This window comes from Pan paniscus, chromosome 8 (genome assembly GCF_029289425.2).
Source record: "Pan paniscus chromosome 8, NHGRI_mPanPan1-v2.0_pri, whole genome shotgun sequence".
Classification (NCBI taxonomy): Eukaryota; Metazoa; Chordata; class Mammalia; order Primates; family Hominidae; genus Pan; species Pan paniscus.
The window spans coordinates 56,142,659-56,268,829 of record NC_073257.2 but is presented as its reverse complement, the minus strand read 5'-3'; the positions used below and the strand labels follow the sequence as shown (position 1 = coordinate 56,268,829).

Here is a 126,171-nt window from a genome sequence, read left to right as displayed (position 1 = left end):
ATGTCCTGCCTAGGTAATATTTTTGCAAACACCCAAGCATTGATGACTCTTTGTACTCCAAAAGCAAACCTCAGTTACTTGCAATTTTTAGAAGCTCTGTTTATGCAAATGTTTATAAAAATAAGGGACAGCAATCATTAAACTACTTCACAGATTCACCTCAACACTTAAAGAGTACTTGGCATGTAGCAAAACGTGTCCTTTGTGCTGTGGAAACTATGGTGACCACTCCTGTCTTCACAATAAAATAGAGATTGATTAAATAATGAACAATGCAACTATGGATTTTTTTTTTTTTGAGACAAGGTCTGGATCTGTCACCCAGGCTGCAGTGCAGTGGCGTGATCATAACTCACTGCAAACTGAAACTCCTAGACTCAAGTGATCCTCCTGCCTCAGCCTCCCAAAGCACTGGGATTACAGTGGCACTGCGCCTGGCCTCATCCATGGAATTATAAATGGATATAGCATCCATGAAGATCATTATGGGGCACGATGAAAGTATGTAAGATTGTAGTAAGAAGGTGGGTGGCACAAGACATTTTAGCATCTTTTGACACAGCATTTGGATACCAGAATGTTTGAAAACATTTAGAAATGTAAACACACTTATCAGAATTATACCAATACCAGTGAATTTGCTTTGAAAGAGGATTTTCTGCAGCAAAACAGTGACGCCTATTTTATTTTATTTTATTTTATTGTTTTATTTTATTCTATTTTTTGAGACAAAGTTTTGCTCTTTTGCCCAGCCTGGAGTGAAGTGGCGTGATCTCATCTCACTACAACCTCCACCTCCTGGGTTGAAGCGATTCTCCTGCCTCAGCCTCCCGAGTAGCTGGGATTACAGGCGCCTGCCTCCACGCCCAGTTTATTTTTGTATTTTTAGTAGAGACGGGGTTTCACCATGTTGGCCAGGCTGGTCTTAAACTCCTGACCTCAGACAATCCACCCACATCAGCCTCCCAAAGTTCTGGGATTACAGTGAGCCACAGTGCCCTGCTGCCTCTTTTTTTTTTTTTTTTAGTATTTATTGATCATTCTTGGGTGTTTCTCAGAGAGGGGGATGTGGCAGGGTCATAGGATAATAGTGGAGAGAAGGTCAGCAGATAAACACGTGAACAAAGGTCTCTGGTTTTCCTAGGCAGAGGACCCTGCGGCCTTCCGCAGTGTTTGTGTCCCTGGGTACTTGAGATTAGGGAGTGGTGATGACTCTTAACTAGCATGCTGCCTTCAAGCATCTGTTTAACAAAGCACATCTTGCACCACCCTTAATCCATTTAACCCTGAGTGGACACAGCACATGTTTCAGAGAGCACGGGGTTGGGGGTAAGGTAATAGATTAACAGCATCCCAAGGCAGAAGAATTTCTCTTAGTACAGAAGAAAATGGAGTCTCCTATGTCTACTTCTTTCTAGACAGACACAGTAACAATCTGATCTTTGGATCCCCACATTTCCCCCTTTTCTTTTCGACAAAACCGCCATCGTCATCATGGCCCGTTCTTGATGGTCGCTGTCTCTTTGGAGCTGTTGGGTACACCTGCAGAAAGGCTGTCACTTCACACTTGGAAGATTGCACAGCAGCCAGGCAGAGGCGCTCCTCACTCCCTAGACGGGGCAGCCGGGCAGAGGCGCTCCTCACTCCCCAGATGGGGCAGCCAGGCAGAGGTGCTCCTCACTCCCCAGACGGGGCAGCCAGGCAGAGGCGCTCCTCACCTCCCAGACTATGGGTGGCAGGGCAGAGGCGCTCCTCACTTCCCAGATGATGGGCGGGTGGGCAGAGATGCTCCTCACTTCCCAGACGGGGCGGCCGGGCAGAGGCACTCCTCACCTCCCAGACGCCTCTTTTATTCTTAAGTGAATTTTCAATTCTGCATAATTTAATCTTTTCCAATTTTTCTAATATTATCTTTGCATAAATTATTATAACCTGTATCAATTATTTTCTATATAAATTTCACATGATGTGACCTGTCAATCAGGTGTTTATTTGTATAATGCAATGAATTTATGTGTATGATGTTCTCTTCTAGCTCTAAAAAAAAAAAAAAAAAAAAGAGGCCAGGTGTGGTGGCTCACTCCTGTAATCCCAGCACTTTGGGAGGCCAAGGCGGGTGGATCACGAGATCAGGAGATCGAGACCATCCTGGCTAACACAATGAAACGCTGTCTCTACTAAAAATACAAAAAATTAGCCGGGCGTGGTGGCGGGCACCTGTAATCCCAGCTACTTGGGAGTCTGAGGCAGGAGAATGGCGTGAACCCAGGAGGCAGAGATTGCAGTGAGCCGAGATCGTGCCACTGCACTCCGGCCTGGGGGACAGAGCAAGACTCTGTCTCAAAAATAAATAAATAAATAAAAATAAAAATAAATTAGCCAAGCATAGTAGTGGGCTCCTGTAATCCCAGCTACTCTGGAGGCTGAGGCAGAGAATTGCTTGAACCTGGGAGGCGGAGGTTGCAGTGAGCCGAGATCACACCACTGCTCTCCAGCCTGGATGACATAGCGAGACTCCGTCTCAAAAAAAAAAAAAAAAAAGAGAGAGACCTAAGATGATGTTTCCTCCTCCAGAGGAATTTTTCTTGCTGCTAACAGGGGACACACTCCTTGATATCTTTAAAGTAATTTCATGTTAGGTGCAGTGCCTCATGCCTATAATCCCAACATTTTGGGAGGCCAAGGCAGGAGGATTGGTTGAGTCAAAGAGTTTGAGACCAGCCTGGGCAACTGGACAACAGACCCTATCTCTACAAAAAAAAAAAAAAATTCCTGGGCATGGTGGCACATGCCTGTAGTCCCAGCTATTTGGGAGGATCATTTGAGCCCAGGAAGTTGAGAATGCAGTGAGCCATGATCACACCACTGCACTCCAGCCTGGGCAACAGAGCAAGACCATATCTCAAAAAAAAATAAAAATAAAAGGAGATTTCAGGGCTTAAGAATGTTCTGGGCTTTCCAAACATCTTGAAGTCCACTGCAATTTGTGGGAAGGCTGGTTTTCTTTTTGTTCATGCTACCTGTACAGAATCTTCCAAGGGTCCGCTCAAGGCAGAGGTATCCTGGTCCATCTCATCCATGGGCCACAGAGGTCTCTTTCTGCCCCATCATCCCTGCAACACCCTTAAAAGCAAACCTCAGCCTATTACCTCTCTCAGGTCAGCCTGAGTCTCCAGAGCAAAGGCAGCCTCATACGTTGTGCTGACATGGAATTCCCATTCTTTTTACATCATACCCCAGTGATCACTGTCTTATTATTTATGTGCTTAGAAAGAATGTTGAAAGTATTTTTATTTTTTTCGAGACAGAGTCTCACTCTGTCACCCAGGCTGGAGTGCATTGATGCATCTTGGCCCACTGCAACATCCACCTCCTGGGTTCAAGTGATTCTCATGCCTCAGCCTCCCCAGTAGCTGGGATTACAGGCATGTGCCACAAAGCCTGGCTATTTTTTGTATTTTTGGTAGAGATGGGGTTTCACCATGTTGGCCAACCTGGTCTCAAACTCCTGACCTCATGTGATCCGCCTGCCTCGGCCTCCCAAAGTGCTGATATTACAGGCAAGAGCCACTGCACCCAGCCTAAAATATTTTTTTCAGCTTTGTCCATTTTCTTTATTACACAGGTTGATCAAAATTATCTTGTCCACTTTTAATGGAATAATCCCCTACACGAGCAAAAGCAGAAGTTGTCTAAATGTCAAAATATAGGATATGGGTAAACCCAAATGCAGTTTTGAAAAGTGGAAAAATATTTGGCCATTAAGCATATTTTCAAGATAGAATGGGGCATGGAAAGAGTTCACAGCATATCACAAAATTTTAAATGCAAGTTACACAAGAACATTGGCTGGGTACAGTGGCTCACCCCTATAATCCTAGCACTTTGGGAGGCCGAGCCGGGTGGATCACTTGAGGTCGGGAGTTTGAGACCAGCCTGGCCAACATGGTGAAACCCTGTCTCTACCAACTCTACTAAAAATACAAAAATTAGCCGGGCATGGTGGTGAGCACCTGTAATCCCAGCTACTTGGGAGGCTTAGGCAGGAGAATCGCTTGAACCCAGAGGGCAGAGGTTGCAGTGAACCGAGACCACACCACTACACTCCAGCCTGGGCACTGGGCAACAGAGCGAGACTCTGTCTCAAAAAAGAAAGAATATTTAAGACATGATCTCATTTTTTATAAGTATACATATACCCTAAAATCTAAACTGAAGTGTAAGAAACAAAGAAAAATTCAATCAATACAAAACAATGACTTGGGCCAGGCACAGTGGTTTGTGCCAGTAATCCCAGCACTTTGTGAGGCTGAAGCAGGAGGATCACTTGAGGCCAGGAGTTCAAGACCAGCCTGGCCAACATGGTGAAACCCCGTCTCTACTAAAAATACAAAAATTAGCTGGGTGTGGTGGTGCAGACCTATAATCCCAGCTACTCAAGAGGCTGAGGCATGAGAATCACTTGACTCCAGGAAGCTTATCACAGCCTTGACCTCCGCAGCTCAAGTGATCCTCCCACCTCAGCCTTCCAGTATGATTGCTTGGTGCTAGCACAGCCTTGTTAATCCTGAGCCCAGGGCCACTGTGTTAGCCCATTATCGCATTGCCATAAAGGAACACCTGAGGCTGGTAATTTATGAAAAGAGGCTTACTTGGCTCATGGTTCTGCAGGCTGTACAGGAAGCATGGTGCCAGCATCTGCTCAGCTTCTGCTGAGGGCTTCAGGAAGCTTCCAATGATGCTGGAAGGCAAAGGGTGAGCCAGCGCATCACATGGCAAGAGAGGAAGAAGAGAGACCTGAGGAAGGAGGGGCCAAACTCTTTAAAACAACCGGCACTCAGCTCTCCAGAGAACTGACCGAGAACTCACTCATCACCAAGGGGATGGTGCTAAGCCATTCATGAGGGATCCGCCCCCATGATCCAGTACCTCACTAGGCCCGACCTCTGACAGTGGAGGTCATATTTCAACATGAAATGTGGAGGGGACACACATCCTGACCATATCAGCCATGAACCCAGGAACTATCAATGCTGAGGAAGACATGAGGGCCCTAACACTCCATGGAGACTGAGTGTGGTTCCTAATCTCTCTCAATTTCCCTTTCTCTTTAACAGAATGTTACTCTGAGACCACAGAACATGATGGCACCCAGGGGCTAAGCTGTACTTGTGCAGCCTTAACATCTGAGCTCCCTCTCCTGGACCCACTGAGCACGAGGCAGGGGGCACACATTAGACAAGTAATAATGGTTTGTTCAAGGCTTAGTTCCACTCTTCCAGATATAGATAATTCTACCCATTTATAGATGAAGAGATAGAGGCTCCAATGGGAGGAGAAAAGGCTGAGTAATTGGGGCCTGAAAGGCTCATTTTAAGCATTTGTTATGGACTGAATGTTTGCGTCTCCTATGTTGAAGTCATAATCCCCAATACGGCTGTATTTGGAGATTCTGCCTCCAAATTACATCCTCAATTAAGGATGCAACTAAGGTAAAATGAGGTCATAAGGGTGGCATCCAGGTCTGATAGGATTGGTATCCTTATAGGGAGAGACATCAGGGAGCTCTCTGTCTCTCTCTCTCTGCACTGAAGCACCAAAGAAAGGCTATGTGAGACCAGGCACAGTGGCTCACACCCAAAATCCAGCACTTTGGAAGGCTGAGGCAGGTGGATGGCTTGAGGCCAGGAGTTCAAGACTAGCCTGCCCAACATGAAGAAACCCCCACTCTAATAAAAATACAAAAATTAGCTAGGTGTGGTGGCACATGCCTATAATCCCATTACTCAGGAGGTTGAGGCAAGAGAATCACTTGAACCTGGGAAGCAGAGTTGCAGTGAGTCAAGATTGTGCCACTGCACTCCAGCCTGGGTGACAGAGCAAGACTCTTTTTTTTTTTTTTTTGAGATGGAGTCTCACTCTGTCACCCATGCTGGAGTGCAGTGGCATGATCTCAGCTCACTGCAAGCTCCACCTCCCAGGTTCATGCCATTCTTCTGCCTCAGCCTCCCGAGTAGCTGGGATTACAGGCGTCCACCACCACACCTGGCTAATTTTTTTTGTATTTTTAGTAGAGATGGGATTTCACCATGTCAGCCAGGATGGTCTCAATCTCCTGACATCGTGATCCACCCACCTCAGCCTCCCAAAGTGCTGGGATTACAGGCATGAGCCACCGCACCCGGCCAAGATTCTGTCTTAAAACAAGAAAGAAAGAGAGAGAGAGAGAGAGAAAGAAGAAAGAAAGAGAGAGAAGGAAGGAAAGAAGGAAGGAAGGAAGGAAGGAAGGAAAAAAAAAAGGAAAGAAGGCAAAGAGACAAAAAGGAGGCTCATGCATGTAATCCCAGCACTTTGGGAGGCTGAGGCAGGTGGATCACCTGAAGTCAGGAGTTCCAGACCAGCCTGGCCAACACAGTGAAACCCTGTCTATATTAAAAATACAAAAATTAGTTGGGCATGGTGGCGCATGCCTGTAATCCCAGCTACTCAGAAGGCTGAGGCAGGAGAATTGCTTGAACCTGGGAGGTGGAAGTTGTGGTGAGCCAAGATGGCACCACTACACTCCAGCCTGTGAGACAGAGCAAGACTCTGAAAAAAAGAAAGAGAAGAGAAGAGAAGGAGGGGAAGGAAAGGAAGGAGAGAGAAAGAAAGAAGAAAGAGAGAGAAAAAAGAGAAAGAAAGAAAAGAAAGAAGGAAGGAAAAATATCGGGGGAAACAGCCCCCAATATTTCAATGTAGATTCTATTTTCCATAAGTGATGGCTAGCTGAGAAATAAAGGAAAGAGTACAAAGAGAGGAATTTTACAGCTGGGCCTCTGGGGGTGATATCACATATCGATAGGACTGTGATGTCCACCTGAGCCACAAAACCAGCAAGTTTTTATTAAGGATTTCAAAAGGGGAGGGGGTGTACGAATAGGGAGTAGGTCACAAAGATCACATGCTTCAAAGGACAAAAGGCAGAATAAAGATCACATGCTTTTGAGGAAACAGGACAAGGGCAAAATCAGAACTACTGATAAGGATCTATGTTCAGCTGTGCACATATTGTCTTGATAAACATCTTAAACAAAAGAAAACAGGGTTCAAGAGCAGAGAACCAGTCTGACCACAAATTTACCATGGTGGAGTTTCCCAATCCTAGTAAGCCTGAGGGTACTGCAGGAGACCAGGGCGTATTTCAGTCCTTATCTCAACTGCCTAAGACAGACACTCCAAGAGCGGCCACTTATAGTCCTCCCCCCAGGAATGCATTCCTTCCCCAGGGTATTATTTATTAATATTTCTTGCTAGGAAAATAATTTAGCGATATCTTCCCTACTTGCACATCCTTTTATAGGCTCTCTGCAAGATGAAAAATATGGCTCTATTTTGCCTGACCTCACAGGCAGTCAGACCTTATGGTTGTCTTCCCTTGTTCCCTGAAAATCACTGTTAATTCTGTTTTTTTCAAGGTGCACTGATTTCATATTGTTCAAACACACGTTTTACAATCAATTTGTACAGTTAACAAAATTATCACAATGGTCCTGAGGTGACGTATGTTCTCAGCTTACGAAGATAACAGGATTAAGAGATTAAAGACAGGCATAAGAAATTATAAAAGTATTATTGGGGAATTGATAAATGTCCATATTAAAATGAAATCTTCACAATTTATGTTCAGAGATTGAAGTAAAGACAGGTGTAAGAAATTATAAAAGTATTATTTGGGAACTGATATATGTCCATATTAAAATGAAATCTTCACAATTTATGTTCCTTTGCCACAGCTCCAGCCAGTCCCTCCGTTCAGGGTCCCTGACTTCCCACAACAAAGGAATGAAGGAAGGAAAAAGAAAAGAAGAAGAAGGAAGGAAGAAGAAGGAAGAGGAAGGAAGGAAGAAAGGAAGGAAGGAAGGCTGGCTGGCTGGCTATGTGAGGACATAGCAAGAAGGTGGCCATCTGTAAGCCAGGAACAAAGAGAGCACTCACAAGAAACTTAATCTTCCAGGAACTCAGTCTGGGACTTCTAGCCTTCAGAACTGTGAGAGAATAAGTTTCTGTTAGTTAAGCAATCTCTTCCGTAGAATTGTATTTTATTTTATTTTATTTTACAGACAGATTCTCACTCTGTCACCCAGGCTGGAGTGCAGTGGTGCTATCTTGGCTCACTACAACCTCTGTCTCCTGTGTTCAAGCGATCCTCCCACCTCAGCCTCCTGAGTAGCTGGGACTGCTGGTGCCCACCACCATGCCCAGCTAATTTTTGTATTTTTAGTAGAGACAGGGTTTTGCCATGTTGCCCAGGCTGGTCTCGAACTCCTGAGCTCGAGTGATCTGCTGGCTTTGGCCTCCCAAAGTGCTAGGATTACAGGCATGAGCCACTGCACCTGGCCCCTTCTGTAGTATCTTAAGGCAGCACAAGCATACTGATGCAGATTTTGGCACCATAAAGTGGGGTGCTGCTATAATACCTAAAAATGTGGAAGTGGCTTTGGGACTGGGTGATGGGAAGAGGCCAAAAGAGCTTTAAAGTACATGCTAGAAAAAGCCTAGATTGCCTTAAGGGACTGTTGGTGAAAATACTAAGATTAAAGGAAATTCTGGTGAGAGCTCAAAAAGAAAGTAAGAGAAACAGAGAGAGCCTCTATTGTCCCAGAATACATATGTCATCATGAACACAATGTTCATAGATATGTGGATGTTAAAGGCCATTCTGGTGAGGCCTAAACAGAAATGAGGACCGTGTTATTGGAAACTGGAGGAAAGGCAATCCTTGTTATAAGGTGGCAAAGCTGGCTGAGTTGTGTTCTAGTTTTGTGGAAAGTAGAATTTGCAAGTGATAAAACCAGATATTTAGTTGAGATTTCTAAGCAAAACAAGGAAGGTGTGGCCTGGGTCTTTCTGATTGCTTACAGTAAAATCTGAGAAGACAGAGAATTGAAGAAATGATTGGCAAAAGCGAACAAGAACTTAAAGATTTGTAAAATTCTAAGCCTATCCACACTGCAAAAGAGAAGCATGTTCTGAAGAAAACACTGAGGATGTGACTGGATTGCCGCTCAACAGAGAGATTAAGGGATTATATAAGCAGAAATACTGTCAAATTGAACTGAAGGTGATGGAAAAGGGAAGACTGCTGGGCTTCTTGGATTTTGCAGGATGGGACAACAGAGCTATTTGGTTGGGAGATGCACTATTCTTTGAAAGGGAAGAATGACCCCAAAGATCATAAAGGCTCCCTCCTTGGCTTCAAAGAATAAAGCCACCATTTCTTCAGTTTAAACAGGCCAGGCTAACCCTGCCTAGGGCCTTGTGGGCAGGTCCACCCGACAGAGTATGTGGTGGAACAACCACCTAGGGCCATGGGGGTTGAGGCCACCACCCCAGGCAGCAAGGGCATTGAGCCAAAGAGGTGTTTTGTTTTGTTTTTTCCCTTGAGACAGAGTTTTGCTATTGTTGCCCAGGCTAGAGTGCAATGGCATGATCTTGGCTCACTGCAACCTCCATCTCCCGGATTCAAGCAATTCTCCTGCCTCAGCTTCCCAAGTAGCTGGGATTACAGGCATGTGCCACCACGCCCAGCTAATTTTATAATCTTAGTAGAGAAGGGGTTTCACCATGTTTCAGGCTGGTCTTGAACTCCTGACCTCAAGTGATCCACCCGCTTTGGCCTCCCAAAGTGCTGGGATTACAAGCATGAGCCACCATGCTTGGCCAATAAAGAGGTCATTCTCAAGCCTTAGATCTAATGGAATTTGTTTTGCTGGTTTTGGACTGGCTTGGGACCGTCACTCCTTTCTTTCAGATTTCTTCCTTGTGGAACAGGAATGTCTATCCTATGCATATACAACCACTACATTTTGGAAGCCCATACCTTGTCTGGTTTCACTTGTTTCATACCTAGAAAGGAACTTTGCCTCAGAATGAATCATACCTCAATGGTCACCCTTTCATGATTTAGATAATATTTAGATGACACTTTGGACTTCAGATCTACAGAATTAATGCTGGAATGAGTAACACTTTTGGGATTGTTGGGATGGAATGCATGTATTTCAAATGCAAGGACATGAACTTTGAGGGGCTGGGAGCAGAATATAATAAATGAAATGTTTGTGTCCCCCCAAAATTCATATATTGAAGCGCTAAGCCCCAGTGTGGCTTTATTTTGAGATAGGGCCTCTTTGGCAGCAGGGAAGGTTCAATAAGGTAGTAGGAGTGGGCCCTGATCTAATAGAATATGTCTTTCAAATAAGAGATACTAGAGCACATGCTCTCTCTCCCTATCCCCCACCCTGCAAGCCATGAGGAAGTGCCATGTGAGGATATAGTGAGAAGGCAGCAATCCAGAAGCCAGGAAGCACTTACCAGAAAGAGAATTTGCCAGCACCTTGATGATGGACTTCAAGCCTACAGAATTATGCAAAAATAAATGTCTGATGTTTATGCCACCAAGTCTGTGGTATTTTGTTATGGCAGCCCAAGCAGACCAATACAGCATCTCAAACATGCCCAATCCTTGCCCACTCCCAATGTATCCATGGGATCTTCAAAAATCCATACTACTGGAGAAAGAGACTGTCATCTCAGGAACTGAAGGAGAAAGAGTCTTGGCTGGTGGGAGCTTGAATTATTCCCAACTCTGTATGAGCTCTGGGAAGTGTTTGTCTTTGAGTTCCCCAATAATTGCTCCTTTGGCAGCAGCTGTTCTTTGCCAAGCCTTAAAGAACATGACCCGTTGCATATGCAGATTGGTACTCAGATTTCTCAAATTGTCTCTGCTAGCCCCCTTTCCAGTATGCTAGTCCACATACTACAGCTGCCTTAAACTTCTTGAACTCTGAAATATTTATGCTTCATAGAATAAGAATATGTTTGGAGTTATCTCTATCTATGCCATAGTCTAGGAATTTCCTTCTGACAAGAAGCTGTGCCAATCATAAGACTGGCCATATTTGCTTCCTTTCTTTCAAGAATCATGGTTGTGCAATTCCTAATATCCAAGTCTTAAAACAGTTGTTTCATACATTTTTCCAGTTTTCTAGTTATTTCATCTATCTTGGCCAGTTTGCCAGTTGTTTAAGACCACAAATACTGGAGAATGGGTGGAAGCAAAAATTCCTTTTATAGGTGGAAGCAAAAATCCTTTAAATAATTTTGTATTTAACTGTTGCATAGTTTATTATTCCATTTGGCTGACTCTGAGTTTACAGTCACACTATGTGGATTCTTTTTTAATAATACCTTTTTAATATAGAGACAGGGTCTCATCATGTTGCCTAGGCTGGTCTCAAAATCCTGGGCTCAAGCAATCCTCCTGCCTTGGTGCCTTCGTCTCCCAAGGTGCTGGGAATACAGGCATGAGCCACCATGTCTGGCCTCTCTGGATTCCTTACCGGGTAAGTAGTTTAGTAATAATGGTGTATTAGTCCATTATCACGCTGGTATAAAGAACTATATGAGACTGGGTAATTTATAAAGAAAAGAGGTTTAATTGACACACAGTCCTGTCCCACATGGCTGAGGATGCCTAAGGAAACTTACAATCATGGCTGAAAGTGAAGGGGAAGCAAGGCACATCTTACCATGGCAGAGCAGGAGAGACAGAGAAAAGGGGTAAGTGCTACACTTTTAAACTATCAGATCTCATGAGAACTCACTATCACAAGAACGGCAAGGAGGAACTCCACCCCCATGATCTAATCACCTCCCACCCGGCCCCTCCCCTGACACATGGGGATTACAATTCAACATGAGATTTGTGTGGGCACACAGAGCCAAACCATATCAAATGCTAACACTTATTTATGTATGAGTAGAATGTAACAAGATTTCAACACATCAATTTACTCTCTACAAATATTTTATTTAAAATATACATTTTTTCTTATAGCTATAAAAAGAAAAACATTAAGTGTGGGAAATTTTAAACACATCATTAAAATTATTAAATTAAGGGCACATTTACATAAGATTATGATGAGTTCCTGTGACAAAATCAACACATATAATCTTTCTCTTATAAAGCACACTCGCAGCGGGCATTGCAAGATGGCCGAATAGGAACAGTTCTGGTCTGCAGCTCCCAGCATGATCAACGCATAAGACGGGTGATTTCTGCATTTCCAACTGAGGTACCTGGTTCATCTCATTGGGACTGGTTGGACAGTGGGTGCAGTCCACAGAGGGTGAGCTAAAGCAGGGCAGGGTGTTGCCTCACCCTGGAAGCAAAAGGGGTCAGGGGATTTCCCTTTCCTAGCCAAGGGAAGCTGTGACAGACTACCTGGAAAAATGGGGCACTCTCACCTAAATACTGCACTTTTCCCAAGGTCTTAGCAACCGGCAGACATGGTGATTGTCTCCCGTGCCTGGTTTGGCAGGTCCCACGCCCACAGAGCCTTGCTCACTGCTAAGGCAGCAATCTGAGATCGATCTGTGAGGCAGCAGCCTGGCTGGGGGAGGGGCGTCTGCCACTGCTGAGGCTTGAGTAGGTAAACAAAGTGGCCCGGAAGCTCAAACCAGGCACAGCCCACCACAGCTCAACAAGGCCTATTGCCTCTAGGCTCCATCTCTGTGTGCAAGGCGTAGCTGAACAAAAGGCAGCAGAAACTTCTGCAGACTTAAACGTCCCTGTCTGACAGCTGTGAAGAGAGCAGTGGTTCTCCCAGCACAGTGTTTGAGTTCTGAGAACGGACAGACTGCCTCCTCAAGTGGGTCCCTCATCCCCATGTAGCCTAACTGGGAGACACCTCACAGTAGGGGCCAACAGACACTTCGTATAGGTGGCTGCACCTCTGGGACAAAGCTTCCAGAGGAAGGATCAGGCAACAATATTTGCTGTTCTGCAATATTTGCTGTTCTGCAGCCTCCACTGGTGATACCTAGGCAAACAGGGTCTGGAGTGGAACTCCAGCAAACACCAACAGACCTGTAGCTGAGGGACCTGATTGTTAGAAGGAAAACTAACAAACAGAAAGGAATAGCATCAACATCAACAAAAAGGTCATCTACACCAAAACTCCATCTGTAGGTCACCATCATCAAAGATCAAAGGTAGATAAAACCACAAAGATGCAGAGAAACTAGAACAGAAAAGCTAAAAATTCTAAAAATCAGAGTGCTTCTTCTCCTCCAAAGGATTGTGGCTCCTCGCCAGCAATGGAAAAAAGCTGGATGGAGAATGACTTTGACGAGTTGACAGAAGTAGGCTTCAGAAGGTCGGTAATAACAAACATCTCGGAGCTAAAGGAGGATGTTCAAACCCATTGCAAGGAAGCTAAAAACGTTAAAAAAAAAATTAGACAAATGGCTAACTAGAATAAACAGTGTAGAGAAGACCTTAAATAACCTGATGGAGTTGAAAACCATGGCACGAGAACTTCGTGACGCATGCACAAGCTTCAATAGCCAATTCAATCAAGTGGAAGAAAGGGTATCAATGACTGAAGATCAAATTAATGAAATAAAGCAAGAAGACAAGGTTAGAGAAAAAAGACTAAAAAGAAACGAACAAAGCCTCCAAGAAATATGGGACTATGTGAAAAGACCAAATCTACATCTGATTGGTGTACATGAAAGTGACAGGGAGAATGGAACGAAGTTGGAAAACACTATTCAGGATATTATCCAGGAGAACTTCCCCAACCTAGCAAGGCAGACCAACATTCAAATTCAGGAAATAAAGAGAACACCACAAAGATACTCCACGAGAAGAGCAACCCCAAGACACATAATTGTCAGATTCACCAAGGCTGAAACAAACGAAAAGATGTTAAGGCAGCCAGAGAGAAAGGTCGAGTTACCCACAAAGGGAAGCCCATCAGAGAACAGACCTCTCGGCAGAAACCCTGCAAGCCAGAAGAGAGTGGGGGCCAATATTCAACATTCTTAAAGAAAAGAATTTTCAACCCAGAATTTCATATCCATCTAAGCTTCATAAGTGAAGGAGAAATAAAATCCTTTACAGACAAGCAAATGCTGAGAGATTTTGTCACCACCAGGCCTGCCTTACAAACGCTCCTGAAGGAAGCACTAAACATAGAAAGAAACAACCAGTACCAGCCACTGCAAAAACATGCCAAATTGTAAAGGCCATCAATGCTATGAAGAAACTACATCAATTAATGGGCAAAATAACCAGCTAACATCATAATGACAGGATCAAATTCACACATAACAATATTAACCTTAGATGTAAATGGGGTAAATGCTCCAATTAAAAGACACAGACTGGCAGATTGGATAAAGAGTCAAGACCCATCAGTGTGCTGTACTCAGGAGACCCAGCTCATGTGCAGAGACACATATAGGCTCAAAATAAAGGGATGGAGGAAGATCTACCAAGCAAATGGAAAACAAAAAAAGGCAGGGGTTACAATCCTAGTCTCTGATAAAACAGACTTTAAACCAACAAAGATCAAAAGAGACAAAGAACCCCATTACATAATGGTAAAGGGATCAATTAAACAAGAAGAGCTAACTATCCTAAATATATGTGCACCCAATACAGGAGCATCCACATTCATAAAGCAAGTCCTTAGAGACCTACAAAGAGACTTAGACTCCCACACAATAATAATGGGAGACTTTAACACCCCTCTGTCAATATTAGACAGATCAACAAGACAAAAGGTTAACAAGGATATCCAGGACCTGAACTCAGCTCTGCAACAAGCAGACCTAATAGACATCTACAGAACTCTCCAGCCCAAAGCAGCAGAATATACATTCTTCTCAGCACCACATAGCACTTATTCTAAAAGTGACCACATAATTGGAAGTACAGCACTCCTCAGCAAATGTAAAAGAAATCACAACAAACTGTGTCTCAGATCACAGTGCAATCGAATTAGAACTCAGGATTAAGAAACTCACTCAAAACCACAAAACTACATGGAAACTAAACAACTTGCCCCGGAATGACTACTGGGTAAATAATGAAATGAAGGCAGAAATAAAGATGTTCTTTCAAACCAATGAGAACAAAGACACAACATACCAGAATCTCTAGGACACATTTAAAGCAGTGTGTAGAGGGAAATTTATAGCACTAAATGCCCACAAGAGAAAGCAGGAAAGATCTAAAATCGACACCCTAACATCGCAATTAAAACAATCAGAGAAGCAAGAGCAAACAAATTCAAAAGGTAGCAGAAGGCAAGAAATAACTAAGATCAGAGCAGAACTGAAAAATATAGAGATACAAAAATACCCTTCAAAAAATCAATGAATCCAGGAGCTGGTTTTTTGAAAAGAGCAACAAAATCGATAGACCACTAGCAAGACTAATAAAGAAGAAAAGAGAAAAGAATCAAATAGACACAATAAAAAATGATAAAGGGGATATCACCACTGATCTAACAGAAATACAAACTACCACCAGAGAATACTATAAACACCTCTATGCAAATAAACTAGAAAATCTAGAAGAAATGGATAAATTCCTGGACACATACACTCTCCCAAGACTAAACCAGGAAGAAGTTGAATCTCTGAATAGACCAATAACAGGCTCTCAAATTGAGGCAATAATTAATAGCCTACCAACCAAAAAAAGTCCAGGACCAGACGGATTCACAGCTGAATTCTACCACAGCTAGAAAGACGAGCTGGCACCATTCCTTCTGAAACTATTCCAATCAATAGAAAAAGAGGGAATCCTCCCTAACTCATTTTATGAGGCCAGCATCATCCTGATACCAAAGCCTGGCAGAGACACAACAAAAAAAGAGAATTTTAGACCAATATCTCTGATGAACATCAATGCAAAAATCCTCAATAAAATACTGGCAAACTGAATCCAGTAGCACATCAAAAAGCTTATCCACCACGATCAAGTGGGCTTTATCCCTGGGATGCAAGGCTGGTTCAATATATGCAAATCAATAAACATAATCCATCACATAAACAGAACCAACAACAAAAAAACCACATGATTATCTCAATAGATGCAGAAAAGGCCTTTGACAAAATTCAACAGCCCTTCATGCTAAAAACTCTCAATAAACTAGGTGTTGATCGAACATATCTCAAAACGATAAGAGCTATTTATGACAAACCCACAGCCAATATCATACTTAATGGGCAAAAACTGGAAGCATTCCCTTTGAAAACCAGCACAAGACAGGGATGCCCTCTCTCACCACTCCTATTCAACATAGTGTTGGAAGTTCTGGCCAGGGCAATCAGGCAAGAGAAAGAAAAAAAGGGTATTCAATTAGGATAAGAGGAAATCAAATTGTCCCTGTTTGCAGATGACATGATTGTATATTTAGAAAACCCCATCATCTCAGCCCAAAATTTCCTTAAGCTGATAAGCAACTTCAGCAAAGTCTCAGGACACAAAATCAATGTGCAAAAATCACAAGCATTCCTATACACCAATAACAGACAAACAGAGAGCCAAATTATGAGTGAACTCCTATTCACAATTGCTACAAAGACAATAAAATACCTAGGAATCCAACTTACAAGGGATGTGAAGGACCCCTTCAAGGAGAACTACAAACCACTGCTCAACAAAATAAAAGAGGACACAAACAAATGGAAGAATATTCCATGCTCATGGATAGGAAGAATCAATATTGTGAAAATGGCCATAATGCCCAAAGTAATTTATAGATTCAATGCCATCCCCATCAAGCTACCAATGACTTTCTTCACAGAATTAGAAAAAACTACTTTAAAGTTCATATAGAACCAAAAAAGAGCCCGCATTGCCAAGACAATCCTAAGCAAAAAAAAACAAAGCTGGAGGCATCAAGCTACCTGACTTCAAACTATACTACAAGGCTACAGTAACCAAAACAGCATGGTACTGGTATCAAAACAGATATGTAGACCAATGGAACAGAACAGAGCCCTCAGAAATAACACCACACATCTACAACCATCTGATCGTTGACAAACCTGACAAAAACAAGAAATGGGGAAAGGATTCCCTATTTAATAAATGGTGCTGGGAAAACTGGCTAGCCATATGTAGAAAGCGGAAACTGGATCCCTTCCTTACACCTTATACAAAAATTAATTCAAGATGGATTAAAGACTTAAATGTTAGACCTAAAATCATAAAAAACCCTAGAAGAAAACCTAGGCAATACCATTCAGGACATTGGCATGGGCAAGGACTTCATGACTAAAACACCAAAAGCAATGGCAACAAAAGCCAAAATTGACAAATGGGATCTAATTAAACTAAAGAGCTTCTGCACAGCAAAAGAAACTACCATCAGAGTGAACAGGCAACCTACAGAATGGGAGAAAATTTTTGCAATCTACCCATCTGATAAAGGGCTAATATCCAGAATCTACAAAGAAGTCAAACAAATTTACAAGAAAAAAAACAAACAACCCCATCAAAAAGTGGGCAAAGGGTATGAACAGACACTTCTCAAAAGAAGACATCTGTCTGGGTGCGGTGGCTCATGGCTGTCATCCCAGCACTTTGGGAGGCCGAGGCGGGTGGATCACGAGGTCAGGAGATCGAGACCATCCTGGCTAACATGGTGAAACCCTGTCTCTACTAAAAATACAAAACAAAAAAAATTAGCTGGGCATGGTGGCAAGTGCCGGAGGCTAAGGCAGAAGAATGGCATGAACCCGGGAGGCAGAGCTTGCAGTGAGCCCAGATCACGCCACTGCACTCGAGCCTGGGCAACAGAGCAAGACTCCGTCTCAAAAAAAAAAAAAGAAGACATCTATGCAGCCAACAGACACATGAAAAAATGCTCATCACCACTGGTCATCAGAGAAATACAAATCAAAACCACAATGAGATACCATTCTTGCCAGTTAGAATGACAATCATTAAAAAGTCGGGAAACAACAGATGCTGGAGAGGATGGGGAGAAATAGGAACACTTTTACACTGTTGGTGGGAGTGTAAATTAGTTCAAACATTGTGGAAGACAGTGTGGCGATTCCTCAAGGATCTTGAACTAGAATTACCATATGACCCAGCAATCCCATTACTGGGTATATACACCCAAAGGATTATAAATCATGCTACTATAAAGACACATGCACACATATGTTTATTGTGGCACTATTCACAATAATAAAGACTTGGAACCAACCCAAATGTCCATCAATGATAGACTGGATTAAGAAAATTTGGCACATGTACACCATGGAATACTATGCAGCCATAAAAAAGGATGAGTTCATGTCCTTTGCAGGGACATGGATGAAGCTGGAAACCATCATTCTCAAAAAACTATCACAAGGACAGAAAAGCAAACACCACATGTTCTCACTCATGGGTGGGAATTGAACAATGAGATCACTTGGACACAGGAAGGGGGACATCACACACCAGGGCCTGTCAGGGGATGGGGGGCTGGGGGAGGGATAGCATTAGGAGAAATACCTAATGTAAATGATGAGTTGATGGATGCAGCAAACCAACATGGCACATGTATACCTATGCATCAAACCTGCACATTGTGCACATGTACCCTAGAACTTAAAGTATAATAAAAAAAAAGAAGAAGAAATCCACTACAGAAGGAACCAAGGAATTTAAGCATCAAAATTCCCACCTGCCCCCCACCATTTTTTTGTGAGCCCAGGATGGCTTTGCACTCCCAGGCTCGAGCAATCTTCCCCAGTCAGCCTCCAGATAATTACAGGCATGAGCTACCAAGCCTGGTTCATCTTCTCTGATTTTTCTCAATGTCACTTGAGTCTTTTGTGGCCCACACTAGTTAGGGGAATAGCCTGATCATCTGGCCAGATCTAAACTGAAATATCTGATGAGGCAGCTATATTTGGAGGGGCTGACCTGAGATATAGAAGATTAAGATCTGGTACTGAGGATTCAGGCTTGTAAGGGAAAGCTTCGAATGCAAATTATATGCACCCTAATTTTTTTTAACCGATTCTTTCTTCTGGTTATAATTTACTTTTTTTGGAGATTGCATATATTTACACTTATTTGCTAGGTGCTTGTATTTCTTTTCTGAATTGCCTTTTCATCTTGATAGTGTATTTTTTGTTCAGTCACTTAGAATAAAAATTCAAGTGTGAAGAAAGAAAAATACTTTAAGGCTTAGAAATGTAACCTTTTGCTTTATTTTAGAAATTTTTATTTATATGATTATGCATTTCCTAGATACTAGTTCTTTCTGTTCAAGGCCATTTACTCCAGCACCCAAGTGGATTTCTTGATTGCAGATTTATTACTATAGGATGTATTTGGGTAGAATTATTTCTTCCCATTATACTGGCCTTATTCACACTTCTGTGCTTTAATACAATGAAAAATTGCTTTGACATTGAAGTTCTGTATTGAGTCCCACAAGATATTATTCCCTTACAGCGCTTGTATTGTAAGTTGCAAACTGAACATTTGAAAAATCAAAATGAAAGCATGTAGCATAAAGGTCTGCCTTTTTTTTTTTTTTTTTTTTTGAGACAGAGTCTCACTCTGTCGCCCAGGCTGGAGTGCAGCAGAGCGATCTCGGCTCACTGCAAGCTCCGCCTCCCAGGTTCACGCCATTCTCCTGCCTCAGCCTCCTGAGTAGCTGGGACTACAGGGACCCGCCACCACGCCCGGCTAATTTTTTTTGTACTTTTAGTAGAGACGGGGTTTCACTGTGTTAACCAGAATGGTCTCGATATCCTGACCTCGTGATCTGCCCACCTCGGCCTTCCAAAGTGCTGGGATTACAGGCGTGAGCCACAGCGCCCGGCCAAAGGTCTGCCTTTGAAGGATAATGGCGTGCATGTAAGGTGCTGTTAAAAAGTATTGATTGCATTAGCAGCACCTTGATTTTAGCACAGAGGTCAGCAAATTAGTGGCTGTAGGCCAAGTCCAGCCCACTGCCTGTCTTTGTAAGTACTTTTTTTTTAACCTTTAAGCTCTGTTGCACTTGAGTAAGTAAAGTTTTACTGGAACACAGAAAATAAAATAAAATGAAATAAAAAATAAAAATAAAGCACACTCACATAACCTAATGACACTTTGCATTTGTATTTGGTGTATTTATGACTATTCGACCTAATTGTGCTTTTTGAAGTTAGATTCCTAGTACACAGTATGTCTGTAACTGAATATTTTCAATAAAATTTTGGTATATCAGAAACAAGAATTTTAGTATAATATTTCTAAAGGAAGTTTTTAGTCTCAATTACCAAACTGGTATATTTCCAGTGAGCTAAAATCTCTCATGTATAACCAAAAATGAATCATTTTCAAAGTTACAACTTATTCAAAATATTCATAAGATGTTTCAAATATCAAATATCTGCTGCTCACTAAGATGGCCCTTTATTTCTGGGCAAAATATTTCTCATACTTACAAAGTTTCTCCCCTTCACTGTTTTTAATGTAAACTGAGTAGGTTAAGTAAGAAAAGGTTTCTGGACTTTCAGAAGATGCTAACAGGGACTTCTCTCTGTACTTTCTCAGATTAGTGAATTCTGATAAAAGGCTCTCCACATTTGTAGATTCACAGGATTTCTGCCTTCTGTGTGTTTTCTGATGTGCTATAAGTGATGACTTCTGGTAGAAAGTCTTCTCACATTCATTACATTTGTAGGGTTTCTCTCCTGTGTGGGTTCTCTGATGTACTGTGAGGGATGACTTGTGGTAAAAAGTTTTGCTGCATTAATTATATTTATGAAGTTTCTCTCCTGAGTTCTTTGATGTTTAGTAAGTGCTGATTTCTGGTTAAATGTTTTGCTGCATTGAATACATTTATATGGCTTCTCTTTTTATGTCTTTTTTGATGTACAGTAAGGGATAACTTCTGGGAAAAACTTTTCCCACATGCATTACATTTATATGGTTTCTCCCCTGTGTGTGTTCTCTGATGTACTGTAAGAGATGACTTCTGGGAAAAGGTTTTCCCACATTCATTACATTCATAGGGTTTTTCCCCTGTGTGAGTTCTCTGATGCACAATAAGTTTTGACTTCACTGAGAAAGACTTCCCACATTCATTACATTCACAGGGCCTTTCTCCAGTATGAGTTCTCTGATGGTAAGTGAAGTCTGGCTTTTGTGAGAATGTTTTCCCACATTCGTTACATTCATAGGGTCTTACACCTATGTGTATCCTTTGATGTACTATGAGGAATGAATTGTAAACAAAGGTTTTTCCACATTCTTTACCCTCATGGGATTTCTCCCCTGTGTAAGTTCTCTGATGTACTTGGAGATATGACTTCTCACAGAATTTTTTCCCACATTCACTACACTCATTGGGTTTATCACCTGTGTGTGTTCTCTGATGTACTGATGTACTGTAAGGCCTGACTTATATCTAAAGGCTTCCCTTCACATATAAGTCACATAACCTAATGACACTTTGCATTTGTATGTATTGAATGTGCATGACACATTCAATACATTCTTAGGGTTTTTGCCCTGTGTGTATCTGCCAATGAACTGTAAGGCCTGACCTATTTGTGAAGGTTTTCTCACATTCAGTACATTCATAAGGTTTCTCCCCTGTGTATATCCTATTATGTACTATGATAGACGAACTGTGGCTGAGAGCTTTCCCACACTCATTACATTCATAGAACTTTCCTCCTACGTGTGTTTGCTGATGTTTAGGGAGAACTGACATATGCCAAAAAGAACTCCCATAATGACTATTTTGAAAGGTTTTCTTTTCTGCGTATGTATGCTGTTGAGAGAGACTTGGTTTCTTAAAGATTTCCCTACCTTCATTACATTCAAAGCTTGTTTTTCCTTTTTGAGTTCTTTCAGTGTCGATAAAGAGTGACTTTTGCCAAAATTATTCTCACACTCATAGTATTTTTTCCCCATGATTCCTCCATAGTGTTTGTTTAGAGATTTCTCACCAACAGACCTCCTCCCACAGCAATTAAACTCATAGTGATTTTCCCTTCTGTGAGTACTCTGATGAACAAGGAGGTTTGGATTGTCAGAAAAGGCTCTTAGTTGTTCATTATATTCACAAGGTTTCTCCCAGAAGCACACTCTCTTATGGGTACTGAAGGCTGCCTCCTCATGAAAAGCTTTCCCACCCTCAAGGTATTCAAAAATTTGCTTCAGAGTTTGAATATCCTGATGCTGAAATAAGTCCTCATTCTAACAGATGGCTTTCTCATTTCCGTCACACTCAAAATGTTTCTCTCTGGCATAAGGATGCTCATGTCATATGAAGGAGCAATTTCGCATGTGCACTGAGATCATCAAGCTTCCTTCCAAAGGAGTTTCTATTACTAACAATTAATTCTGAAATATAATTCACATTCATTATACATAAGTCATATTTATCAGGTATTTTTCTCATTGGAACAAGGTTTGAACTTATATTAACTGTTTCTCCTAAAACACTATTTCTGTCTTCCATCAGTATTTTGTTGTTGACAAAACCAGCTTTCCTCAAATGCTGGTCTTGGTTTTCCTGGTTCTTCTCCATCAGGTCAACTTTCCAGAATTCTAGAAATGAGAATAGTTTACCATATCTTATAAATATTAACACATTTCATGTGGAAAGGGGATGTAACATGCAAATGCTCTAGGATAGCCCAGGCATCTGGTCTGAAAGTAATCCTGAAGGCATACATCTCACTCCCTTAGGATTAGACAAAACAAACTGAATATGAAAAAAGGAGAGGAATCTGCAAATAAAAACACAGTAATCTGGCACTTTAGAAATGTGACCTTCAAAACTGGATAAAGTGGAATAAACAAATACAACAAATGGTATTTTAGGATGAATGGTAGAGGCATGAAGGGGAATCATCGAAAGCATTGAATAGTAGGTAAAATTGCCAGAAAAAAAATCAGGTGATAGTGTTTGAGGGGCGACGGCAAAGGAAAAATTAAGTTTGGAGGAGGCAAATGTAGGTTTTTATCTCCTGCTGTAAAATACTCACTAATACGTATGTTTCCAATGCATCACTAATTCTTTTCTTTGTTTTTATTTTTTTTTGTTTGTTTGTTTTTTGAGACAGAATCTAGCTCTTTGCCCAGGCTGGATTGCAATGGCACAATCTTGGCTCATTGCAACCTCCACCTCCCAGGTTCAAGTGATTCTCCTGCCTCGTCCTCTCAAGTAGCTGGGATTACAGGCACCCGCCACCGTGCCTGGCTGATTTTTGTATTTTTAGTAGAGACGGGGTTTCGCCATCTTTGCCAGGCTGGTCTCGAATTCCTGACCTCAGGTAAACCACCCACCTCAGCCTCTCAGAGTGCAGAGATTACAGGCATGAGCCACCGCACCCTAAGGTCCTAGCAGGTGTTGCTCTATCTCTGATTTCTTTTAAATTATCTGAATGAGTAGTAAATCAGTGGACACATACTAGCAAGTGGTATTTGTATTTTTAGTAGAGATGGGATTTCACCATATTGGCCAGGCTGGTCTCAAACTCCCGATTTCAAGTGATCTGCCCACTTCAGCCTTCCAAAGTGCTGGGATTACAGGCATGAGCCACTTTGCCTGGCTCTTCTTTTCTCTTCCACTCATCAACACCAAATTACAATTTCAGACAGCAATAATTTTCCATGTGCAAAAGAAAACTCCTATTGCCCAGACAGTAATTCTTACTCTAGCTGATTCACACCAAAAGCCAATGTCCAGAGAAAGCATACATGTAGGCTATGGAAACAAGATCAGGTATGTAGTTTTATTCTGCTGTTGTATCTTCATTTTCTTCTACCACAGTTGTCATTAATGAACCTGTCATAGCCATCAAATCATAAAATTTCCCTATTTATCAATTTATTTCATAAACAGTCTTGTACCTCACACAACTCTATTTTTGTATATATAAAGTCATCCTTTACTTTTCATATACATATAATATATAATATATATGTGTGTATCTATTACATATATGAATATACATATATAATTCTTTAACCATTTATTTATTTCAGCATGTCTGGTTTCTCTTTCCAGTGTGAGCTTTAAAGACCATAGTTTTCAACCTAATCTTAGAATCTTTACTGATCTTCATACAGTTAATCCTCATTATTCATGGATTTTGTGACAACAAATTCATCTACTCATTAAAACTTATTTGTAAACCCCAAATCAAGACTCTTGGTGCTTTCATTGTCAAGAACATGCACTGAGCACTTAAAAACTTCAGTCACCCAGCACACATATTCCCAGGTGAAACTGAACAAGGCCATGCTCTAGCTTCTTGTTTCAGTTCTCATACTATAAACAAGTGCCCGTCCCTGGTACTGTTAGTGCCACATTTTTCAGTTTTGTGGGTTTTGCTGGTGATTTCACTGTTTAAAATAGTCCGCTAGTGTAGGACTGAAGTACTGTCTCTCGTGTTCCTAAGTGCAAGAAGGCTGTGATGTGCCTGTGGAGAATATATGTGTGTTAAATTAGCTTTATTCATGAGATGTAATGCCATTGGCCATAAATTCAATATTAATAAATCAGCTATATATATGGGTATATTTTTAAAAATAAACCCATATTAAAAAAGATTATGTATAGATTAGCTAACAAAAATGTGGGCAGAGCCCCGTCCCGTCCCGTCCTGTCCGGCCCCGTCCCGCCGCCCGCCCGCCAGCCATGAGCTCCACGCAGTTCAACAAGGGCCCCTCGTACGGGCTGTCGGCCGAGGTCAAGAACCGGCTCCTGTCCAAATATGACCCCCAGAAGGAGGCAGAGCTCCGCACCTGGATCGAGGGACTCACCGGCCTCTCCATCGGCCCCGACTTCCAGAAGGGCCTGAAGGATGGAACTATCTTATGCACACTCATGAACAAGCTACAGCCGGGCTCCGTCCCCAAGATCAACCGCTCCATGCAGAACTGGCACCAGCTAGAAAACCTGTCCAACTTCATCAAGGCCATGGTCAGCTACGGCATGAACCCTGTGGACCTGTTCGAGGCCAACGACCTGTTTGAGAGTGGGAACATGACGCGGGTGCAGGTGTCTCTTCTCGCCCTGGCGGGGAAGGCCAAGACTAAGGGGCTGCAGAGCGGGGTGGACATTGGCGTCAAGTACTCGGAGAAGCAGGAGCGGAATTTCGACGACGCCACCATGAAGGCTGGCCAGTGCGTCATCGGGCTGCAGATGGGCACCAACAAATGCGCCAGCCAGTCGGGCATGACCACGTACGGCACGAGGAGGCATCTCTATGACCCCAAGAACCATATCCTGCCCCCCATGGACCACTCGACCATCAGCCTCCAGATGGGCACGAACAAGTGCGCCAGCCAGGTGGGCATGACGGCTCCCGGGACCCGGCGGCACATCTATGATACCAAGCTGGGAACCGACAAGTGTGACAACTCCTCCATGTCCCTGCAGATGGGCTACACGCAGGGCGCCAACCAGAGCGGCCAGGTCTTCGGCCTGGGCCGGCAGATATATGACCCCAAGTACTGCCCGCAAGGCACAGTGGCCGACGGGGCTCCCTCGGGCACCGGCGACTGCCCGGACCCGGGGGAGGTCCCTGAATATCCCCCTTACTACCAGGAGGAGGCCGGCTACTGAGGCTCCCAGCACGCTCTCTCCCCACATCGTCTCCCCATCTGGGTTTTTGGGTTTTTCTGTGTTTTCATCTTTTTTTTTTTTTTTTTCTTAACCCGTTCAGTGCTGCCAGTCAACCAAGGGTCTGTGAGTGTCAGCGTGGGATCAGGCAGCAGAGCTTTTTTCCCCTTTGCCTTGATCCTTCGCAAGACGGAGCCACTGGGCTGTGGGGGGAGGGGTCAAGGCCATATCCCAGTTCGTGTAGGGCGAGGGTCCCTGCTGGCACATTCAGGCTGTGCTGGGAAGAAGAGACCTGGGCTTGGAAGGAACCGGTCCCCGACGGTTTCTGGTTGCCTCGCCTCTTCCCCTTTTTGTCAGCTGAGCAGTTTGTGGTTTCTATGCCCGCAAGTTTCAGGAAGTATTCACAAAAGAAAAATACATTTTTTTCCCGAGGGGTGGGGCAGGGACAGTGGAGAGGGTGCTAGGAAATGAGTCCCCTGGGAAAGGGGACCGGGCCGTGATGTTAAATATCTCCGGCTCCCAAGTGACTGGATTTGCCTAGGACCTTCAGACCAACAGACTTCAGACCCTCAGACCTGCCCCGGGGCCAAGTGGGGAAAGTGAGGGCCGTACAAGGAAGTGAAATTCTGAGTTGTTGGGGCCAAGCCTGACCCCCTCTCCATGCTCCCCGCCCCAACCCTCTCTGGCCTCAGTAGATTTTTTTTTCAGTTGTGGTTGTTGCCCAGGCCGGAGTGCAGTGGCGCCATCTTGGCTCACTGCACCTCCGCCTTCCGGGCTCAAGCGATTCTCCAGCCTCAGCCTCCTGAGTAGCTAGGACTGCAGGTGCTCCACCACGCCCGGCTAATTTTTGTATTTTTAGTAGAGACGGGGTTTCCCCATGTTGGCCAGGCTGGTCTCGAACTCCTGGCCTCAGGTGTGATCCGCCCGCCTCCGCCTCCCCAAGCGCTGAGATTACAGGTGTGAGCCACCGTGCCCAGCCCCTCAGTAGGTTTTAAGGAGCCCCCAGCCCTCCTCCCTTCTGGGCCCGACCAGCTTATACTGCTCCATCTTCCCCGGCCATATGCCCCGCCAAGTACTGCACAGGGACCCCCCACCCAGGGGCCCTGCTCCGTGAGATAATGTGAAATACGACTGTGGACCAAACGCAATAAAACCTCTGTTTGTACGAAGAAAAAAAAAAATGTGGGCAGAGGCTGGCAGGAACTAACCCTGTATTTCATCTGGGAGCAGTGATTCAATATTCATTAATTCAGTGCTTGTGGTAACTTTCCAGAACATGAATACCATGAATCATGATAATCAACCATATCCTTTTATTATGAAGCTTCCTCTGACAACTATCACCCTGTTCTTACCCAGATTCAACACAATATTAACAATACTATGGTCAAAAACCTACCACATCCCTGAGCCTAGTGTCCCAAAGGACTAAGAAACAAAACAGATAAAGTCGACACTCACAGACCAGATCTGACAAATGGATTCTATTTGCTATTGGCAACTGTCACTCCTTATTACCACAGTCACCATCCTCTGCTGTCCACAATCCAAACCATCTTTCCTCCATAATTGCTCATCCCCAACCACAGACCTGAGTTATAAGCATCCACTTGGTTACTGGGCCTTTCAATGTTAGCCTACTCAGCAGCTGGATGCCTTCAAGAAATAGCTATTATCCCATAATATCCCAAAAAATCTTCATAAATCTTTACAGTTAAAAGGTGGTGATATTAACTTAATCACTTTGTATGGCACTGCTGTATAACAAATATTTCTTTCTAACTGTTTAACTTTAAAATATTTTCATGCTGGTTTTGTTCTTTTGCCACAAATGCACCCTAAGGTCCTAGCAGTGTTGCTCTATCTCTGATTTCTTTTAAATTATCTGAATGAGTAGTAAATCAGTGGACACATACTAGTAAGTTGCATGCATCACAATTTCTTGGAAAGCTATTTCAAAACACAAACCTTAAACTTCTTGCCAATTTACACCCAATAATCAAGCTGAATATTTTCACCTTAGCATATCTACTTAAAAAGAGTTCCTTGGTTTTCTGTGTGAATAAATATAAAAGAGTACTCACAACCCAGGCTATACAATCAACAAAGAAATATCTACTGCATCTTACCTAGTAAAGGAAGGAAGAGTAAAAGAGGGATCTTTCTCTCTGGGGGTAGAAAAATTTAAGTGGAAAAAAAACTAGTCAAGAACTTAATCTGGTCAGGTATCAGATAATCAGGTATTAGATAGTCCAATATTAGATTAACATACAGTCATTTTGTGTACATGAATAATGCAGCTAATGGATATTTCACACAAAAAAAATAGCAAACTTCAGCTGTAACCTAAAATGTATGTAACAAGAACAACAGCAATAAGACTTTATTATATATGCAAGGTACTGCTTTAACCACTTTTCACTTATTCATTCATTTAACTATCTGGACAGGAAAGATACACACTAGAATGAAAAGGGCAAACAAGATAAGGAGCACTACATGTTTGAAAGACATCTAGGTGACTTTACCAAATGGAGTTAGGCAGGGTTTGGAGCAACAGAGAAAAATAAATTTGGTCAGGCTAAATGTGGCCACACGTGAGGCTTGTTAAAGAACTAACATTTTAGGCCAGGCACAGTGGCTCACGCTGTAATCCCAGCACTTTGGGAGGCCAAGATAGGCGGATCACAAGGTCAGGTGTTCGAGACCAGCCTGGCCAATATGGTAAAACTCCGTTTCTACTAAAAATACAAAACTTAGCTGGGTGTGGTGGCGGGCGCCTGTAGTCCCAGCTGCTTGGGAGGCTGAGGCAGGAGAAATGCCTGAACCTGGGAGGTGGAGCTTCTAGTGAGCCAAGATCGCACCGGTGCAATCTGGCCTGGGCAACAGAGCAAGACTCCATCTCAAAAAAAAAAAAAACTTACATTTTAGGTGTTAGGTAAGAGGAGAGAAATCATAGATTTATCCTGCCAGGCTAGTAACAAGGTAAATCAGAAGTTTGAAGTTTTACATTTTAAGTCTAATTCTATCATGAATTAGATTAATCAGAGCAAGATCATAACAAATATATGGATCTGCTTGTGGGTGATGTCAGTAGAAAGTAAGAATAAGAAGGTATTTTGAAGACACTTTATAAAAGTGAAACAGGAACTGCAAAACAACAGTAAGAGTGTGATAATGTATGGTGGCTCACACCTGTAATCCCGGCCACTCAGGAGACTGAGGCAGAAGAAACATTTGAGCCCAGGAGTCCAGGACCAGCCTGGGCAGCACAGCAAGACCCCATCTCAAAAAAAAATTTTGAGAGAGCTAGAAGATTTAAAGTGGTTTCATTTTTGTCAGTTATAGTAGACCTAATGAATTAAAAATGTCAAGTGATGAATTAAAAATATGAAGTGAAAATTTTAAATTTGTGAGATATAATTTTACTTTTTAGCTTTTGCTGTATTGAGAAAGTTAGAATTAAAACCCAAGAAGAATTTAACGTAAGTAGGTAAAATACTGTAGGAGTCTAGAGCAAACGGGACAAGTGAGAGAGTGATAAAATTTGAGAATCACAAGCTTTAAGTCTTGAGAATGTATAAGAGAGTTGTGAATAATGTTTTGAGAGAATTCCTGTAAGAGAGAACAGAAGGTCCATAGGGTAGTTTTTGAAGATGCATAGAAGAGCCCTGGGAATCACCATCCATCCATCTCATAGATATGTTATTATGGGACAATTGTGTGCCAGGCTTCATTCCAGGAACAGAGTATGATGGTCTGAGCAGGGCAGACAAGAGGTGGATAAGCACTTCAAGATTGAGTGCTTATCAATCTTGATAGATAAGGGGCAATATGGCAAGATGGTCATCAAAAGGGGCATCAGAAAGGGGCAATATGGCAAGATGGTCATCAAAAACATAAACTTTAGAGGTGTCCCCCTTTATGGCCAATGAAGACAGTCTGGGAACCTGTGTGGCACTGGCATAGGAAGTGCTATACCTAGGGGACATAAATTCAGTCAATGTCTGTAGCAATAGTGATACACAGCAGGGTATCCATTTGCTCCTTTGTAACTTAAATCAGAGAACTCCCAACTAAACCAGCTGCTTGGGGCCTAGATGGGAGGTAGAACTTTCATTGAATGCCTTTTCCAAAAGCTCACCACTGTGTATTCTGCGAAGTGCCTTGGTCACTATCAGTAATGTCTGGTCAGAAAGGTGTGTTCAGGTGAGGTCCTGTATTGTGGCCTTGACACCTGTTACTTTGATTTTTATTCTGGGTATCTGTGAGGCAAGAGATTCCCAGAGATCTTTACCCCAAAGGGGGCAACTCTTAGGCAATGGCCTAAAAATGTAGTGACAGTATCATTTTTTGGCCAGGTTTAGGACATCCAGTGCTAGGACGACTGCCTGAAAGTGGCCACTGGTGCTGACCCTTGGTCAGGAGCATCCTGAATAAAGGATGGAAAGCAGCAACATTCCACCGAGCTCCAGCATGTATAGTCTAGAAACTCCTATTTCTGTTCAGCTAATCTCACAGAGATCCTCAGGTAGCCAAGGACCTCCTCCAGTACCATGGTATTTGCCAAGAAACTGAGAACAAAGAAAGCCACCCCTCCCACAGATGGAGTATGCCAGAGGGCTCGGGTGTGGCTCCATCCTACATCAAGGAGGTTTTGGTAGCTGTGCCAAACTTGCAGCGCCCTGCTTCTGTGACCCAAGGAACAATGGGCAGCTGGTATGGAGGGTCACAAGCTCAGGACCTGTAAAAGCCTCTATTTCCAAGAGACCCCAGTATGTGACCAACAGTTGCTGCTCTAATGATGTACAGTGCAATGTCAAAGAGGGCAGTTTCTTGCGTCAGGGGCTCATGGGCAATTTGTGGCCATCATGAGTTATGAGAGAAGGCTGCTAAAGCCCTTATGGTAAAGGAGTCTTTGAGGAGACTCATGGGATTCCTGTCATATTGCAATGTGGACAGATTCTAAAGCCTTTTGTTGAAGGGAATCCATCCAAGGTGGGCCAACTTGCAAGTAACAGCATCAGTGAAATTAAGTAAAACTTGTAAATGAGGAATATGTCACCTCTAGATCTCAAAGAGGACTGAAAGATATTTGTATTAACATTGTGTGTACTGAGAAAGTCAATAGCTGCTTCTTGATGGTGTCAGGGATGAAATGGCCCTCAGATTACCAAATAACTTTCAGGAATTTAACAGAGGTGGCAAGACCCCTCACACAACGTGTGGAGACCACTTTTTGTGTGCTCCTTTTTCAGTACTTGTATGTCCTGAATTAGTGTGTCAAAAGTATCTTCTCAGAAGATGTCATCAATGTAATATGATAGTTGTCCTCTTAGAGAAATTTGGACGCAGTTGAGATCTTACCTACAAAGACTATGTGATGACAAGGCTACTACGGTACCCCATGGATAACCTGGTAGAGGCATACTGTGTCCCTTTAGAGATGAAGGAAAACTACAGCCTAGAGACTGTTGAAATAGGCTCTGAACAGGGCATATTAGCCATGTGATGGTTAATATCAGGTGTCAACGATTGGATTGAAGGATACAAAGTATTGATCCTGAGTGTATCAGTGAGTGTGTTGCCAAAGGAGGCTAACATTTGAGTCAGTGGGCTGGGAAAGGCAGACACACCTTTAAGCTGGGTGGGGCACAATCTAATCAGCTGCCAGCATGACTAGAATATAAGCAGGCAGAAAAATGTGAAAAAGACTGGCCTAGCCTCGCAGCCTACATCTTTCTCCCGTGCTGGATGCTTCCTGCCCTCAAACATCAGACTCTTCAGTTTTGCAATTTGGACTGGCTCTCCTTGCCCCTCAGCATGCAGACAGCCTGTTGTGGGACCTCGTGATGATGTGAGTTAAGACTTAATAAACCCCTCTATACATATATATGTGTACACACACACAAATACACATATTCCATTAGAGTTCTGTCCCTCTAGAGAACCGTAATACAGATTTTGGTACCAGGAGTGGTTCTAGAGGAAGAGAATATTAAGTATGAAGTTCTTTCATTGGTTTTGGAGTTTCTGGAGTTAGCTGCTTGCTATGATTAGACCCAAAAATGCCAAGGACTCTACTTCTAATAGTATGAAAAACACTGATAGTCCTTGGCATGAACTGTTTAGATAGTTATGCAAAATAAACACATTTGACACTCCTGATTCATTGCTCATGACAGGCAAGGAGATTAGTAACCCTATATATAATACCTTTGACCATATGTGGAGAACCAAGGAACATAATGAAGCTGGTTGGTTGCTCCTACATTCAGTGGACAAAGTGGTGAAAGAAAATGATGAACTAGGCTGGGCACGGTGGCTTATGCCTATAATCCCAGCACTTTGAGAGGCCAAGGCGGGCGGATCACGAGGTCAGGAGATCAAGACCATCCTGGCCAACATGGTGAAATCCCATCTACTAAAATACACACACACAAAAAAAAATTAGATGGGTGTGGTGGTGCGCCCTGTAGTCCCAGCTACTCAAGAGGCTGAGGCAGGGGAATCACTTGAACCCGGGAGGCGGAGGTTGCAGTGAGCTGAGATTGCACCGCTGCACTCCAGCCTGGCGGCCGAGTGAGACTCCGTCAAAAAAAAAAAAAGAAAATGAACTCAGGGATTCTCTCTCCCAGCTTCAGAAGCAGACACTGAGACTCAAATCTGCTAAGATTGCCCTGAGTGAGTCTTATCTCCTGTAGAGAAAGAGCGAAAATTGTGGAAAAACAGACACAAGCTCTTACCAAGCGAGTGGCTGACCTGCAACAAAAGGTGAATGCACAGCCTCGCTAGGTATCTATTGCAAAAGTAAGGGCATTGATTGGAAAAGAATAGGACCTGCAACTTGGAATGGTGATGTGTGGGAGGACCCTGATGAAGCTGAGGACACTGAGTTTGTAAACTCTGATGAATCTTTTTTGCCAGAAGAAACAGCTTCCCCATCCCTGGTAGTGGCAACATCCCCTCCCTGACCCATGCTGCCATCAGCCTTTCCACCTTTGTCTGAGGAGATAAACCCTGTGCTGCCTGAGGCAATGGTGACGGTTGCCAGGCAAGATAATGTTGATTTTCCTCAGGAGCCACCCCCAACACCCGTTTGCTTCTAGACCTATAACTAAAGTCCCAACGGGCCCCTAGAGGTGAGGTTGAGAGTATGCACTACACTCAAAAGGAACTGCTTGAGTTTTCTAATTTCATATAAATAAATCTGCAGAACAGGCATGGGAATGGATATTAAGGGTGTGGGATAATGGTGGAAAGAACATAGAGTTTGATCAGGCTGAATTTATTGATTTGAGTCCACTAAGTACGGACTCTGCCTTCAATGTTGCCACTTGGGTAGTTAAAAAAGGTTCTAATAGTTTATTTGCTTGGTTAGCTAAAATACAGATAAGAAGATGATCCACTGTGAGCAAGCTGGATATGCCTCATCTCCCTTGGTTTAATGTAGAGGAAGGGATACAAAGGCTTAGGGAGATTGGGATGGTGGAGTGGATTAGTCACTTTAGACCTACTCATCCCAGCTGGGAGGGCCCAGAAGATATACCCTTGACCAGTGCCTTGTGAAACAGATTTGTGAGGGCAACACCTGCATCTTTGAAGAGCCCTCTAATTGCTCTTCTCTGTATGTCAGATCTAACAGTGGGAACTGCAGACACTCAACTACAAAATTTAAATATAATGGGAATAATTGGATCCCAAGGTGGCAGGGGCCAAGTGGCAGCACTCAACCATCAAAGGCAAGGTGGGCGTGGCTACTCTGATGGACAGCAGAGGCAAAGTGGCAATCAGAAGATCTTGACTAATGTAGAGCTCTAGCATTGGCTAATCATGGTGTTCCTACAAGTGAAAATGATAGGAAGCCTACTGCATTCCTACTTAATTTATATAAGCAGAAAATTTCTAAGTCGAAGGGACAAAAGTCTAATTTGAATTATAAAAACAGAGAATCAGCCAGCACCGTGGCTCACACTTATAATCCCAGCACTTTGGGAGGCCAAGGCAGGTGGATCACCTGAGCTCAGGAGTTCAAGACCAGCCTGGCCAACATGGTGAAACCCCATCTGTACTAAAAATACAAAAATTAGCCAGGCATGGTGGCACAAACCTGTAATCCCAGCTACTCAGGAGGCTGAGGCTGGAGAATTGCTTGAACCCAGGAAGTGGAGGTTGCAGTGAGCCCAGATCACACCAATGCATTCCAGCCTGAATGACAGAGGGAGACTCTGTCTCAAAAACAAACAACAAAAACAAACAAAAAAACAAAATAGAGAATCACAATCCCTCAATCAATTTCCAGACTTGAGCCAGTTTACAGATCCAGAACCCCTTGAATGAAGGGGAGACCAGGTCCCCTTGAGGAAGAACCCTACTACATTACCGACAATTTATGTAGTGACTCTTTCTCCCATCCTTCCACAAGGAGACCTCCAACCTTTTACCAGGGTAACTGTGCACTGGGGAAAGTGAAATGATCAGACATTTCGGGGACTGCTGGACACTGGCTCTGAGCTAACGATTCCAGGGGACCCAAAACATCACTGGTCCTACAGTTAAAGTAGGGGCTTATAGAGATCAGGTAATTAATGAAATTTTAGCTCAGGCCCAACTTACAGTGGGTCCAGTGGGTCCCCGGACTTACCCTGTGGTCATTCCTGAGTGCCAGAATGCATAATTGGCATAGACATACTTAGCAGCTGGCAGAACTCCCATATTGGCTCCCTGACTGGTAGGATAAGGGCTATTACGGTGGTAAAGGCCAAATGAAAGCCATTAGAGCTGCCTTTACCTAGAAAAATAGTAAATCAAAAACAGTATCACATCCCTGGAGAGACTGTGGAGATTAGTGCTACCACCAAGGACTTGAAAGACGCTGGGGTGGTGATTCCCACCACATCCCCATTCAGCTCTCCCATTTGGCCTGTGCAGACGACAGATCTTGGAGAATGACCATGGATTATTGTAAGCTTAACAAAGTGGTGACTCCAATTGCAGCTGCTGTACCAGATGTGATTTCATTGCTTGAGCAAATTAGCACATTTCCTGGTAGGTGATATGCAGCCATTGTCTTGGCAAATGTCTTTTCCTCCATTCCTGTCCATAAGGCCCACCAGAAGCAATTTGCCTTCAGCTGGCAAGGCCAGCAATATACCTTTACTGTCCTACCTCCAGGGTATATCAATTCTCTGGCTTTGTGTCATAATCTTATTCGGAAGCACCTTGATCGCTTTTTCTTATTTGGAGACACCTTGATCACTTTTCGCTTCCGCAAGATATCACACTGGTCCATTACATTGATGATATTATGCTGACTGGATCCAGTGAGCAAGAAGTAGCAAACACACTGGACTTACTGGTGAGACATTTGTGTGCCAGAGGGTGGGAAATAAAACTGACTTAAATTCAGGGAACTACCTCAGTAAAATTTCTAGGGGTCCAGTGGTGTGGGGCCTGTTGAGATATTCCTTCTAAGGTGAAGAATAAGTTGCTGCATTTGACCCCTCCTTCAACCAAGAAAGAGGCACAATGCCTAGTAGGCCTATTTGGATTTTGGAGGCAACGCATTCCTCATTTGGGTGTGTTACTCCAGCCCATTTATCAAGTGACCCGAAAGGCTGTCAGTTTTGAGTGGGGTCCAGAACAGAAGAATGCTCTGCAATAGGTCCAGGCTGCTGTGCAAGCTGCTCTGCCACTTGGGCCATATGACCCAACAGATCCAATGGTGCTGGAGGTGTCAGTGGCAGACAGGGTGCCGTTTGGAGCCTTTGGCAGGCCCCCATAGGTGAATCACAATGGAAGCTTCTAGGATTTTGGAGCAAGGCCCTGCCATCTTCTGCAGATAACTACTCTCCTTATGAGAGACAGTTCTTGGCCTATTACTGGGCTCTGGTGGAATCTGAAGGTTTGACTATGGGTCATCAAGTCACCTGGAAACCTGAACTGCCTATTATGAACTGGGTGCTTTCTGACTCATATAGCCATAAAGTGGGTCATGCGCAGCAGCATTCCATCATCAAACGGAAGTGGCATATATGTGATCAGGCTCGAGCAGGTCCTGAAGGCACAAGTGAGTTACATGAGGAAGTGGCTCAAATGCCCATGGTCTCCACTCCTGCCACCATGCCTTCTCTCCCCCAGCCTGCACCGATGGCCTCATGGGGAGTTCCCTATGATCAGTGGACAGCGGAAAAGAGGACTAGGGCCTGGTTCACAGATGATTCTGCACGATATGCAGGCATCACCTGAAAGTGGACAGCTGCAGCACTATAGCCCCTTTCTAGGACATCTCTGAAGGACAGCGGTGAAGGGAAATCTTCCCAGTGGGCAGAACGTTGAGCAGTGCACCTGGTTGTGCACTTTACATGGAAGGAGAAATGGCCACATGTGCGATTATATATTGATTAATGGGCTGTAGCCAATGGTTTGGCTGGATGGTCAGGGACTCGGAAGAAGCATTACTGGAAAATTGGTGACAAATTTGGGGAAGAGGTGTGTGGATGGATCTCTCTCAGTGGTCAAAAACTGTGAAGATATTTGTATCCCATGTGAGTGCTCACCAACAGGTGACCTCAGCAGAGGAGGATTTTAATAATCAAGTGGATAGGATGACCCGTTCCGTGGACAGCACTCAGCCTCTTTCCTCAGCCACCCCTGTCGTCGCCTAATGGGCCCATGAACAAAGTGGCCATGGTGGCAAGAATGGAGGTTATGTATGGGCTCAGCAACATGGACTTCCACTCACCGAGGCTGACCTGGCTATGGCCACTGATGAGTGCCCTATTTGCTAGCAGCAGAGACCAACACTGAGCCCTTGAGATGGCACCATTCCTCAGGTGATCAGCCAGCTACCTGGTGGCAGGTTGATTATATTGGACCTCTTCCATCATGGAATGGGCAGAGGTTTGTCGTCATTAGAATAGACACTTACTCTGGATATGGGTTTGCCTATCCTGCACACAATGCTTCTGCCAAGACTACCATCTGTGGACTCACAGAATGCCTTATCCACCATCACAGTATTCCACACAGCACGTCCTCTAACCAAGGTGCTTACTTTATGGCTAAAAAAGTGCGGCAGTGGGCTCATGCTCATGGAATTGACTCATCTAACCATGTTCCCCATCATCCTGAAGCAGCTGGATTGACAGAACAGTGGAATGGCCTTTTGAAGTCACAAATATAACACCAACTAGGTGACAATATTTTGCAAGGCTGGGGCAAAGTTCTCCAGAAGGCTGTGTATGCTCTGAATCAGCGTCCAATATATGGTACTGTTTCTCCCATAGCCAGGATTCATGGGTCCAGGAATCAAGGGATGGAAGTGAAAGTGGCACCAGTTACCATCACCCCTAGTGTTCCACAAGCAAAATTTTTGCTTCCTGTTCCCGCAAAATTACGTTCTGCTGGCCTAGAGGTCTTAGTTCCATAGGGAGGAACACTGCCACCAGGAGACCCAACAACAATTCCGTTAAACTGGAAGATTGCCACCTGGACACTTTGGGCTTCTTCTACCTTTAAGTGAACAGGCTAAGAAGGGAGTTACAGGGCCGGGCACGGTGGCCCACGCCTATAATCCCAGCACTTTGGGAGGCCAAGGCGGGCAGATCATGAGGTCAGGAGTTTGAGACCAGCCTGACCAACACGGTGAAACCCTGTCTCTACTAAAAATACAAAAATTAGCCAGGCATGGTGGCATGTGCCTGTAATCCCAGCTACTCAGGAGGCTGAGGCAGGAGAATTGCTTGAACCCGGGAGGCAGAGGTTGCAGTGAACCGAGATCATGCCATTGCACTCCAGCCTGGGCGACAAAGTGAGACTCCTTCTCAAAAAAAAACAAACAAACAAAAAGGGAGTTACAGTGTTGCCTGGGATGGTTGTCCCGGATTATCAAGATGGAATCAGTCTACTACTCCACAATGGAGGTAAGGAAGAGTATGCATGGAATACAGGAGATCCATTAGGGTGTCTCTTGGTATTACCATGCGCTGTAATTAGATCAATGGGAAACTACAACAGCCCAATCCAGCCAGGACTACAAATGACCCAGACCCTTCAGGAATGAAGGTTTGGGTCACTCCACCAGGAAAAAACCATGACCTGCTGAGGTGCTTGCTGAAGGCAAAGGGAATACAGAATGGGTAATAGATGAAGGTAGTCATCAATACCAGCTATGACCATGTGACCAGCTGCAGAAATGAGGACTGTAATTGTCATATTTCCTCCCTCTTTTGTTAAGAACATGTTTGTGCATATATATACTTGTACTAAAAAAAATCTTCATTTTATTTCCTTTCCCTTTATCATGTGACATAATATTTATTGACTTCACATCAGCATTTATGTATTGTTAACTTTATGTAATAGTATTTGGGTTGGGAATTGGTACGTTTCCCATTGTATGAAGGACAGTTGTATTATGTTAGGCATAATTATGACCTTATTATTGTCTTTATTTGAAGATTATATATGATCTCAGGAGATGTGTATGGGTTCAAGTTGACAACCGGTGGAGTTGTGATGGTTAATACTGAGTGTCAACTTAATTGGATTGAAGGATACAAAGTATTGATCCCGGGCGTGTCTGTGAGGGGGTTGCCAAAGAAGACTAACATTTGAGTCAGGGGGCTGGGAAAGGCAGACCCACCTTAATCTGGGTGGGCACAATCTAATCAGCTGACAGCGAGGCTAGAATATATATAGGCAGAAAAACGTGAAAAGAGAGACTGGCCTAGCCTCCCTGCCTACATCTTTCTCCCATGCTGGGTGCTTCCTGCCCTCGAACATTGGACTCCAATCCTTTTGGAACTAATCCTTTCGGAACTTGCACTGGTTCTCCTTGCTCCTCAGCTTGCAGATGGCATGTTGTGGGGCCTTGTGTTTGTGTGAGTTAATCCTTAATAAGCTCCCATTATATATATATATGTTCCATTAGTTCTGTCCCTCTAGAGAACCCTAATACAAGCCAAATCTATAATAGCAAAATATTTACCAGTTGTTTATTAGACAGAGTCAGTAACTTCAATAATATTGGGTATCAGGTCTGAGGACCTTAAGGTTCCAGTAATACACCATGAGGCACTATTCACATTCATGCTTTCCAGGTTAAAAAGGCCAAGTTTGGCTGCTAGATGCAGGTGCAGTGGGATAATCACCCCTTCATACAAGTTTCAATTCTTTTTTTTTTTTTTTGGACAGAGTCTTGCTCTGTCACCCACGCTGGAGTGCAGTAGTGCAATCTTGACTCACTGCAACATCCACCTCCTGTGTTCAAGTGATTCTCATGCCTCAGCCACCCGAGTAGCTGGGATTACAGGTGTGCACCACCATGCCCAGCTAATTTTTGTATTTTTAGTACAGAGAGCGTTTTGTCATGTGCCCCAGCTGGTCTTGAACTCCTGAGTTCAAGCAATCTGCCTGCCTCAGCCTCTTGAAATGCTGGGAGCCACCATGCCCAACCTTAATTCTTGAAGGCCCTGTTTTAATTTACATTGGCCACATTAACTATTTTATTTAATTTTATTTATTTATTTATTTATTTTGAGGTGTAGTTTCACTCTTGTCACCCAGGCTGAAGTGCAGTGATGCAATCTTAGCTCACTACAACCTCCGCCTCCTGGGTTCAAATGATTCTCCTGCCTCAGCCTCCCGAGTAGCTGGGATTAGAGGCATGCACCACCACACCTGGCTAGTTTTTTGTTTGTTTGTTTTTGTTTTTGTTTTTTGTATTTTTGTATTTTTAGTAGAGATGGGATTTTGCCATGTTGGCCAGGCTGGTCTCAAACTCCTGACCTCAGGTGATCCACCCACCTCAGCCTCCCAAAGTGCTGGGATTACAGGCATGAGCCACCGTGCCCAGCCTGATATTATTTTAACTGTGGTTTTCACAAGGTCCCTTTTCATTAAGCCAAGTTGTTAAGTGCCAATGACTTCATTTTAATTTATTGCTCACTGATTCCATGTCCACCACGGTACATTTTAAGGTCATAAGTGCTATGACCATGTGGTATCTTGGAGAGACAACAGTTAAGGTGAGGCATACTTATTTAGTCTCTATTTTATATTCAGAAACTCCCCTAAAAACATACAGACAAGGAGGGGAAGTTCTTTTTATTCTGCTCATATTTATAGATTTCTTTCTCCAGAGAGCCTCAAATCATTATCATCAGGGTGAGAGGCCTCCTCCTTCCCTGCAAGGCAATGGTTGGTTTACAGGGTTTAAGAACCTCAGGCTTAAGCTGGGTTTGAATTAACTCCCTCACAATGCCACAGGGTGCCATAGGGTGGCTTTTCCCTATGACCCTACAGAGGAGGATTTTTCTTGCAATGGAGGCTCAGGCAGCAAAGTACTGCAGTGGAAACCAGCAAGGCCCATGGCCCAGTGGTGGGTGGACTGAAACTATCCTTAGCAACAGTCCCGCCTTTTCCATGACACAGGCTTTTTTATTGCTGTCTATATATAAATTGCCAAACAATATTTTAGATTTCTAGCCACAATAAGTTGCAGCTTTCCATTTCAGTCACTGTCCCATCACCATGTGGACCTTCTGGGTGAGAACAGGGAAAGGTTCAGGGGCTCAATGGCCCACCTTGTAGGCAGCTGCCTCTTCTGACAGGGAAGGCCAATCAATATCTCCAGGGTTAGGATCCACATCCAGGAAGGTCATTTTGTTTATGGCCCAGGTGGGAGCCAACAAGCTGTGCCATTACAAGCTTAGCCCTCTGGCTTCTTGATAAGCAGCCATACTAAGCAAAGCCCAGGTGCACTGGCTAGGGGTTTTGCATGGGGAAAGCAGTTGAGCTACATTCTCCAGCAGGAGAGGCTGGTACCAAATGCTCCTTCTGTTTTTTCATCAGCCCCTGGGTTGTGGGCTACAACGGATTTGCACCTTCATGCTCTTAGACACCAGGAGAGCACGCTGAACAGAAGCAGGGGAAGCAACAGCACAAGTGCCAGGCAAGGCCATTACTCTTGCCTGAAAAACACTCACTAGGCATCCATGGTGCCATGTTTAATTCTCCCTGGAGTGGTGGTCTTCTTTCTTCCTTTCCGCTAACCTCAGGAAGGGCAGACCTGTCCCAGGGGTTGGGTGCACAATCACAAATAACATCTGTATAGCTCCCCCAAGTAGCCAGTGATGGTTCAGAGTAGACACAGCAACAAAAGAGATCTGGCCTGACTCGTGGTAAGCTGAACTCAAGCACCAACTGGTTAGGGTGCTGTGTTGTTGCTGCCTCTACAGGAGGGAGCCTCATAAACCACCTATAAACACACCAAACCCAAGAGCACAGAATGCCACTGTACAGTCAAATAACAATCCTCATGTTGGAGATGAGAGCCACCTAGGGTGGGAAGAAGTGAAAACAATGAAGGCCAAAGCACAAGCCCACCAGCAATGGCCAGTTTGGACCCAGGCAGCCTTTGCTGTATCATGGAGCCAGTTATCCACCAAGAACAGTTAATTACAGCTCACCAGGGGCCCTGGGACCATCCTGTTCATGATGCCAATTGTCATCCCCTCCTCTTCACCCTGTGGGTGAGGAAGGAATTCCTACCCTTGGGTCGTGGGATGGCTGAAGCATACTCAACACCTCATAGGTGATTTTGACAGCATTTATCAGTCACTTGTACTTACGGCCCAGGAGAGGAGGGCACTGCAACAGGCAAGACCACAGAGATATTTCACTCGGGAATAAGTGAACAACCAAGGGCTTTGGGAGGCAGGCTTTTCACTATCAAGAGAGCTTTATTCCCCTAGTTCCTGCAGGAGGATGCAATTGTCTGGTTTAATTCTGAGAGCTGGCAGGAAACTGAAACGTACTACTCAGGGATAAGCAGGAACTGTGCCTGGAATTTATTTTATTTTATTTTATTTATTTTAGAGATGGGGTCTCAATCTGTCATCCAGGCTGGAGTGCAGTGGCATTATCACAGCTCACTGTAGCCTCAACCTCCTGGGCCCAAGTGATCACCCTGCCTCAGCCTCCCAAGTAGCTGGGACTACAGGTGTGCATGCCCTATTAATTTTTCAACTTTTTGTACAAAGTCTCACTATGTTACCCAAGCTGGTCTTGAACTCCTGGGCTCAAGCAATCCTCCCACCTTGACCTCCCAAAGTGCTGGGATTATAGGCATGAGCCACAGAGCCGGGCCTGGGCCTGGTCCTTTTGATAAGGAAGGTTTTTCGGCTCAGGGACTTCATCTACAGGAGCAAAGTGGGGAGTAGAACTGTGGCTACTCCATCATGAGTAAATGTTCCTGACAAGAAATGCTAAAAATCCTTCACGGCAAAGTGAAAGTACACCAGACAGTAACTCAAATCCAAATGAAAAGGAAAAGAACACTGGTAAAGGTAATCACACAGGCAAACATAAAAGTCGGTATTCATGCATTTTTGACAACTGAAATCCTCTTTTCTATGTGGTTTAAAAAACATAAAACGGGCTGGGTGTGATGGCTCAGGCCTGTAATCCCAGCACTTTAGGAGGCTGATGCGGGCAGATCACTTGAGATCAGAAGTTCAAGACCAGCCTGGCCAACATGGTGAAATCCTGTCTCTACTAAAAATACAGAAATTAGCTGGGCATGGTGGCGGGCATCTGTAATCCCAGCTACTCAGGAGGCTGAGGCAGGAGAATTCCTTGAACCTGGGAGGCAGAGGTTGCAGTGAGCTGAGATCACACCATTGCACTCAGCCTGCGTGACAAGAGTAAAACTCCATCTCAAAGAAAATGAATAAAACATAAAACAGTAATTATAAGACAATGTTGATGAGCAAACATTGTATAAAAATGTAATTATGGACCAGGCGCGGTGGCTCACACCTGTAATCTCAGCACTTTGGGAGGCCGAAGCGGGCAGATCACAAGGTCAGGATTTCAAGACCAGCCTGACTAACACGGTGAAACCCCGTCTCTACTAAAAATACAAAAATTAGCCGGGCGTGGTGGCGCACACCTGTAATCCCAGCTACTCAGGAGGCTGAGGCAGGAGAATCACTTGAATCCGGGAGGCAGAGGTTGCAGTGAGCCAAGATCACACCACTGCACTCCAGTCTAGGTGACAGAGGAAGACTCTGTCTCAAACAAAAAAAAAAAATGTAAATATGACATAATAACTTAAGGGAGACAGAGCTATATAGGAGAAAAATTTTTGTATACTATAAATATTAAGTTGGTATTCATTCAAACCAGAGTGGTAAAGCCAAGCATGGTGGTGCATTCCTGTAATCCCAGCTATTAGGGAGGCTGAGGCAGGAGGAACGCTTGAGCCCAGGAGTTCGAGGTCTCAGTGCACTGTGACTGTACCTGTGAATAGCCACTGCACTCCAGCTTGAGCAACACAGCAATACTCCATCTCTTTAAAAAACAGCAACAAGGAGGCTGGGTGCAGTGGCTCACGCCTGTAATCCCAACACTTTGGGAGGCTTAGGTGGGCAGAATGCCTGAGCTCAGGAGTTTGAGACCACCTTTGGCAACATGTGAAACCCGGTCTCTACTAAAATACAAAAAATTAGCCAGGCGTGGTGGCAGGTGCCTGTAGTCCCAGCTACTCAGGAGGCTGAGGCATGAGAATTGCTTGAATCCAGGAGGCAGAGGTTGCAGGGAGCCAAGATCGTGCCACTGCACTCCAGCCTGGGCAACACTGTCTCCAAAAAAAAACAACAACAACAACAACACAAACTAGAGGGGTATAAATTAAGATGTTAACTGTAATCCCCAAAGCAACCACTAAAAAAGTTATTTCATAAAAGAAATGAAAAAATTCAAAATGGTACGTAAGAAAACATGTGCCAGGCATGGTGGCTCACGCCTGTAATCCCAGCATTTTGGGAGGCTGAGGCGGGTGGATCACGAGGTCAGGAGTTCACGACCAGCTTGGCCAACATAGTGAAACCCCATCTCTACTAAAAAATACAAAAAATTAGCAAGGAGTGGTGGCGGACACCTGCAATCCCAGCTACTCGGGAAGCTGAGGCAGGAGAATCACTTGAACCTGGGAGGCGGAGGTTGCAGTGAACCGAGATCGCGTCATTGCACTCCAGCTCGGGCAACAGTGCAAGACTCCGCCTCAAAAAAAAAAGAAAGAAAACATGTATCTAACACATAAGCCAGTAAAGGAGGAACTGAGGAACAAAAAATATATAAGACATATACGAAACAAAAACCACAATGGCATAAATCCTTCATTATCAATAATCAATTTAAATGTACAATCATGTGTCACTTAATGACAGTGACACATTTCTGAGAAATATGTCATTAGGTATGTTTACAAAAACCTAAATGGTATAGCTACTACACACCTAGGCTATATGATATGGCCTATTGCTCCTACGCTACAAACCTGTATAGCATGTGACTATACTGAATACTGTAGGCAAGTGTAACACAATGGTAAGTATTTGTGTGTCTAAACATAGAAAAGGCATAGTAAGTATACAGCGTGAAAGATAAAAAGGCTGAAGCACAGTGGCTCACACCTGTAATCCCAGCACTTTGGGAGGTAGAGGCAGGTGGATTCCTTGAGACCAGGAGTTAGAGACCAGCCTGGGCAACATGGTGAAACCCTGTCTCTACAGAAAAATACAAAAATTAGTTGGGCATGGTGGTGCATGCCTTGTAGTCCCAGCTATTTGGGAGGCTGAGGTGGGAGGATCGATTGAGCCCAGGAAGTCGAGGCTACAGTGAGCCAGGATCATGCCACTGTACTCCACCCTGGACGACAGAGAGAGACCTTGTCTCAGAACAAATAAACAAAAAGACTAAAAAATGGCACACCTGTATAGGGCACTTACCATGAATGGAGCTTGCAGGACTAGAAGTTGCTCTGGGTGAGTCAGTCAATGGTGATTGAATGAGAAGACCTAGAACAGTACTATTACTCTAGACTTTATAAACATTGTACACTTGGGCTACACTAAGTTTATTTTTAAAATAGTTTTTCTTTCTTCAACAATAATCTTAGTTTACCATAACACTTTTTACTTTAACATTTTGACTCTTTTGTAATCATTGTATAGCTGTACAAAAATATTTTCTTTATATCCTTATTCTCCAAGCTTTTTTCTATCTATATATCTATTTGTTTATTTTTACTTTTTAAATGTTTCGTTAAAAACTAAGACACACACATACACATTAGCCCAGGCCTACACAGGGTCAGGATCATCATTCTCACTGTCTTCCACCTCCACATCTTGTTCCACTGGAGGGTCTTCAAGGGCAATTGACACACACATAAAGCTGCCATCTCTATGATAACAGTGCCTTCTGGAATACCTCTTGAAGAGACTGTCTGCAGCTGTTTTACAGCCACCTTTTTTTTTTTTTTTTTTTTGAGACAGGGTCTCACTGTCTCCCAGGCTAGAGTGCAGTGCTACAATCACAGTTCATTGCAGCCTTGACTCCCAGGCTCAAGAGATCCTCCCATCTCAGCCTCTTGAGTAGCTGAGACTACAGGCATGTGCCACCACATCTGGCTGATTTTTATATTTCCTGTAGAGATGGGGTCTCACTATGTTGCCCAAGTTGGTCTTGAATACCTGGGCTCAAGTGATTCACCTGGCTTGGCCCCGCAAAGTGCTGGTATTACAGGCATGAGCCACCACACCTGGCCTGCCCTTTTTTAAATAAGTAGGAGATGTACACTCTGAAATAATGATAAAATGTATAGTAAATACATAAACCAGTAACATAGGCATTTAATATCATCATCAAGTATTATGTATGATACATCATTGTATGTGCTATACTTTTTAGGACTGTCAGTGCAGTAGATTTAGAACAGCACCAGCACAAATGTGAATAATGAGTTATTTAGGTATTTAGTTTCTTTTTTTTATTATACTTTAAGTTCTAGGGTACATGTGTACAATGTGCAGGTTTGTTACATATGTATACATGTGCCATGTTGGTGTGCTGTACCCATTAACTCATCATTTACATTAGGTATATCTCCTGATGCTATCCCCCCCCAACCCCACGACAGGCCCCAGTGTGTGATGTTCCCCTTCCTGTGTCCAAGTGTTCTCATTGTTCAATTCCCACCTGTGAGTGAGAATATGCGGTGTTTGGTTTTCTGTTCTTGCAATAGTTTGCTGAGAATGATGGTTTCCAGCTTCATCCATGTCCCTACAAAAGACATGAACTCATCCTTTTTAATGGCTGAATAGTATTCCATGGTGTATATGTGCCAAATTTTCTTAATCCAGTCTATCATTGATGGACATTTGGGTGGTTCCAAGTCTTTGCTATTGTGAATAGTGCCGCAATAAACATACATGTGCATGTGTCTTTATAGCAGCATGATTTATAATCCTTTGGGTATATACCCAGTAATGGGATGGCTGGGTCAAATGGTACTTCTAGTTCTAGATCCTTGAGGAATCGCCACACATTGTAGTATTTAGTTTCTTTCAACAATGTTTTGTAGTTTCAGTGTACAAGTCTTGCCTCATTTGGTTAAATATACTCTGAAGTATCTTAATTTTTTTAATGCTATTGTAAATGGTGACTGCACCATTGTACTCCAGCCTGAGTGGCAGAGCAAGACCCTGTCTGGAAAGAAAAAAAAAAGGGAAGTTGAAAGGTTTTGTGGTTTTTTTTGTTTTTTTGTTTTGTTTTGTTTTTTTGAGACAGGGTCTCACTCTGTTGCCCAAGCTGGAGTGCAGTGGCACTATCTCAGCTCACTGCAACCTCTCCACCTCCTGGGTTCAAAAGATTCTCCTGCCTCAGCCTCCCAAGTAGCTGGGACTACAGGCGCGTGCCACTATGCCCAGCTAATTTTTGTATTTTCAGTAGAGATGGGGTTTCGCCATGTTGACCAGGCTGGTCTCGAATTCCTGACCTCAGGTGATCTGCCCACCTCAGCCTCCCAAAGTACTAGGATTACGGGCATAAGCCACTGAGCCTGGCCTAGAAAAGTTAAAAGTTTGTAAAGGAAAAAAGTTACAGTAAACTAAAATTAATATATTGTTGAAGAAAAATATTTTTTATAAACAGTGTAGCCTAAGTGTACAATGTTTATAAAGCCTACTGTAGTGTACAATAACGTACTAGGCCTTCACACTCACCACTCACCCATTGACTCATGCAGAGAAACTTCCAGACCTGCAAGATCCATGCATGGTAAGTGCCTATACAGGTATACCATTTTTTTTTCATCCTTTATACTATATTTTTACTGTACCTTTTCTATGTTTACATATATAAATACTTACCATTGTGTTACAATTGTCTACAGTATTCCATACAGTAACATGCTGTACAGGTTTATAGCCCAGGAGCAACAGGCTATATCGTATAGTCTAGATGTGTGGTAGGCTATACCATCTAGGTTTGTGTAAGTACACACTCTATGATGTTTGCACAGCAATGAAGTTGCCTAACATGTCCCAGAGTGTATCCTTGTCACTAAGCAAGGCATAACTGTATGCTGAATCTACAGGTAAATTTAGAGAGCGTGACAATTTCAAGATATTATTAGGTGTTCCCTATCTCCATATTTATGTTTCCTTTAATGCTTTTCAATATACTTTTCTTGTTTTCTCCATTAAAGGCCTTGCTGACCAGGCCCAGTGGCTCATGTCTGTATTTCCAACACTTTGGGAGTCCAAGGCGAGAGAATCGCTTGAGTCCAGAAGTTCAGGACCAGCCTGGCAACAAGAAGAAACCCCGTCTCCACAAAAATACAAAAAAAAAAAAAATTACCTGGGCATGGTGGTGTGTGCCTGTGGTCCCAGCTACTCAGGAGGCTGAGGTGGGAGAATCAGTTGAGCCCGGGAGGCAGAGGTTGCGGTGAGCTGAGATTGCACCACTGCACTCCAGCCTCGGTGACTGAGCAAGATCCTGTCTCAAAAAAATTAAAAATAAAGGCCTTGTTATTGCAAATGGTTTAAATTCTTTGAATTGGAGCCAGGGGTGGGGGGTTGTTTTTTGTTTGTTTTTTTGAGACAGGGTCTCACTCTGTCACCCAGACTGGAGTGCAGTGGTATGGTCATAGCTCACTACAGCCTTGATCTCCTGCACTCAAACCTGAATCATGTTTTCTAAAGATGACTGGTGTGGCCAGGCGTGGTGGCTCATGCCTGTAATCCTAGCACTTTGGAAGGGCTAGGTGAAAGGATCACTTGAGCTCAGGAGTTCAAGACCAGCCTGGGCAACATAGTGAGACCTTGTCTCTAAAACAATATAAAGATAAAGCCAGGCACGGTGGCTCATGCCTGTAATCCCAGCACTTTGGGAGGCCGAGGCAGGCGGATCACCTGAGGTCAGGAGTTCAAGATCAGCCTGGTGAAATCCCATCTTTACTAAAAATACAAAAATTAGCCAGGTGTGGTGGTGCATGCCTGTAATCCCAGCTACTCAGGAGGCTGAGGCAGGAGAATCACTTGAACCTGGGAGGCGGAGGTTGCAGTGAACCGAGACCGCACCATTGCACTCCAGCATGGGCGACAGAGTGAGACTGTCTCAAAAATAAAATAAAATAAAATGAAATAGATGACTGGTGCTTAGAAAGACAACAGATTATATACATTGATCTTACATTTGCCAACTTGCTATATACTCAGAGTATTTTTAATCATCTGTCTGCAGACAATTTTTTTCTTTTTTTTTTTTTTTTTTGAGACAGGGTCTCACTCCATCACCCAAGTTGGAGTGTGAAAGCGCAACCTCCGCTCACTGCGGCCTTGACTGCCTAGGCTCACGAGATCCTTCCACCTCAGCCTCACAAGTAGATGGGGCTACAGATGCATGGCACTTTGCCTGGCTAATTTTTGTATTTTTTATAGAAATGGGGTTTTGCCGTGTGCCCAGGCTAGTCTCGAATTTCTGGGAGGCTGAAGTGGGCAGATCGCTTGAGCCTAGAAGGTCAAGGCTTGAGTGAGCTGTGATCACACCACTGCACTCCAGCCTGGGCATCAGAGTAGGACTCTGTCTTCAAACAAATAAAATAAAATAACAAAAAAAAACCCCTCAAAATCCAACTTATCTTTGTCTTTTATCAGGAGAATGTAGTCAATTTTCACTTCCTGTAATTATTAAAATATCTGGCCGTTTCTTTATTTTTTTGGTCGGGGGTGCAGCTTTTAGGTGTTCCACACTTTCCACTCTTTACTCTCCAGTACTTTATTACCCTTTTTGGGTCTGATTCAATTTGTTTACAATGGTTGGTTTTAATTTTCCACTTTCTCTCATTTGCAGGTTTGAAAGTGATAGTGTTTTGCTTATTTTAGCATTTGTTCATTAAATTTTACCATGCATATTTCTTAACGTGTCTTCGGAAAAACAAACATTTTAGAACAGAAGTCTAACTGCTAACTGACCTATGTGCTATTTTTCAGTATTATGTTTTTGTCCTTTTTACACGCAACAAGTATTACTCACCAAAGAAATGTTTGTTTAGATTTACCTACAATCTTTTTTTTTTTTTTTTTTTTGAGACGGAGTCTCGCTGTGTTGCCCAGGCTAGAGTGCAGTGGCGCGATCTCGGCTCACTACAAGCTCCACCTCCCAGGTTCACGCCATTCTCCTGCCTCAACCTCCCGAGTTGCTGGGACTACAGGCGCCCGCCACTACGCCTGGCTAATTTTTTGTATTTTTAGTAGAGACAGGGTTTCTCCATGTTAGCCAGGATGGTCTCAATCTCCTGACCTCGTGATCCACCCGCCTAGGCCTCCCAAAGTGCTGGGATTACAGGCGTGAGCCACCGCGCCCAGCCTAGATTTACCTACATTCTTATCAATTTCCTCCCAGCACTATTGCATCCCATTTTTCGCCAACTCAATAAATTATAGCTCTATGGACTGGGCACGGTGGCTCACGCATGTATTCCCAGCACTTTGGGAGGCCGAGGTGGGCAGATCACTTGAGTCAGGAGTTCGTGACCAGCCTGGCCACTGTGGCGAAACCCCGTCTCTACTAAAAATACAAAAATTAGCCGGCATGGTGGCAACACAGCTATAATCCCAACTACTTGGGAGGCTGAGGCAGGAGGATCACTTGAACCCGGGAGGCGGAAGTTGCAGTGAGCCGAGATCATGCCACTGCACTCCAGCCTGGGCAACAGAGACTCCATCTCAAAAAAAAAAAAAAAGAAAAAGAAAAAAAATATATATATATATAAAATACCAAATACAGGACAGAGTAGGTATGCTGAACCCGAGAGGCAGAAGTTGCAGTGAGCCGAGATCATGCCACTGCACTCCAGCCTGGGCAACAGAGTGAGACTCCATCTCAAAAAAAAAAAAAAAAAAAAAAAAATATATATATATATATATATATATAAAAAATACCAAATACAGGACAGAGTAGGTATGCTGTGTGACACAAGAGATGTCTCTCTCTCTCTCTCTCTCCATATACATATATATATATATATATATATATATATGTCTTTTTTTTTTTTTTTTTTTTTGAGACGGAGTCTCGCTCTGTCGCCCAGGCTGGAGCGCAGTGGCGCAATCTCGGCTCGCTGCAAGCTCTGCCTCCCGGGTTCACGCCATTCTCCTGCCTCAGCCTCCGGAATAGCTGGGACTACAGGCGCCTGACACCACGCCCAGCTAATTTTTTGTATTTTTAGTAGAGATGGGGTTTCACCGTGTTGGCCAGGATGGTCTCGATCTCCTGACCTCATGATCTTCCCGCCTCGGCCTCCCAAAGTGCTAGGATTACAGGCGTGAGCCACTGCGCCCAGCCTATATATCTCTTATGTATCAAACACCACTTTTTCTTGTACTCCAAAACCAATCTAACAAATCCTGTTTGGGGAACACCTTCAACAAACATCCAGAAATAAAACCCTTCACATGACCTCCCTAACTCTACTGAGCTAGTGCAGGCGCCATCACTGTTGTGGGCCATTGCAGGATTTACTGCTGCCTGCTCCCCAGTCTGCCACCCCTCAGCTGGCATGTTCTCTTCATGAAAGCCAGAGAGAGGTGAGTCAGATCCTGTCACTTCTTTGCTCAAAATCCTCCAATGCCTAGAATATTCAGAAACTACACGGCTCACATTCTCCCTCACATCATTAAAATTTGTGTTCTGATTTTGACCCCAAAGGGGTTTAAAAACATTTGCTAAAATATCACACCACATTTTAGTCTCCTCCAAAACAAAAGTATAAACTTCCTCACAGTAGGATCATCATATTTTCCACAGGTCTATCCCCAGCTGTAAACCTAACTGGCATGTAAATTAATAAAAAACTTCATACTTGTTGAATGAATAAATGATACACAATTAAAATAAGACAATAGAAGGGAATAAATAAGAAAAAGATCTAAAATGAGATAGGCAAGAATTAGATTTTTGTAAATGCTGAGAATAATAACTCTGTCTAAAAAATTCAAGTGAAAACCCAAGAACACTCAGCTATGAGGTCATTACTTGGAAGTGTATTATATTTATTAAGGAAAACAAACCGATTATTCTAGGCCACTTTTACAGTGGTGCCTCTAAAAAATAAAACTCCCCCATGACATGAGTTTACCTATGTAAACAAACCTTCACATGTACCCCACTGAACCTAAAATAAAAGTCTTAAAAAAAGACCCCCAAAGAGCTCTCTAGCTCTCTCTCTCCACTATGTGAGGATGTAACGTGACATTGGCAGTCTGCAACCTGGAAGAGGGCCCTCACCAGAACCTGACCATGCTAGCATGCTAGCACCCTGGTCTTGGACTTCTAGCCCCCAAAACTGGGAGAAATAAATTTCAGTTGTTTGTAACCCAATAAATAAATAAATAAATGAAATGAAATATAAAATTCCTTTAAAATAGCAAAGAGCAGACACCTGAATGGACAGGGACCAATCTCACTAGGCTTACAGTGGGTAGGTACTCACTACTCACCAAAGTGGCTTTGGCTTGAGGACTCTTCCTCTAATATCCATGCCTCCTCTCCTTGCTGCAACTTGAAGACCACCTTTGGCTTGCTAATGCAATACCCTGTGAATGAGAAATGACTTAGGACTCAGCCAGGCTTATAGCTTCAAGGCTTCTGAAGAAAAAGGTGCAGTTTTAGGAGCTGTAGTCAATAGTTCCACTTAAGCTTTTCACTAGGAGAGGGGAAAAAAGTTTCCAGTGACCAAAAAGGTCACCTCATACCTACAGCCCAGGGTCTCCTTTGAAACCTAAATTTCAACCCTAAAAAATAATTCATCTCTATAAAGGATCATGTATATCAACTGCTAAAAAAGAAATGAATGCTATTTGAAGTATATAAAACACAATCCTTACCCACTGAGATGAGGAGTCTGTAGTTCTTCAGCATTACATTCATGTACAGGGTCCTCTCAATAGGGCCCAGATGCTACCACTCCTCCTGGGTGAAGCCCACAGTCACATCCTTGAGCGACACTGATCCCTGAAAAAGTACATCTGTGTTCATTTTACAGTGACTACAACAAACACTATGCAATGTTTGGGATCTAATATCTTGTCATGTTCACTATTGATACTCAAAGAAAAAATGTCACACAGCATACCTACTCTGTCCTTTATTTGGCATTATATCCTGTGGGAGAACAAATCACAAAAGTACCTTAACCATGTATTAATTTATTGATTTGTGGGGAAAAAAAATCTAAAGTTCCCCAATGTGCTGGAACTGTCTTATGTTCTGGGGATATAAAAATTAATACTTTAAAACACTGCTCTCAAAGGGTTAATTATATCATTGAAAGACATAGTTAAAAATATGCCTGCAATAAGGTTTTGCAGAAGAAATGCAAGAAGAATCTAAAAGGTAATGGCCACACCCGGGAAAGTGTTCAATTCTGTTTTGCTACCTTAAGAAATTAACGCATTGAGTCCTCACACATCAATAATGTATCATGGGGCTGGGTGCAGTGGCTCACACCTGTAATCCCAACACATTGAGAGCCCCAGGCGGGCAGATCACCTGAGGTCAGGAACTGAAGACCAGCCTGGCCAACATGGTGAAACCCCATCTCTACTAAAACTACAAAAATTAGCTGGGTGTGGTGGCATACGCCTGTAATCCCAGCTACTCAGGAGGCTGAGGTGGGAGAATCGCTTGAACCTGGGAGGCGGAGGTTGCAGTGAGCCGAGATCATGCCATTGTACTCCAAACTGGGAGACAGAGCAAGACTCCGTCTCTAATAATAATAATAACAATGCATTATGGGCCAAAGACAAAGCAAAAAAAAAAAAAAAAACCTGGGGACACTGAAAACACAGGGCAGGTTAATAGAACTACGAATAGTACTGTTTGTTGGTGAAAGGATAGAGCTATATTAAGATACAGATGCAGAAGCAAAATCAAGAGCTAGATGATTATAAGTAATTTGGGATAAATTCCTTTCCCTAAATATTTTATCATAAGTTAAACATATGTACTATAAAGTTTCTTTTTTGTGAGTGTAAATAATGTAAACAGCTAGGCTAGTATTTTCTTCCAGCGTGCTGATTTTTTTTTTTTTTGAGATGGAGTCTCACTCTGCTGCCCAGGCTGGAGTGCAGTGGTGTGATCTCGGCTCACTGCAACCTCCGCCTCCCAGGTCCAAGTGATTCTCCTGCCTCAGCCTCCTGAGTAGATGACATTACAGGTGCGCACTACCATGCCCAGCTTTTTTTTTTTTTTTTGTATTTTTAGTAGAGATGGGGTTTCACCATGTTGGCCAGGCTGGTCTCAAACTCCTGACCTCAAGTCCTGGGCTTACAGGTGTGAGCCTCACGCCCAGCCTCAAGTGTACTGATTTTCTTAAGCACTCCCTAAGGTATATCTCGAACCCACCACTTCAAGATCACAGCTGTGGGTAACAGGGAGCCAATAAAGAGGTGAAGTAAGCACTAGAGTTAGATGTCCAGGTTTGCATCTTAGGGGCAGTGATTTTAAGAAGAGTGGAGAAGGGCTTAAGAGGAAATGCAAGGCAAAGACCAGAGGGCAGGATGACCACCCACATTCAGGTGTAAGAACCGGCAGGAGTTGGCAAGCAATTCACAGCCAAATCTGGCCTGCCCCATTCTGTACAGGAACCAGGAATGGTTGTTACATTTTTTACATTTTCCAATGGTTAGGAAAAAATCAAAAGAATATTTTGGGACACATATATGTAAAAATTATACAAAATTCAAATTTCAGTGTCCATAAATAAAATTTTATAAGAACACAAGCATGCGTGTTTGTGTATTGTCTAAGCTGCTTTCACACAACAGCAGGGACAAGTAGTCACCACAGACTGTATGTGGCACTCTCACTGCTGCCCAGCACACTACAAATCACAAGACATGGATTCAGTTATAACTTCGCTGCATTTCAAGTGCCAGGCCTAATGCCATCTTGTGACATTTTACTTTAGCTTTTTTTTTTTTTTTTTTTTTTGAGATGGAGTCTTGTTCTGCCGCCTAGGCTGGAGTGCAGTGGCGCAATCTTGGCTGACTACAACCTCTGCCTCCCAGGTTCAAGCCATTCTCCTGCCTTAGCCTCCCAAAGGACTGGGATTACAGGCATGAGCCAACGCGCCTGGCCTATTTTAGCTTTTTATTACCAGTGCATATCACGTCAAAACAAGAGAAATGGGCTTTGAGTGTCAGATTTTTAAGGCACAGTGGAGTGTGGGTAGTTTTCTTATCTAATTAGCTGGAATATTTCATCACAGCTTATTTGGAAGCCATATATATATATATATATATATATATATATATATATTTTTTTTTTTTTTTTTGAGGAAGGGTCTTGCTCTGTCTCCCAGGCTGTCCAGTGGCACAATCATGGCTCACTGCAGCCTCGACCTCCCAGGCTCAAGTGATCCTCCCACTTCAACCTCCCAAGTAGCTGGGACTACAAGCATGCATCACCACACCTGGGTATTTTTACTGTTTGTAGAGACAGGGTTTCGCCATGTCGCCCAGGCTGGTCTGAACTCCTAGTCTCAGGCAATCCACCCTCTTCGGCCTCCCAAAGTGCTGGGATTACAGGTGTGAGCCATCATGCCAGGTTGTTAGCCATATTTTTAGAAAGAGTTCAAATACAAAGACAGAGAATAAAGCAGTGGTTTCCACAGGTGTTGGAGGGGTGGTAAAGGAAATGCGGAAATGTAGGTCAAAGGATACAAACTTTTAAATATGTAGGATGAACACCATTAGAGTTTTGTTGTTGTTGTTGTTTGTTTGTTTGTTTGTTTTTGAGAAGGAGTTTCGCTCTTGTTGCCTGGGCTGGAGTGCAATGGGGCAATCTCAGCTCACCGCAACCTCCGCCTCCCAGGTTCAAGGAATTCTCCTGCCTCAGCCACCTGAGTAGCTGGGATTACAGGCATGCGACACCACACCCAGCTAATTTTGTATTTTTAGTAGAGACGGGGTTTCTCCATGTTGGTCAGGCTGGTCTCAAACTGCTGACCTCAGGTGATCCACCTGCCTCGGCCTCCAAAAGTGCTGGGATTACAGGCATGAGCCACCACGCCTGGCCTGAACACCTTTAGAGTTCTAATGTACAACATAAGGACTAAAATTAGTAAAATTCTATTAGGGATTTTTATTAAGTAAATTGTAGCTGCTCTTGTCACAACAAAAGCAACTATGTGAGATGACAGATCCATTAATCTGCTTCACTAAACACTTTACTATCTATACATATCCCATAACATGTTGTAAGCCTCAAAAATACACGTTAAATTTATTTTTAAAAAATAAAATCATGACTTTGGGAGGCCGAGGCCGGCGGATCACGAGGTCAGGAAATCGAAATCATTCTGGCTAACATGGTGAAACCCCGTCTCTACTAAAAAATACAAAAAAATTAGCCGGGCGTGGTGGCGGGCGCTTGTAGTCCCAGCTACTTGGGACGCTGAGGCAGGAGAATGGCGTGAACTCAGGAGGTGGAGCTTGCAGTGAGCTGAGATCATGCCACTACACTCCAGCCTGGGCGATAGAGCGAGACTCCATCTCAAAATAAAATAAAATAAAATAATAAAATAAAATCATGTTTGTGGACTGATATCAGTAACTGGTAGTACCTATGTGAAACACATTTTCAAAGATGAAATATGTGAAAGCTCATTACAATTCAACATTAGCAGATGATGATTTGCAATAGATTTTGATGACATAGAATAGTAACAAAGAACCTCAATTAAGCAAAATGTTAACCACCCCAAAAGAATTCCACTTTTCTCATTAGTAGACCTGTATTGCAAAACACTATAACACAATCATGATTATATTTTGAATTTCATCAACAAAAACTGGCGGTAGCCTGGGCAATGTGGCAAAACCCCGTCTTCACAGAAATTTTTTTCAATTAGCAGCTCATGGCGGGATGTGGCAGCGTGGTGGCTGTGTGGTCCCAGCTACTCAGGAGGCTGACGTGGAAGAATAATTTGAGCCTAGGAGGTCTAGGCTGCAGTGAGCCGTGATCACACCATTGCACTTCAGCCTGGCAACAGAGTGAGGCCAAAGACCTCATATCAAAACAAACAAACAAAATAAAACAAAACAAAACAAAAATTGTGGAAATTTCTTCTATCTCTTGCTCAATAAGTCCTACATATATCCTTGATTTTATTTCTTGGTCCACAAGGCATAAAATATTCGCTATCTGGCTCTTTACAAAAGACGTTAGCTAACTCCTGGAAAGAAGAATTGATCCTACAAAATAAGACATTAAGAGATATTGGTCCCAAATTCATGGTGCAAAAGAAAGATGGGGAAATTATCTCCCAGAGTTTCTTTATGAGCCTCCAGGTAAATCCAGGTGCCATTTACAAAGACTGGGAAGTGCAAAGAAAGAGGCTGGGCAAAAGGTAAGGGCTAGAGGGGTCTCAGACATGTTGTGCTTGAAGTGTCTGTGGAACGGGCAGGCAGGGATCTTCAGGAGGGAGCTGGATGAGTGGTTCTGGAGCTCAGAAGGGAAGCCCGTAATGAAGCTGAGGACTGCGGAGTCACTGGCATGTTGGTGGCTGCTGAAACCAGCAGTGAATCAGATGGCTCCCAAGGAAAGGCAAAAGTACTGGGGCCAGGTCTGAGGGAACCCACACAGGTGCCTGGAGAACAGGACACAAAAAATAAGAATAAAATTCTCTGAAACATAACAATAAAATTAGCAACCTGCACTAAACATAGAGTTATTCACTTATGGAAAATGAATAAAAAATGAAGTAGAGGCTGGGCATGGTGGTTCACGGGCCTGTAATCCCAGTACTTTGGAAGGCTGAGGCGGGTGAATCACCTAAGGTGAGGAATTCGAGACCATACTAACCAACATGGTGAAACCCCATCTCTACTAAAAATACAAAAATTAAAAATTAGCCAGGCATAGTGGCACATGTCTGTAGTCCCAGCTACTCAGGAGGCTGAGGCAGGAGAATCGCTTGAACCTGCGAGGCGGAGGTAGCAGTGAGCCGAGATCATGCCCCCGGGAGACAGAGTGAGACTCTGTCTCAAAAAAAAAAAAAAGAAAAAAAAAAGGCCAGGCATGGTGGCTCATGCCTGTAATCCCAGCACTTTGGGAGTCTGAGGCGGGGAAATCACCTGAGGTTGGGAGTTTGAGACCAGCCTGACCAACATGGAGAAACCCCATCTCTACTAAAAATACAAAATTAGTCAAGCATAGAGGTGCATGCCTGTAATCCCAGCTACTCAGGAGGCTGAGGCAGGGGAATAGCTTGAACCTGGGAGGCAGAGGTTGTGGTGAGCCGAGATCATGCCATTGCACTCCAGCCTGGGCAACAAGAGTGAAATTCCATCTCAAAAAAAACAAAAAATTAGCCAGGCATGGTGGCCGGCACCTGTAATCCCAGCTACTTGGGAGGCTGAGGCAGGAGAACTGCTTGAACCCAGAAGGTGGAGGTTGCAGTGAGCCAAGATTGTGCCATTGCACTCCAGCTCGTGCAACAAGAGCAAAACTCCATCTCAAAAAAAAAAAAAAAAAAAAAGTAGAGCTACTTCAGGAAAACTCAGGCTATAACAGTAAGAACTAAGATAAGCAAAACAACTGAATATGGGGGGAAAATCACAAGAAGAAATGGGAGAAAATCTGTTTGTTTGTTTTATTTATTTTCTTTTTGTTTGTTTTGTTTTGTTTGAGACAGGGTCTTGGTCTGTTGCCCAGGCTGGAGTACAGTGGCACGATCTCAGCTCACTGCAACCTCCAGCTCACCAGGCCAAGCAATTCTCCTGCCTCAGCCTCCCGAGTAGCTGGGATTACAGGCACCTGCCACCACACTGGCTAATTTTTGTATTTTTAGTAGAGATGGGGTTTCACCATGTTGCCCAGGATCGTCTCAAACTCCTGACCTCAGGCGATCCACCCGCCTTCAGCTTCTCAAAGTGCTGGGATTATAGGCATGAGCCAGCACGCCGGCCTCAATCCTTCTACTTTTAAGCTATTTCTGTCTTTATATTAATATGAGTTTCTTGTCTATAGTATATAAATGGGCATTGCTTTTTTTAAAATCCAATTTGGCAACATCTGCCTTTGGATATTTGGGGCATTTGTATGTAACGTGAATACTGATGTGACTGTTTAAGTCTATAACTTATTTGTTTCTATTTTTCTTCTTGTTCCAGCTGTTCTTTGATCTTTTTTCTCTTTTTAAGCCTTCTATTGGATTTAGTATTTTTTATGATTCTTCCTTCAGGACTTTGCTCCAATGTACCTTTCTCAGTGAAACTAAATTTATGCCTAATTTATCATTTTTGACATTACAAGTATTCCCATTTTTCTTCCATTTCTACTTGGAACTTGTTATTGGCTAACATGTTTAACATTTGTATCTAGGCCAGGTGTGGTGGCTCACGCCTGTAATCCCAACACTTTGGGAGGCGGAGGCAGGAAGATCACCTGGGGTCAGGAGTTCGAGATCAGCTTGGCCAACATGGTAAAACCCCATCTCTACTAAAAATACAAAAATTAGCCAGGCTTGGTGGCCGGCGCCTATAAACTCAGCTACTCAGGAGCCTGAGACATGAGAATTGCTTGAACCCAGGAGGTGGAGGTTGCAGTGAGCCGAGATCGCACTATTGCACTCCAGCCAGGGCGACAGAGCGAGACTCCATCTCAAAAAATAAATAAAAATAAATAAATAAATAAATGTGTATCTAATTACCTGTTAGCTAGTGACTTTTTAAATTTTTTTCACTTTTTTAGAAATGGAGTCTTTCTATGTTGGCCAGGTTGGTCTTGAACTCCTGGCCTCAAGCAATCCTCCTTCCTTGGCATGAGCCACTGCACCCAGCCTAGTGACTTTCATATAATTCTGTATTCAAGTTAAATATGTTGATGTAGTATCTCCAAGAAGTTGGGGAGTGTTTTTGTTTTGGTTTTTCTTTTTGAGCCAGGGTCTGTCTCTGTTGCCTGGGCTGGCGTGATCACTGTTCACCACACCATTGACCTCCTGGGCTCAGGTGATTCTTCCGAGTAGCCAGGACTACACGCATAGGCCACCATACCCAGCTAATTTTTTCATATTTTTTTTGTAGAGAAAGGATTTTGCCATATTGCCCAGGCTGGTCTCAAACTCCTGGCCTCAAGCGATCCTCTCACCTCATCCTCCCAAAGTGCTGGGATTACAGGAGTAAGCCACCACTCCTGGCCTCCAGTAAGTTTCTTATAGTTGAAGTAGCCATACTTTCTTTGATATAAACCCTACTTGGTCAGTCATTTATTCAGTGAATATATATTGAGCATCTGCTGCTACAGTGTTGGAAAGATTGTTGTGAACAAAATTACTACTTTCATGGAGAGGATATTCTAATAGAACATGCTGTATTTATTCATTGCTATAATCCTTGATGTAGTCTCCCTATATTTTTTGTGATTTTCATTTGTTGTGTTACAAGATTTTGTTATTAGGTGTACTTTCTCAAAGCTGTTTATATTTTTGTTTTATTACCTTGCTTCCTTATTAATGCCAGCTTTAGATTTAATCACTTTTATGACTAGTTGCAACAAACTGCTTTTAGTTTTACACTTAGCTTTGCTCCTTTTTATGTTTTAATTATATTCATTTATGATTTTATCCTAACCTTGTCCTGCTTTGCTTTTTTTCCAGTTTCTTTGAGCAAATATATAATTCATAATTATTTTCAGTTTAGTTTTTAAAATGTTACAGTATTCTGCAATAAATTTACTTGTTGCCCTAAAGTTGTCATGTATTCTCCTTACAATTTATTCCAGATAATTAATAATTTGGATTTTGATATTTAAGTCCAAAGTTTTATTTAAGGGATGATTTCTTTTATGATTACATATCATAAGTAATTTATCTATTCCTTTCAGTTTTAAAGCTCACAATTAAGGATGTAATATCTTGAAATTCTTTTTTTTTTTTTTTTTTTTTTTTTTTGAGACAGGGTCTTGCTCTGTCACCCAGGCTGGAGTGCAGTGGAGCCATCTTGGCTCACTCCAAACTCCGCCTCCCTGTTTAAGCAATTCTCCTGCCTCAGCCTGAGTAGCTGGGACTACAGGCGCCTGCCACCATGCCCGGCTAATTTTTTTTTTTTTTTTTTTTTTTTTTTTTGTATTTTTGGTAGAGGCGGAGTTTTGCCAAGTTGGCCAGGCTGGTCTCGAACTCCTGACCTCTGGTGATCCACCCACCTCGGCCTCCCAAAATGCTGGGAATACAGGCGTGGGCCACTGCGCCCGGCCTCAAAATTCTACTTCTAACAAATTTCTACTTTTTAGTATTAAAAATGTTCGGGCCGGGCACAGTGGCTCACGCCTGTAATCCCAGTACTTTGGGAGGCCCAGGCTGGGGGATCACCTGAAGTCGGAAGATGGACACCATCCTGGCTAACACAGTGAAACCCCATCTCTACTAAAAATACAAAAAATTAGCCAGGCGTGGTGGCACATGCCTGTAATCCCAGCTACTCCGAAGGCTGAGGCAGGAGAATTTCCTGAACCCGGGAGGCGGAGTCTGCAGTGAGCGGAGATTGCGCCATTGCACTCCATCTGCCTGGGCAACAAGAGCAAAACTCCATCTCAAAAAAAAGAAAAAAATGTTTCTGGGCCGGGCACGGTGGCTCACGCCTGTAATCCCAGCACTTTGGGAGGCGGAGGCAGGCAGATCACGAGGTCAGGAAATCGAGACCATCCTGGCTAATACGATGGAACCCCATCTCATTTAAAAACACAAAAAATTAGCCAGGCATGGTCGCACGCGTCTGTAATCCCAGCTAATCAGGAGGCTGAGGCAGGAGAATCGCTTGATCCTGGAAGGTGGAGGTTGTAGTGAGCTGAGATCGTGCCACTGCACTCCAGCCTGGGTGATAGAGCAAGACTCTGCCTCAAAAAAAAAAAAAAAAAAAAAATTCTTAGTGACCAGAATATGATCTAATGATGAAAAATGAGTGATGAAAAATTTGTTGACCTAGATCCCATAATAGGCATGGCACTTAATCTTTTTACTTCAGTTCTATTTTGGGAAAACAATGATATCTATGTTACACGTTTGCTGTTGAGATTAGATTTTATAAGTTTAAGATATTTAGAAAACCATCTGACACAGAATAAATACCACTGAATTTTAGGTATGATTATCTCTTCAATCTTTGCAATTTTTCCTTGAAGAGTAAAATATTCCATTGGGTAGAATACAGGCTAGCTGGCTATCTTTCCTTATTTTTAATCTCTTTGATCTGTCATAAGCTGAAAGAGGTTTCTTGCCTCTCTTAATAGTTTTCTATAACCAAGGTAGCAGCTGCTTTTGTATTTGGCTATATAAAAAGATGGCTTTTATCCTCTTGCCTAATTTTGCTATTTACCATTGTGTGATATCTATTTTCATACCATTACGGGTACAAGTTCCACTTTGATATAAATAAAGGTGCTCTTATTTGCCTTTTAATTGCTTTTGCCAAAAATATTTTGCCCAGTTCTTTGCTTTCCTTCCTTCATCTCTTTTAGACTTTTTTTTTTTTTTTTTTTTTTTTGAGAAGGAGTTTCACTCTTGTTGCCCAGGCTGTAGTGCAATGGCGCAATCTCGGCTCACCGCAACCTCCGCCTCCCAGGTTCAAGCGATTCTCCTGCCTCAGCCTCCCGAGTAGCTGGGATTACAAGCATGCACCACCAAGCCAGGCTAATTTTGTATTTTTAGTGGAGACGAAGTTTTTCCATGTTGGTCAGGCTGGTCTCGAACTCCCAACCTCAGGTGATCCGCAACCCCCTCGGCCTCCCAAAGTGCTGGGATTACAGGTGTGAGCCACCCCGCCCAGCCTTTTAGATTTCTTAAAAGCATGTTTTTAAGAAACAATATGGCTGCATTTTGGTTTTTTAAACCAGTATAATAGTCTGTCTTGGATAAGAAATTCAGCCATTCATATTTCTTGTAATGTGTGTATTTTGGTTTTGCTCTGAATCTTGGTTTATCAACTATTATATTAATGTTGGAACATAACATATCCATTTCAATTTATACCATTAATCACACTTTCTCAGTTCCTTTACCTCTTCTGGTTTGTTCAGAAAAGAAAGGTCTGAAATGTGAAATAGAATTACAGGCACAAATGCCAGAGAGTGTAACTGCAAACTGTCTATACTACCCCATAAATACAGCCTAAATGGGGAAAAAAATGATTTACTGAAATAGTCTGAAGATGCACTTGATTTCTTCCTCCAGATACTCTACATTTTATCCCTGTATCAAGCAGCAACACCAGAAAATGGCCTAGAGCAGTGCTGTCCAATTTGGTAGCCACTAGCCACATGTGGCAACTAAGCACTTAAAATGTTACTATGTGACTTATGAAATATATTTTAATTATATTTCAATATCCACATATGGCTAGTGGTTACTCTACTAATCTACATACCACACTAGACTACAATATTTTGATTCTCTGAAAACCTATATTCACTGAGTTTTCTCATAGCTCTTGAGTCCTTTGTTCCCACTGAAGAACTACTGAAAGAGGTTGAATTTCTAAGTTATTGGAAGGTTGTACACTTCATCGCCCATACAGAGTGCAAAAAGAGAACAATTTTAGACTCATTGCCAGGAAGTCTTCATGCCCCATTCATAATCAATATGGTTTTTCTTTATGGAAATGTAAATCATGTGACAGATGTCTGCATTGTGCAATGGCTATCAAAAAGATTCAAATTTACAGCTCAATTTTGATAACTATGAAAGACCATAAAACTTGTACTTACCTATGTATTAAATCATGCTATCAGTCTGCTATTGTCTATTTTCCTGTTGATTTCTATATTTCCATTCTAATGAGCCTTAAAAGCCTCATACATTGCATTATAAATAAAGCTGATAATAACAACTAAACAACTCACCTGGGATCTGTTCATTTTCTACTGATCTTGGAAAAATGTGAAGAGTAAAGGTAATGCTGGGAAAGAGGAGGTAAGAATAAAGTTAGGAGAAATCTGGCCCGCCTTGCTGCTCCTGGATCCAACTTCCTAAAATGCTACACAGAAGAGACCATTTGAACAATGTGGAGACATCTCTATGACCAGATTGTGTTGAGCTTAGACATGCAATTTTTCACTGGGTGAAAGTAAATACATGTATCCCAATGATTAACAATTTATGTCGCTAAGACACAAAAAAATTTAAAATACAAACAATTTATAAATGACAGGATCCTAATATAGAAAGTGTCTTCATTAAAATTGATGTGGTAGGAAACACTCATGTTGTGCTGTTTATCTGTTTTCCTATGAATATAATACTGGGAATATTGTTGAACAATTCACAGAAACTCTAAAAAATAGAATGAATGCTTCAGTACAAGATTTTTTTAAATATTTGTTCTAATTTGATTACAGTTTCACAATCTTTTGATAAGACTTGTTTCAGCTATGCAAAGGAATAAAGAAATCACGAAACTTTTTTTTTTTGAAACAGTCTTGCTCTGTCGCCCAGGCTGGCATGCAGTGGCACGATCTCGGCTCACTGCAACCTCCACCTCCCAGGTTCAAGCAGTTCTCCTGCCTCAGCCTCTCGAGTAGCTGAGATTACAGGTGCCCGCCATCATGCCCAGCTAATTTTTTGTATTTTAGTAGAGACAGGGTTTCCCCATGTTGGCCAGGCTGGTCTCGAACTCCTGACCTCAGGTGATCCACCTGCCTCGGCCTCCCAGAGTGCTGGGATTACAGGTGTGAGCCACCGCACCTGGACCAAATTCTTATCTTGATCAGTAACAAAGGAGTGACCTGTAATAATTCATTGATTCTCTCAGGCTCCATACATTTTATCTTTCAAATGAGGCAGAAATAGTTAAATACTGTATACTCTTCCTGCACTACCATCTTGTGATTCTAAGGTGAGAATAAAGGCCGGGTGTGGTGGCTCATGCCTGTAATCCCAGCACTTTGGGAGGCCAAAGCAGGTGGATCACCTGAGGTCAGGAGTTCAAGACCAGCCTGGCCAACATGGCGAAACCCTGTCTCTACTAAAAATACAAAAATTAGCCGGGCCTGGTGGCACACACCTGTAATCCCAGCTACTCAGGAGGCTGAGGCAGAAGAATCACTTGAAGCCAGGAGGTGGAGGCTGCAGGGAGGCGGACGTTGCAGTGAGCCGAGATCGTGCCACTGCACTCCAGCCTGGGCAACAGAGTGAGACTCCATCTCAAAAAAGATAATAAATAAAAATAAAATAAAATATCAATTATTGGTCAGGCATGGTGGCTCACACCTGTAATCCCAGCAATTTGGGAGGCCAAGGCGGGCAGATCACTTGAGGTCAGGAGTTCCAGACCACACTGGCCAACATAGTGAAAATCTGTCTTTACAAAAAATACAAAAATTAGCTGAGCATGGTGACACATGCCTGTAGTCGCAGCTACTTGGGAGGCTGAGGCACAAGAATCACTTGAACCCGGGAGGAGGAGGTTGCAGTGAACCGAGATTGTGCCACTGCACTCCAGCCTGGGCAACAGAGTGAGATTCTGATTCAAAAAAAAAGAAGGGCTGGGCGTGGTGGCTGTAATCCCAACACTTTGGCAGGCCAAGGCGGGTGGACACCTGAGGTCAGGAGTTCAAGAGCAGCCTGACCAACATGGTAAAACCCCGTCTCTACCAAAAATACAAAATTAGCCAGGCATGGTGGCGCATGCCTGTAATCCCAGCTACTTGGGAGGCTGAGGCAGGAGAATTGCTTGAATCCAGGAGACAGAGGTTGCGGTGAGCCAAGATCACGCCATTGCACTCCAGCCTGGGCAATAAGAGCGAAACTCTGTCTCAAAAAAGTAACAACAAGAAAAGAAAAGAAAAGAAGATAAAATATCAATTATTTGCTGTTCAATGAAATATCACTTCTAGGCAAAAGATTTCTCATCTTTATTGGGTGTTCTCACCCCAACCTGGGTTGTTTCTGCTATGGAACGAGTCCAAGAAGGTGAAGGTTTCTGAGCCTTCAGGATGTTGACAAGGGTTTCCTCTATGTTGTCTCTCTGACGTTTAGTGAAGTTGGGATTCTGGTAAAAGCTTTCATTATATTCATAGGGTTGCTCCCTTGTGTGTGTTCTCTGATGTGTTGTGAGGGATGACTTCTGGTAGAAGGTTTTCCCACATTCACTACATGCATAGGGTTTCTCTCCTGTGTGGGTTCTCTGATGTACTGTGAGGGATGACTTGTGGTAGAACATTTTCTCACATTCATTACATTCATAGGGTTTCTCCCCTGTGTGAATTCTCTGATGTTCTCTAAGTTTTGACTTCACAGAGAAGGATTTTTGACATTCATTGCATTCAAAGGGTCTCTCTCCTGTGTGAGTTCACTGATGATTAATGAAGTTTGGCTTCTGGGAGAAAGTTTTCCCACATTCCTTACACTCATAGGGTTTCTCGCCAGTATGTATTCTCTGATGTACTTTTAGAGCTGACCTATCACCAAAGGCTTTCTGACATTCATTACATCCATAGGGTTTCTCTCCTATGTGTGTTCTCTGATGTACATGAAGATTTGACTTCTCACAGAAGTTTTTTCCACATTCATTACATTCATAGGTTTTGTCCCGTGTGTGTTCTTTGATGTACTGCAAGGCATGACCATATCCAAAAGTTTTCCCACATTCAGTGCATTCATAGGGTTTCTCTCCTCTGTGTATCCTCTGCTGTAGGATAAAAGAGGATTTATGGCTGAAGGTTTTCCCACATTCACTACATTCATAGAGTTTTTCCTCTGTATCTGTTTTCTGATATACAGAATGCTTTGGCTTACGGCAAAATGTACTAGCATACTGATTAATTTTATAGGCATTCTTTCCTATATGTGTTTCTTGATGTTGAGTGAAATTTGGCTTCTTGCAGAATACTTCCAAATGTCTACTACAGTCAAGTTTTCTCTCCTCTGTAACTTCGTAGAATGAGGAGTGATTTCTTGCCAAAACTATTCTCACTCGCATTACACTCATAGTATTTCATCTCCATAACCCTGTGGTGTTTATTTACAGGTGGCCTCTCACCAGACCTCCTCTCACATTCATTGAATTCATAGTGACTCTTCCTTATGTGAGTTCTCTGATGAACAATGAATATTGGTCTATCGGAAAAGGCTCTCACATGTTCATTATATTCACAGGGTCTCCCATGAGCACACTCTCTTATGGGTACTGCAGGCTGCCTCTTCATGAAAATCCTTCCCACACTGATTGTATTCAAAACACTGCTTAAGAGTTTGAATATACTGATGCCTAAATAAGTCCTCATTCTGAGAGACGGCTTTCCCATTTCCATCATATTCCAAAGGTTTCCCTCTGGCATAAGGATTCTCACGCTTCATACAGAGGAGAAATTTCCCATGTACATTACACTCAGCAGGGTTCCTTACAAAGGAGCTTCTATTACTAATAATTAATTCCAAAATATTATTCAAATTCATTCCAGATGAGTCACAGTTGCCACATATTTTTCTTGATAGAATAGGGTTTGTGTCAAGAGAAAATGTTTTTCCTAATACACCATTTCTGTCCATAGTCAGTGTTTTATTGTTGACAAAATCAACTTTCTGCAAATGCTGGTCTTGATTTTCCTGTCTCTTCTCCATCAGGTCATCATCTATGCAGCAGTCTAGAAATAATAATAAGTTATCACAGATTATAAATGTTAACATATTTTTCATGAAAAAGAGACATATTCACATGCTTTTTTTTTTTTTTTTTTTTGGCACAGTGTCTGGCTCTGTCACCCAGGCTGGATTGTGCAGTGGTGCGATCATGGCTCACTGCAGCCTCAAGCTCCCAGGCTCAGGTGATGCTCCCACCTCAGCTTCTCGAGTAAATGGGATTACAAGTATGTACCACCATGCCTGGCTAATTTTTTGTATTTTTTGTAGAGATGGAGTTTTTTGCCTTGTTACTCAGGCTGGTGTCAAACTCCTGTTGCCCAGGCTGTAATGCAGTGGCAGCATCACAGCTCACTGCAGCCTTAACCTCCTGGGCTCAAGAAATCCACCTGCCTCGGCTCCCAAAATGCTGAGATTACAGGCATGAGACACTGCACCCGGCCCAGGCTGTTCTTATAACAGGATCATATGCATACCTTTATTCATCTAGAATATCATCATCTAACTCATAGTCTGAGATTTCACTTATGCGATCAATTATACTGTAATTATTAGAGTCTACAGTGGTTCTGCTTCATCTTCTGATTTGCTTAATAATTGTGAAGAGTCTTCCTCTTGTTAATTTTCTACTCTTTGCAATTAACGGAAGAAAATAAAAGCTCTGAACTCTCAACTGTGCCCATTGAATTATTAAAAAAAAAAAAGAGAGAGAGAGAGGTGGGCGCGGTGGCTCACGCCTGTAATCCCAGCACTTTGGAAGGCCAAGGAAGGTGGATCACCTGAAGTCAAGCGTTCCAGACCAGCCTGGCCAACATGGCAAAACCCCATCTCTACTAAAAATACAAAAATTAGCCAGGTGTGGTGGTGTGCATCTGTAATCCCAGCTACTCGGGAGGCTGAGGCAGGAGAATCGCTTGAACCCGTGAGGCAGAGGTTGCAGTGAGCCGAGATCATGCCACTGCATTCCAGCCTGGGTGACAGAGTAAGACTCCATTTCAAAAAATAAAAAAAAATAATAAAAAGTGGCCAGGCGCGGTGGCGCACGCTTGTAATCCCAGCACTTTGGGAGACTGATGGGGGTGGATCACGAGGTCAGGAGCTCGAGACCAGCCTGGCCAACATGGTGAAACCCTGTCTCTACTCAAAATACAAAAATGAGCTGGGTGTGGTGGTGCGCACCTGTAATCCCAGCTACTCAGGAGGCTGCAGCAGGAGAATGGCTTGAACCTGGGAGGTGGAGCTTGCAGTGAGCCTAGATTGTGCCGCTGCACTCCAGCCTGGGCAAGAGAGCGAGACTCCAACTCAAAAAAAAGAAAAGAAAGAAAAGAAAAGAAAGAAGGAAGGAAGGAAGGAAGGAAGGAAGGAAGAAAGAAAGAAAGGAAGGAAGGAAGGAAGGAAGGAAGGAAGGAAGGAAGGAAGGAAGGAAGGAAGGAAGGAAGAAAGAAAGAAAGAAAGAAAGAGAAAGAAAGAGAGAGTCAGGTGCAGTGGTTCACACCTATAATCCCAGCACTTTGGGAGGCCGAGGCAGGAGGATCACCTGAGGTCAGGAGTTTGAAACCAGCCTTGCCAACATGGCAAACCCCGTCTCTAGTAACAATACAAAAAAATAAAAAATAGCCAGGACGCAGTGGTGGGTGCCTGTAGTGCCAGCTACTCGGGTGGCTGAGGCAGTAGAATCACTTGAACCCGAGAGGCGGAGGTTGCAGTGAGATGAGATCACACCGCTCCAGTCCAGCCTGGGCAACAGAGTGAGACTCCATCTCAAAATGAAATGAATAAATAAAATAAAAACAACAAAAAAAAGAAAGAAACTACAAATAAGGTTTCTCCAGTCTTCTTTTATATTTTTGTCACAAGTAATGCAATACTTCAAGCAGCTCAATAAGAAAATTGAAGGATGATGTAATAGTGACAGTGTTCTTTACTATTCTATTATCCTTATAAGCAATTCCATCATTCTTTTCTATTTTAGTTTATTTTACCACAGTTGGACATAATTGATGAGTAATGTTGAAATAATTGCTAAGGAAATAACATACCAAAATGTTTCAAACTTAAGAAAAATAGATCACTAAAATAGTATCATGCTTCTTAGATTATAAATGGGACCAATTCACTCAAATGATAACAGCAAAAACAGAATGAGTTTCATTCAATTAAAAAATAAAAGTAGGCCAGATACAGTGGATCAAGCCTCTAAACCAGCATTCTGGGAGGCAGAGGTGGAAGAATTGCTTAAGGTCAGGAGTTCAAGACCAGTCTGAGCAACACAGCAAGACCTCATCAGTACAAATTTATATATATATATACACATATATATGTGTGTATATATATATACACACATATATATGTGTATATATATATACACACATATATATGTGTGTATATATATATACACACATACATACATACATACATATATTCACAGACACACAAATATATATATATAAATTTTCTCTTTGTTTATCTAAGTTAGAAAAAAAATTTTTTTGAGATAGGATCAAAAGAGATCAGCTACTGCACTCCAGCCTGGAAGACAAAGCGAGACTCCATCTCATTAAAAAAAAAAAAAAAGAAAAAAGAACTGCGTCAAAAATAAACTCAAAAGCTAAATTTGGGTCCACTGAGAGGTAACATTCTATTTTGTTTATTATTTGGACCATATATCATTTATATTCCTTTTATATTCTAAGGTTTCATGTTCACATTTCATATATGATTCTCAAATTCCATATAGCTTGATTTTTGTTTTGTTTTTACAGACAGGCTCTTACTCTGTCATCCAGACTGGAACGCAGTGGCATGATCATAGCTCACTGCAGCTTCAAACTCCTGGGCTCAAGCGATCCTCCCACTTCAGCCTCCCAAAACTGAGACTACTGGTGTATGACCATGCCTGGCTAATTTTTTTTTTATTTATTTTTGAGACAGAGTTTCGCTCTCGTTGCCCAAGCTGGAGTGCAATGGCGCAATCTCAGCTTACCACAACCTCCGCCTCCTGGGTTCAAGTGATTCTCCTGCCTCAGCCTCCCGAGTAGCGGGATTACAGGCATGTGCCACCACGCCCGGCTAATTTTGTATTTTTAGTAGAGAAGGGGTTTTTCCATGTTGGTCAGGCTGGTCTCGAACTCTCGACCTCAGGTGATCCACATGCCTTGGCCTTCCAAAGTGCTGGGATTCTAGGCATGAGCCACCGCGCCTGGTCTAATTTTTTATTTTTTGTACAGATGGATCCTCATTGTGCTGCCTGGGCTGGTCTCAAACTCTTGACCTCAAGCAATCCTCTTGGGTTGGTCTCCCGAAGTGCTGGGATTACAGCAGTGAGCCACTGTACTGAGCCTATATAACTTGGTTTTTGAAAATCCAATTTGACAATATCCATCTTTTAATAAGATGGTTTAGCCCCTTTAACTGTATTATGATTTCTAAAATATCTGGATTGGTTTTCTCTTTTTCACTTAAGAGTTTCCAGTTTTTCTAATTTTTACCTGCCTTTCCCCACTTTTTCTTTTTTTTTTTTTTTTTCGAGATGGAGTCTCGCTCTTGTCACCCAGGCTGAAGTACAATACTGCGATCTCTGCTCACTCCAACGTCTGCTGCCCCCATTCAAGCTTCTCCTGCCTCAGCTTCCTGAATAGCTGGGATTACAGGCATCCGCCACCACACCCGGCTAATTTTTGTACTTTTAGTAGAGACGGCGTTTCACCATATTGGTCAGGCTGGTCTTGAACTCCTGACCTCAGGTGACCAACCCGCCTCGGCCTCCCAAAGTGCTGGGATTACAGGCCTGAGCCACCAAGCCCGACCTCATTTTTTTTTTTTTTTAGTCTAATCCAACACATTTAATTTTTTTCTTTTCCATTTTCTTCTTTTTAAAAGTTTAGAAGTTACACGTATTACTTTCTTTTAGCATTTACTCATTACATGTTACCATTTATATTTAATGCAACATTATTTCGTCTTAACAATGAAAGGAATTTAGAAGCCAGGCGCAGTGGCTCACACCTGTAATCCCAGCACTTTGGGAGGCCAAGGGGGGCAGATCACTTGAGGCCAGGAGTTTGAGACCAGCTTGGCCAATATGGCAAAACCCCATCTGTACTAAAAATACAAAAATTAGTCAGGCGTGGTGATACATACCTGTGGTCCCAACTACTAGGGAGGCTGAGGTATGAGAATCTCTGAGCTGGGAGGCAGAGGTTGCATTGAGCCAAGATTGCACCACTGCACTCTAGCCTGTGAGACTGAGAGAGACTGTCTCAAAAAAAAAAAAAGAAAGAAAGAAAGAAAAAGAAAAAAAAAAAAGAAAGGATTTTAGAACACAATTCAGATCAACTGGTAACTGATTCACATGTTGGGTCATTTTTCAGTATTTTATTTTTATTGTTTTATATCCAACTGGGCATCATTACTATTTTATACAAAGAATATTTGTTTAAATTTATGTGTCTATCTCTTATTTCTTCCCAAAACTGTTTCTCCCCATTTTCTCCCATCCAGTTAATGGTATCATCACACAGCCAGTGCCTCAGCATAAAACCTTTGAGATCATGCTTATTATCTTTTTCTTATACCCATAATCCAATTTAGCAGCAAATTCTGTTTTGGCTACAACTTCCGAATATATCGGCACCTCAGCGAGCAGTCTCTCTGACAGCATCTCTCACATGCTCCCCATCACCCCTTGACTTCCACGCAGCCTGGCTCACTGCACACATGACACTGTGGCCTAAGGTTCACAGCACAGGGTATACCATCTGGCCAGAATATTCCACTGACACACAATTCAAATCTGTGTTTATTAAACTACTGACTTCAAAAAGGCCCTTGCATAAAGCACCCACTACATCTCATTCTCTTCTACCAACATAACACAGCCATGGTGTTAGAGCTATATCTCTAACACAGATGGAAATGCCAACATCGTAGCTGCCAAATTAATACATATTGAATAAATACATAATATATGATGAAAAGAAGATAACTGAAATTGATATAGAAGGAAGAGTCAAATGACATTCATTTGACTAAACTGAGAGAGGCAAGGATTAAGTTTTGGAAAAAAACAAAGACCATTTAGCTGTTATCTACTAGTGTGTAATAACATATACATCTGAGGCAAGCAGGCCAGCTCTTCTTAGTCACTTCCAAAGTTCTGGTAACTCTAAAAACATATCTCTGAAAAATTTCAAAGATGTCAATATGTGAAGTATCTCCCTAGGATCAAATTTCTCCCTGGGATTATAGCTTCCTATATATTTATTAACTCACCTAGGTGGCTCTGACTTGGGGACTCTTCCTCTAATATCCACAGCACCTGTCCATGCTCCAACTTGCAAAACACCTCTGGTTTGGTAATGCAATATCCTGTGAATGAAAATGACACAGGACGTGGGCCAGATAGCCTGCGGAGGACAAAGGTGTGCCTGCACAAAAACAGGTCCACTTGAGCGTTTCATTACAGAAAACACCACAGATATTCTTTACAGTGCCCAGAAGGGATCAATCAAGCTTCAACTCCTGAGTCTCAAGCCTTTAACTCATATTCATACAAAGAAACCATCTGTAATCAGCAGCTAAAAAGGAAATAAATGTTATTCGAAGCTGCAAATTACATAATCCTTACCCACTGAGAGGAGGAGGCTGTAGTTCTCCAGCATCACGTCTCTGTACGGGGTCCTCTGAGCATGGTCCAGATGCTGCCACTCCTCCTGGGTGAAGCCCACAGCCACATCACTGAAGGACACTGATCCCTAGAACAGTACATTTGTTTTCATTCTACAGTGATCAGAAGTGGAGAGCATACAACATGTGTGAGATCTAACACCTTGTCATGTTCACTGTTGATAGTTGAAGAGAAAACGCTACATAGGATGCCTACTATTGGTATTATACATTGTAGGAAAATGAGAAATCCTGGTATGAGAACTCTGCCGGTATATTAATTGTTTTTTTTTTTTTCAGACGGGGTCTTGCGCTATCACTCAGGCTAGAGTGCTGTGGCATGATCACAACTCACTGCAACCTTGACCACTGGGGCACAAGCGATTCTGCCACCTCAGCCTCCCAAGTAGCTGGGACAACAGGCACGCACCACCACACCCAGCTAATTGTTTATTTGTAGAGACAAGGTCTCACCATGTTGCCCAGGCTGGTCTTGAACTCCAGGCTCAAGCGATCCTCCTGCCCTGGCCTCCCAAAGTGCTGGGATTACAGATGTGAACCACTAGGCCCGGCCTACTTTCTCAATTCATACAAAAATTATACGAGGTCCCGCTAGTGATAGACGCAGGAGGCAGATAAGGGAGGGTCCCCAGAGAATCTCCGACCAACCCCACAAGTGTTTACATCAGATGCTTTTCTGCAGATAAGGGAATCTGCCCAGGGTCTTGTCTGCACATGCCTGCAACAGACTGGGGACCCACCTGCACACTGGGAGAATGAGGTGGAGGCAGGGGAAGTTTGCGCCTTGTGCAGGGGGGAGGAGCCTGGCGTCTTAAGATACTGTGTGGTAGCCTGGTATTCAATCTGTGAGGTGGCAGTCTTTTAGTAGAATTGATTTTTTTTTAAAAATTGATTGAAAAAAAAAAACCTAGGCTGAGTGTGGTGGCTCATGCCTGTAATCCCAGCACTTTGGGTGGCCAAGGCAGGCAGATCACTTGAGGTCAGAAGTTCAAGACCAGCCTGGCCAATGTGGTGAAACCCTGTCTCTATTAAAAATACAAAAATTTGTCAAGCTTGGTGGTGCGCACCTGTAATTCCGGCTACTGGGGAGGCTGAGACAGGAGAATCACTTGAACCTGGGAGGTGGAGGTTGCAGTGAGCCAAGATCACGCCACTTCACTCCAGCCTGGGTGACAGAGCTAGACTCTGTCTCAAAAAATAAATAATAAATCATTTTTCCTTTTAGAGGCCAGGTCTTGCTGTTTTGCCCATGCTGGAGTACATTCACAGGCATGATCATCGCACACTACAGCCTCAAATTCCTGGGTTCAAGCAATACTCCTGCCTCAGCCTCCCAAGTACCTGGGGCTCCAGGCATGTCACCCAGGCTGTAGTGCAATGGCACGATCTCAGCTCACCGCAACCTCCACCTCCCAGGTTCAAGCAATTCTCCTACTTCAGCCTCCTGAGTAGCTGGGGTTACAGGGGCGCACCACCACGCCTGGCTCATTTTTGTATTTTTAGTAGAGACAGGGTTTCATCATGTTGGTCAGGCTCATCTCAAACTCCTGACCTCGGCCCACCTCAGCCTCCCAAAGTGCTAGGATTACAGGCTTGAGCCACACCGCACCCAGCCCCTGCTTTTTTTTTTTTTTTTGAAACACGGTCTTGTTCTGTCACCCAGGCTGGAATGCAGTGGCACAAACACAGCTCACTGCAGCTTTGACCTCCTGGGCTCAAGCAATCTTCTTACCTCAGCCTCCTGAGTAGCTAGGACTACAGATGCATACCACCATCCCCAGTTAATTTTTTTGTCTTTTCACAGAGACATGGTTTCACCATGTTGCCCAGGTTAGTCTCTAACTCCTGGGCTCTAGCAATCTGCTTGCCTCAGCCTCCCAAAATACTGCAATTACAGGAATAAGTCACTGCATCGGGCTGATTTTTAAATTTTTGGAGAAATGGGGTCTCACTATGTTACCCAGGTTGGTCTCAAACTCCTGGGCTCAAGTGATCCTCCCACCTCAAGCCTCCCAAAGTGTCGTGATTACAGGCATAAGCCACCTTGCCCAGCCTGGCTGTTGTACTTAAGTTGCTTTTATAAAAGGTGGCGAAGGTAAGTTGATGTTTGGGTCTGGGAAAAAAAAAAAAAGGGCCTGTAATCCCAGCTATTCAGGAGGCTGAGGCAGGAGAATGGCGTGAACCCGGAAGGCGGAGCTTGCAGTGAGCTGAGATCGCGCCACTGCACTCCAGCCTGGGCGACAAAGCAAGACTCCATCTCAAAAAAAAGAAAAAAGGGAAAAAAGGTATGTCAAAAACAAAAATTATAAATGGGCTTATCTTGCTAGATATTACTGTTTATTATGAACTCCTCTAATAAAAAGAAAAATACCCCAGTGAAAAGAAAAAGTCCCAAAACAGAGTTAAATAGTGTCCTACGCCAGGCGCGGTGGCTCACACCTCTAGTCCCAGCACTTTGGGAGGCCGAAATGGGCAGATCACCTGAGGTCAGGAGTTCCCTGGCCAACATGGTGAAACCCCATATCTACTAATAATACAAAAAAATTAGACAGGCATGGCTACTCGGGAGGCTGAGGCAGAAGAATTGCTTGAACCCAGGAGGCAGAGGTTGCAGTGAGCCGAGATCATGCCACTGCACTCCAGTCTGGGGGCACAAGAGGGAAACTCTATCTCAAAAAAAAAAAAAGTGTCCTAATATATGGTAAAGTCACCATATACAAAGGATGATCAACCTTTTTTTTTTTTTTTTGAGACAGAGTCTCGTTTTGTCACACAGACTGGAGTGCAGTGGCACAAACATGGCTCACTGCAACCTCTACCTCCCAGGCTCAAGTGATCCTCCTGCCTCAGCCTCCCAAAGTGCTTGGATTACAGGCATGAGCCACTGCACCCACCCAGCCAATGATCAACTTATTAAATATGGTTGACATAATTATAAGTGCTTATAAATTATAAATCCTTTATAAATTATAACAGAATAAGTTGGAAGGCTCCCTAGGAAACATACTCCAGGAAAAGGGCACATTTGGTACAAAGACAAAGGTGGTGTTATGCCTGGTACGTCCAGCAAGAAGGCAAGTCGAGCTGGAGCACAGTGATCAAGAGGCTGAGAAGGAAGTGAAGTCACAGATGTAATGGATCACATAACCCACTGGTGGAACTTTGGCTTTTACTCAGTGAAAAATGTAGATGTTGGGCAGAGGATTGGCGTTTAGCAACCTGACTCTTCCTACACAGGTACTCTAAATGCTATGCCAGAGGCCAAGGTCTGAGCAGCAGCAAGACTGCTCTGCAACGGTTGCTGTAATCCAGGCAAAAGATGTCATAGAGAGGATTGCAAGAGGTCAGACTCTGTGGATATATTCTGGATGTATGCCCCAGAGGTTTTTCTGACAAATAAGATGTGTAAGACAAGAAAAAAACAGTTCAAAAATAATTCCAAGGGGTCTGCTATCAAACAAGAAGGGGAAGGAATGCTCCAGAGGTTGTGGGTTTGGGAGAGAAAATCCAAGAGGCCAGTTTTAATCATGTTGAGCTTGGGTCTATAAAATACTCAAGCAGAGATGCAGAGTGGACAGTTAACATATGCATCCAAAGTGTAAGAAGGAAATCTGAGCTGGAGAGATTACCAGGAGGGATCAGGCCCCAGAGAGTACTGCTGACAAAACATTGCCAAGGGAGAGGCCTCAGCCAGACAAAGTACAAGTGATAACAAATGGAGGCAGCCAAATGCCAAGGTAAATAGGGGCAGGTCCCCAGTGAAACCTCCAAGCCAAAGACAGTTTAAAGCCTGAAAGCCAAGATACAAGTTAAATCCTTGGACCAGACTGAGGACTTATCTTCCTCTTTGGCATGCTTTCCTCTAATCCCCACTCTTCACCTATTTTATATATAGCTACCCTTTCCTAATTGGTTTTCTACACTGTTATGCCCACCATTGAGTGGTGTCTTCACTTTAACATTTTTTGCATACTCACAAACCAATGAGCACACACTGTCCATTCTGAGTGCTATAAAGAAAGACCCCAGACTCAGTCAGTAGAGGGGGAGACAGTTTGACTTCAGAGAGAGACAATCTGACTTCAGAGAGATGGCTTGACTTCAGGGAAGGGGCAACCTGACCTCAGGGAAGGCAACCTGCCCTTCCCGTCCCCTTTCCAGTTCCCCTCTCTGCTGAGAGCCATTTTCATTGCTCAATAAAATTCTCTGACTTCACCATCCTTCAGTTTGCCCATGTGACATTCTTCTTGGACACCAGACAAAAGCTCAGGATCCACTGAGTGCGGGTACCTAGAAAGACTGTCACGCTAGCCCTTTGTCCTCACCAGAGGAGGGCAGCCACCCCATGCAACGAGACAAGGGGCCAACTGAGCTGCAAACACACAGCTGTCTGCAGACAGCAAAACTAAGAGAGCACCGTAACACTCCCTCTAGGGTTTTGGGGTAGTGGGCACCCTCGCCTTGGCACCGCCATCCAAGTGTGCGAGCAAGTGTGGGATCTGGCTGGCCATTCTGGACACGGAGCTTGCTCCTGCCAGTGCCCGGAGCAGCCAGCCAGATCCCGCACTCACTCACGTGCTCCATCCTGCAAGGGGTTGAGCGCAATGGGCCGAGTAAATGGGACAGCCCTGTCACGAGTCCAACAAACGGGCCAAGAAAAATCCTGCATCACAATGACCAAGGACTACACATAAACATTCAGAGACAGGAAGAAAAGGAGGAACCAGCAAACGATGAGAGAAGGAAAGTTAAAAGTTAAGGTTGGCAACATGGTAAAACCCCGTCTCTACAAAAAAATACAAAAATTAGTGTGGTGGTGCATGCCTGTAGTCCCAACTACTCAAGAGGCTGAGGTGGGAGGATCACTTGAACACCTGAGCCCAGGATGTCGAGGCTGCAGTGAGCTATGATCGTGCCACTGTACTCTAGCCTGTGTGACAGTGAGACTCTGTTCAAAAAAGAAAGGAAAAAGTTAAGGCAAAGTGCAGTGGCTCTCACCTGTAATCCCAACACTTTGGGAGGTCAAGGTAGGAAAATTGCTTGAGCCCAGGACTTCCACACCAGCCTGGGCAACGTGGCAAATCCCATCTCTACAATAAATAGAAAAACTGCCCGGGTGTGCTGGCTCACGCCTGTAATCCCAGCACTTTGGAAGGCCGAGGCAGGTGGATCACCTGAGGTCGGGAGTTCAAGACCAGCCTGACCAACATGGAGAACCCCATCTCTACTAAAAATACAAAAAAATTAGCCAGGTGTGGTGACGCATGCCTGTAATCCCAGGTACTTGGGAGGCTGAGGCAGGAGAATCGCTTGAACCTGGGAGGTGGAGGTTGCGGTGAGCTGAGATCACGCCATTGCACTCCAGCCTGGGCAACAAAAGCGAAACTCTGTCTCTAAATAAATAAATAGAAAAATTAGCTGGGCATAGTGGCATGCACCTGTAGTCCCAGCTACTCAGGAGGCTAAGGTGGGAGTATCACCGAAGCCCAGGGAGCTCAAGGCTAAAGTGAGCCGTGATGGCACCACTGCACTCCAGCCTGGGCAACAGAGTAAAACACTGTTCCCGCAACCAAAAAAAAATTAAAAGGGAAAGTTAAAAGAGTGTGGTGTCCTGTAAGCCAAGTGAAGAAAGTCAACCAGAAGGGAAAAACACAGGCATACCTCAAAGATAATGTGCATTCAGTTCCGGACCACTGCAATAAAGCAAATGTCACTTAAGTCATGCGAGTATGTTGGTTTCCCATGCATGTAAAAGTTATGTTTTCACTACACTATAGTCTATTAAGTGTGCAATAGCATTATGTCTAGTAAACCAATGTACATATCCTAATTTTTTTTTTTTTTGGAAGACAGAGTCTCGCTCTGTTGCCCAGGTTGGAGAGCAGTGGTGTGATCTCAGCTCACTGCAACCTCTGCCTCCTGGGTTCAAGAAATTCTCATGCCTCAGTCTCCCGAGTACCTAGGATTACAGGAGTACACCACCACGCCCACCTAATTTTTCTATTTTTTGGTAGAGACAGGGTTTCACCATGTTGGCCGGGCTGGTCTCAAACCCTTGGCCTCAAGTGATCCACCCACTTTGGCCTCCCAAAGTGCATGAGCCACCGTGTACAGACATATCCTAATTTTAAAATACTTCATGGCCTAAAAATGCAGGCCAAGTACATTGGTTCATGCCTGTAATCCCAGCACTTTGGAAGGTTGAAGTGGGAGGATCATTTGAACCAAGGAGCCCAAGATCAGCCTGGGCAACATAAGGGACCCTGTCTCTTATTTATTTAAAAAAATAAATAAATGAATGATGGCCAGGCGCACTGGCTCACGCCTGTAATCCCAGCACTTTAGGAGGCCGAGGCTGGTGGATCACCTGAGGTCAGGGGTTCGAGACCAGCCTGGTCGACATGCTGAAAGCCCGTCTCTATAAAAATACAAAAATTAGCCGGGTGTGGTGCACGCCTGTAGTCCCAGGTGCTCAGGAGGCTGAGGCAGGAGAATCGCTTGAACCCGGGAGGCAGAGGTCACAGTGAGCCAAGGTCGCACCACTGCACTCCAGCCTGGGTGAAAGAGCCAGACTATGTCTCAAAAAATAAAGTAAAATAAAAGAAATGCTAACAATCATCTGAGCCTATAGTGAATCATAATCTTTTTGCTGGTAGATGGTCTTGCCTCAATGTTGATGACTGCTAGTGGTGGTTTGCTGAAGGCTGGGATGGCTGTGCAATTTTTTAAAATAAAAGGACAATTAAGTCTGCCACACTGATTGACTCTTCCTTTCTTTTTTTTTTTTTTTTTTTTTTTTGAGATAGAGTCTCACTCTGTAGCCCAGGCTGGAATGCAGTGGCACAATCTTGGCTCACTGCAAGCTCTGCCTCCTGGGTTCACACCATTCTCCTGCCTCAGCCTCCCGAGTAGCTGGGACTACAGGCGCCCACCACTACACCCAGCTAATTTTTTGTATTTTTAGTAGAGACGGGGTTTCACCGCGTTAGCCAAGATGGTCTCGATCTCCTGACCTCGTGATCCGCCTGCCTCGGCCTCCCAAAGTGCTGGGATTACAGGCGTGAGCCACTGCGCCCAGCCTTTTTTTTTTTTTTTTTTTTTTTTTGAGACAGAGTTTCACTCTTGGTGCCCAGGCTGGAGTGCAATGGCGCGATCGCAGCTCGCCACAACCTCTGCCTCCCAGGTTCAAGCAATTATCCTGCCTCAACCTCCCGAGTAGTTGGCATCACAGGCATGTGCCACCATGGCCGGCTAATTTTGTATTTTTAGTAGAGACGGGGTTTCTCCATGTTGGTTAGGCTGGTCTCAAACTCCTGACCTCAGGTGATCCACCTGCCTCAGCCTCCAAAAGTGCTGGGGTTACAGGAATGAGCCACTGCACCCAGCCGGCTCTTCCTTTCACGAAAGATTTCTCTGTAGCATGAGATGCTGTTTAATTTTACCTATAGTAGAACTTCTTTCAAAATTGGATTCAATCCTCTCAAACCCTGCTGCTGCCTTATTAACTAAGTTTATGTAAGTCTAAATCCTTTGTTGTCATCTTAACAATGTTCACAGCATCTTCACCAGGAATAGATTACATCACAAGAAACAATTTTCTTATCTCACGCATAAGAAGCAACTCCTCATCTGTTCAAGTTCTAACATAAGATTGCAGCAATTCACTCACATCTGCAGGCTCCACTTCTAATTCTAATTATGCTATTTCCACATCTGCAGTGACTTCCTCCACTGAAGACTTGAACCCCTCGAAGTCATCCATAAGGGTTGGATTCAAGTTCTTCCAAATTCCTATTAATGTTGTTAATTGGACCTATTCCCATGAATCATAAATGGTCTTAGTGGCATCTTGAGCAGTGAATCCATTCCAGAAGGTTTTCAATTTACTTTGCCCAGATCCATCAGAGGGATCACTATCCATGGCAGCTATAGCCTTACAAATTTTTCTTTTCTTTTTTTTTTTTTTTTTTTTTCTGAGATAGAGTCTCATTCTGTTGCCCACGCTGGAGTGCAGTGGCACAATCTCGGCTCACTGCAACCTCTGCCTCCCAGGTTCAAGCGATTCTCCTGCCCCAGCCTCCCGAGTAGCTGGGATTACAGGTATGCACCACCACACCCAGCTAATTTTTGTATTTTTAGTAGAGACAAGATTTCACCATGTTTGCCAGGCTGGTCTCAAACTCCTGACCTGAGGTGATCCACCAGCCTCGGCCTCCCAAAGTGCTGGGATTACAGGCATGAGTCACCACACCTGGCCACAAATTTATTTCTTAAACAATAAAAGTTGAAGGTTGGGCGCAGTGGCTCACACCTGCAATAACAGCACTTTGGAAGGCCGAGGCAGGCAGATCACGAGGTCAGGAGTTTGAGACCAGCCTGGCCAATATGGTGAAACTCTGTCTCTACTAAAAATACAAAAATTAGCCGGGCGTGGTGGCGTGCACCTGTAGTCCCAGCTAGTCGGGAGGCTGAGGCAGAAGAATCACTTGAACCCGCGAGGCAGAGGTTGCAGTGAGCCAAGATTGTGCCACTGCACTCCAGCCTGGGCGACACAGCAAGACTCCATCTCAAAAAAAGAAAAATAAAAAATAAAACTTGAAAGTCAAAATTACTCCTTGGCCGGGCGCGGCGGCTCATGCTTATAATCCTAGCACTTTGGGAGGCTGAGGCAGGCAGATCACTTGAGGACAAGAGTTCAAGACCAGCCTGGTCAACATGATGAAACCCCATCTCTACTAAAAAAAAAATACAAAACAATTAGCTGGGTGTGGCAGCAGGCACCTGTAATCTCAGCTACTGAGGAGGCTGAGGCAGGAGAATCGCCAAACCTAGGAGGCGGAGGTTGCAGTGAGCCAAGATCACGCCCTTGCAATCCAGCCTGGACAGCAAGAGTGAAACTGTCTCAAAAAAAAAATTACTCCTTGATCCATGGGCTGTAGAATGGATGCATGCTAGTAAGCATGAAAACAACATTAATTTCATACCTCATAGCTCTTATGTGACTAGCTTGTCAATGAGCAGTAACATTTTGAAAGAAATATTTTTTCTGAACATTAGGACTCAATAATTTGTTTAAAATAATCAGTAAACCAGCTGGGCGTGGTGGCTCACGCCTGTAATCCCAGCACTATGGGATGCCGAGGCGGGTGGATCACAAGATCAGGAGTTGGAGACCAGCCTGACAAACATGGTGAAACCCCGTCTCTACTAATAATACAAAAATTAGCTGGGTGTGGTGGTGCGCACCTGTAATCCCAGCTACTCAGGAGGCTGAGGCAGGAGAATCACTTGAACCCAGGAGGCGGAGGTTGCAGTGAGCCGAGATCACACCACTGTACTCCAGCCTGGGTGACAAAGCAAGACTCCATCTCAAAAAAAAAAAAAAAGAAAGAAAGAAAAAAAGAAAAGAAAACAAAAATTCAGTAAACCATGCTATAAACAAATATGCCAGCCAGGCACAGTGGCTCACGCCTGTAATCCTAGTACTTTGGGAGGCTGAGACTGGTAGATCACCTGAGATCAGGAGTTGGAGACCAGCCTGGCCAACATGGTGAAACCCTGTCTCTACTAAAAATACAAACAAGCTCCAGCTCCCTCTCCCTCTCCCTCTCCCTATGGGCTCCCTCTCCCTCTCTTTCCACGGTCTCCCTCTGATGCCGAGCCGAAGCTGGACTGTACTGCTGCCATCTCGGCTCACTGCAACCTCCCTGCCTGATTCTCCTGCTTCAGCCTGCCGAGTGCCTGTGATTGCAGGCGCGCACCGCCACGCCTGACTGGTTTTCGTATTTTTTTGGTGGAGACGGGGTTTCGCTGGGTTGGCCGGGCTGGTCTCCAGCTCCTAACTGCGAGTGATCCGCCAGCCTCGGCCTCCCGAGGTGCTGGGATTGCAGACGGAGTCTCGTTCACTCAGTGCTCAATGGTGCCCAGGCTGGAGTGCAGTGGCATGATCTCGGCTCGCTACAACCTCCACATCCCAGCCGCCTGCCTTGGCCTCCCAAAGTGCCGAGATTGCAGCCTCCGCCTGGCAGCCACCCCATCTGGGAAGTGAGGAGCGTCTCTGCCTGGCCGCCCATCGTCTGGGATGTGAGGAGCCCCTCTGCCTGGCTGCCCAGTCTGGAAAGTGAGGAGCGTCTTTGCCCGCCCGCCATCCCATCTAGGAAGTGAGGAGCGCCTCTTCCCGGCTGCCATCCCATCTAGGAAGTGAGGAGCGTCTCTGCCCGGCCGCCCATCATCTGAGTTGTGGGGAGCGCCTCTGCCCCGCCGCCCCCTCAGGGATGTGAGGAGCGCCTCTGCCCGGCCGCGACCCCGTCTGGGAGGTGAGGAGCGTCTCTGCCCGGCCGCCCCGTCTGAGAAGCGAGGAGACCCTCCGCCCGGCAGCTGCCCCATCTGAGAAGTGAGGAGCCCTGCCGCCCGGCAGCCGCCCCGTCTGAGAAGTGAGGAGCCCCTCCGCCCGGCAGCCACCCCGTCTGGGAAGTGAGGAGCGTATCCGCCTGGCAGCCACCCGGTCCGGGAGGGAGGTGGGGATCAGCCCCCGCCAGGCCAGCTGCCCCGTCCGGGAGGGAGGTGAGGGGGTCAGCCCCCCGCCCAGCCAGCCGCCCCGTCCGGGAGGGAGGTGGGGGGGTCAGCCCCCGCCCGGCCAGCTGCCCCATCCGGGAGGTGAGGGGCGCCTCTGCCCGGCCGCCCCTACTGGGAAGTGAGGAGCCCCTCTGCCCGGCCACCACCCCGTCTGGGAGGTGTACCCAACAGCTCATTGAGAACGGGCCATGATGACAATGGCGGTTTTGTGGAATAGAAAAGGGGGAAAGGTGGGGAAAAGATTGAGAAATCGGATGGTTGCTGTGTCTGTGTAGAAAGAAGTAGACATGGGAGACTTTTCATTTTGTTCTGTACTAAGAAGAATTCTTCTGCCTTGGGATCCTGTTGATCTATGACCTTACCCCCAACCCTGTGCTCTCTGAAACATGTGCTGTGTCAACTCAGGGTTAAATGGATTAAGGGCTGTGCAAGATGTGCTTTGTTAAACAGATGCTTGAAGGCAGCATGCTCGTTAAGAGTCATCACCACTCCCTAATCTCAAGTACCCAGGGACACAAACACTGCGGAAGGCCGCAGGGTCCTCTGGCTAGGAAAACCAGAGACCTTTGTTCACTTGTTTATCTGCTGACCTTCCCTCCACTATTGTCCTATGACCCTGCCAAATCACCCTCTGCGAGAAACACCCAAGAATGATCAATAAAAAAAAATAATAATAAAAAAAATAAAAATACAAACAATTAGCCGGGCATGGTGGTACACACCTGTAATCCCAGCTACCCAGGAGGCTGAGACAGAAGAATCACTTGAACCAGGAGGCAGAGGTTTCAGTGAGCCAAGATCGTGCCACTGCACTCCAGCCTGGGTGACACAGTGAGACGTTGTCTCAAAACAAAAAAAGAAAAAAAGAAAAAAAAAGTTTTCCTTTGCATTTACATTTGGGCTGTTCGGCACAAGAGGCCTAATTTAGGCCTGTCTTGGCTTTTGATATATGCCTTCCTCATTAAGCTTAAGTATTTCTAGCTTCTGATTTAAAGTGAGAGATGTATGACTCTTCCTCTCACTTGAACACTGAGAGGCCACTGCAGGGTAGTTACCTACCCTAATTTCAATATTGTTGTGTCTCAAGGAATAGGGAGACCAGAGGAAAGGGAGAGAGAAAGGGGAACAGCCAGTCAGTGAAGCAGTCAGAACACAGGCAACATTTGTTAATTTTAACCATCTTATATACGGTCAAAACAATTACAATAATAATAACAGAAATCACGGATCACAGATTGCCATAATAGATAATAAAAAAAAGTCTGAAATAGGGCAAGAATTACCAAAATGTGACCCAGAGACACAACATGAGCACATGCTAAAAAAAAAAAAAAAAAAAAAGAAAGAAAAACAGTTGTGAGGCTAGGTGAGGTGGCTCGTGCCTACAGTCCCAGGGCTCTGGGGGACCAAGGTGGGATGGGAAGATCACTTGATGCCAGGAGTTCAAGACCAACCTGGGTAACATAGTGAGACCACGTTTCCACCAAAAAAAAAAAAATTTTTTTTTTTTTTTCGAGACAGTGTTTCACTCTGAAACCCAGACTGCAATGCAGTGGCATGATCTCGGCTCACTGCAACCTTAGCCTCCCGGGTTCAAGCAATTGTCCTGCCTCAGCCTCCTGAGTAGCTGGGACTACAAGTGTGCACCACCACGCCTGGCTAATTTTTATATTTTTAGTAGAGACGGGGTTTCGCCATGTTGGCCAGGCTGGTCTCAAACTAACGACCTCAGGTGATCCACCTGCCTCGGCTTCCCAAAGTGCTGGGATTACAGGCGTGAGCCATCCGCCTGGCCCAAAAAGAAAAATTTTTTTTTTTTGAGATGGAGTTTTGCTCTTGTTGCCTAGGCTGGATTGCAATGGCGTGAACTCGGCTCACCGCAACCTCTGCCTCCTGGGTTCAAGCAATTCTTCTGCCACAGCCTCCCGAGCAGCTGGGATTACAGGCATGTACCACCTCACCCAGCTAATTTTGTATTTTTAGTAGAGACAGGGTTTCTCCACGTTGGTCAGGCTGGTCTCAAACTCCCGACCTCAGTTGATCCGCCCGCCTTGGCATCCCCAAGTGCTGGGATTACAGACATGAGCCACCACACCTGGCCAAAAAAAATTTTTTAATTAGCCAGGCATAGCCAGGCATGGCTGTGGTCCCAGCTACTCAGTGGGCTGAGGCAGGAGGATCCCCTGAGTCGAAGAGTTCAAGGTTACAATGAGCTAAGATCATGCCACTGCACTCCAGCCTGGGTGGAGTCTCACAACATGAGACCCCTATCTCTATTTATAAAAAGAAAAAAGAAAAAAAAAAAAGGCCGGATGCGGTGGCTCATGCCTGTAATCCCAGCACTTCAAGAAGCTGAGGCAGGTGGATCACGAGATCAAGAGATCGTGACCATCCTGGCCAACATGGTGAAACCCCACCTCTACTAAAAATACAAAAATTAGCTGGGTATGGTGGTGCACACCTGTAGTCCCAGCTACTCAGGAGGCTGAGGCAGAAGAGTCGCTTGAACCCAGGAGGCAAAGGTTGCAGTGAGCTGAGATCACGCCACTGCACTCCAGCCTGGTGACAGAGGGAGACTCTGTCTCAAAAAAAAAAAAAAAATGTTGTCTACAGATTTGCTCAATGCCGGGTTTCCACAAACTTTTAATTGTTAAAAAAAGAAAAAAGAAAAAAGAAAAAAAAGCACAATATCTGCAAAGTACATTAAAGCAAGGGACAATAAAACGAGGTGTGCCTGTAATCAATGATATCAAATATGGCTAGAAAGCCACGTAAGAGGGTCCAGGCATAGTAGTTCACCCCTATAACCCCAGCACTTTGGGAGGCAGAGGTTGCAGTAACCTGGGGTCGCGCCACTGCACTCCAGCCTGGGCAACAGAGCAAGACTCCATCTCAAAAACAAACAAACAAACAGAAAGAGTAATTCACTAGATAATTTTTGAAAAAGAAAGTCATGTTACGAGGAAGACTGAAGGTTTCACCACTAGAGGTCACTGCTGACCTTAACTAAAAGGACTGGGCTAGAATTAAGGCTTTGAGTTCACTACAGACCAACGTTGGAGATAAAGAGACAAAAAGCAAAGTAAACTGTGAACAATTTTTGGTCTGAATGGGGTTATGTGAACTAGTGTGTGTGAGACATAGCTTTGCCCTGGAACAAACACACCTGCCACCCACCTGGGGATGACAAATGACAAGGTAGAAACAAACAACTAGGACTTGTATCAAGTTCTAAAGGATAATTTCCCTAATATAAAGAAATTAAATCTATAATTTTAAAATTATTCATAAAGAAAAGCCAGACCCTAGAAAAATTCACTGCTGTAATTTTACAAGCAATTAAGGAATAAATAGCACCAACCTTACACAAGCACTTATGGAGAATAAAGAGAAAACACTAAACATGTTTTCTGAAACGGGCATAAAATTGATATAAACCTAACAAAGGCCGGGGGCAGTGGCTCATACCTGTAATCCCGATGTTTTGGGAGGCCAAGACAGGAGGATCACTTGAGCCCAGGAGTTCAAGACCAGCCTGGGCAACATAGCAAAACACCATCTCTAAAAAAAATACAAAAAAGTAACCAGGCATTATGGTACATGCCTGTAGTCCCAGCTACTCAGGAGGCTGAGATCAGAGGATTGCTTGAGCCCAGGAGTTCAAGGGAGAGGTGAGTTATGATCATCACACCACTGCGCTCCAGCCTGGGTGACAGAGCAAGACCTTGTCTCAAAAAAAAACAAAAGACTGGGCCGGGCATGTTGGCTCACGCCTGTAATCCCAACACTTTGGGAGGCCAAGGCAGGCAGATCACCTGAGGTCAGAAGTTTGAGACCAGCCTGACAAACATGGTGAAACCCCATCTGTACTATAAATACAAAAATTAGCCGGGTGTGGTGGCTAACGGAGAATCGCTTGAACTGGGGAAGTGGAGGTTGCAGTGAGCCAAGATCACGCCATTGCACTCCAGCCTGGGTGATGAGAGCGAAACTCTGTCTCAAAAAAAAAAAAAAAAATTAAGATATTAGAAGAGGCCGGGTGTGATAGCTCACGCCTGTTATCCCAGCACTTTGGGAGACCAAGGTGGTTAGATCACTTGAGGCCAGGAGTTCAAGACCAGCCAGGCCAATATGGTGAAACCCTGTCTCTCTAAAAATACAAAAATTAGCCAGTCCTGGTGGTGCCTGCCTGTAATCCCAGATACTTGGGAGGCAGAGGTACAAGAATCGCTTGAACTCAGGAGGCGAAGGTTGCAGTAAGCTGAGATAGGGCCACTACACTCCAGACTAGGCATTAGAGTGAGACTCTTTCTCAAAAAAAAAAAAAAGACTTTTAATAAAGGAAAATAACAGCCAGGCATGGTGGCTCATACCTGTAGTCTCAACACTTTGGGAGGCTGAGGCGGGTGGCATCTGAGGTCAGGAGTTCAAGACCAGCCTGGTCAAGATGGTGAAACCCCGTGTCTACTAAAAATACAAAAAATTAGCTGGGCATGGTGGCAGACACCTGTAATCTCAGCTACTCAGGAGGCTGAGGTATGAGAATCGCTTGAACCCGGAAGGCAGAGGTTGCCATGAACTGAGATCATGCCACTGCACTCCAGCCTGGGTGACAGAGCAAGACTTGGTCTCAAAAAAAAAAAAAAAAGAAAGAAAGAAAACAACAGACTCTTTCAGGAACAAAGACACAAAAATATCTAACAATTTGTCATGGAATATATTTTAAAAGGATAAAGCAACAATATGACTTTGTTCCTGGAAAATAGGCTGATTTAACATTTGAAAATCAAAACATTAATAAAATTAACTCGATCCATAGGTTAATATCAATCAATCCACTGAAAAAGAATAAAACAATATAATCATCTCAATAATAATTAAATTCATTCTTCTGGTCTATTAGCTAAAAAATAATAATAATTCAACGGCTGGGCACGGTGGCTCACGCCTATAATCCCAGTACTTTGGGAGGCCGAGGCGGGCAGATCATGAGGTCAGGAGATCGAGACCATCCTGGCTGACATGGTGAAACCCTGTCTCTAACTAAAAATACAAAAAATTAGCTGGGTGTGGTGGCAGGTGCCTGTAGTCCCAGCTACTCGGGAGGCTGAGGCAGGAGAATGGTGTGAACCCAGGAGGCAGAGCTTGCAGTGAGCCGAGATTGAGCCACTGCACTCCAGCCTGGACGACAGAGCGAGACTCCATCTCAGAAAATAATAATAATAATAATAATAATAATAATTAACTCACAGCCTGAGCAACACGGCAAAACCCTGTCTGTACAAAAAATAAACACATTAGCCAGGCATTGTGCAGTGCACCTGCAGTTCCAGCTACCTGGGAGACTGAAGTCAGAGTTACCTGCAGTGAGCTGTGATTGCAACACTGCACTCCAGACTGCGTGACAGAGTGAGACCTGACTTAAAAAATTGTTTTTTAAAGTTCAATACCCACTGGATGATAAAAAGTCTCAGCAAACCAAGGGCCAGGTGCAGTGGCTCACACCTGTAATCCCAGCATTTTGGGAGGCCAAGGTGGGTGGATCACCTGAGGTCAGGAGTTCGAGACCAGCCTGGCCAACATGGCAAAACCCTGTCTCTACTAAAAGTACAAAAACTAGCCAGGTGTGGCAGCATACACCTGTAGTCCCGGCTACTTGGGAGGCTCAGGCAGGAGGATCACTTGAACCTGGGAGGCGGAGGATGAAGTGAGCCAAGACCATGGCACTGCACTCTAGCCTGGGAGACAAAGTGAGACTACACCTAAAAAAAGAAAGAAAGAAAGAAAGAAAAAGACTGGATACCTTGGGAACAGCAATAACGAGAGGCAGGAAGAGGAAGAAGACTTCACGGACAAGACAGAAAAGAAATAATTACAGAGGAAGGACTAGATCAGAAACCAACTGAGAAGACATTTTAGGGAGATTAAACATGAGCATCAACTGGACAGAATGCTCAATTAAGGCAAGCACTAAAGTATCCATGACATTTGGATACCCCTACCAGGCAGATCCAGCAAGTCATGTTGTTCAAAATGAGAAAGGGAAATGTGGAGATACTTGCCAGAAAATACAGCTTTAACCTTGCTGTTGTACAATCTACACATACATTTAAGGAGTTTATCTGAAGGTGACATAATACATTCTTTCATGCAGCTATCCCAGCTTCTATGCCTGGATCAAGCAGGACCATCAGAAAGAGGTCTATGGGACCAAGGTGCCTCCATCCCTAGAAATGTACTGACTGAGTACTCCACCCACACGAAGTACTCAATTACAGGCAGCAGACTGCACTGATTTCTGGTACTCACTGAAAGACTGAAGACTCTCTACTAAGTCATCTACAGGAAGACCGGAAAAAGAATGTTTTTTAGACTTCAATGCCAAGAACTGTTTTTTGTTTTTTGTTTTTAAGGGGCTTTCCAGGGTGAAAGGAAAATAAATCTTGGGGCACCAAAATCACTAAGCTAAAGAGAAAAGTCAAGCTGGGAACTGCTAAGGGCAAACCTGCATCTCACTCTATTTAAAGTTACCCCTCTGCTCACTAAGATAAATGCAAAGCTGATTGCCTCCTTTGAAGAGGCTAATTAGCAACTCAAAAGAATGCAACTATTTGTCTCTTCTGTACCTAAGACCCCGGAAGCCACCTGCCCTTCAAGTTGTCCCACCTTTGATTCCAGTTGTCCTGCCTTTCCGGACTGAACCAATGTTCATCTTACATATATTGATGTCTCATGTCTCCCTAAAATGTACGAAACCAAAGTGTGCTCTGCCCACATTGGCACGTCATCAGCACCTCCTGAGGCTGTCATGGGCGCGTGTCCTCAACTTTGGCAAAATAAACTTTCTAAATTAACTGAGGCCTATCTCAGATATTTTGGGTTCACACTGGCAAAAACTGGAAAGCCTGCCAAATTCTAAAAGAGCTGTAACTCTTTTTTTTTGTTTTGTTTTGTTTTTGTTGTTGTTTTTTTTTTTTTATTGAGACGGAGTCTCGCTCTGTTACCCAGGCTGGAGTGCAGTGGCACAATCTTGGCTCACTGCGAGCTCCGCCTCCCGGGTTCAGGCCAGTCGCCTGCCTCAGCCTCCCGAGTAGCTGGGACTACAGGCGCCCGCCACCACACCCAGCTAATTTTTTGTATTTTTAGTAGAGACGGGGTTTCACCATGTTAGCCAAGATGGTCTCCATCTCCTGACCTCGTGATCCGCCCGCCTCGGCCTCCCAAAGTGCTGGGATTACAGGCGTGAGCCACCCTGCCCGGCAAAGAGCTGTAACTCTTAATGTCTCATGAGGAATTCTTTTTTTTTTTTTTTAATTGAGGCGGAGTCTCCCTCTGTTGCCCAGGCTGGAGTGCAGTGGTGTGATCTCGGCTCACTGCAACCTCCAACTCGCGCGTTCAAGCGATCTCACGAGGAATTCTTTTCTTTTCTTTTTTTTTTTTTCCCCAAGACGGAGTCTTGCTTTGTCGCCCAGGCTGGAGTGCAGTGATGCAATCTCGGCTCACTGCAACCTCCACCTCCAGGGTTTAGGCGATTCTCCTGCCTCAGCCTCTGGAGTAGCTGGGATTACAGGCATGCGCCACCATGCCCAGCTATCTTTTGTATTTTTAGTAGAGACGGGGTTTCACTATGTTGGCCAGGCTGGTCTCGAACTCCTGACCTCGTGATCCTCCCCCCTCGGCCTCCCAAAGTGATGGGATTACAGGCATTAGCCACCGCGCTAGGGTTTTTGTTTTGTTGTTTTGTTTTGTTTTCTGGAGATGGAGTCTCACTCTGTCACCCAGGCTGGAGTGCAGTGGCTCTATCTCGGCTCACTACAACCTCCGCCTTCCGGGCTCAAGGGAGTCTCCTGCCTCAGCCTCTGGAGTAGCTAATGAATGGGATGACCTGGACATTCACCCCTCTGGAGTTCAGTGGTTTTCATCTTTCATGTCAGGCAGAAATTGGTAATCCAGGAAACTGTTTCCTGAACTACTTTCTGAGTAAGCATGGTGGAAGCATCCACATCTCTCAAGGCCACCTGTGGTAATTGGCATAGTATGGGAAGCTCTCAGTATCTGGAATGAGTAAATAATTCAGAAAAATTCAAAGGCCGTTGGGGTGTTTAAGACATAATTTTCTTGGCCAGGAGCAGTGGCTCACGCCTGTAATCCCAACACTTTGGGAGGCAGAGGCGCGCGGATCACCTGAGGTCAGGAGTTCAAGACCAGCCTGGCCAACATGGTGAAAATCTATCTTTACTAAAAATACAAAAATTAACCAGGCGTGGTGTCGCGCGCCTGTAATCTCAGCTACTCTGGAGGCTGAGGCAGGAGAATCGCTTGAACCCAGGAGGCAGAGGCTACAGTGAGCCGAGATCCCACCACTGCACGCCAGCCTGGGCGACAGAGCGACACTCCATCTCAAAAGAAAAAGAAAAATAATTTTCTTAGAGGTAGGTAATATTTCTTTCCCTCCCAACCAGGTTCTCTCAACCCTGAAAACGGAGAGACATTTCCTGGGCAAGCCTGACCCTAGCCTTAGGCCCAGCTCACCTCTCTGACAGCTGGAGCAAAACTCCTGTTGAGTCAGCTGGGGTGGCTTGTGGAGCACAGGCATTACATATTGCCTCTCCGTGCAAATATGGGCCGTGCTCTTTCTCAGCCTCGTCTTCCGCTGCTGTGAAACTCTGGTGAGAAGCCCCCATTCAGGTGGGCCATGCTTCCTCTACCTTACAAGTGCTGCTCTGTTTTTAGAAACTCGGATCTGGCCCTACGGGCCAAAATCATTTTATTTGGGGCTTACATCAGGGCCCCAAGTCTTGTAACTCCCTGTGCCGCAGAATCTCGGGTTGGTTCTTCAAAAACCCAACCAAGACGACTGAGGACACACTGGCTGGACGGTTCAGACGAGGCCCGCAGCCCTCCATTATGAAGTGAGGGCCCACGAACCCTGACTACAAGTGCCCCAGGATAAAACAGAGCCTGCATTATACTTGGCAACGATGTCTGGGGCTCAGTACTGTAACCATGTAACGCTGGACTTCCGCCGAATGGGCTTTTAGTGGGCAAGCAGAGCGGTGAGCCCCGAGGTCCAGCTCCCGGACTGTGCTAGAGCGGGCGGTGCCCGCCTCCTTCGTGGAGCGCGAAGCGTCCCCGTAGTCCCCACTAGGGCGCGCAGTGGCGTCCGCACAAGAGCGGCAAACGCCGCTAAGGCCGGCTGCCACCCTGGCGCGCTGTCTCCTACGCGCCAAAGGGCCAAGGCCGCGGCCCCGCCCTCCCGCGGGCTCGGCGTGCTCTTTGACCCCAGAGGCAACCCCACCGCGCCCAGCCCTGCCACTCTCGGAAATGGGCCGCGCATGCGCGGCAGTGCCCGTCGCTGCCACAAGCGCGCCGCGCGCCACGGACCTAGAGGGGCCGTTTCCCGTCAGGTTCCGCGACACAACCTCGCCTCGCCCCGCCCCAAGCTGCGTCGTCCAGCCGGGAAGGGGCGCGTCAGGCGTTGACCCGGACGTGGACAAAAGACCGCAAAGGACGCCTGCACGGCAGGCATGGAAAGGCGAGCGAACCCATGGCGCAGGGATTCTCCCGGAAAGCAAAGCAGCTGAGTGATGTGGTGGTTGGTACTCACGATGCCAATGGGATGGTGCTCGCTTCTCAAAATTTGAGACTTACTTGCAATACACAGAATTTGGGGGTGAATAAAAGTGCAAACTAGGCCGTGCGCCGTGGCTCACGCCTGTAAACCCAGCACTTTGGGAGGCCGAGGCAGGCGGATCAGGAGGTCAGGAGATCGAGACCATCCTGGCTAACACGGTGAAACCCCGTCTCTACTAAAAAATACAAAAAAAATTGGCCGGGTGTGGTGGCGGGCGCCTATAGTTCCAGCTACTCAGGAGGCTGAGGCAGGAGAAGGCCTTGAACCCGGGAGGCGGAGCTTGCAGTGAGCCGAGATGGAGCCACTGCACTCCAGACGGGGCAACAGAGCGAGACTGTCTCAAAAAAAAAAAAAAAAAGTGCAAACTAAAGGAAAACGACTATCACACACAGCCTCGTATCCCTTAAGGGACTTTTTTTTTTTTTTTTTTTTTTTTTTGAGACAAGGTCTGGCTCTGTTGCCCAGGCTGGAGTGTAGTGGCGCAGTCACGGCTCACTGCACAGCAGTGATGGGAGCAATGTGTACGTGAAGACTTGGCATGATTCACTCCCTGCATAATCAAGTACTAATGTGCCCATTGGAATAGGTGTAGAGAGAATGCATTCTTGACATGGCTCTACGAATAAGATAGATTTTGTTTTAATTCTGCTTTATCTTTTCTCAGCTTTTCAGACTAGTCTCTACCAATTTAACTGCATAAGTACATCAAAATCAATTTTAATTACAAATCCAAAGTTTATTCCAGAGCTATTGATTTTCCAGTATGTTTTACAGCACAAGCATTCATGTTACACTAAATAAATTTTTGCATTACTTGGTTTAAAAACTATTCTTTCAACAACATTGAATATTAAAATAGCACAAATCAGCAGATCATTCACAAGTTTCAAAGCACATACACTGCATTTTTAGGAGACTGACAAGTGATGTAGTTAAATTTTGTGAGCTAGTGAAAGGAGACCAGTATAGTCATAATAAACACTGTCCTCAGCTTACTGTTCAAAAGTATTTTGAAAATCTGTGAGTCGAGGGCCAGGTGCAGTGGCTCACGCCTGTAATCCTACCACTTTGGGAGGCTAAGGCGGGAGGATTGCCTGAGCTCAGGAGTTGAGACCAGCCTGGGCAACATGGTGAAACCCTATCTCTACTAAAACACAAAAATGAGCCGGGCGTGGCAGCCTGCACCTGTATTCCCAGCTACTCGGGAGGCTGAGGCAGAATTGCTTCAACCCAGGAGGTGGAAGTTGCAATGAGCTGAGATCATGCCACTGCACTCTACACTTCAGCCTGGGCGACAGAGCGAGACTCCGTACCTTAAAAAAAAGAAAAGATAAAAGAAAATCTGAGTCCTAACAATTTTTTAAAATATTAAAAGAATTGCATTATTTCAAACCTTGTGCATAACATACAACTTTCAAATATTTATTCATATTATTTTAAATTTATATAAATTCCCATAAAACATGAGAGCATTATACTCATCAGGCAGCCCTTGCTTGGTACAGTTCTGATATGCACGAATTTCAGTCACCATGATTTAATAACACCAGTCCCCCAATGACACAACTCAAATTTCAGGTACACAGTATATTAACTGTGAGTTTTCGCATAAAGTGCAGGCTGCTAGCTCTTCAGTCTACACATCATCACGTTAATAACAAATGCATGTCATGATCAGTAACCAATCACATCACTTCTGTCTGTTGGTGACTGCTCACTGTAAGTTTGTTATTCGGCTCACTCAGAAACAGTAACATCTGTAGTTGTGTGGGCTTCATCTTCCAGTGATATATACTGTTGCGGTTACTGAGAACTGCAGAACTCTCCCCCCATAACTCCATCTGAAACTCTGCACTGAGAGACAAATTGGCATGGCTTCTAGTAGCATAGCCTGTGTTCCCAGGATGACCCCAGTCCCCACCATTAAAATGCCTGCCTGAGAAATCTCAGTGCTGCCAGGATAACTTACTATTCTTGCCAATATCTGACCATAGGCTCCTGACCGCCCTCTCTTAGAGCATTTACTAAAAAGGACTTACAATTATGAATCTGTCCTCTGTCCCTTTGAGATGTTTATGTGATACACATGTTGTGTATGTGTATGCAAGTGTGTATCTCCTACAGCTAAGAAGTGTCTTTCTCAAGGAACATTGCTTTCTCAAGGAGCCATTGCTTTGAAATGTAGTGATTGGGAAAGATAAGGCCTCTGTCTCCCAGTCTCTGTGGGAGGATGGAATCTAACTTTGACCATTGCCAGCAGGCAGACACCGCTGGCCTCATCACATTTACACTGGTCCCTTGTAATTTTTCACATCCCCAACTCTACTGAGCCCCAACTCGTACCCCTCCATACTCCCTCATTCCCCCTTTAAAATCACCAATCGACTATATTCAGTGGAGAGTATTTGGGAAAAAAAAGGAAGAAAATGAAAAAAAGGTATAAAATATCCAACCACCAAAAAAAGAAAAAAAGCCTGATCATCACTGCACAAATCAGAATGGAGCTCAGCTCTTTCCCCTACTGTCAGTGGTTACTGAATAAAATGTTAATGTCTGCTGTATTTATCTGTGATATTACCCAAAGATACGAGATAGATTCCCCACCCAAAACCTGGTTTTTCAAAACTGGTGACAGCCCCACATGCACAGAGAGAATATGTAAAGGCTTATGACTCACATGAGGCTTTCTGGGGAGAACAGGGATGAATCCCAAATGGGTTCAAAAATAGCTTAAGGCTGGGTGCAATGGCTCATGCCTGTAACCCCAGCATTTTGGGAGGCCAAGCCAAGAGAGGATCACTTGAGCTCAGGAGTTTTGAGACCAGCCTGGGCAACACAGTGGCACTCCTCATCTCTACAAAAAAAAAATTAAAAAATTAGCCAGGCGTGGTGGCACACCCCTGTGGTTCCAGCTACTGGGCAAGCTGAGCTGGAAGGATCGCTTGAGCCCGGGGGTCTAGGCTGAAGTGAGCTGTGATCAGGGCCCTGCACTCCAGCCTGGGTGACACAAGACCCTGTCTCCAGAAAAAGAAGAAAAAAAAATGGCTTGAGAGCAGGGAAGAGAGACTGGCTTTGGGTGTTATTAAGGTTAAGGAGTGGGGCGGAAATGAAGGCTCCAATGCACATGCTGGGGCCTGCGTGGCTTGAACTTGCCTTTAGAGCCAAAAGAGGAAGCACCTGGGCTTTTGAATCAGCCATCCAGGTGTGGGACAGAAGGGGAGGGAAGAGGTGGGGCTTGAGAGCTGACAGTAGTCAAAGATAAAATGTGGAGTCAGATTCTCTAGTTCATAAAAACTACATTTACATAGAATGTAAAAAAATGGAAAATTAAAAGAGAATTGACCAACAAAGATGAAATTGCAGCAAAGAAAAAGTGATAACACAGGAAGTGAAACTCGAATTGAGCATTTCCTGCAGTGCCACCCGGTCCTTGTTCTCATCATGCAGGTTTCCTGCTCCTCGCAGAGCCAGCAAAGTTTACTTTGCGGTGTAGGAACTCTCTTCTAGTTGTCCTCTTCTTTTCCACCCTCCATCAACTGGCAGGCTTTGCAAGTGCTCCCATAATAATGGTGCAAACTGGCCAGGTGCAGTGGCTCACGCCTGTAATCCCAGCACTTTGCGAGGCTGAGGTAGGAGGATCACCTGAAGTCGGGAGTTCGAGACTAGCCTGACCAACATGGAGAAACCCCGTCTCTACTAAAAATACAAAATTAGCCAGGCGTGGTGGCCCATGCCTGTAATCCCAGCTACTCAGGAGGCTGAGGCAGGAGAACTGCTTGAACCCGGGAGATGGAGGCTGCAGTGAGCCGAGATCACGCCATTGCACTACAGCCTGGGCAACAAGAGCAAAACTCCATCTCAAAAGAAAAATAATAATAATAATAATGGTGCAAACTTTGGCCAGGCACAGTGGCTCAGGTCTATAATCCCAGCACTTTGGGAGGCCAAGGCGGGTGGATCACCTGAGATCAGGACTTCGAGACCAGCCTGACCAACATGGTGAAACCCCGTCTCTACTAAAAATACAAAATTAGCCAGGCCTGGTGGCGCACACCTGTAATCCCAGCTACTCAGGAGGCTGAGGCAGGAGAATCGCTTGGATCCAGGAGGTGGAGTTGGCAGTGAGCTGAGATCGCACCATTGCACTCCAGCCTGGGCAACAAGAGCAAAACTCCATCTCTAATAATAATAATAATAGGCCGTCCATGGTGGCTCACGCCTGTAATCCCAGCACTTTGGAAGGCCGAGGCAAGCGTATCACCTGAGGTCGGGAGTTCACGAGCAGTCTGACCAACATGGAAAAACCCCGTCTCTACTAAAAATACAAAATTAGCTGGGCGTGGTGGCACATGCCTGTAATCCCAGCTATTAGGGAGGCTGGGGCAGGAGAATCCTTGAACCTGGGAGATGGAGGTTGCAGTGAGCCAAGATCGTGCCATTGCACTCCAGCCTGGGCAACAAGAGCGAAACTCCATCTCAAAAAATAATAATAATAAAAAAATAATAATAATGGTGCAAACTCTGAAGTTTACAACGTGGCTCCAAATGTATTACTAGTAGGATCACCATAGTGCAAGTGTTATCACCTTTAGAGATGAGGAAATAGAGATGTCAAGGCTTTTTTTTCTTCTAAATCATTGGTATCTGCTGTTATTTTACACTTCACAGCCACTTAAATTTAGATGCTAAATTTACATCAGAAATACTTGATCTATAATTAGATTTTATTAAATTTACTATGGATAAAAAGGCATTCACACACCCAAATTATTCTGGGCACTTAAAAGCTTTCCGGCTGGGCATGGTGGCTCACGCCTATAATCCCAGCACTTTGGGAGGCCGAGGCGGGCAGATCACCTGAGGTCAGGAGTTGAACTCCTGGCCAACATGGTGAAACCCCGTCTCTACTCAAAATACAAAAAATTAGCCAGGTGTGGTAGCACATTCCTGTAATCCCAGATACTCAGGAGGCTGAGGCAGGAGAATCACTTGAACCCAGGATGCAGAGGTTGTGGTGAGCCGATATCTCACCATTGCACTCCAGCCTGGGCAACAGAGTGAGACTCCGTCTCTAAAAAAAACAAAACAAAAAAGAGGCCGGGCTTGGTGGCTCACACCTGTAATCCCAGCATTTTGGGAGGCCAAGTCGGATGGATCACCTGAGGTTGGGAGTTCGAGACCAAACTGACCAACATGGAGAAACCCTGTATCTACTAAAAATACAAAATTAGCCTAGCCGGGTGTGGTGGCACATGCCAATAATCCCAGGTACTCGGGAGGCTGATGCAGGAGAATCACTTGAACCCGAGAGGCGGAGGTTGCAGTGAGCCAAGATCACGCCATTGCACTCCAGCCTGGGCAAAAAGAGCAAAACTCCGTCTCAAAAAAAAAAAAGTTTTCCAATAACTGAATCAAGTATCAGTATTTAAATTAAAACTTACATTAAAAGTAAAAGTAAACATTCAGGCCTGGCATGGTGGCTCACACCTGTAATCACAGCACTTTGGGGGCCAAGGCAGGTGGATCACCTGAGGTCAGGAGTTCGAGACCAGCCTGACCAACATGGGGAAACCCCGTCTCTACTAATAATACAAAAATTAGCCAGGCGTGGTGGTGGGTGCCTGTAATTCGAGCTACTTGAGAGGCTGAGGCAGGAAAATCACTTGAACACAGGAGGCGGAGGTTACAGTGAGCTGAAATAGTGCCACTGCACTCCAGACTGGGTGACAGAGTGAGACTCAGTCTCATTAAAAAAAAAAAAAAAAAAGCTTCAATACCTGTTAACTGCTGAGGAACATTACAACAATATAAACAGAAATAAGCTCAAAATGCATGTTGAAGCATTACAAAATACTGAAAAGGAATTTTTTTTAAATACTGAATTCACAAGCTTATAGTTCACTTCTGTAACACAGCTGTTAACTCTTCCTTGGTTACTTACATAATGTTAGACTGAATTAAGTAGAATTTTCCTATGAAATTAGCTTTAAATAGTGAGTTGACTTGACTAATAATATATGCATCACTGTGCTTCAACATCCAGTCCATTGCTATTCTCTGTGACTTGTGTATGTCAATATATACCAGTGTCTTGTGGTTTCTCTCTTTTCAGTACCATTAGATACACAGTTGATTTTTTTTTTTTGGAGACAGAGTCTCGCTCTGTCGCTGAGGCTGGAGTGCAGTGGCACAATCTTGGCTCACTGCAACCTTCGCCTCCCAGGTTCAAGCGATTCTCCTGCTTCAGCCTCCAGAGTAGCTGGGATTACAGGCCCACGCCGCCATGCCCTGCTAATTTTTTGTATTTCAGTAGAGACAGGGTTTCACCATGTCGCCCAGGCTGGTCTCAAACTCCTGAGCTCAGGCAATCTGCCTAGCTCACCCTCCCAAAGTGCTGGGATTACAGGCCTGAACCACTGCACCCAGATTTTTTTTTTTTTTTTTTTTCGGAGACAGGTTCTTACTCTGTCACCCAGCCTGGAGTGCAGTGATGCAATCAGAGCTCACCACAGCCTTTATCTCCTGCTCAAGTGATCCTCCTGCTTCATCCTCTCCAGTAGCTGGGACTATGGGCATCTGCCACAATGCCCAGCTCATTTTTTTTATTTTTATGTATTTATTTTTTTGAAACGGAGTCTTCCTCTGTCACCTAGGCTGGAGTACAGTGGCAAGATCTTGGCTCACTGCAACCTCCATCTCCAAGGTTCAAGCGATTCTCCTGTCTCAGCCTCCCCGATAGCTGGGACTACAGGTGTGCGCCACCGCACCCAGCTAATTTTTTATATTTTTGGTAGAGACAGGGTTTCGCCATCTTGGCCAGGTCAGTCTCAAACTCCTGGCCTCAAGTGATCCACTCGCCTCGGCCTCCCAATGTGCTGGGATTACAGGCAGGACCCACCGCACCCAGCCGACCCCATCTCCTTAAAAAAGAAAAAAATCCACATATACATGGACCCACACAGGTCAAACCCATTTTGTTTAAGGGTCAACTGTACTTTTATTATTAGAATTCAATAAGAGATTAAATGAATGCTTGATGCCCCATCTTCAATTCTCCACTTCAGCGCAAGGTGAATTGAGTAACAGGGACCAGGTTACATTGGAAAAAAAAAACATTTTTTGACAAAATGTAAGGACAAAAATGGTTACCAATTGGCCAGGCATGGTGGCTCACGCCTGTAATCCCAGCACTTTGGGAGGCCGAGGCAGGTGGATCACGAAGTCAGGAGATCAAGACCATCCTGGCCAACACGGTGAAACCCCGTCTCTACAAAAAATACAAAAAATTAGCCGGGCGTGGTGGCAGGCAACTATAGTCCCAGCTACTCCGGAGGCTGAGGCAGGAGAATAGCGTGAACCCGGGAGGTGGAACTTGCAGTAAGCCGAGATCACGCCACTGCACTCCAGCCTGGGCGACAGAGTGAGACTCCGTCTCAAAAAAAAAAAAAAAAAAAAAAATGGTTTCCAAGACCCTGAACATCAGAAAACAGAGAGTAATCCCTAAGAGATAGGAAACAAATGAGATGAGTCCTATAAGTGCCCCAGCTAACTGACTTGAGTAGTTTGTAGAATGTGCTACAAGGAAAAATAACTAAGGCAGAGCCTGGCAGATTCCTTGAGTTGAAAAGATAGATTTGATAGTCTGGGGAGACACAGGCAGCTAGAATTCACAGAACACAGCATCAGAGAACAAAGAGCTGCATGGAAAGAAAACCCCAGAGACCTGCAGCGTTCCCCTTGAGAGTTCAGCAGTGTATTGATCAGCACATGAGTATAAGGGCATTACCCACATCTGTCAAAAGAACCATCTAAAAAGATCAGAGGGAACAGTGCCCAGTGCTCACACAGGGCATGGAATAGTGCCTGTTCCTACACCTGGCAGATTAGAAATGTCATAATTCAGGCTGTGTGTGGTGGTTCACGCCTGTAATCCCAGCACTTTGGGAGCCCGAGGCGGGCTGATCACTTGAGGTCAGGAGTTCAAGACCAGCCTGGCCAACATAGTGAAACCCCGCCTCTACTAAAAATACAGAAATTAGCTGGGCATGGTGGCACATGCCTGTAATCCCAGCTCTCAGGAGGCTAAGGCAGGAGAATCACTTGAATCCGAGAGGTGGAGGTTGCAGTGAGCTAAGATCGTGCCACTGCACTCCAGCCTGGGCAACAGAGTGAGACTCTGTCTCAAAAAAGAAAAGAAAAGAAAAGAAAATGTTGTTCTCCCTCTCCCCTCTCCCTCTCCGTCGTCTCCGTCTCCCGCTTTCCACGGTCTCCCCCTCTCCCTTGTCTCCGTCTCCCGCTTTCCACCGTCTCCCTCTGCTGGACTGTACTGCCTCGATCTCGGCTCACTGCAACCTCCCTGCCTGATTCTCCTGCCTCAGCCTGCCGAGTGCCTGGGACTGCAGAGGCACGCCGCCACGCCTGACTGGTTTTTTATTTTTTGGTGGAGACGGGGTTTCACCGTGTTGGCCGGGCTGGTCTCCAGCTCCTGACCTCGAGTCATCTGCCCGCCTCGGCCTCCTGAGGTGCCGAGATTGCAGACAGAGTCTCGCTCACTCAGTGCTCAATGTTGCCCAGGCTGGAGTGCAGTGGCATGATCTCCGCTCACTACAACCACCACCTCCCAGCCGCCTGCCTTGGCCTCCCAAAGTGCTGAGATTGCAGCCTCTTCCCAGCCGCCACCTGGTCTACGAAGTGAGGAGCGTCTCTGCCTGGCTGCCCATCGTCTGGGATGTGGGGAGCGCCTCTGCCCGGCCGCCCCGTCTGGGATGTGAGGAGCGCCTCTGCCCGGCCGCCCCGTCTGGGAGGTGAGGAGCGTCTCTACCCGGCCGCCACCCCATCTGGGAGGTGAGGAACACCTCTGCCTGGCCACCACCCCATCTGGGAGGTGAGGAGCGCCTCTGCCCGGCGGCGACCCTGTCTGGGAACTGAGGAGTGCCTCTGCCCGGCCGCCCCGTCTGAGAAGTGAGGAGCCCCTCCGCCCGGCAGCCGCACCGTCTGGGAAGTGAGGAGAGTCTCCGCCCGGCCACCCCGTCTGGGAGGTGGGGGGCGCCCCTGCCCGGCAGCCGCCCCGTCTGGGAGGTGGGTGGTGCCTCTGCCCGGCCGCCACGTCTGGGAAGTGAGGAGCGCCTCTGCCCGGCCACCACCCCGTCTGGGAGGTGTACCCAACAGCTCATTGAGAACGGGCCATGATGACAACGGCGGTTTTGTCGAATAGAAAAGGGGGAAACGTGGGGAAAAGAAAGAGAGATCAGATTGTTACTGTGTCTGTGTAGAAAGAAGTAGACATAGGAGACTCCATTTTGTTCTGTACTAAGAAAAATTCTTCTGCCTTGGGATGCTGTTAATCTATCACCTTACTCCCAACCCCGTGCTCTCTGAAACAAGTGCTGTGTCAACTCAGGGTTAAATGGATTAAGGGCGGTGCAAGATGTGCTTTGTTAAACAGATGCTTGAAGGCAGCATGCTCCTTAAGAGTCATCACCACTCCCTAATCTCAAGTACCCAGGGACACAAACACTGCGGAAGGCCGCAGGGTCCTCTGCCTAGGAAAACCAGAGACCTTTGTTCACATGTTTATCTGCTGACCTTCTCTCCACTATTGTCCTATGACCCTGCCAAATCCCCCTCTCCGAGAAACACCCAAGAATGATCAATAAATACTAAAAAAAAATTAAAACAAAATAAAATAAAATTTTTGAGGATCAAAAAAAAAAAGAAAAGAAAATGTCATAATTCATGGCCCATTGGGTAAAGTACTCAGGAAGATCTAGCCTTAGCAGTGGGGAATAATTTGCCCCAGAATGAACAATGCCCTGGACCTGCCTAATAATCCTGAAAAGACAAAAACCAAAGAGAACAAACTGTTTTCAGGTAACTTAACTATATCCCAGAATAAAGCTCAAGAAGATTCACAGGAATACAAAAATATCCTGCATCCAATAAGTAAAATTCACAATGCCTAACATCCAATAAGATACCAGGCATGTAAACAGGCAAGAAAGCATGACCTACAATGAGAATTACAGTATAGGAAAGATATAAAAACATCCAGTCAAAATTCTGAAAATGGGCCAGTTGTGGTGATTCACACCTATAATCCCAGCGCTTTGGAAGGCTGAGGTGAGAAAATTGCTTGAGCCCAGGAATTCAAGACCAGCCTGCACAACCTAGCAAGATCTCGTCTCTAAAGAAAAAAAAAAAAATTCTGAAAATGAAAACCAGGTTTGAGATGAAAAATACACTGAATGAAATGAACAGCAGATTAGACATTACAGAAGAAAAGATTACTGAACTTAAAGGCAACTAAGTTCATTTCTGAAAAAAAAATCCAAAACAATGAAAAGAACATCACTGAGCTGTGTCATGATTTAAAGCAGCCTAAGATATACATAACTGGAAGGAGGATGGGGGGTTGTTGGCATAAAAAATATTCAAGGAGATGATGGCCTAAATCTTTCTACCCTTACAATAAAAACCCATAAATCTAAGGCCAGCTGCAGTGGCTCACACCTGTAATCCCAGCACTGCCTGGGAGGCCGAGGCAGGAGGATCACTTGAGCTCAGGAGTTCAAGACCAGCTTGGGCAACATGGTGAAACCCCATCTCTACCAAAAACATAAAAAAATTAGCCTGGAGTGGTGTGCGCCTGTGGTCCCAGCCACTTGGGATGCTGAGATGAGAGGCTGACCTGAGCCCGGAGGCAGAGGTTGCAGTGAGCTGAGATCATGCCACTCCAGCCTGGGTGACAGAGTGAAACCTAATCTCAAAAACAAACAAACAAACAAACAAAAAACGAACAACCTGTAAACCTATAATTCCAAGAAGCTCAATGAAACCTAAACAAAGGAAAGCCACCACGCCCGGCAACAAAAATGTCTTTCAAAAATGAAAGCAACACTTCCAGTTCAGGGTACTGCTTCATACTCCTCCCATTAAGTAAAGCTCAACACCCTGAAATTATATATAAATAAACATGATATGGACTGAAAGGCAGAAAATAGCAGACCAGCACGGGATCTTGGAACTCAAAGAATGACACAGTGCTGGGTTCACTGGGTATTCTTTTTGCCTCATATATCCCAGACTAGATGTTACAGAAGCCAGCAATCTGAAAACATCAATGGGTACAGATTTTAAAAGCCTAAGAAAATCTGTCGCTTTTGAGCCAAAGGACAAGGAGAGAAGGAGCTTTGTTAGAAAACTTTTAGGAGCCGGGCGCGGTAGCTCACGCCTGTAATCTCAGCACTTTGGGAGGCCGAGGCAGGCGGATCACGAGGTCAGGAGATGGAGACCATCCTGGCTAACATGGTGAAAACCCCATCTCTACTAAAAATACAAAAAATTAGCCAGGTGTGGTGGTGCACACCTGCAGTCCCAGTTACTCAGGAGGCTGAGGCAGAGGAATCGCTTGAACCTGGGAGGCAGAGGTTGCAGTGAGCCAAGATCACGCCATTGCACTCCAGCCTGGGTGACAGAGCGACACTGTGTCTCCAAAAAAAAAAAAAAAATTCAAGCAATATACAAAAAGACAACTCCTCCACTAGGTGCAGTGGTTCGTGTCTGTACTCCCAACACTTTGGGAGGCTGAGTTGGGGGGAATTGCTTGAGGCTAGGAGTTTGAGACCAGCCTAGGTGACATAGTGAGACTTCCATCTCTACAAAAAAATTGATTAAAACAAAAAAAACGGGCCGGGCATGGTGGCTCACTCCTGTAATCCCAGCACTTTGGGAGGCTGAGGCAGGTGGATTACCTGAGGTCAGGAGTTCGAGACCAGCCTGGCCAACATGGTGACACCTCATCTCTACTAAAAATACACAAATTAGCTGGGTGTGGTGGCATGTGCCTGTAATCCCAGCTACTTGGGAGGCTGAGGCAGGAGAATCTCTTGAACCCGGTAGGGGGAGGTTGCAGTGAGCCATGATTGCTCCATTGCATTCCAGCCTGGGTGACAGAGCAAGACTCCATCTCAAAAAAAAAAAAAAAAAAACTAGGCCCAGCAGGATAGCTCAGGCCTGTCATCCCAGCACTTTGGAAGGCCAAGGTGGGTGGATCACCTGAGGTCAGGAGTTCGAGACCAGCCTGGCTAACATGGTGAAACCTCGTCTCTCCTAAAAATTATAAAAATTAGCCAGGCATGGTGGCAGGTGCCTGTAATCCCAGCTACTCAGGAGGCTGAGGCAGGAGAATTGCTTGAATCCAGGAGGCAGAGGTTGCAGTGAGCAGAGATCATGCCATTGCACTCCAGCCTGAGCGACAAGAGCAAAACTCTGTCTCAAATAAAAAAAAAAAAGCTAGAACGAGTAAGTTTAGAAAGGTCATAGAACATAAGCTCAACTAAAAAATCAACTGTATTTCTATATATTAGCAATAAAACATGGACACCTAAATTAAATTAAAAATAAAATACCATTTGTAATAATTGAAAAAATTACTAAGCTATAAATTTAAAAAATACTTTAAATTGCTAATCTCTGTATCATTCCAATTTTAGTATATGTGCTGTCGAAGCAAGCACACTTAGCTATAAATCTAACAAACACATATCAGACTTGTACGCTGAACACAACTTGTACCCTGAATACTACAAAATGCTTATAAAATAAATCCAGGGCTGGGCGCAGTGTCTCACGCCTGTAATCCCAGCATTTTTGGAGGCTAAGGCGGGTGGATCACGAGGTCAGGAGTTCAAGACCAGCCTGGCCAAGATGGTGAAACCCCATCTCTACTAAAAATACAAAAAATTAGCCAGGCGCAGTGGCAGGCGCCTGTAGTCCCAGCTACTCAGGAGGCTGAGGAAGGAGAATCATTTGAACCCGGAGGGTGGAGGTTGCAGTGAGCCGAGATCGTGCCACTGCACTCCAGCCTGGGTGACAGAGTGAAACTCCATCTCAAAAAAATAAATAAATAAATAAATAAATTCAGGAAAATCTAAGCAAATGAAGAGACGTACTATGTTAATGGATTAAAAGACTCAATATAATAAAGATGTCAGTGCTCTCCAAAATTCCAAAACAATATATAAATTGAACATTTTTCCTATCAAATTCACAGCAAGAGTTTTTTTCTTTGTTTTTTGTTGTTGTTGTTGTTGTTTTGTTGTTGTTGTTGTTTTAGAGACAGGGTCTCCCTCTGTAGACCAGGCTAGGGTACAGTGTTAGTGGTGTCACTATAGCTCACTATAACCTCAAACGTCTGAGCTCAAGCAAACCTTACACCGCAGTGTCCCAAGTAGCTAGGACTACAGTACAGGCATGTGCCATCACATCCAGCTAAATTTAAAATTTTTTTTCATACAGACAGGGTTAGCTACATTGGCCAGACTGGTCTTGAACTCCTGACTTTGATTTTCCCGCCTCTACCTCCCAAAGCACTCAGATTACAGGCATAAGCCTACATGGCCAACCACAGCAAGATATTTTATAAACAACCTTATTCTAAAATTTATATGTAAAGACAGGGGAAGGCTGGGCATGGTGGCTCACACCTGTAATCCCAGAACTTTGGGAGGCCAACGCGGGTGGATCACTTGAGGTCAGGAGTTCAAGACATGCCTGGCCAACATGGTGAAACCCCGTCTCAACTAGAAATACAAAAATCAGCCAAGCACAGTGGCATGCACCTATAATCCAAGGTACTCAGGAGGCTGAGGCAGGAGAATCACTTGAACCCAGGAGGCAGAGGTTGCAGTGAGCCGAGATCGCACCACTGCAACTCCCGCCTGGGTGACAGAATGAGACCCTGACTAGCCGGGGCAACATGGCAAAACCCTGTCTCTACAAAAATTGGCCAGGCGCGGTGGCTCATGCCTGTAATCCCAGAACTTTAGGAGGCCGAGGTGGGTGGATCACCTGAGGTCAGGAGTTCGAGACCAACCTGACCAACAAGGTGAAACCCCGTCTCTACTAAAAATACAAAAAATTAGCCGGGCACAGTGGCAGGTGTCTGTAGTCCCAGCTAGTCGGGAGGCTGAGACAGGAGAATTGCTTGAACCCGGGAGGCGGAAGTTGCAGTGAGCCGAGATCGTGCCACTGCACTCCAGCCTGGGCGAAGGAGTGAGACTCCGTCTCAAAAAAAAGGCAAAGCGGTCTGGTGCAGTGGCTCATGTCTATAATCCCAGCACTTTGGGAGGCCAAGCCAAGTGGATCACTTGAGGTTAGGAGTTTGAAAGCAGCCTGGCTCATGCCTGTAATACCTGCACTTTGAGAGGCTGAGGTGGAAGGATTGCTTAAGCCCACGAGTTCAAGACCAGCCTGGGCAATACAGGGAGACCCTGTCTCCACCAAAAAAAAAAAAAAAAAAATTTAACCAGGTGTGGTAGCATTTACCTGTGGTCCTAGCTACTTGGGAGGCTAAGGTGGGAGGATCTCTGGAGCCAAGATGATCGAGGCTACAGTGAACTATGATCACACAACTGCACTCCAGCCTAGGCAACACAGTGACTCTCTCAAAAACAAACAACAAAAAAAAAGTCCAAGGTTATGCAAAACTACTCAATATGTCTTTTTTTGGGATACAAACAATTTTAGTCAAATTATAAAGAAAAGCAAGTTAAGTGACAAGCATAAAGTTGAAGACAGTGGTTACCCTAGGGCAAAGGAGGGAGCCATGAGGCAGAACTACACAAAGGACCACAAATATGAGGGTAGTCTTCTGTTTCTTTTTTTCTTTTTTTTTTTTGAGACGGAGTCTCACTCTGTTGCCCAGGCTGGAGTGCAGTGGCGCAATCTCAGCTCACTGCTGCCTCTGCCTCCCAGATTCAAGAGATTCTCCCACATCAGCCTCCCAAGTAGCTGGGACTACAGGAAGCATTACCATGCCGGGCTAATTTTTGTATTTTTTGGTACAGATAGGGTTTCACCATGTTGAACAGGCTGGTCTCAAACTGCTGATCTCAGGTGATCCTACCACTTCGGACTCCCAAAGTGCTGGGATTATAGGTGTGAGCCACTGTGCCCGTCCTTAAACTCCTTTGATTAAAAATATAGGCAGGGCACAGTGGTTCACACCTGTAATCCCAGCACTTTGGGAGGCCGAGGCGGGCGTATTACCTGAGGCCAGGAGTTTGAGATCAGCCTGGCCAACATGCCAAAAGCCCGTCTCTACTAAAAATATAAAAAATTAGCCAGGCATGGTGGCGGGCACCTGTAATCCTAGCTACTCGGGAGGCTGAGGCAGGAGAATTGCTTGAGCCGGGCAGGCAGAGGCTGCAGTTAGCTGAGATCTCTCCACTGCACTCCAGCCTGGGCAACATGAGTGAAACTTCGTCTCAAAAAAAAAACAAACAAACAAAAAAAAACATATATATAGATAAAACAAAACTTACCAATTAACCTTTTTAAAGTGTACAGTTCAGTCTTAAGTAGATTCACATTGTTGTGAAACAGATCTCTAGAACATTTTCATCTTGCAAATCTGAAACTCTGTACCCATTAAACAACTTCCCATTCCTCCTTACCGCAGCCTCTAGCAACCACCATTCTACTTTTCTGTTTACATGAATTTGACTACTTCAGATTCTCATATAAGTGGGGATCATATAATATTTGTCCATTACTGGTTTACTTCACTTAACATAATATCGTCAACATTCATCCATGTTGCAGCATATGACAACCTTTTCTTTTTTATTTTCACTTATTTATTTATTTATTTTTGAGATGGAGTCTCACTCTGTCACCCAGGCTAGAGTGTAGTGGTGCCATCTCGGCTCACTACAACCTCCACCTCCCAGGTTCAAGCAATTCTCCCTGCCTCAGCTTCCTGAGTAGCTGGGATTACAGGCGCCCACCACCATGCCCAGCTAATTTTTGTATTTTTAGTAGAGACAGGGTTTCACCATGTTGGCCAGGCTGGTCTTGAACTCCTGACCTTAGGTGATCTGCCCTCCTCGGCCTCCCCAAGTGCTGGGATTACAGGCGTTAGCCACCGCACCCGGCCATCTTATTTTTATTTTTTGAAGAGATGGAGTCTTGCTCTGTCACTCAGGGTGGAGTACAGCAGTGCAATCATGGCTCACTGAAGCCTCAACTTCCTAGGCACATGTAATCCTCCGACTTCAGCTTCCAGAGTAGCTAGGACTACAGGCACATGCCACAATGCCCAGCTAATTTGTTTTTGAGACGGAATCTCGTTCTGTCACCCAGGCTGGAGTGCAGTGGCATGATCTCGGCTCACTGCAACCTCTGCCTCCCGGATTCAAGCAATTCTTCTGCCTCAGCCTCTCAAGTAGCTGGGATTACAGGCATGTGCCACCACGCCCGGCTAATTTTTTTGTACTTTTAGTAGAGACAAGGTTTCACCATATTGGCCAGGCTGGTCTCGAACTCCTGACCTTCTGATCCACCCACCTCGACCTCCCAAAGTGCTGGGACTACAGGCGTGAGACACCGCGCCCGGCCTGCCCAGCTAATTTTTGTATTCTTTATTTTATTTTATTTTTTGTGGAAACAGGATCTCGCTATGTTGCCCAGGCTGGTCTGGAACTCCTGGACTCAAGCAATCCTCCCACCTTGGCCTCCCAAAGTGCTGGGATTACCAGCATGAGCCGCTGCATCCAGCCAAGATTTTCTTCCTAAGGCTGAATGATATTCTATTGTATATGACACATTTTGTTTATCCATCTATCAATGGACACTGGGGTTACCTCTCCCTTTTGACTATTGCAAATAATGCTGCTATGAACATGACTGTACAAGTAACTGAGTCCCCGCTTTCATTTCTCTTGGATTCAGACCCAGAAGTGGTACTGCTGGATCATATGGCAATTCTATTTGTTAATTTTTTGAGGAACTGCCATACTGTTTTCCATAGCTGCTGTACCATTTTACATTCTTACCAACAATACACAAGGGTATATGTCTTAATATATGGGGGCTGGGTGCAGTGGCTCATGCCTGTAATCCCAGCACTTGGGGGGCTGAGGCGGGTGGATCACCTGAGGTCAATAATTCGAGACCAGCCTGGCCAACAAGGCAAAATCCTGTCTCTACTAAAAATACAAAAATTAGCCGGGTGTGGTGGCACGTGCCTGTAACCCTAGTCACTTGGGAGGCTGAGGCAGGAGAATTGCTTGAAGCCAGGAGGTGGAGGTTTCAGTGAGCCAAAATCACGCCACTGCACTCCAGCCTGGGCGACAGAGGGACACTCCATCTCAAAAAAAAAAAAAAATATATATATATATATATATATATATATATATATATATATATATATGGAACCTAAGACAAAAGCCTGCACTCACCCCTAATCTGCTAAATTCAAGTTCTCTCCATGATGAGGTTTCAAAAGGAATTAGTGCAAAATGTATTTAAGGATATGACCAGAAAGGAGAAAGAAAAAACAAATGGCTATTACACACACAGCAGAAAAGTAACACTAGGAGGCAAAGGAACTCAATGAAGAAATATTTCGGTGGGAGGCGGTGGTTCAGCCTGTAATCCCCGCACTTTGGGAAGCTAAAGCAGGAGAATCACTTGAGCCCAGGAGTTCAAGACCAGCCTGAGCAACATAGTGATACCCCTGTTTCTATTTATAAATAAATAAATATTTCCAACCAAAGAATACAAACTTAGTAAAGCTAATGAAGGAAGAACACAGTGAAGAGCTGCCGATGTAAGAGAAAAAAAGGAAATTTCCGGAGGAAAAAAGTTCAAAGATTTGCAACTATTTCCTCAGAAGGAACTGGGAAAAGGGAGTTTTGAGTAATAAGGCCTTGTGCAAGTTTCTGACTCTTAAGGATGTGAATGTACTGCCTTAAAAAATAAACTAAAAAGAGCCTCTTTTCTCACCACAACTCAACAATCATGAAGGTATCCTTGCAAGTGTGTGTAGACCTCTCATGCCTCCTAGGTCCAGGGTCACTCGTCCAGGACTCTCCCAATATCCCTGCCCAGAGGAAGCGCTTCCTCAGACTCGGTTCCTTCTGGTTGCCCTTGTCTCGCTTCTCTAGGGTGGGCTGGCCGCTCCCGCACTGGGGTCAAAGATCCTCCGGGTTCCCTCTGCCACGACTCGCCCTGATCCCAAATCCCAGCCCCACGGTCCCCACCCCCAGCGGGCCCAGTCCCCGCTCGATCCTGGGTGTGCGGCCCTCGACCTCAGACCCGGCCCCTGCCCGCCGGCCGCCCCTCACCTCGGCCTCGGAGGCTCCACGATCCCTCTCTCACAGCCCGCACCTCGGCGGTCTCTCGGAGGAGGGAGGAACCCGAGGTACCTGGTAGTCGTAGCTGAGGAACTTACAGGATTGTTGACCATCTCACCATGGAAACTGCCGCAGCGCTCCCTGGGCGGGGCCGCCGAGGGGCGGGGCCTGCGCGAATCCCGGGCGCCCGCCAGTCCAGCGCTCCCTGCGCTTCCGGAAGCCCTGCTGCTCCCGCGTGCCTAGCGGGGGCTCGGCCCTATGCCACGGGCATCCCACCCTGCTACCAGCTGCCCTCTTGTCCGCTGGCCGGACTCTTACCCCAACCTTCTTCAGGAAGACACGGCGCAGTCCGGCTTCCCCACGAAAGCGAAGGTCGCTGGGACCGCGGCTGGGCGTCCGGGGGCGGGGCCGCGACGCCATTGTGACGCGCTCGGAGCAGGGCTGGGCCGAGGACCCCGGGCGCTGGAGGGCAGGCCCCAGCCACTGCTCCTGAAGCCCTGGAGGCAGCTGACGCTTGAGGCCGCTGGGCGCCGCAACGTGAGCCCAAAGGACGCCCCGCTTCAAGACTGGCGCAAGAGGAAAAAATGAAGGTCGTTGTCTGCGGAGGATGTTAGGAGAACGAGAACTGCGGGTCGGAGAACTGACCTAGCTTAAGGAGCGCAGGCAGCCTCTGCCGCCGGCTCTTGGGGAGACACGGAGAGGATGGGGTCCCCGCTCCGCATCAGGTCCTCTGACGCACCCTGGCTTTCCAGGAGGTAGGACTGGCCACAGGCCTCCTTCCCAGGGACAAAGTGCAAGGCAGAGGCTGTCAGCAGCGTGACCTTCGCTGCAGGAGAAATACGCGTCCAGTTCGTTTTCGTCAGAGTTCTGCTACATCAGGCCTGCCGTATTTGCTGTACACAAAGCAGCCAACTTCCCAGGCCTGGGTGCGGAGGTATTTGTTAAGCACATGCACACAGTTGGAATTAGCAGCCTCAGGGATCAAAAGTTGTCCTTTTTTTTTTTGGAGACGAAGTTTCGCTCTTGTTGCCCAGGCTGGAGTGCAGTGGCGCGATCTTGGCTCACTGCAACCTCCGCCTCCCGAGTTCAAGTGATTCTCCTACCTCAGGCTCCCGAGTAGCTGGGATTACAGTCGTCCGCCACCACGCCCGGTTAATTTTTTTTTGTTTTTAGTAGAGATGGGGTTTCACCATTTTGGCCAGGCTGGTGTCGAACTCTTTTTTTTTTTTTTTTTTTTTTTTGAGACGGAGTCTCGTTCTGTCACCCAGGGTGGAGTGCAGTGGCGCGATCTCAGCTCACTGCAAGCTCCGCCTCCCAGGTTCACGCCATTGTCTTGCCTCAGCCTCCGGAGTAGCTGGGACTACAGGCGCCTGCCACCACGCCCGGCTAATTTTTTGTATTTTTAGTAGAGACGGGTTTTCACCGTGTTAGCCAGGTTGGTCTTGATCTCCTGACCTCGTGATCCGCCCGTCTCGGCCTCCCAAAGTGCTGGGATTACAGGCATGAGCCACCGTGCCCGGCCTGGTGTCGAACTCTTGACCTCAGGTGATCCACTGGCCTCGGCCTCCCAAAGTGGTAGGATTACAGGCGTGAGCCACCGCGCCCCTGCCCAAGAGTTGTCATTTCTGTAGCAAAGCAGCTAAGCAATATTCTTTTGCCTGCCACCTAAATGTGATTAGGTGCAGCATTATTAAGAAAAAAAATAAAAAGCTCGGGCGTGGTGGCTTACGCCTGTAATCCTAACACATTGGGAGGCCAAGGCGGGTGGATCACCTGAGATCAGGAGTTTAAGTTCAGTCTGGCCTACATGGTGAAACTCCATCTCTACTAAAAATTCAAAATTAGCTGGGTGTGGTGGCACATGCCTGTGATCCCAGTTACTCGGGAGGCTGAGGCAGGAGAATAGCTTGCACCCGGGAGGCAGAGGTTGCTGTGAGCCGAGATCTCGCCATTGCACTCCAGCCTGGGCAACAAGAGCGAGACTCTGTCCCAAAAAAAAAAAAAAGCCCTGAGACCCACGGTAGCTGGCCTGGATTACTTGATGAACATAAACAGGTTCACAGAAAATTGATATCAGACGAGTTCTTTCTGTGACTGAGGGAAGGAGAAAATAATTCCGATCAGTGATCTTGCCTGCATAAATAAAAACTGGCACTGCGCAACCACACACACAGAAGAATAAACATCCCTTCTTCAGCTAGCATGAGTAATTACTGCTTTTTCTCCAATGACAGCTTTAGCTCCTCTCTATTCCTCCTGCTTTCTGGATTTTAAAAAAAATTTTTTTTTTTTTTTTTGAGAAGGAGTCTTGCTCTGTCGCCCAGGCTGGAGTGAAGTAGCACAATTTCGGCTCACTGCAACCTCTGCCTCCCAGGTTCAAGCAATTCTCCTGCCTCAGCCTCTCGAATAGCTGGGATTACAGGCACCTGCCACCTAGTAGAGATGGGGTTTCACCAGGTTGGCCAGGCTGGTCTCAAACTCCTGACCTCAAGTGATCGCCTGCCTCGGCCTCCCAGAGTGCTGGGATTACAGGCGTGAGCCACCGCGCCCCACCTAAAATTGTTAAAATAATCTTTGAGTGGCCGGGCGCTGTGGCTCACGCCTGTAATCCCAGCACTTTGGGAGGCCGAGGCGGGCGGATCACGAGGTCAGGAGATCGAGACCAGCCTGGCTAACACGGTGAAACCCCGTCTCTACTAAAAATACAAAAAATTAGCCGGGCGAGGTGGCGGGCGCCTGTAGTCCCAGCTACTCTGGAGGCTGAGGCAGGAGAATGGCGTGAACCCCGCGGGGCGGAGCCTGCAGTGAGCCAAGATCGCGCCACTGCACTCCAGCTTGGGTGAAAAAGCGAGACTCCATCTCAAAAAAAATAATAATAATAATAATCTTTGAGTTGCCCTTATTAGTACAACACCAATCCAAAACACACCCCTGTCCTTGGACCCTCCCCAAAATCACCAGCCACAAGTCCAAATGGTATGACAAGCCCTCTAACAAGTCTCCTAAGACACCCCATGGTTTCAGAGGTGTGATGTCTCATTGCAGCAACTAACAGCCCCAAATAATAACTAGTTCACAGTGAGGAATATATGCATTCACTGAAATAGCAAATCATCATTCCACCATATGTATGCCTTTTGTAGTCTGACTGGTAGACACGGCAAATATAGATACACTTATATTTATATATGAAGGATACGTAACTCATATGCACAAATGAAACTTCAGAGCCTATACTCTAATGAAAAATCAAAATAAATTTTTCTTTCTTTTTTTTTATTTTAACTCTTAGAGACAGGGTCTTGCACCATCCCCTAGCCAGGAGTGCAGTGGCAGGATCTCAGCCCGCTGCAGCCTTGACAGCTCAAGCAATCTTCCCACCTCAGCCTCTCAGCCTCCCGGTAACTGGGACGACAGGGGGTCACCACCACACCCAGCTGATTTTTTTTTTTTTTTTTTTTTTTTTTTTTTTGAGATGGTGTCTCGCACTGTCTCCCGGGCTGGAGTGCAATGGTGTGATCTCGGCTCACTGCAACCTCCACCTCCCAGGTTCACGCGATTCTCCTGCTTCAGCCTCCGGAGTAGTTGGGATTACAGGCGCACACCACCACACCCGGCTAACTTTTTGTGTTTTTAGTAGAGAGGGGGTTTCACTATGTTGGCCAGACTGGTCTCAAACTCCTGACCTCATGATCTGTCCTTCTTGGCCTCCCAAAGTGCTGGGATTACAGGGTTGAGCCACCGTTCCTAGCCACACCCAGCTGATTTTTAAATTTCTTTGGAGAGACACAGACTTGCTATGTTACCTAGGCTGGTCTCTAACTCCTGGGCTCAAGTGATCCTCCTCCTGCATCGGCTTCCCAAAGTGCTGGGATTACAGCTGTGAGCCACTGCATCTGGCCAAAACAAACATTTCTTTTTTTTTTTTTTTTTTTTGGACACTGAGTCTTGCTCTGTCGTCCAGGCTAGAGTGCTGGGGCGTGATCTTGACTCACTGCAACCTCTGCCTCCCAGGTTCAAGCGATTCTCCTGCCTCATCCTCCCAAGTAGCTGGGACTACAGGCACACGCCACCACGCCTGGCTCATTTTTGCATTTTTAGTAGAGATGAGGTTTCACCATGTTGCCCAGGCTAGTCTTGAACTCCTGAGCTTAAGTGATCCGCCTGCTTTGGCCTCCCAAAGTGCTGGGATTACAGACGCGAGCCACTGCACCCGGCTAATTTTTTTATTTTTAGTAGAGATGGGGTTTTGCCATGTTTGCCAGGTTAGTCTCAAACTCCTGACCTCAGGTGATCTGCCCACCTCGGCCTCCCAAAGTGCTACTCGGGAGGCTGAGGCAGGAGAATGGCGTGAACCCAGGAGGCGGAGCTTGCAGTGAGCCGAGATTGTGCCACTGCACTCCAGCCTGGGCAACACAGCAAGACTCCGCCTCAAAAAACAAAAAAAAATTAAACAGGCATGGTGGCAGGCGCCTGTAATCCCAGCTACTCGGCAGGCTGAGGCGGGAAAATCTCTTGAACCTGGGAGGCAGAGGTTGCAGTGAACCGAGATCACGCCACTGCCTAGGCAACAGTGCGAGACTCTGTCCCAAAAAAAAAAAAAAATACAAAAATTAGCTGGGCGTAGTGGCGCAAGCCTGTAGTCCCAGCTACTGGGGAGGCAGAGGTGAGAGAATCGCTTGAACTTGGGAGGCAGATGTTGCAGTGAGCTGAGATCGTGCCATTGCAACATAGGGAGGCCCCATCTCAAAAAAAAAAAAAAAGAACCACAGATGTAGCCAGGCACAGGGGCTGATGCGTGTAATCCCAGCTACTCAGGAGGCTGTGGTGAGAGAATCACTTGAGCCTGGAACTTTAAGACCAGCCTAAGCAACGTAGTGAGACCCTGTCTCTAAAAAAAAAAATTTTAGGCCAGGTGTGGTGGCTCACGCCTGTAATCCCAGCACTTTGGGAGGCTGAGGCAGGTGGATCATGAGTTCAAGACCAGCCTGGCCAAGATGGTGAAACCCTGTCTCTATAAAAAATACAAAAATTATCCTGGTGTGGTGGCGGGCACCTGTAATCCCAGCTAATCGAGAAGCTGAGGCAGAGAATTGCTGAGATCATGCCACTGCACTCCAGCCTGGGCAACAAGAGCAAAACTCCGTCTCAAAAAAAAAAAAATTTTTTTTAATAAGCTAAAACAGGCTGGGAACATGGCTAAAACCCGTCTCTACAGAAAACATACAAAAAAATTAGCTAGGTGTGGTAGCAAGTGCTGGTGGTCCCAGCTACTCAGGAGGCTGAGGTGGAAAGATCACCTGAGCCCAGGACGTTGAGGCTACAGTGAGCCATGATCATGCCACTGCACTACAGCCTGGGCAACAGAGTAAGACTCTATCTCAAAATAATTAATTAAAATAAATATAAAATTAAATTTAAAACCCCAAATGTGGCTGAGGGTGGTGGCTTACACCTATAATCCTAGCACTTTGGGAGGCTGAGGCAGGAGGATCAATTAAGCCCAGGAGTTTGAGACCAGCCTGGGCAACACAGTGGGACCCTGTCTCTATAAAAAATAAAAACCACAAATCTGCAGGAGGAACAGGAAAAGTTTTGGTAAGGCGGCATTGTCAAATCAAAAGAGAAGGAAGGAAGGTATCTCTTTAGACTCTGCAAACACATTGACACATCTCCTGAGCTTTTCTTGGTGTTGTCAGCATCACCCAGCCCCATCCCCTACTCCTAGACTTCCCCAGACACAGAAATTAATCAACACTATACAGGACAACCAACAAAACAGAAAATAGGGTACTCAAGCCTGGACACCAGACAGTCACCATGGGACAGCCCAGCCTTCTGCAGTAATAGTGGACAGATGTTTCCATTCAGGGAATCCAGTAATAAAAGGAAAATGAATGTGCATGTTAAGGGCAGAAAAGAGGGAGAAGAGGGATTACTTGACTTACAGCAATTGCAACTTGGAGTCTGTCTTCCAGAATCTGATGGCTTTCATAATTATGTGGTATGAGTGGAGGCTACCTCTGTAGCAGTGCTGTAGAATAGAATATAGAAATACATAAGCCAGCCAGGCACAGTGGTTCACGCCTGTAATCCCAGCACTGTAGGAGGCAGAGGTGGGTGGATCCTCTGAGGTCAGGAGTTCAAGACTAGCCTGACTGACATGGAGAAACCCTGTCTCTACTAAAAATATAAAATTAGCCAGGCATGGTGGCACATGCCTGTAATCCCAGCTACTCCGTAGGCTGGGGCAGGAGAATTGCTTGAACCCAGGAGGCGGAGGTTGTGGTGAGCCGAGATCGCGCCACTGCACTCTAGCCTGGGCGACAGAGCAGGACTCTGTCTCAAAAAAAAAAAAAAAATTGCTACTAGCTGCATTTATAAAAGTAAAAAGAAACGGGTGAAATTAATGTTAATATTTTATTTGATTCAATATATCCAAAATATTATATTTCACATGTGATTAATAAAGTTATCCATGAGACATTTGACATTCTTTTTTTCTGTATTGTCTTTGAAACCTGGTATTACAGCACATCTCAATGCATATGCTATATCTTCCTGGGTATACTTAATTTTTATTTAGAATCCATAAAAATAATAGTTGACGCCGGGTGCAGTGGCTCAAGCCTGTAATCCCAGCACTTTGGGAGGCCGAAGCGGGCAGATCACGAGGTCAAGAGATCGAGACCTTCCTGGCCAATATGGTGAAACCCCGTCTCTACTAAAAATACAAAAATTAGCTGGACATGGTGGTGGGTGCCTACAGTCCCAGCTACTCAGGAAGGTGAGGCAGGATAATCGCTTGAACCTTGGAGGTGGAGATTGCAGTGAGCCGAGATCAGGCCACTGCACTCCAGCCTGGCGACAAAGCAACACTCCGTCTCAAAAATAAAATAAAATAATAGTTGAAAAAGTAGATTCACATACCCAAGTTGTTCTAAACATACTTAAAAGTCTTCTAGGCCGGGCACAGTGGCTCATGCTTGTAATCCCAGCACTTTGGGAGGCCGAGGCGGGTGGATCGCCTGAGATCAGGAGTTCGAGACCAGCCTGGCCAACATAGTGAAACCCTGTCTCTATTAAAAATACAAAAAATTAGCTGGGCGTGGTGGTGGGCACCTGTAATCCCAGCTACTAAGGAAGCTGAGGCAGGAGAATCACTTGAACCCATGAGGCAGAGGTTGCAGTGAGCCGAGATCACGCCATTGCACTCCAGCCTGGGCAACAAGAGCAAAACTCTTGTCTCAAAAGAAAAAAAAAAAAGTCTTCTAATAACTGAATGAGTATTTGTTTTTAAATTTAAGGCAAGGATATGAAGAAATGTCAGCTCTATGTACTGTTGATAGAAATGTAAAATGGTGCAGCCACTATGGAAAACAGTTCTGGCAGATCCTCAGGAAACAAAATAGAATTACCATACATACGATCCAGCAGTACCACTTTTGGGTCTATATGCAAAAGAATTCAAAGCAGAAACTCAGATATTGTATGTTCATCTTCATAGCAGCATTATTTACAATAGTCAAAAGATAGAGGTGAGTCAAGTGTCCACTGGTTAGATGAATGGATGAACAAAATGTGGTATATACATACAGTGGAGTTTATTGTTGTTTTTCTTTCTGAGACGGAGTCTTGCTGTGTTGCCCAGGCTGGAGTGCAGTGGCACCATCTTGGCTCACTGCAACCTCTGCCTCCTGGGTTCAAGCAGTTCTCCTGCCTCAGGCTCCCTAGTAGCTGGGATTACAGGCGCACGCCACCACACCTGGCTCATTTTTGTATTTGTAATAGAGACGGGGTTTCACCATGTTGACCAAGCTGGTCTCGAACTCCCAACCTCAGGTGATCCACCCACCCCAGCCTTCCAAAGTGCTGGGATTACAGACAAAGCAAGACCCTGGCTCAAAAAATAATACAATACAATAAAATAAAAAGTCAGCCTCTCAGTGGCACTAACCACGTTTCTTTTTTTTTTTCGAGACAGAATCTCGCTCTTTCACCCAGGCTGGAGTGCAGTGGTGCGATCTCGGCTCACTGCAACCGCTGCCTCCCGGGTTCAAGTGATTCTCCGGCCTCAGCCTCCCGAGTAGCTGGGACTACAGGTGCGTGACACCACGCCTGGCTAATTTTTTGTATTTTTAGTAGAGATATGGTTTCACCATGTTAGCCAGGATGGTCTCGATCACCTGATCACGTCATCTGCCAGCCTTGGCCTCCCAAAGTGCTGGGATTATAGGCGTGAGCCACCGCGCCTGGCCAAACTAACCACATTTCAGGTGCTCAACAACTTTTCATGGCTAAATGGCCCCTGTATCATACAATGAGCTCTAGTCTGAGACAGAACAATGGAAGTCCTATCTTAAACCTGACCTGTTGCTCAGTCTGTGTGCTAAGGTACTGCCTTTCTTGACTTACCCTGAAGGGTTGGAGCCCCTTTATCTGACAAGCCTTGCTTATTATTCTGTTATTTCACAATATGCTGCAGTATGCTGTGGGAGTTTTACTAATATGTATAGAAGAGGCCGGGCGCAGTGGCTCATGCCTGTAATCCCAACACTCTGGGAGGCTGAGGTGAGTGGATCACCTGAGGTCAGGAGTTCGAGACCAGCCTGGCCAACATGGTGAAACCCCAACTTTACTAAAAATACAAAAATTAGCCAGGCATGGTGGCACATGCCTGTAATGTCAGCTACTCAGGAGGCTGCGGCAGTAGAATCGCTTGAACCCAGGAGGCAGAGGTTACAGTGATCCAACATTGCGTCACTGCACTCCAGGCTAGGCAACAGAGTGAGACTCTGTCTAAAAAAAAAAAAAAAGTATAGAAGAAAAATGCAGCCTCCTAATATGCTATCCATCCACTTTTACTCTGTGGATGCAAAATTTCTCAGAATGGAGGCATAGGGAGCTTACTCTAACTCTGTTTGTCGACTCATGAAATTGTACCCTAACATGGATGACTTCACACCATAGGCATTGACCCAATGTCTATGAATTGAAAGCAGCTTATTGTAAGGTTGTCTCATTTATGAACAGCACAGGGACTTGATATCTGAAACGGAGGGTGAAGGAGCGCTGCTCCACAGGCATCAGGAGGGTTTGCTCTGACTTTGCCTCAAGGGCTTAATGTGGTTGGTTTTAATTTAGTTTTTAGTACAGTATAGGATTCCTAACAGGTGCACAATATACATTTATTTCAGATAAGGATTGATTGGAAATGTGCTATTTTCATATTAGTCTTTATATTTCATTGCTGTGTGATTTAATCAAACTTTTCAATTCTCAAATATTCTGTTTGTTTCCAATTACATGCAGCTCCTGCATATGTCTTCTTTTCTGAAAACGTATAATATCTGACTTATCCCTCAGCTTGGCAGTAAGCGCTCTAAAAAGCAAGGATGCTGGCCAGGCGCGGTGGCTCACGCCTGTAATCCCAGCACTTTGGAAGGCCGAGGCGGGCAGATCACGAGGTCAGGAGTTTGAGACCAGCCTGGCCAGCATGGTGAACCCGTCTCTACTAAAAATATAAAAAATTATCTGGTCATGGTGGTGCACGCCTGTAATCCCAGCTACTCAGGAGGCTGAGTCAGAAGAATCACGTGAACCCAGGAGGCGGAGGTTGCAATGAGCCAACATCGCACCACTGCACTCCAGCCCGGGCGATAGAGCGAGACTCTGTCTCAAAAAAAAAAAAAAAAAAGCAAGGATGCTGGTATCCAACACGTTAAAAAATAAATAAAAGCAAGGACAGAACAGTGTAATTCTTCTTACCTTCTATACCATCAGGCACAGAGCTCAATAAATTTTCAGTATTTGCTGACTACTAGAAATATTTTTTCTGTAAGAGTTCATGTGCATTTTAATCTTACTATATATGCTGCTGAAGTGAGCACATGTTCACATGTATTTTTTGTTTTTTTTTGGTTTTGGTTTCTTTTTTTTTTTTTTTTTTTGAGACAGTCTCCTCTGTCACCCAAGCTGGAGTGCAGTGGCGTGATTTCAGCCCACTGCAACCTCCGCCTCCTGGATTCTAGTGATTCTGCTCCCTCAGCCTCCCTGCTGGGTTCTAGTGATTCTCCTGCCTCAGCCTCCCAAGTAACTGGGACTCCAGGCACGCACCACCATGCCTGGCTTATTTTTAAATTTTTATTAGAGACAGGGTTTCACTATTGGTTGGCCAGGCTGGTTTCAAACTACTGAATTCAAGTGATAGGCCCACGTCGGCCTCCCAAAATGCTGGGATTACAGGCGTCAGCCACCATGCCCAGCCCACATGTATTTTCTTTTTCTTTCTTTTTTCTTTTTTTTTGAGATAGTCTCAGGCTGCCGTCCAGGCTGGAGTGCAATGGCATGATCTCAGCTCACTGCAACCTCCTCCACCTCCCGGGTTCAAGCGATTCTTTTGCCTCAGCCTCCCAAGTAGCTGAGATTACAGGCGCCCGCCACCACACCCGGCTAATTTTTGTATTTTTAGTAGAGACAGAGTTTCACCATGTTGGCCAGGCTGGTCTTGAACTCCTGACCTCAGGTGATCCACCCGCCTTGGCCTCCCAAAGTGGTGAGATTACAGGCGTAAGCCACCGTGCCCAGCCGTTTTTTTTTGTTGTTGTTGTTGTTTTTTTTTTTTTTTTTTTGAGGCAGGGTCTCACTCAGGTTGCCCATGCTGGAGTGCAATGGCGCCATCTCGGCTCACTGCAACCTCTGTCTCCTGGGTTCAAGCGATTCCCCTGCCTCAGCCTCCTGAGTAGCTGGGATTACAGGCAAGCGCCACCACGCCTGGCTAATCTTGTATTTTTAGTAGAGTCGGGGGTTTTTCCATGTTGGCCAGGCTGGTCTCAAACTCCCAACCTCAGGTGATCCATCTGCCTCGGCCTCCCAAAGTGCTGGGATTATAGGCATGAGTCACCGTGTCCGGCCAAAAACATTTTTTTAAAGAGATTGAGGGGGAGGGGGGTCTCACTATGTTGCCCAGGCTGGTCTCCAGCTGACCTCAAGTAATTCTCCTGCTTTAGCCTCCCAAAGTGCTGGAATTACAGACATGAGCCACCACATCTAACCCATAAAGGCACATTTAAGGGCATGGTTGCCCAAGTGCATTTCAGCACCAGAAAGAACCATGGGGAGAGGATCCCAGCCATGGAAACAGGCCTGTCAGGTGTGGTCAAGATGAATGAAAACTAACTTTGTGGCTAAGTCAGCCAACTTATAGGAAATCAGCAAACTGATAGGAAATAATATTTATAGTTAACATTTTTAGGAAACCAAATTGCTTTTCACTGCTTTTACAGATATCGGTAGACTTACTTATAGATTCAGTATTCATTACTTCGTTGTATATTGAATCAAGTGGCCCTCTCTCTCTTAAGGGATGAAAGTTAGGCCTGGCTGGCAGAAGTGAGACTGGCTGGGATAGAAGAGAAAGAGTCCCAGTTAAGACCCATTATAGCTGGGCGCGGTGGCTCACGCCTGTAATCCCAGCACTTTGGGAGGCTGAGGTGGGCAGATCTCGAGGTCAGGTGATTGAGACCATCCTGGCTAACAGGGTGAAACCTCGTCTCTACTAAAAATACAAAAAATTAGCTGGGCGTGGTGGTGGGCGCCTGTAGTCCCAGCTACTCAGGAGGCTGAGGCAGGAGAATGGTGTGAACCCAGGAGGCGGAGCTTTCAGTGAGCCGAGATGGTGCCACTGCACTCCAGCCTGGGCGACAGAGCGAGACTCTGTCTCAAAAAAAAAAAAAAAAGACCCATTATTTTGCTGTCCAGAAAACTTATCCCAGGGAAGCTAAGCTAAGCAACTTTGGAAAAGTTGCCTAAATGGTGAATAGCTGCACAGAAACCCACTGTGCCTGAGTCCTATTCTAACCATCTTCCTCTCAAGCCAGACTGATTTATTTGCTATGTGTGTATGCATGTGTGTGTCTCCTTGCTTTGCCCAGTAAAAAGTACTATAAGTACCATACCATAAGTACAAAGTAGTGTAAGACTGTAAAAGTGAACATACAAGCTGATACCATGCAAAGCAATCTTAATGATCAATGAGAAAAATTATGATTGTTCTGTGACTTTCAAAATTTTTTGCCAAAACATTAAAAACTCTTTCAGTTTGAAATGTACAGGGAAATGAAAATAGTAAAACTAATATTTATCTGGTACTATGTAATTTAATACATTAGAAATATTGAGGCCAGGCGCAGTGGCTCACACTTACAATCCCAGCACCTTGGGAGGCCAAGTTGGGCAAATCACCTGAGGTCAGGAGTTTGAGACCAGCCTGGTCAACATGGTGAAACCCTGTCTCTACTAAAAATACAAAAATTAGCCAGGTGTGGTGGTGGGCACCTGTAGTCTCAGCTACTTGGGAGGCTGAGACAGGAGAATCACTTGGAACCGGGAGGCGGAGTTTGCAGTGAGCTGAGATTACACTATTGCACTCCAGCCTGGGTGACAGAGTGAGACTCCATCCCCCAACAACAACAATTAAAAAAAGAAAAGAAAAGAGAAAGAAAGAAATATTGAGAATTAGTTTTCTTTGTAAAAACCTACCAAGAGGCCCGGTATGGTGGGAGACAAGAAGCAACACAACCACATGCCTTTCTGTGCATGAGTGAACGAAATAACAGACTTTCAAAGAAATTACGCAACTTGTCACTGATCATGTACATTTGTTATTCACAGTGCTTTGTGCACTGACGAGCTGGCAACGAAGTTTGTATTTTATGTAATTGCTCATACTTAACATACTGTAGTAACTGATATTTGAACCCTGTTGTTGGGAGACTGATGTTACTTAACAAAACCATGGTAAGCGAAATCCATGCATATTTGGGCCTTGTACAATGAAGTCTGGCTGTATAATGTATTTCTATGACATTGGACAAGTCCCTCCGAGAGATAAAACCACCCATCTCTCAGAGTTACCATGTGAAGTAGTGATCACATAAATATGTTCTACACAGCAGTGGGCAGACAGCTGCCAGGCTTTTGAGTAGGAATAATTAATATTTGTGGCAGCAGAAACAAAATCTATTTTTTTTGTAGAAAATTCCAAAATTAGCCAGGTGCGGTGCTCATGTCTGTAATCCCAGCACTTTGGGAGGCCAAGGCAGGCGGATCGTGAGGTCAAGAGATAAAGACCATCCTGGCCAACATGGTGAAACCCCATCCCTACTGAAAATACAAAAATTAGCTGGGCGTGATGGCACGCACCTGTAGTCCCAGCTACTCACGAGGCTGAGTCAGGAGAATCACTTGAACCCGGGAGGCAGAGGTTGCAGTGAGCCGAGATTGCACCATAGCACACCAGCCTGGGTGACAGAACAAGACTCCATCTCAAAAAAAGAAAAAAAAAAAAAATCCAAAATTGCTTTTAGATTCCTACTGATGTGATTAAACAGAAGACTCAATACTTTATGGAAATATATACATTTCCTACGCCCAGCTAATTTTTGTATTTTCAGTAGAGACAGGGTTTCTCCATGTTGGTCAGGCTGGTCTTGAACTCCCAACCTCAGGTGATCCACCCACCTTGGCCTCCCAAAGTGCTGGGATTACAGGCATGAGCCACCGTGTCCGGCCAGCAGTCTGAAACTTCTTAAGTCTTACCTAAATTATCTAGTTTTGAGAGGATGAAGGCAGTTAGAATGTCTAAAGCAAGGTACTGTGTAACTACAAAAGAGGACTGTTGCCTTGTTTCCAGGGATGGAGGAGGTAGAATAGGGGTATAAGGTGAGAAAAGGGATGGTGTTCCGCACAGTGTTCTGTGTTTTTCTGAGTCAGATCTACATGGGAGCTTCATTATTTGGTTTGCAATTTCTAAAATACTCTTAACTCTAGTCCCAAGTGCAAGAACGAACATATTCCAGTAACAAATAACAGATTAAAATTTTGACATCTATAATTTTAGTTTGCTACAGCATGTTCCTTTCTAAGTGTTCTCTTTTATTTTATTTATTTAGTTATCTATTTCTTGAAATGGAGTCTCACTCTGTCGCCCAGGCTGGAGTGCAGTGAAGCGATCTTGATTCACTGCCACCTCCACCTCCCAAGTTCAAACTATTCTCATTCCTCAGCCTCTGGAGTAGCAGGGATTACAGGCGTGTGCCACCATACCAGGCTAATTTTTGTATTTTTTAGTAGAGACAGGGTTTTGCCATGTTAGCCAGGCTGGTCTTGAACTCCTGGCCTCAAGTGATCCGCCAGCCTTGGCCTCCCAAAGTGCTGGGATTACAGGCGTGAGTCACTGTGCCCGGTCTAAGTGTTCTTTCTATATGGAAATACAGATATATTGATGAGTCATATGCATAAGGATAACAAAGTCCACCACTTTTTTTTTTTTTAAGAGACGGGGTCCTGCTCTGTCACCCAGGCTGAAGGGCAGTGGTGTGATCCCAGCTCACTGCAACCTCAACCTCCTAGGCTGAGTAATCCTCCCACCTCAGCTTCCCAAGTAGCTAAGATTATAGGTGCACACCACCACACCTGGCTAATTTTAAAATTTTTGTAGAGACAAGTTGTCGCTTATGCCGCCAAGGTTGGTCTTGAACTGCTAGGCTCAATCGATGCTCCCGCCTTGGCTTCACAAAGTGCTGGGATTACAGGCATGAGCCACCAAGCCCAGCTAACTCATAGTCTTTAATACAATTTTTTCCCAGCATCTATAAAATGGTCATTCAGGAGAGTGTAGAAACAGCTTCTCTGATGAGTGGATTGCTCATCATATTCTGGTAGTAGTCACTGGAATTAACATTGGTAAGAAGCAGTTGAGACCTGTAAGAGCAAAGAGAGACGATTTATTTCAAGAGGGTGCCCAGATGACCTGCAAACAAGTTTGCTCCAATGAGGCCCCTGAATTTGGAGAAGCAATGAAGGAAGGAGAAAGGGCTAAAATAACATAGTCGGTTGTTCCAATATTCCAAACGGGAAAAATGGAAGAAACCACTGATAACATTTTGAAGTACATCCTTCCAGAACTTTTTAATGTATATTAAAGTATACATTATATATTTAATCACTATACCCTAATCCATCATTCTAGGGAAATGTACACGGGATCATTATAAAAGTTCTAGATTATCTCTCTCAGCCCAGCCCCAAGTCTTCCCGAAGGCAGAAAAGTTGACCACTTGTCCGATAGTAGGTTAACCTCTGCTGCGGGTGTTAGGATGGCAGTAAGAACTCAGCCTTGTCTCTAAGCACCCAGTTATTGAAGCATGGAGTACATGGTACAATTCCTTCTATCAGGGTTCAAAGGGAGAAACACCACCAGTCACGTGTATGTGCGATGTGTTTCAGGGATCGACGTTACGCAACTGCGGGAGTGGAGGGCTGCAGGAACATGCTGGAACGCACCTCGGGTCTCATGTTCTCCGCGCCTCTGACCTCGGCAGCGAGGACGTCCCGCAGAGGGAGGGGACCCTTCTCCACAGAGCTGCACACGCCTGGCCCCGGAAAGGCGAAAGGAGGAGCCAAAAGAGGCTCTCGGCCGGGCGCGGTGGCTCATGCCTGCAGTCTCAGCACTTTGGGAGGCCCAGGCGGGCGGATCGCTTGAGCCCCGGAGTTCGGGAGCAGCCTAGCCAACATGGCGAGACCCACGTCTCTACTAAAAATACAAAAAATGTAGCCGGGAGTGGTGGCGCCCGCTGGTGGTCCCAGCTACCGAGCGGCTGAGGCGAGAGGAGGCTGAGGCTGCAGTGAGCGGTGATCACGCCACTGCACTCCAGCCTGAGC

At 44.9% G+C, this 126,171-nt stretch overlaps 4 protein-coding genes and 1 long non-coding RNA gene across 12 annotated transcripts in view; 1 reads left to right on the top strand and 4 right to left on the bottom strand.

Moving 5' to 3' along the window:
* Positions 1 to 11,433: 11,433 nt before the first annotated feature.
* LOC117974453 (zinc finger protein 239-like) lies at positions 11,434 to 21,766 on the bottom strand. The gene is made up of 3 exons (XM_034929802.3): positions 21,662 to 21,766; positions 21,394 to 21,539; positions 11,434 to 21,243 (listed from the first exon to the last, which is right to left on the bottom strand). The coding sequence occupies exons 1-3, from the start codon at positions 21,764 to 21,766 to the stop codon at positions 20,607 to 20,609; spliced, it is 888 nt and encodes a 295-aa protein (XP_034785693.1). The 3' UTR covers positions 11,434 to 20,606.
* A 2,670-nt stretch (positions 21,767 to 24,436) lies between these two features.
* Positions 24,437 to 26,827, top strand: LOC129393202 (calponin-2-like). The gene has a single exon (XM_055092679.2). It carries the CDS (start codon positions 24,504 to 24,506, stop codon positions 25,431 to 25,433), a length of 930 nt encoding a protein of 309 aa, XP_054948654.1. The 5' UTR covers positions 24,437 to 24,503; the 3' UTR covers positions 25,434 to 26,827.
* A 37,840-nt stretch (positions 26,828 to 64,667) lies between these two features.
* LOC103785779 (zinc finger protein 239-like) lies at positions 64,668 to 65,767 on the bottom strand. The gene is given in 1 exon segment (XM_034930375.3): positions 64,668 to 65,767. A coding segment is annotated over 1 exon segment (1,098 nt). The 3' UTR covers positions 64,668 to 64,669.
* On the bottom strand, positions 64,668 to 113,056 carry ZNF487 (zinc finger protein 487). Of its 8 annotated transcripts, none has more exons than XM_008969831.5 (4): positions 110,767 to 113,022; positions 72,044 to 72,170; positions 71,689 to 71,784; positions 64,668 to 66,422 (listed from the first exon to the last, which is right to left on the bottom strand). In XM_008969831.5, exons 1-4 carry the CDS (start codon positions 110,866 to 110,868, stop codon positions 65,929 to 65,931), a joined length of 819 nt encoding a protein of 272 aa, XP_008968079.2. In that variant the 5' UTR covers positions 110,869 to 113,022; the 3' UTR covers positions 64,668 to 65,928. The 8 variants fall into 8 exon arrangements, 7 of the variants coding, with proteins under 7 accessions (XP_008968079.2, XP_008968077.1, XP_008968078.1 ...); XM_008969829.7 differs by having other exon boundaries at positions 110,547 to 111,198; XM_008969830.5 differs by lacking the exon at positions 110,767 to 113,022 and adding an exon at positions 110,440 to 110,760.
* A 10,405-nt stretch (positions 113,057 to 123,461) lies between these two features.
* LOC129393201 (uncharacterized) overlaps positions 123,462 to 126,171 on the bottom strand; it is a 4,139-nt gene continuing 1,429 nt past the window's right edge. The window contains exons 1-2 of the long non-coding RNA XR_008619918.1: positions 125,794 to 126,171; positions 123,462 to 125,211 (exon numbers count right to left, since the gene is read on the bottom strand). The exon at positions 125,794 to 126,171 is cut by the window's right edge and continues 1,429 nt beyond it. This is a non-coding gene — a long non-coding RNA (uncharacterized LOC129393201). The remainder of the gene's footprint in view (positions 125,212 to 125,793) is intronic.

Bases quoted from the DNA above. Each gene is read 5' to 3' on its own strand.
- LOC117974453 (XM_034929802.3), bottom strand. From the start codon at position 21,766: ATGGGGAAAAAATACTATGAGTGTGAGAATAATTTTGGCAAAAGTCAC. The intron at 21,540-21,661 runs GTAGGGAAATCT...CCTAAACATCAG, and splicing joins AAGCTTTGAATGTAATGAAG to CAAACACACGTAGGAGGAAA. The intron at 21,244-21,393 runs GTCAGGCCTTAC...GATATAAGTCAG, and splicing joins GAGAAAACCTTCACAAATAG to GCCTTACAGTACATCAGTAC.
- LOC129393202 (XM_055092679.2), top strand. From the start codon at position 24,504: ATGAGCTCCACGCAGTTCAACAAGGGCCCCTCGTACGGGCTGTCGGCC.
- ZNF487 (XM_008969831.5), bottom strand. From the start codon at position 110,868: ATGGCGTCGCGGCCCCGCCCCCGGACGCCCAGCCGCGGTCCCAGCGAC. The intron at 72,171-110,766 runs GTAAGAGTCCGG...GTACTGTTCTAG, and splicing joins TCTTCCTGAAGAAGGTTGGG to GGATCAGTGTCCTTCAGTGA. The intron at 66,423-71,688 runs GTGAGTTAATAA...TATTATTTCTAG, and splicing joins CCCAAGTCAGAGCCACCTAG to ACTGCTGCATAGATGATGAC.